The sequence below is a fragment of the Somniosus microcephalus genome, unplaced genomic scaffold (assembly GCF_052327205.1).
Source record: "Somniosus microcephalus isolate GS21.2 unplaced genomic scaffold, FLI_Smic_1.0 scaffold144, whole genome shotgun sequence".
Classification (NCBI taxonomy): Eukaryota; Metazoa; Chordata; class Chondrichthyes; order Squaliformes; family Somniosidae; genus Somniosus; species Somniosus microcephalus.
The window spans coordinates 267,423-411,601 of NW_028225331.1; the positions used below are offsets into that span (position 1 = coordinate 267,423).

The following is a 144,179-nucleotide window of genomic DNA, read 5'->3' on the forward strand; positions in this document are numbered from 1 at the left end:
ATGGCGGCTCAAGTGCTCATCTAAATACTTCTTGAATGTTGTGAGGGTTCCTGCCTCTACCACCCTTTCAGGCAGTGAGTTCCAGATTCCAACCACCCTCTGGGGAAAAAAGTTTTTCCTCAAATCCCCTCTAAACCTCCTGCCCCTTACCTTGAAACTAATGGTTATTGACCCCTCTACTAAGGGGAAAAGTTCCTTTCTATCTACCCTATTTATGCCCCTCAAAATTTTGTACACCTCAATCAGGTCCCCGCTCAGCCTTCTCTGCTCTAAGGAAAACAACCCCAGCCTGTCCAGTCTCTCTTCATAGCAGAAGCGCTCCAGCCCAGGTAACATCCTGGTGAATCTCCTCTGCACCCTCTCCAATGCAATCACATACTTCCTATAGTGTGGCGAGCAGAACTGCACAGTATTCCAGCTGTGGCCTAACTAGCATTTTGTACAGCTCCATCACCTCCCTGCTCTTATATTCTATGCCTCGGCTAATGAAGGCAAGTATCCCATCAGCCTTTTTAACCACCTTTTCTGCCTGTCCTGCTGCCTTCAGGGATATATGTATTCTATCAGGTGTTCCCATGCGCTTGCTGTCCTTGTTCTTCCAGGTAGAAGAGGTTGTCGGTTTGGGAGGTGCTGCCGAAGAAGCCTTGGCGAGTTGCTGCTGTACATCTTGTAGATGGTACACACTGCAGCCACGGTACGCCAGTGGTGGAGGGAGTGAATGTTTAAGGTGGTGGATGGGATGCCAATCAAGCGGGCTGCTTTGTCTTGGGTGGTGTTGGAGCTGCACTCATCCAGACAAGTGGAGAGTATTCCATCACACTCCTGACTTGTGCCTTGTAGATGGTGGAAAGGCTTTGGGGAGTCAGGAGGTGAGACACTCGCTGCAGAATACCTAGCCTGTGACCTGCTCTTGTAACCACAGTATTTATGTGGCTGGTTCAGTTAAGTTTCTGGTCAATGGTGACCCCCAGGATGTTGATGGTGGGGGATTCGGTGATGGGAATGCCATTGAATGTCAAGGGGCGGGGATTAGATGCTCACTTGTCGGAGATAGTCAATGCCTGGCCCTTGTGTAGTGCGAATGTTACCTGCCACTTATCAGCCCAAGCCTGAATGTCGACCAGGTCTTGTTGCATGCGGGCATGGACGGTTTCATTATCTGAGGAGTTGCAAATGGAACTGAATACTGTGCAGTCACCAGCGAACATTCCTACTTCTGACCTTATGTTGGAGGGAAGGTCATTGATGAAGCAGTTGAAGAGGGTTGGGCCGAGGACACTGCCCTGAGGAACTCCAGCAGCGATGTCCTGGGGCTGTGATGATTGACCTCCAACCACCAAGATCATCTTCCTTTGTGCTCGGTCTGACTCCAGCCAGTGGAGAGTTTCCCCCCGATTCATTAGCATTGAGGTAATAGTGAGAGTAATAGAAATAGAGAAGATAGGAGCAGGAGTAGGTCATTCGGCCCCTTGAGCCTGCTCTGCCATTTAATGAGATCATGGCTGATCATCCAAATTCAGTACCCCGTCCCTGCCTTCTCCCCATATCTCTTGATCACTTTAGCCTTAAGAAATATATCTAACTCCTTCTTGAATATATTTAATGAATTGGCCTCCACTGCCTTCTGTAGTAGAGAATTCCACAGGTTCACCACTCTCTGGATGAAGAAATTCCTCCTCATCTCCGTCCTAAATAGCTTACCCCTAATCCGTAGAGTGTGACCCCTGGTTCTGGACTCGCCGGCCATCGGGAACATCCTTCCTGCATCTAGTCTGTCTAGTCCTGTTAGAATTTTATAAGTTTCAATGAGATCCCCTCTCATTCTTCTAAACTCCAGCGAGTACAAGTCCAATCGACCCAATCTCTCCCCATACGTCATTCCTGCCATCCCAGGTATCAGTCTGGTGAATCTTCGCTGCACTCCCTCCATGGCAAGAACATCCTTCCTCAGATAAGGTGATCAAAACTGCACACAATACTCAAGGTGTGGTCTCACCAAGGCCCTGTACAACTGCAGCAAAACATTCTTGTTCCTGTACTCGAACCCTCTCGCTACGAAGGCCAACATACCATTTGCCTTCTTAAAATTGCCTGCTGCACCTGCATGCTTACTTTCAGCGACTGGTGCACATGGATGCCCAGGTCTCGTTGCACTTCCCCTTCTCCCAATCTATTGCCATTCAGATAATAATCTGCCATTCAGATAATAATCTGCCTTCCTGTTTTTGCCACCAAAGTGGATAACCTTGCATTTATCCACATTATACTGCATCTGCCATGCATCTGCCCAATCACCCAACCTGTCCAAATCATGCTGGAGTTTCTCAGCATCCTCCTCACAGCACACACGCCCACCCAGCTTTGTGTCGTCTGCAAACTGGGAGATATTACATCTAGTTCCCTCGTCTAGATCATTAATATATATTGTGAATAGCTGGTGTCCAAGGACCGATCCCTGCGGTACCCCACTAGTCACTGCCTGCCACTCAGAAAAAGACCCATTTATTCCAACTCTCCCCATATCCCTTGATCCCTTTAATCCCATGGTAGTTTTCTAAGGGCCAATGAATTTTGTCCCGGATTATTGTCTCTAAAAGTTTCCCCACCACCGACGTTAGGCTGACTGGCCTGTAGTTGCCGGGTTTATCCCTCTCCCCTATTTTAAACAGGGCTGTAACATTTGCAATCCTCCTGTCCTCTGGCACCACCCCCATGTCCAAGGAGGATTGGAAGATTGTGGCCGGAGCCTCCGCAATTTTCACCCCTACTTCCCTCAGTAACCGAGGACAAATCCCATCCGGACCGGTGACTTTTCTACTTTGAGGACTGCCAACCTTTGAAGTCCCTCCTCTTTATCTATTTGTATCCTGCCCAGTATCGCTCCGGCCTCCTCCTTTACTGCTACATTGGCAGCATCCTCTTCTCCAGTGAAGACAGATGCAAAGTTCTCATTTAGTCCCTCAGCCCAGCCCTCTGCCTCCACAAGACAATCTCCCTTTAGGTCCCCAATCAGCCCCTCCCTTCCTTTGACTGCCCTTTTACTAGTTAAGTGTTTATAAAAGACTTTTGGGTTCCCTTTTATGTTAGCTGCTAATCTGTTCTCATACTCTCTCTTTGCCCCTCTTATTCCATTGTTTAGATCTCCTCTGTACTTTCTATATTCAGCATGATTCCCCACTGTATTATCAACCTTACATTTGTCATAAACCTCCTCTTTCTCTCTCACTTAAACCTCTATCTTTAGTCATCCAGGGAGCTCTAGCTTTGGATGCCCTTCCTTTCCCGCTCATAGGAATGTGTCTGCTCTGTACCCAAACCAGCTCCTCTTTGAAGGCCTCCCATTGGTCATTTTCTGTTTTGCCTCCCAATTTTTGACTCCAATCACCTGGGCCAGATCCCTTTTCCTCTCACTGCAGTTATTTTTTACGCTTGATTGTTCTTTGTCCTTTTCTATGACTATTCTAAACCTGATGATATTATGATCACTGATCCCCTAAATACACCCCACTGAAATACACTCCACGCGCCCCACTTCATTCCCCAGAACTAGATCCAGCTGTGCTTCCTTCCTCATTGGGCTGGAAACACACTGATCCAGAAAGTTCTCTTGTACACATTTCAGGGATTCCTCGCCAATTTGCCCTTTACACTGTTATTATCCCAGTCTATATTCAGATAATTGAAGTCCCCCATTATCACTACTCTGTAGTTCTTGCATCTTTCTGTAATTTGCCTGCAAATCTGTTCCTCTATCTCCTCCCCACTATTTGGTGGCCTGTAGTAAACACCCAGCAGTGTAATCGCTCCTCTGTCTCCTCCCCACTATTTGGTGGCCTGTAGTAAACACCCAGCAGTGTAATAGCTCCTCTATCTCCTCCCCACTATTTGGTGGCCTGTAGTAAACACCCAGCAGTGTAATCGCTCCTCGATTGTTCCTGAATTCAAACCTGCCTTTGCTCCCTCGATTACATCACCCTCTCCAGCGCTGTAATAGTTTAGTTGATCAATACTGCCACCCCTGCTCTTTTTCCTTCCCTATCTTTCCTGAATACCTTGTTTTGGCCTCAGCTGGAGCACTGTGAGCAGTTCTGGGCACCACACCTTAGGAAGGATATATTGGCCTTGCAGGGAGTGCAGCGTAGGTTTACCAGAATGATACCCGGACTCCAAGGGTTAAGTTACGAGGAGAGATTACACAAATTAGAGTTGTAGTCCCTAGAATTTAGAAGGTTAAGTTGTGATCTGATCAAAGTTTTCATGATATTGAGGGGAACAGATAGGGTAGATAGAGAGAAACTGTTTCCGCTGGTTGGGCAGTCTAGGACTGGGGACATAGACTAAAAATAGAGCCAGACCTTTCAGGAGTGAAATTAGGAAACACTTCTACACACAAACGGTGGTAGAAGTTTGGAACTTCCTTCCACAAATGGCAATTGATGCGAGATCAATTGTTAATTTTAAATCTGAGATTGATAGGTTTTTGTTAACCAATGGTATTAAGGGATATGGGCCAAAGGCGGGTGTATGGAGTTAGGTCGCAGATCAGCCATGATCTCATTGAATGGTGGAACAGGCTCGAGGGGCTGAATGGCCTCCTCCTGTCCTATGTTTCTCACTAGTGATTTGTAAAGGTTTAGTGTAACTTCCTTGTTTTTGTTTTCAATGGCCCTGTTTGCAAAGCCAAGTATCCCACACGCTTTCTGAACCGCCTCACCAACTTGCCGTGGCACTTTCAAAGATTTGTGAATATGGACTCCCAGATCCCTCTGCTCTTGCACCCCCTCAAAATAGTCCCATTTAGATTATACGGCCTCTCCCTGTTGTTTCTCCCAAAGTGCATCACTTCACACTTATCCTCATTTAATTTCATCTGTCTTGTGTCTGCTCATTTCACAGTCTGTCTCTGTCCTTCTGAAGTCTGCTACTACTATGCTCACTATTTACAAGTTGGCAAGTTTTGTATCGTCCATAAACTTTGAAATTGTACACCTATACCAAAGTCCAGGTCAGTTATATATAACAAGAAAAGCAATGGTCCCAATCCTGACCCCTGGGGGACCCCACTGCATACTTCCCTCCAGTCAGAAAAACATCCCTCAGCACTGCTCACTGTCTCCTATCCCTCAGCCAATTAAATACCCAAATTACCATCAGCCCTTTAATACCATGTGCTTCTATTCTCCGAATGAGTCTTTTATGTGGTACTTTATCAAACGCCTTTTAAAAGTCCATATATATAACATCTACTGCAATACCTTCATCAACCCTCTGTTACGTAGAAACATAGAAGATAGGAGCAGGAGTAGGCCATTCGGCCCTTTGAGCCTGCTCCGCCATTCAATGAGATCATGGCTGATCATCCAATTTCAGTACCCTGTCCCTGCCTTCTCCTCATATCCCTTGATCCCTTTAGCCTCAAGAAATATATCCAACTCTTTCTTGAATATATTTAATGAACTGGCCTCCACCGCCCTCTGTGGCAGAGAATTCCACAGGTTCACCACTCACTGGGTGAAGAAATTCCTCCTCATTTCAGTCCTAAATGGCTTACCCCTTATCCTTAGACTATGACCCCTGTTTCTGGACTCCCCGGCCATCAGAAACATCCTTCCTGCATCTAGTCTGTCCAGACCTGACAGAATTTTATAGGTTTCGATGAGATCCCCTCTCAATCTTCTAAACTCCAGTGAGTATAAGCCCAATCGACACAATCTCTCCTCATACGTCATTCCTGCCATCCCAGGTATCAGCCTGGTGAATCTTCACTGCACTCCCTCCATGGCAAGAACGTCCTTCCTCAGGTAAGGTGACCAAAACTGCACACAATACTCAAGGTGCGGTCTCACCAAGGCCCTGTACAACTGTAGCAAGACATCCTTGTTCCTGTACTCGAACCCTCTTGCTACGAAGGCCAACATACCATTTGCCTTCTTAACCGCCTGCTGCACCTGCATGCTTACCTTCAGCGACTGGTGCACAATAACACCCAGGTCTCTTTGCACTTCCCCTTCTCTCAATCTATTGCCATTCAAATAATAATCTGCCTTCCTGTTTTTGCCACCAAAGTGGATAACCTCACATTTATCCACATTATAGTGCATTTGCCATGTTTCTGCCCAATCACCCAACCTGTCCAAATCGTACTGGAGTTTCACGACATCCTCCTCACAGCTTACCCTCCCACCCAGCTTTGTGTCATCTGCAAATTTGGAGATATTACATCCAATTCCCTCGTCCAGATCATTAATATATATTGTGAACAGCCTGGGTCCTAGGACCGATCCTTGCGGTACCCCACTAGTCACTGCCTGCCACTCGGAAAATGACCCATTTATTCCAACTCTTTGCTTTCTGTCCGCCAACCAGTTCTCTATCCAAGTCAATACCTTGCCCCCAATCCCATGTGCCTTAATTTTGCACGCTAATCTCTTATGTGGGACCTTATCGAAAGCCTTCTGAAAGTCCAAATATACCACATCCACTGGTTCTCCCTTATCTATTTTACCAGTTACTTCATCAAAGAACTCAGTCAGGTTAGTCAGACATGATTTACCTTTAACAAATCCATACTGGCTGCCCCTTATTAACCCATGCTTCTCCAAGTGAGAATTAATTTTGTCCTGACAATGGTCTCTAGTCGTTCACCCACCACTGACATTAGACTGATTGGCCTGTAGTTACCAGGTTTATCCCTCTCCCCTTTTTTAACAGGGGTGTAACATTTGCAATCCTCCAGTCTTCTGGCACCACTCCCATATATCTGAGGGAGATTGAAAGATTGTGGTCAGAGCTTCTGCTATCTCCACCCTAGCTTCCCTCGGCAATCTAGGATGCAGCCCATCTGGACCGGGTGACTTGTTAACTTTGAGTGATGACAACCTATTTAGCATCTCCTTTCTATCCATTTTTATCCAATTTCTCTACTCCCCCCCCCTCCTCTACTGCGACATTAACTTCATCCTCTTCTTTTGTGGAGACAGATGCAAAGTACTCATTCAGTACCTGAGCCCGCCCTCTGCCTCCGTATGATCATAATACAGTCAAGCAGAGTCAGCATGGATTTATGAAAGGGAAATCATGTTGACAAATTTGCTGGAGTTCTTTGAGGATGTAATGAGCAGGGTGGATAAAGGGGAACCAGCGGATGTGGTGCATTTGGATTTCCAGAGGGCATTCGATAAGGTGCCACATAAAAGGTTACTGCACACGATAAGAGCTCATGGGGTTGAGGGTAATATATTAGCATGGATAGAGGATTGACTAACTAACAGAAAACAGAGTCAGGATAAATGGGTCAAATGCAGGAAGGATGTTCCCGATGGTCGGGGAGTCCAGAACCAGGGGTCACAGCCTAAGGATAAGGGGTAAGCCATTTAGGACAGAGATGAGGAGGAATTTCTTCACCCAGAGAGTGGTGAACCTGTGGAATTCTCTACCACAGAAGGCAGTGGAGGCCAATTCATTAAATATATTCAAGAAGGAGTTAGATATATTTCTTAAGGCTAAAGGGATCAAGGGATATGGGGAGAAGGCAGGGACAGTTTGGATGATCAGCCATGATCTCATTGAATGGCGGAGCAGGCTCGAGGGGCCGAATGGCCGACTCCTGCTCCTATCTTCTATGTTTCTATGTATTTTCTAGTTGGCAAACTGTAAGAAAAATAAAAAAGCAAATTATTATTTAAATGGAGAGAGATTACAAAATGCTGCAATACAGAGTGACCTGGGGGTCCTTGTTCATGTAACACAAAACGTTAGCATGCAGGTATAGCAAGTAATCAGGAAGGCAAATGAAATGTTGGCCTTTATTGCAAGGGGCTGGAGTATAAAAGCAGGGAAATCCTGCTACAACTGTACAGGGTGTTGGTGAGACCACACCTGGAGTACTGCGTACAGTTTTGGTCTCCTTATTTAAGGAGGGATATACTTGCATTGGAGGCAGTTCAGAGAAGGTTCACGAGGTTGATTCCTGAGATGAAGGGGTTGTCCTATGAAGAAAGGTTGAGCAGGTTGGGCCGATACTCACTGGAGTTTAGAAGAATGAGAGGTGATCTTATTGAAACATAAGATACTGAGGGGGCTCGACAGGGTAGATGCAGAGAGGATGTTTCCCCTCGTGGGGAAATCTAGAACTCGGGGGCACAGTTTCAGAATAAAGGGTCGCCCTTTTAGAACTGAGATGAGGAGGAATTTCTTCTCTCCGAGGTCGTAAATCTGTGGGATTCTCTGCCCCAGAGAGCTGTGGAGGCTGGGTCATTAAATACATTTAAGGTGGAGATAGACAGATTTTTGAACGATAAGGGAGTGATGGGTTATGGGGAGCGGGCAGGGAAATGGAGCTGAGCCCAAGATCAGATCAGCCATGATCTCATTAAATGGCGGAGCAGGCTCGAGGGGCCGAATGGCCGACTCCTGCTCCTATTTCTTATGTTCTTATGATGAGATCCTATTTGGTCGCTAATCGGTCCCGCCATTCCTTTAACTATCCTTTTACTTTTCATATGTTTATAGAAGATTTTTTCCCTTTTATGTTACCCCCTAATCTTTTCTCATATTCTCTCTTTGCCCTTCTTATATCCTGTTTCAATTTCCCCCCGCACTCTCTGTATTCTGCCTGGTTTTTGACTGTATTCTGTACCTGACATTTGTCATAAACCTCCTTTTTCTGTTTTATTCTAACCTCGATGTCCTTTGTCATCGGGAGCTTTAGCTTTGGATGGCCCATCTTTCCTCCTTATGGGAATATGCTTGGTTTGTACCCGAACTATCTCAGCCTTGAAGGCCTGCCATTGGTCATTCACTGTTTTCCTGGACAATCTTTGTTTCCAGTCCACCTGTGCTCGATCCCTTCTCAAATCACTGAAACTGGCTCTCTTCCAGCTGGGTATTTTCACCGTTGATTTTATTTTGTCCCTTTCCATAACTACTTTAAACCTAATGATATTGTGATCACTGTTAACCAGATCCCTCCTGCCCCAGAACCGATGAGAGACCCTTTAAATGATCTGACTGTGCAAAGAGGTTTCAGAGTTCATCCCACCTGCTGAGTCACCAGCCTGTTCACGAAGTTTCTCAAAAAAGGAAGATGTTTTAGAAAGGTTGGCGACACTAAAAGTTCGCAGCCATCTCAGAGTAGTGTCCCTTTAATTATAATCTCGCAAAACAAGGAGAATTACTGTCCCTTTAACTACCACAAATCCCTGTGTGGAGGAGAGGGGAGATACAGTCTGTCCCAGTAACTGTCGCAGAACAAAATTAGCGACCCTGTCCCATAAGGGCTTGACCCTCCCCCGCTCCCTGCTTTTCCTCAAGTGCCTCATCCTTAAAATTCTCATCCTTGTTTTCAAATCCCTCCGTGGCCTCGCCCCTCCCTATCTCTGGAATCTCTTCCAGCCCCGACAACCTTCCGAGATATTTGCGCTCCTCTAATTCCGGCCCATTGAGCATCCCCGATTTTAATCGCTCCACCATTGGTGGCCGTGCCTTCAGCTGCCTGGGCCCTAAGCTCTGGAATTCCCTCCCTAAACCTTTCCATCTCTCTACCTCTCTCTCCTTCTTTAAGATGCTCCTTAAAACCTACTTCTTTGACCAAGCTTTTGGTCATCTGCCCGAATATCGCTTTATGTGGCTCGGTGTCAAATTTTGTTTTCTAACGCTCCTGTGAAGAGCCTTGGGATGTTTCACTACATTAAAGGCGCTTTATAAATACAAGTGGTTGTTGTTTCCTGAAACTAATAACTAATTCCCCAGAGGGAAAAAAACTTGTACTTTTACACCCAAATATTAAAAAGTTTGTGCCACAGAAGCACGGGGTTTATCTGCTTTTATTCATGAATTTAAAAAGTCTGAATTACAATCTGAGCCAGTGCGTTGTGAGCCAAAGAGCCTTGTGTCCAATGAGGGGAATAAAGGCCCACAGCCTCCCCTGGCCCCGGGCCCTGAACAAGGGACTGGAGAAACTCGCTGCCCTGCGGATCAGACAATCAGCCGACGCAAGTCCCGCCCCTCAGGCTCCCCGGTTGGTTGGAGGACCCGCCGCCAGCTCGATCCTCCAGCCCTGCCCCGCTCGCTCCCTATTGGTCGGAAGCTCCCGTCAATCAGTCACTGGGCCCGAGTCACGTGTCCCTCACCGACTTTACAAAGAAAGCCCTGCGCGGTCGCCGGGTGGAGCTGCTGGTCGGCGGGAGCGGTAGATAAATAAACTGTGGGTAGGCCGCGCCGCAGGCTTTATTAAGTTGGAGAATGGCCTCAGGCCCGAATGAGATCCCGCGGCCCGGTCTGTGTTCCACCAGACGGCAGCTGTGAGGCTTTTTCTCGGTGACAGGCCCGGGTTACGTGCCGCCATTTTGGTGGAGGAAAGACAGACCGGTTCCACCTGCAGCACGGCGCATGTGTGGCCATCTTTGTACAGGAACAGGGTTTGGGCAGGGCTTCTGGGTCCCCGTGACCGGGAGAGACAATCATTCACTCATTGATTTTATTCTCACTCTGCACACAGCGGGTGTAGAACTGAACCCAACCAGAGTAGAGGGAGGGGGAAAACTGGGAGTGGAGGAAAGAAAAGTTGGAGATGGTGCGATGGGTTTGGATTTCAGCACAGGGAGGAGGGAGAGTGTGTGGGACGGGGATTTACAACTTTGGGGGAACGAGAGAGGAGAGAATGTTCCACAGAAACTAGAATTGTCTGTTCTGAATTTCTATCCAGTATTTACAGTGATGGCTTTTGTAAACTCCTTTTATAGGGTGTGAGAAGGGGAGGATTTACAGACGGGAAACTCAAACCAAACATCACATCAAGATCTGACAGAGTCACTCCATTCATCAGGACCTGAATATCATTGACCTTTGAATATGGAAGGACAAATGTTTGTCTGTTCTGTCTGTGGGAAAAGATTTCAAACATCAGTGTGACTGGAAAACACACACCCGAGTGAGAGTGTTCCAGTGCACTGACTGTGGAAAGAGGTTTAACCAGTTACACAGCCTGAAAAAACATCACACCATTCACAGTGGGGAGAAACCGTACACGTGTTCTGTGTGTGGACGAGGATTCAACTGATCGTCCAACCTGGAGCGACACAAGGACACCCCCACCACGGAGAAACGGTGGAAATGTGGGGACTGTGGGAAGGGATTCGATTGCCCATCCCAGCTGGAATCTCATCGACGCAGTCACACCGGGGAGAGGCCGTTCACCTGCTCCGATTGTGGGAAGGGATTCACTCTGTTGTCCAGACTCCACTTACACCAGCGAGTTCGCACTGGGGGAGACATTTTAAATGATGTGACTGTGGGAACTGCTTTAAAATCTCTGCCAATCTAATTAAACACCAGCTTGTTCACTGACGAGAGACCGTTCAGTTGCACTCACTGCGAGAAGAGCTTCAGGCAGTCGTCGCACCTCATTCAACACCAGCGAGTTCACACTGGGGAGAGGCCGTTCACCTGCTCCATGTGTGGGAAGGGATTCACTTCTGCATCTAATCTTCGGACACAACAGCGAGTTCACACTGGGGAGAGGCAGTTCACCTGCTCTGTGTGTGGGAAGGGATTCGCAGAGTTATCCAAGCTCCAGATACACCAGCGAGTTCACACTGGGGCGAGGCCATTCACCTGCTTCGAGTGTGGAAAGGGATTCACAGAGTTATCCAAGCTCCAGATACACCAGCGAGTTCAAACTGGGGAGAGGCCGTTCACGTGTATTGAATGTGGGAAGGGATTCACTCAGTCATCCAGCCTCCATGCACACCAACGAGTTCACACTGGGGAGAGACCGTTCACCTGCTCCGTGTGTGGGAAGGGATTCACTGGTTCATCCACCCTGCTGAGACACCAGCTTGTTCACATTGATAAGAGACCATTTAAATGTTCCCACTGTGGGAAGAGCTTTAAAAGCCCTGGGGAGCTGAAGGGACACCAGTGAGCTCACACTGGGGAGAGACCATTCACCTGCTCTGTCTGTGGGAAGGGATTCACTCGATCCTCCAACCTGCTGGCACACCAGCTTGTTCACACTGAGGAGAGATCCTTGAAATGTTCTGACTATGGGAAGAGCTTTAAAAGCTTGAAGAGCCTTAAGAGACACCAGTGTCTTCACACTGATCATAGAATCTAACAGCATAGAAGGAGGTGATTCGGCCCATCATGTCTGTGGTGGCTCTTTGAAAGAGCTGTCCAATTTAGTCCCAAACCCCAGCTTTATCCCCAGAATTCTGCTAATTAGTCCTCTTCAAGTACATGTCCAATTACCGTTTGAAAGTTCCTGTGGAACCTGATTCCAGAATCCTTTCAGATGGTGCGTTCCAGATCTTAACAACCCTCTGTGTGAAAACAATTCTCCTCATTTCCCTCTAGTTCTTTTAGCAACTATTTTAAATCTGAGACCTTTGGTTACCGATCACTTGCCAGAGTGAACAGTTTGTTCCTTCTTGCTCAATCAAAACCCCATATCATTTTGAACACCGCTATTAGGTCTCCTGTTAACCTTCTCTGCTCTAAGGGGAACAATCCCAGCTTCTCCAATCTCTCCACATAACTGAAGTCCCTCATCCCTGGTACCATCCTGTTCAACCGCCTCTGTACCCCCTCCAAGGCCTTGACATCCTTCCTAAAGTGTGGTGCCCAGAACTGTACACAAGACTCCAGCTGAGGCCAAAACCCTGCAGCTGCACAAAACCCTGGTTAGACCACACCTGGAGCACTGTGAGCAGTTCTGGGCACCACACCTTAGGAAGGATATATTGGCCTTGGAGGGAGTGCATCGTAGGTTTACCAGAATGATACCCGGACTTCAAGGGTTAAGTTACGAAGAGAGATTACACAAATTAGAGTTGCAGTCCCTAGAATTTAGAAGTTAAGGTGTGATCTGATCGAAGTTTTCAGGATATTAAGGGGAACGGATAGGGTAGATAGAGAGAAACTATTTCTGCTGATTGGGCAGTCTAGGACTAGGAGGCATAGACTAAAATTAGAGCCAAACCTTTCAGGAGTGAAATTAGGAAACACTTCTACACACAAAGGGTGGTAGAAGTTTGGAACTTCCTTCTGCAAGTGGCAATTGATGCGAGATCAATTGTTAATTTTAAATCTGAGATTGATAGGTTTTTGTTACCCAAAGGTATTAAAGGATATGGGCCAAAGGCAGGTTTATGGAGTTAGATCGCAGATCAGCCATGATCTCATTGAATGGCGGAACAGGCTCGAGGGGCTGAATGGCCTCCTCCTGTCCTATGTTCCTCACTAGTGATTTGTAAAGGTTTAGTGTAACTTCCTTGTTTTTGTTTTCAATGGCACTATTTGCAAAGCCAAGTATCCCACACACTTTCTGAACCGCCTCACCAACTTGCCGTGGCACTTTCAAAGATTTGTGAATATGGACCCCCAGGTCCCTCTGCTCTTGCACCCCCTCAAAATAGTCCCATTTAGATTATACAGCCTCTCCCTGTTGTTTCTCCCAAAGTGCATCACTTCACACTTATCCTCATTTAATTTCATCTGTCTTGTGTCTGCTCATTTCACAGTCTGTCTCTGTCATAGATACATACATAGATACATAGAAGATAGGAGCAGGAGTAGGCCATTCGGCCCTTCGTGCCTGCTCCGCCATTCGATGAGATCATGGCTGATCCTTTAATTCAGTATCCCGTCCCCGCCTTCTCTCCGTAACCCTTAACCCCTTTTGCCCGTAGAAATATATCTAATTCCCTCTTAAATATATTTAATGAGCTGGCATACACTGCCCTCTGTGGCAATGAGTTCCACAGGTTCACCACTCTCTGAGTGAAGAAATTCCCCCTCATCTCTGTCCTAAATGGTTTAGCCCTTATCCTTAAATTATGTCCTCTAGTTCTGTTCTCACCCGCCAAGGGAAACATTCCTTCTGCATCCAGTCTGTCTAGACCTGTCAGAATTTTATACACTTCTATGAGGTCCCCTCTCAATCTTCTAAACTCCAGTGTGTACATCCCTAAACTACATAGTCTCTCCTCATAGGTCATTCCCGCCATTCCTGGTATCAGCCTGGTGAATCGCCGCTGCACCCCCTCCATGGCAAGAACATCCTTCCTCAGATGAGGCGACCAAAACTGTACACAGTACTCGAGGTGTGGTCTCACCAGTGCCCTGTACAGCTGCAGCAAGGTATCCCTGTTCCTGTATTCTAACCCTTTTGCTATGAAGGCCAGCATACCGTTTGCCTTCTTGACCGCCTGTTGCACCTGCATGCTCGCCTTCAGTGACTGGTGTACAAGAACACCCAGGTCTCTCTGTACTTCCCCCTCTCCCAATCTATTGCCATTTAAATAATAATTTGCCCTCCCGTTCCTGCACCCAAGGTGGATAACTTCGCACTTGTCCACATTATAGTGCATCTGCCATTTATCCGCCCAATCGCCCAGTCTGTCCAAATCGCTCTGGAGCTTCCTGGTCTCTTCCTCTGAGCCCACCCCCCCTCCTAGTTTAGTGTCGTCTGCAAATTTGGAAATGCTGCATCCGACTCCCTGATCCAGGTCATTAATGTAAATTGTGAACAGCTGGGGGCCCAGGACAGATCCCTGTGGTACCCCACTTGTTACTGCCTGCCATTCAGAAAATGAGCCGTTTATTCCAACTCTCTGTTTTCTATCTGACAGCCAGTTCCCTATCCACGCCAAAACTTTCCCCTTTATCCCATGAGCCTCAATTTTCCATGCTAATCTTTTATGTGGGACCTTATCGAAGGCCTTTTGGAAGTCCAGGTACACCACATCTACTGGCTCTCCCCCATCTATTCTACCAGTTACTCCCTCAAAAAATTCCAATAGATTAGTCAAGCACGATTTACCCTTTGTAAATCCATGTTGACTCTGTCCTATCCTGTCCCCATTTGCTAAGTGCTCCGCTATTTCATCCTTAATGATGGACTCCAGCATTTTGCCCACAACTGATGTAAGGCTTACAGGTCTGTAATTACCTGCTTTTTCCCTACCCCCCTTTTTGAATAGTGGGGTAACGTTAGCTACCTTCCAATCCATCGGCACTGTTCCCGAGTCTAATGAATTCTGAAAAATCATCCTTAGTGCATCCGCTATCTCTAGGGCCACCTCCTTCAGTACCCTAGGATGCATGTTATCAGGCCCTGGGGATTTGTCCACCTTCAATCCCTTTAGCTTCCTTAACACCATATCCTTAGAGATATTGATTTGCGTCAGTTCCTCCTTTGCCAATGTCCCTATTTTTCCCGATATCCCAGGGAGGTTTTTTGTGTCTTCCTTCGTAAAGACTGACCCAAAGTATGCATTTAGTTGATCTGCCATTTCCTTATTTCCCATTATATATTCCCCCGTATCTGACTGCAATGGACCAACTTTGGTTTTCACCAGTCTTTTCCTTCTGAAGTCTGCTACTACTATGCTCACTATTTACTACGTTGCCAAGCTTTGTATCATCTGTAAACTTCAAACTTGTACACCTATACCCAAGTCCAGGTCAGTTATATATTACAAGAAAAGCAATGGTCCTAATCCTGACCCCTGGGGGAACCCACTGCATACTTCCCTCCAGTCAGAAAAACATCCCTCAGCACTGCTCACTGCCTCCTATCCCTCAGCCAATTATATACCCAAATTACCATCAGCCCTTTAATACCATGTGCTTCTCTTTTCCGAGTAGGTCTCCTGTGTGTGACTTTATCAAATGCCTTTTGAAAGTCCATAAGAAATAGGAGCAGGAGTGGGCCATACGGCCCCTCGAGCCTGCTCCACCATTCAATAAGATCAGGGCTGATCATCGACCTCAACTCCACATTCCCGCCCGATCTCCATATCCCTTGATTCCCCCAGAGTCCAACAATCTATCGATCTCAGCCTTGAATATACTCAAAGACTCAGCATTCACAGCCCTCTGGGGCAGAGAATTCCAGAGATTCACCACCCTCTGAGTGAAGAAATTCCTCCTCATCTCAAGTCCTAAATGGCCGACCCCTTATCCTGAGACTCTGCCCCCTAGTTCTAGACTCTCCAGCCAGGGGAAACAACCTCTCAGCATCTACCCCGTCAATCCCCTTCAGAATCTTGTATGTTTCAATGAGATCACCTCCCATTCTTCTAAACTCCAGAGAGTATCGGCCCATTCTACACAATCTCTCATCATAGTTGGAATAAACGGGTCATTTTCCGAGTGGCAGGCAGTGACTAGTAGGGTACCGCAAGGATCGGTCCTAGGACCCCAGCTGTTCACAATATATATTAATGATCTGGATGAGGGAATTGGATGTAATATCTCCAAATTTGCAGACGACACAAAGCTGGGTGGGAGGGTATGCTGTGAGGAGGATGTCGTGAAACTCCAGTACGATTTGGACAGGTTGGGTGATTGGGCAGAAACATGGTAAATGCACTATAATGTGGATAAATGTGAGGTTATCCACTTTGGTGGCAAAAACAGGAAGGCAGATTTGTTTTTGAATGGCAATAGATTGGGAGAAGGGGAAGTGCAAAGAGACCTGGGTGTTCTTGTGCACCAGTCGCTGAAGGTAAGCATGCAGGTGCAGCAGGCGGTTAAGAAGGCAAATGGTATGTTGGCCTTCGTAGCAAGAGGGTTCGAATACAGGAACAAGGATGTCTTGCTGCAGTTGTACAGGGCCTTGGTGAGACCGCACCTTGAGTATTGTGTGCAGTTTTGGTCGCCTTATCTGAGGAAGGACATTCTTGCCATGGAAGGAGTGCAGCGAAGATTCACCAGGCTGATACCTGGGATGGCAAGAATGACGTATGAGGAGAGATTGTGTCGATTGGGCTTATACTCACTGGAGTTTAGAAGATTGAGAGGGGATCTCATCGAAACCTATAAAATTCTGTCAGGCCTGGACAGACAAGATGCAGGAAGGATGTTTCTGATGGCCGGGGAGTCCAGAACCAGGGGCCATAGTCTAAGGATAAGGGGTAAGCCATTTAGGACTGAGATAAGGAGGAATTTCTTCACCCAGAGAGTGGTGAACCTGTGGAATTCTCTGCCACAGAGGGCGGTGGAGGACAGTTCATTAAATATATTCAAGAAAGAGTTGGATATATTTCTTGAGGCTAAAGGGATCAAGGGATATGGGGAGAAGGCAGGGACAGGATACTTAATTTGGATGATCAGCCATAATCTCAAATGGCGGAGCAGGCTCGAAGAGCCGAATGGCCTACTCCTGCTCCTATCTTCTATGTTTCTATAGGACAGCCCTCTCATCCCAGGAATCAATCTAGTGAACCTTCGTTGCATCACCTCCAAGGCAAGAATATCCTTCCTTAGATAAGGAGACCAAAACTGTGCCCAGTACTCCAGGTGTGGTCTCACCAAGGCCCTGTGCCCAGTACTCCAGGTGTGGTCTCACCAAGGCCCTGTGCGCAGTACTCCAGGTGTGGTCTCACCAAGGCCCTGTGCCCAGTACTCCAGGTGTGGTCTCACCAAGGCCCTGTGCCCAGTACTCCAGGTGTGGTCTCACCAAGGCCCTGTGCCCAGTACTCCAGGTGTGGTCTCACCAAGGCCCTGTGCGCAGTACTCCAGGTGTGGTCTCACCAAGGCCCTGTGCCCCGTACTCCAGGTGTGGTCTCACCAAGGCCCTGTGCCCAGTACTCCAGGTGTGGTCTCACCAAGGCCCTGTGCCCAGTACTCCAGGTGTGGTCTCACCAAGGCCCTGTGCCCAGTACTCCAGGTGTGGTCTCACCAAGGCCCTGTGCCCAGTACTCCAGGTGTGGTCTCACCAAGGCCCTGTGCCCAGTACTCCAGGTGTGGCCTCACCAAGGCCCTGTGCCCAGTACTCCAGGTGTGGTCTCACCAAGGCCCTGTGCCCAGTACTCCAGGTGTGGTCTCACCAAGGCCCTGTGCCCAGTACTCCAGGTGTGGTCTCACCAAGGCCCTGTGCCCAGTACTCCAGGTGTGGTCTCACCAAGGCCCTGTGCCCAGTACTCCAGGTGTGGTCTCACCAAGGCCCTGTGCCCAGTACTCCAGGTGTGGTCTCACCAAGGCCCTGTGCCCAGTACTCCAGGTGTGGTCTCACCAAGGCCCTGTGCCCAGTACTCCAGGTGTGGTCTCACCAAGGCCCTGTGCCCAGTACTCCAGGTGTGGTCTCACCAAGGCCCTGTGCCCAGTACTCCAGGTGTGGTCTCACCAAGGCCCTGTGCCCAGTACTCCAGGTGTGGTCTCACCAAGGCCCTGTGCCCAGTACCCCAGGTGTGGTCTCACCAAGGCCCTGTGCCCAGTACTCCAGGTGTGGTCTGACCAAGGCCCTGTACAATTGTAGCAAGACTTCCTTACTCTTATACTCCAACCCCCTTGCAATAAAGGTCAACATGCCACTTGCCTTCCTTATTGCTTGCTGTACCTGCATGCTAGCTTTCTGTGTTTCTTGCATGTGGACACCCAAATCTCTCTGAAAACCAACATTTGAAAGTTTCTCACCATTTAAAAAATATTCTGTTTTTCTATTCTTCCTACCAAAGTGAATAACCTCACATTTCCCTACATTATACTCCATCTGCCACCTTACTGCCCACTCACTGAGTCTATCTATATCCCTTTGCAGACTCTTTGTGTTCTCCTCACAGCTTACTCTCCCACCTAGCTTTGTATCATCAGCAAACTTGGATACATGACACTCGGTCCCTTCATCTGGGTCATTAATATAGATTGTAAATAGCTGAGGCCCCAACACTGATCCACGCGGCACCCCACTAGTTACAGCCTGCCAACCTGAAAAAGATCCATTTATCCCTACTCTTTGTTTTCTGCCCATTAACCAATCCTCTATCCATGCTACTATATTACCCCCAACCCCGTGAGCCCTAATCTTGTGTAATAATCTTTTTATGTGGCACCTTATCGAATGCCCTTTGGAAATCCAAATATACTACATCCACTGGTTCCCCTTTATCTACCCTGCTAGTTACATCCTCAGATAACTCTAATAAATTTGTCAAACACGATTTCCCTTTCATAAAACCATGTTGACTCTGCCTACCCATGTTATGATTTTCTAAGTGCCCTGATACAACTTCCGTAACAATGGATTCCAGCATTTTCCCAACGACTGATGTCAGGCTAACTGGCCTGTCGTTCCCTGTTTTTTCTCTCCCTCCTTTCTTGAACAGCGGTGTTACATTTGCGACCTTCCAATCCGCTAGGACCATTCTAGAATCTCGGGAATCTTGGGAATTTTGGAAGATCAAAACCAATGCATCCACTGTCTCTTCAGCCACCCCTTTTAGAACCCTAGGATGTAGGCCATCAGGTCCAGGGGATTTGTCGGCTTTTAGCCCCATTAGTTTCTCTAGTACTTTACATTAAGTTCCTCACCCTCATTAAACCCTCGGTTCCCCACCATCTTTGGTATGCTTTTGTGTCTTCCACTGTGAAGACAGATACAAAATATTTGTTTTAACGTTTCTGCCATTTCCTTATTCCCCATAATAATTTCTCCTGTCTCTACCTCTAAGGGACCAACATTGTCAGCTGTGGCTCAGTGGGCAGCTCACTCACCTCTGGGTCAAAGGGTGGTGGGTTCAAGTCCCACTCCAGAGACTCGAGCACATAAAGCTAGGCTGACACTCCAGTGCAGTGCTGAGGGAGTGCTGCACTGTCGGAGGGGCCGTCTTTCGGATGAGACATTAAACCGAGACCCCGTCTGCTCTCTCGGGTGGATGTAAAAGATCCTATGGCACTATTTTGAAGAAGAGCAGGGGAGTTATCCCCGGTGTCCAGGCCAATATTTATACCTCAACCAACATAACAAAACCGATTATCTGGTCATTATCACATTGCTGTTTGTGGGAGCTTGCTGAGTGAAAATTGGCTGCTGCACTTCCCACATTACAACAGTGACTACACTTCAAAAAGTAAAGCGCTTTGAGACGTCCAGTGGTCGTGAATGGCGCTATAGAAATGCAAGTCTTCCTTTACTTTTGCTACTCTCTTCCTTTTTGATGCTTTTGATTTAATGATTAAACATTTAAGAAATTATTGCAGTGACAAAGGCTGTCTGTGAAACTGGAGGAAATTTGTCTTTAAATAATCTTTAAAAAAAATGTTTTTAATTTAAGATTGAACATTTTATTTACAATGAATGACATTTACAGAGCTCAGATCTCAGCTCTTTGTACAAAGTCACAAGCCCTCATGCCTACAAGACAGGGGTCCCAGTCTCTACAAGCTTCTTGGTCGTCTTCACTTGTTCATCTGGATAATGGGTCTCCAGGAATTCACACAGATGAGGGTCGGCACTCCCAGTGGAGAGTTTGTGCAGATCCAGCAGACTCTGGTTGACATTCTTTGTGGTGTATGTGCCTTTAAGAGCCCCAGGTGTGCGTAATGACGGTAATTGCCACTTGGGCTATATAAGCCTGTGTATTGTGTATATCCTTTAGAAACCCCCCCCAGACTTTGCTTAGTAAATACCTATGAACCAACTCCTGTCTTCAGTGTCTTTATCAACACACGGACACTACAGTGGCGACGAAGTGGAAACGGACTTACCTGCAATTCAGCAGCACCTCAAGGACATTGATTCCTCCGGCGTCCAGAAGACTCAAGGAAGTGAGAAAAACTGTGGTTTCACCAGCAGGCCAAGCTGGTGGCAGGTACTGCACTAATCCTTCCTGGGCGTCAGGCTGGGGCTCCAGCGGTGGGCTGTACAGCTGAGACAGGCAGCGAAATCGGAGGCAAGCAATAACGGACTGGGAGGGAGCACTCGGGAGACGGCCGGCGTGGCAAGCAGGTCAGCGTTCAGACCTCCGGCGGGAACGAGTCTCCAACAGTAAATTAAAAAACATAAAGAGAACGTGAACCGCAGTGAACAGCGTTGTTATTGGCAGCAGCGGCGGGAAAGCACGGGAAGCGCCATATCTTTGCTACAGAAAAGAAAAAAAAACGCGCGGGAAGCGCCATATCTTTGCTGAAATGCCTAAGTCTGACAATATTGATGCTTTTGATAGCGAAAGAGAGCCTAATTTTGGCAATATTGATGTTTTTGATAACGAGATGGAGGATTGGACCACATATGTGGAAAGAGTGGAGGTATATTGCACCGCAAATGGAATACAAGATGAAAAAATAGCTTCAGTGCTTCTGGATCTAATGGGCGCGAAGACATACAAGCTGTTACGAAACTTAATCACTCCAGCCGAACCGATGGACAAGAATTTTGAGGAGATTGTTGATACCCTACACTACCAATTCAAGGCAGGACTGGCAGATTCTCTGCGGGACAAATTCATCTGCGATCCCCTAAGTGTAGAAACACAAAAAAAGGTATCTTCTGAAAAAGCTTTAACACTGGACAAGGCTTTCAGTGCAATAGGAGCTGCAAAGATACAGCAAAGGCCACAGGACTTTGGCACCCATGAAATGACACGGGGTTTCGAGAGATGTTATCGCTGCGGCAGATCCACCCATGACCAGAGGGACTGTTGGTTCAGGGAAAAAGTGTGCAGGCGATGCGGAAAGATGGGACACATTCCACGTGTGTGCCAATCTGAAAATAAAAAATCCACTAACGGGAAAAGAATCAATAAGGAAAAGCACAGAAAGGTACAAATGATGATGGACAGTAGCTCCGAGGACCAGAAGAGCGATAGCGACTCCAGGAACAAGAGACTAAGCTCTCTCAAATTACATAATGTAATTGCCAAAGAAGATTATCAGACCATTTGGGCTATCCTCACAATAGCAGGGTCCCCAGTTAAAATGGAGCTAGATACAGGATCAGCTCTGACCGTCATAAATCGACGGGATTACGAGCGGCTATTTCCGCATATACCTTTAAAAGATACATCCATTATCTTGAAAACATATACGGGGCAGGAAGTATACCCCAAAGGAAAAATAAGGGTGCCTGTTGTATACAACGGCAAGGAAATACAGAAGTTGTATTTATACGTTCTACAAGATGGTGGTCCACCGCTGTTGGGACGTGAATGGATCAGAAAAATACATTTAGACTGGCACTCCATTCAGGCACTGATGGTGACCAGTAAGGAAAAAGATGATGATGACGTCATACCTGAACGATTGAAAGACATCTTGTCCAACGCCAAGGAAGTGTTTCAAGAGAAACTAGGAACCTTGAAAGGCATCACCGCCTCAATAAAAGTAGAAGATGCAGCAATTCCCAAGTTTTTTAAGGCAAGACCGGTGCCATACGCAATTTGTCCAGCAGTCGAGGCAGAGCTGGAGAATTTGGAAAAGGCAGGCGTATTATCTAAAATAGATTGGAGCGAGTGGGCAACACCCATCATCCCGGTCATGAAGAAAGCATTGAAGGGTGATGGATCTGAAGAACAGAGAAAAATTCACATCTGTGGAGACTTCAAGGTGACTGTAAACCCGGTCCTTCACATGGTACAGTATCCTCTTCCGAGGATAGAAGATATTTTCGCCTCACTATCCGGAGGGAAACGTTTCACCAAAATTGACTTGGCACAGGCATATCTACAGATGGAGGTTGAAGAAGCCTCTAAAAAATATCTCACGATAAATACACACAAAGGTCTGTACCAGTACAATCGACTGGTTTTCGGAGTAGCATCCGCTCCAGCTATCTGGCAAAGAGCTATGGAGCAAGTCCTCCAAGGGATTCCGGGGACTCAATGCTACCTAGACGACATCCTTGTAACAGGAGAAAATGACAACGAGCACCTTGCCAATTTAGAGCAGGTGCTCACTAGGCTGAGAGAACGGGGCCTACGAGCAAATCGCCCCAAGTGCGAATTTTTCCGAAATCAAATATCATATTGTGGCCACATAATAAATAAGGAAGGGTTGCATAAGTCACCTGAAAAAATTGAGGCGGTCATAAAAGCCCCAGCACCTGAAAATGTTTCACAATTAAGGTCGTTCCTGGGATTAATAAATTACTATCATAAATTTTTACCGAACTTATCAACTCTTCTACACCCTCTTAATGAACTGCTACAAACAGGAGTAATTTGGAAATGGAACGAAGACTGCAAAAATGCCTTCCGTAAATGCAAAGACTTAATCACATCCAAAGAAGTTTTGGCTCATTACAACCCATCACTGCCAATCAGACTGGCGTGCGATGCATCCCCTTATGGCATAGGAGCAGTATTATTGCATAAATTCCCTGATGGCTCGGAACGGCCGATAGCTTTTGCGTCACGCTCATTGAACTCAGCTGAGCGTAACTATGCCCAAATCGACAGGGAAGCACTCAGCCTGGTATGGGGAGTAAAGAAATTCAACCATTACCTACACGGACAAAAATTTACCTTGTTGACTGACCATCAACCCCTCATCTCCATATTCAACCCTAAAAAGGGTGTTCCCATTATGATAGCACAAAGGCTACAGCGGTGGTCCCTTTTTCTAGGGGCACACCAATACAACATAGAATACAAAGGGTCAAAACAGCATGGGAATGCTGACGGTTTATCGCGCCTACCATTGCCAACGATAGAAGAGGTACCTACAGTAGACCCAGTAGAGATATTCCACTCTACCATAGTGGAATGTCTACCAGTGACAAATTCTGCCATTGAAAGGGAGACAAGAAATGATCCAACTCTCTCATGGGTCTACGATTTAACAGTGAAGGGATGGCCAGCACATGGCGAACCACTGTTGCCAGCATTCTCGCAAAGAAGAGAACAGCTGTCAATGTGCCGAGGAACCTTGATGTGTGGATCCAGAGTGGTGATTCCACCCAAACTCCAGGATAAAGTGCTAAAGGAGCTTCACGAGGGGCATCTGGGTGGAGTGAAAATGAAGAACCTAGCCAGGGCGTTTGTATGGTGGCCAGGTATCGATGGAGACATCGAAGAAATGACCAAGAGCTGCCTAGGATGCCAGAAGGTCCAAAACGCTCCACCACAAGCCCCTCTACATCCATGGGAGTGGCCCTCATCTCCCTGGCAAAGAGTGCACATCGACTTTGCTGGTCCATTTATGGACTCAATGTTCTTAATCGCGGTTGATGCACACTCCAAGTGGCCGGAGGTAATAAAGATGTCCTCCACCACCACGGAAAAAACCATCACAGTATTAAGGACCATATTTGCCAGGAATGGGCTGCCGGAACAGATATGTTCTGATAATGGACCGCAATTTGTGTCCGAAGAATTCAGGAAGTTCTTAAAAAACAATGGGGTAAAGCACTACACGTCCGCCCCATACCATCCCGCCACCAATGGATTGGCTGAAAGGTTTGTCCAGACCTTCAAGAAGGCCATAAAGGCCATGGGTAATGAAGACATAAAACTTCAGCACAAGGTGGATAACTTCTTATTCGCATACAGGAATGCAACACATATGGTTACCAACCAAACTCCCGCCATGATGTTCTTCAATAGAAACCTAAGATGCCGGCTGGATTTGGTCAAGCCCAACATCCGAAGGGACGTGGAGAACCGACAGTTTCAGGGCATGAATGAAAGGCCAACTAGGGCCTTCCAGATAGGCCAACAGGTTTTGGCCCGGGACTACCGTACCGAGAAATGGCAGCCTGGAACTATCTGCACATGACTAGGACCACTGATGTATATCGTGGACATCGGAGAAAGCATAATAAGGCGCCATGCTGACCAAATCATAAAGTCATCCAAAAAGGGACAACCTACACCACCACTCTATACATCTAATGATAAAGTAGAGATACCCATATCTACCTCCGATCCAGTGATACTGGAACCCGATGAACCCGACACTGGCATTCAAGCCGAATCAGCCTTGCCAGAAGAACCTACTACACCACCAGAAACTACTACACCCCCGAGGCATTATCCGGACCGAGTCAGGAAGCCTCCTGAGAGACTAACTTATAATTAATTAATTACAGCAATGTATATTATTTTGCATATAACATGTAATTAATAATTACTTAAAATATGATATACTGGTTAACTAAAAGGGGAGGAATTGTGGTGTATGTGCCTTTAAGAGCCCCAGGTGTGCGTAATGCCGGTAATTGCCACTTGGGCTATATAAGCCTGTGTATTGTGTATATCCTTTAGAAACGCCCCCCCCAGACTTTGCTTAGTAAATACCTATGAACCAACTCCTGTCTTCAGTGTCTTTATCAACACACGGACACTACATTCTTCTCCATCTGCAGGGCTCTCTGCATCGCCGAGCGGAGCCTCCCGCTCTCCCAGCCGAACAAGTGGACTGTAATGAAACTTAAAAACTTAAATTAATTTTTGAAACTTATCAAATTAAATTAAATTCACCCCGGCCGGGGTGACAATGCACTCCAGTCCCTGTGGCGCCCACCGGTCTAGGAAGGCCTCAGGTGTGCCGGCAGACACTGTGTGCTCCATCTCCAGGGCCACCCGGGCATGAACATGGCCACGGAAGAGAGGCAGGCAATCGGGCCGAACGACCCCCTCGACCGCCCGCTGCCTGGACCTTTTTATGGCCACTTTCACCAGGCCCAGGAGCAGTCCTACGAGGAGGTCCTCTGCCCTGCCTGCTCCCCTCCGCACTGGGTAACCAAAGATCAGGAGCGTGGGACTGAAGTGCAGCCAAAAATCGAGGAGCAGCCCCTTCGAATAGTGAAAGAGGGGCTGCAACCTCTCACATTTGGTATAAACGTGGAACACGGACTCCTCCAGGCCACCGAAAAGGCAGGCAGCCTGGGAGTCCATGAACCAACCTAAAATCTTATTGCACGGGACTGCTCCGTGCAACACCCTCCAGGCCAAGTCCCCAATAGATAAAGGGAATACTCCCGCATAGAGAGCCCTCCATTGGGGACCTCCGCCTCTGCCAGATGGCAAGATGGCACGCCAAGGTGTGTACGGACGGCAGAGGAAGATGACAAAGTGGAGAGTGTGCAGGAGCAGCCCGTACAGGAAACCCCTTCGTGCAGAACTAAAAGGCATGGAGGGCATTTCCCCAAGACGGCTCAAGTTGTGAGGCGTCGGTTCCCGAGAGGGGTTTCAGGGTCGTGTGCCGATAAGGAATTCCATCCAAAAGGGGGTCAGTTTGGGCGGGATCGCCCCACGTGCTTGAGCCTCCTCGATACACTTAGTGGAGTCTGGGCCCAGTGCTGCTTTCAGCGTCTCGATGGCTTTGGCCGTGAGCCGGACACTGGCCCAAGACAGGCGCTGCACCAGCTCCTCTGGCGCCATCCAGCCCGCTCCTCCACCATCGAGCAGGTCCCCGACTCTAGTCACCTTGCCAGGCACAGCCCTGCCCTCCGCCAGCCGCCCGATCCAGCGGTCCCGGAGGTGCAGATTCCTGAGCAGCGGCTTCCGAAGGACGACCGCCACTCCTGATGGGGAGAACTCCACCTGGAGGCAACGCTGTTCCAGACCCACAGCATTTCCTGGTAGAAGACAGGCAGCTCCTGCAGGTAGGCACGCGTACGGCCCAATTCCACAAACAGGAGCTGCATGTCATAGTTGAGGCCATGCAGCTGGCGGAAGAAATACGCAGCCTGGGTGCAAAGGCACACCAGCGCCTGACCACCCTCCCTAAGCGGGAGATTCAGAACTGCGGCAGAGACCCAGTGCTTCCCTTTGTCCCAGAAGAAGGTGATGAGCTTCTTCTGCATCTTGGCAACAAACGCAGGGGGCGGGATCAAAATGACCAACCGGTAACACAACATGGCAGCCACCAGCTGGTTAATGACCAGCGCTTGACCCCTGTAGGACAACACTCGGAGCAGTCCTGTCTAGCGTCCTAGATGAGCGGTGACTTTGGCCTACAGCTATTGCCAGATTGCCGGCCAGGTGTCCATGGCGGGGCTAAGGTAGACTCCCAAGTAGAGGAGGTGCATGGTGCTCCGGGCGAAGGGCCTCAACTCCTCCGGCAGGGAGTCCACCCGCCACTGACCCACCTGGAGCCCGGAGCATTTCTCCCAGTTGATCCTGGAGGAGGATGCATCCAAGTAAATCTGCTGGCATTGTCGCACCCTCCGCAAGTCGGCGGGTCCGTGACCATGAGGAACACGTCATTGGCGTAAGTCGAGAGGACGAACTCCGCGCCCGGCCCTTGAAGAGCCAGTCCCGTCAACCTCTTCCGCAAGAGGCACAGGAAAGGCTCCACGCAGACGGCGTATAACTGACCGGACATGGGGCATCCCTGATGCACCCCCTCCCAAAGCGAAGGGGCGCTGTCAAAGACCCGTTAACTTTAATCAGACACTCCACAGCGGCATACTACCACCGTGCTAAATGGGACAGATTTCGAACAGATCTGGCAACTCAAAACTGGGCATCCATGAGCCGCTGTGGGCCATCAGCAGCAGCAGAATTGTATTCAACCACAATCTGTAACCTCATGGTCCGGCATATCCCTCACTCTACCATTACCATCAAGCCGGGAGATCAACCCTGGTTTAGCGAAGAGTGCAGGAGAGCATGCCGGGAACAGCACCAGGCATACCAAAAAATGAGGTGTCAACCTGGTGAGGCCACAACACAGGACTACTTGCATGCCAAACAATGGAAGCAACATGCGATAGACAGAGCTAAGCGATCTCACAACCATCGGATCAAATCAAAGCTCTGCAGTCCTGCCACATCCAGTCATGAGTGGTGGTGGACAATTAAACAGTTAACAGGAGGAGGAGGCTCCAAAAATATCCCCATCCTCAATGATGGTGGAGCCCAGCACGTGAGTGCAAAAGACAAGGCTGAAGCATTTGCAACTATCTTCAGCCAGAAGTGCCGAGTGGATGATCCATCTTGGCCTCCTCCTGAGGTCCCCAGCATCACAGATGCCAGTCTTCAGCCCATTCAATTCACTCCACATGATGTCAAGAAACGGCTGAAGACACTGGATACTGCAAAGGCTATGGGCCCTGACAACATTCTGGCAATAGTACTGAAGACTTGTGCTCCAGAACTAGCTGCGCAGCTAGTCAAGCTGTTCCAGTACAGCTACAACACTGGCATCTACCCGGCAATGTGGAAAATTGCCCAAGTATGTCCTGTCTACAAAAAGCAGGACAAATCCGACCCAGCCAATTACCGTCCCATCAGTCTACTCTCAATCATCAGCAAAGTGATGGAAGGTGTCGTCGACAGTGCCATCAAGCGGCACTTACTCAGCAATAACCTGCTAACTGACACCCAGTTTGGGTTCTGCCAGGGCCACTCAGCTCCTGACCTCATTACAGCCTTGGTCCAAACATGGACAAAAGAGCTGAACTCAAGAGGTGAGGTGAGAGTGACTGCGCTTGACATCAAGGCAGCATTTGATCGAGTGTGGCATCAAGGAGCCCTAGCAAAACTGAAGTCAATGGGAATCAAGGGGAAAACTCTCCATTGGTTGGAATCATACCTAGCACAAAGGAAGTTGGCTGTGGTTGCTGGAGGTCATTCATCTCAATCACATGACATCACTGCAGGAGTTCCTCAGGGCAGTGTCCTAGGCCCAACCATCTTCAGCTGTTTCATCAATGACCTTCCCTCCATCATAAGGTCAGAAGTGGGGATGTTCGCTGATGATTGCACACTGTTCAGCATCATTCAAGACTCGTCAGATACTGACGCAGTCTGTGTCCATATGCAGCAAGACCTGGACAACATTCAGACTTGGGCTGACAAGTGGCAAGTAACATTTGCACCACACAAGTGCCAGGCAATGACCATCTCCAACAAGCGAGACTCTAAGCAAGGGCCTTGGTGAGACCGCACCTTGAGTATTGTGTGCAGTTTTGGTCACCATACCTGAGGAAGGACGTTCTTGCCATGGAGGGAGTGCAGCGAAGATTCACCAGGCTGATACCTGGGATGGCAGGAATGACGTATGAGGAGAGATTGTGTCGATTGGGCTTATACTCACTGGAGTTTAGAAGATTGAGAGGGGATCTCATCGAAACCTATAAAATTCTGTCAGGTCTGGACAGACTAGATGCAGGAAGGATGTTTCTGATGGCCGGGGAGTCCAGAACCAGGGGTCATAGTCTAAGGATAAGGGGTAAGCCATTTAGGACTGAAATGAGGAGGAATTTCTTCACCCAGAGAATGGTGAACCTGTGGAATTCTCTGCCACAGAGGGCGGTGGAGGCCAGTTCATTAAATATATTCAAGAAAGAGTTGGATATGTTTCTTGAGGCTGAAGGGATCATGGGATATGCGGAAAAGGCGGGGACAGGGTACTGAGTTTGGATGATCAGCCATGATCACATTGAATGGCGGAGCAGGATCGAAGGGCCGAATGGCCTACTCCTGCTCCTATCTTCTATGTTTCTATGTTTTCTATGTAACCATCTCCCCTTGACATTCCATCGCTGAATCCCCCACTATCAACATCCTGGGGGTTACCATTGATCAAAAACTGAACTGGACCAGCCATATAAATACTGTGGCTACAAGAGCAGGCCAGAGGCTGGGAATTCTGTGGTGAGTGTCTCACCTCCTGACTCCCCAAAGCCTTTCCACCATCTACAAGGCACAAGTCAGGAGTGTGATGGAATACTCTCCACTTGCCTGGATGAGTGCAGCTCCAACAACACTCAAGAAACCCAACACCATTCAGGATAAAGCAGCCCGCTTGATTGGCACTCCATCCACCACCTTCAACATTCACTCCCTCCACTACCGGTGCACTGTGGCTGCAGTGTGTACCATCTACAAGATGCACTGCAGCAACTCACCAAAGCTTCTTCAACAGCACCTTCCAAACCTGCGACCTCTACCACTTAGAAGGACAAGGGCAGCAGACGCATGGGAACATCACCACTGACAAGTTCCCCTCCAAGCCACACACCATCCTGACTTGGACCTGTATCGCCATTCCTTCACTGTCGCTGGGCCAAAATCCTGGAACTCCCTTCCTAACAGCATTGTGGGTGTACCTGCACCATATGGACTGCAGCGGTTCAAGAAGGTGGCTCACCACCATCTTCTCAAGGGCAATTAGGGATGGGCACTAAATGCAGGCCTAGCCAGCGACGCCCACATCCCATCAATGAATTATTTTTTAAAAAGTCTAATGTCAGTGGTGGGTGAACGACTAGAGATCATTGTCAAGGACAAAATTAATTCTCACTTGGAGAAGCATGGGTTAATAAGGGACAGCCAGTATGGATTTGTTAAAGGTAAATCGTGTCTGACTAACCTGATTGAGTTCTTTGATGAAGTAACAGAGGGCTGATGAAGGTATTGCAGTAGATGTTATATATATGGACTTTCAAAAGGCATTTGATAAAGTAGCACATAAGAGACTTTTTCAGAGAATAGAAGCACATGGTATTAAAGGGCTGATGGTAATTTCTGTATATAATTGGCTGAGGGATAGGAGACAGTGAGCAGTGCTGAGGGATGTTTTTCTGACTGGAGGGAAGTATGCAGTGGGTTCCCCCAGGGGTCAGAATTAGGACCATTGCTTTTCTTGTTATATATAAATGACCTGGACTTGGGTATAGGTGTACAATTTCAAAGTTTATGGATGATACAAAACTTGGCAACGTAGTAAATAGTGAGCATAGTAGTTGCAGACTTCAGAAGGACAGAGACAGACCGTGAAATGAGCAGACACAAGGCAGATGAAATTAAATGAGGATAAGTGTGAAGTGATGCACTTTGGGAGAAACAACAGGGAGAGGCCGTATAATCTAAATGGGACTATTTTGAGGGGGTGCAAGAGCAGAGGGACCTGGGGGTCCATATTCACAAATCTTTGAAAGTGCCACGGCAAGTTGGTGAGGCGGTTCAGAAAGTGTGTGGGATACTTGGCTTTGTAAATAGTGCCATTGAAAACAAAAACAAGGAAGTTACACTAAACCTTTACAAATCACTAGTGAGGAACATAGGACAGGAGGAGGCCATTCAGCCCCTCGAGACTGTTCTGCCATTCAATGAGACCATGGCTGATCTGCGATCTAACTCCATACACCCGCCTTTGGCCCATATCCCTTAATACCTTTGGGTAACAAAAACCTATCAATCTCATATTTAAAATTAACAATTGATCTAACTCAATTGCCATTTGCAGAAGAGAGTTCCAAACTTCTACCACCCTTTGTGTGTACAAGTGTTTCCTAATTTCACTCCTGAAAGGTCTGGCTCTAATTTTAGACTATGCCCCCTAATCCTAGACTGCCCAACCAGCAGAAATAGTTTCTCTCTATCTACCCTATCTGTTCCCCTTCATATCCTGAAAACTTCGATCAGATCACACCTTAACTTTCTAAATTCTAGGGACTACAACTCTAATTTGTATAATCTCTCTTCGTAACTTAACCCTTGGCATCCGGGTATCATTCTGGTAAACCTACGCTGCACTCCCTCCAAGGCCAATATATCCTTCCTAGGCTGTGATGCCCAGAACTGCTCACAGTACTCCAGGTGTGGTCTAACCAGGGTTTTGTACAGGTGCAGGGTTTTGGCCTCAGCTGGAGCCTTGTGTACAGTTCTGGGCACCACACTTTAGGAAGGATGTCAAGGCCTTGGACAGAGGAGGTTGGCCGGGATGGTACCATAGATGAGGGACTTCAGTTATGTGGAGAGATTGGAGAAGCTGGGATTGATCTGCTTAGAGCAGAGAAGGTTAAGAGGAGACCAAATAGAAGTGTTCAAAATGATGAGTGGTTTTGATCGAGCAAGTAGAACAAACTGTTTCCTCTGGGAAGTGGGTCGGTAACCAAAGGTCACAGGTTTAAAATAGTTGCTAAAAGAACTAGAGGGAAATGAGGAGAATTGTTTTCACACAGAGGGTTGTTAAGATCTGGAACGCACCATCTGAAAGGATGCTGGAATCAGATTCCACAGGAACTTTCAAACGGTAATTGGACGTGTAGTTGAAGAGGACTAATTAGCAGAATTCTGGGGATAAAGCTGGGGTTTTGGGACTAAATTGGACAGCTCTTTCAAAGAACCAGCACAGACACGATGGGCCGAATCACCTCCTTCTGTGCTGTTTGATTCTATGACCTCTGTGAAGACACTGGTGTCTCTTAAGGCTCTTCAAGCTTTTAAAGCTCTTCCCACAGTCAGAACATTTCACGGCTCTCTTGTCAGTGCGAACAAGCTGGTGTGCCAGCAGGTTGGAGGACCGAGTGAATCCCTTCCTACACACAGTGCAGGTGAACGGTCTCGCCCCAGTGTGAAATCGTTGGTGTCCATTCAGCTCCCGGGAACGTTTAAAGCTTTTCCCACAGTCAGAGCATTTAAAGGGTCTCTCGTCAGCGTGAACTCGCTGATGTGCCAGCAGGTTGGAGGACCGAGCGAATCCCTTCCCACAGACAGAGAAGGTGAATGGTCTCTCACCAGTGTGAGCTCGCTGGTGTCCCTTCAGCTCCCCAGAGCTTTTAAAGCTCATCCCACAGTGGGAACATTTAAATGGTCTCTTATCAGTGTGAGCAAGCTGGTGTCTCAGGAGGGTGGACGAACCAGTGAATCCCTTCCCACACACGGAGCAGGTGAATGGTCCCTCCCCAGTGTGAACTCTCTGGTGTATCTGGAGCTTGGATGACTCTGCAAATCCCTTCCCACACACGGAGCAGGAGAACAGTTTCTCCCCAGTGTGAACTCGCTGGTGTGTATGGAGGCTGGATGACTGAGTGAATCCCTTCCCACATTCAATACACGTGAACAGCCTCTCCCCAGTGTGAACTCACTGGTGTATCTGCAGTTTGGATAACTCTGCGAAACCCTTCCCACACACGGAGCAGGTGAACGGCCTCTCCCCGGTGTGACTGCGTCGATGAGATTCCAGATGGGATGGGCAATCGAATCCCTTCCCACAGTCCCCTCATTTCCACTGTTTCTCCATGTTGCGGGTGTCCTTGCGTTTCTCCAAGTTGGACGATCAGTTGAAGCCTCGTCCACACACAGAACACGTGTACAGTTTCTCCTCGCTGTGAATGGTGTGATGTTTTTTCAGGCTGTGTAACTGGTTAAACCTCTTTCCACAGTCAGTGCACTGGAACACTCTCACTCGGGTGTGTGTTTTCCAGTCACATGGATGTTTGAAATCTTTTTCCACAGACAGAACAGACAAACATTTGTCCTTCCATATTCAAATTCAATGATATTCAGGTCCTGATGAATGGAGTGACTCTGTCAGATCTTGATGTGATGTTTGGTTTGAGTTTCCCATCTGTAAATCCTCCCATTCTCACACCCTGTAAAAGGAGTTTACAAAAGCCATCACTGTAAGTACAGGATAGAAATTCAGAACAGACAATTCTAGTTTCTGTGGAACATTCTTTCCTCTCTTGTTTCCCCAAAGCTGTAAATCGCCGTCCCACACACTCTCCCTCCTCCCTGTGCTGCAATCCAAACCCATCGCACCATCTCCAACATTTCTTTCCTCCACTCCCAGTTTTCCCCCTCCCTCTACTCTGATTGAGTTCAGTTCTACACCCGCTGTGTGCAGAGTGAGAATAAAATCAATGAGTCAATGATTTTCTGTCCTGTTCACGGGGACCCCGAAGCCCCGCCCACTCTTTGTTCCTGTATCAAGATGGCCGCGCATGCGCCGTGCTGCAGTTGGAACCGGTCGGTCTTTCCTCCACCAAGATGGCGGCACATAACCCGGGCCTGTCCCCGAGAAAAAGCCTCACAGCTGCCGTCCGGTGTAACATAGACCGGGCCACTGGATCTCATTCGGGCCTGAGGCCATTCTCCAACTTTTTAAACCCTGCGGTGTGGCCTACCCACAGTTTATTAAACTCCTGACCCCGCTCCTGCCGACCAGCTGCTCCGCCCTGCGACCGCGCAGGGCTTTCTTTGTAAAGTCGGTGAGGGACATGTGACTCGGGCCCATGGCCTGATTGACGGGAGCTTCCGACCAATAGGGAGCGAGCGGGGCGGGGCTGGAGGAGTGAGCCGGTGGCCAGTCCTCCAACCTATCGGGGAGCCTGAGGGGCGGGACTTGCGCCGGCTGATTGTCTGATCCGCAGGGCAGCGAGTTTCTCCAGTCCCTTGTTTAGGGTCCGGGGCCAGGGGAGGCTGTGGGCCTTTATTCCCCTCATTGGACACAAGGCTGTTTGGCTCACAACACATGGGTTCAGATTGCAATACAGACTTTTTAAATTTATGAATAAAAGCAGATAAACCTCGTGCTTCTGTGGCACAAACATTTTAATATTTGGGAGTACAAGTACAAGTTTTTTTCCCCCTGGGGAATTTATTAGTTTCAGGAAACAACAACAACCACTTGTATTTATAAAGCGCCTTTAACGTAGTAAAACATCCCAAGGCTGTTCACAGAATCGTTATAAAACAAAATTTGACACCGAGCCACATAAGAAGACATTAGGGCAGATGACCAAAAGCTTGGTAAAAGAAGTAGGTTTTAAGGAGCATCTTAAAGAAGGAGAGAGAGGTAGAGAGATGGAGAGGTTTAGGGAGGGAATTCCAGAGCTTAGGGCCCAGGCAGCTGAAGGCACGGCCACCAATGGTGGAGCAATTAAAATCGGGGATGCTCAAGAGGCCGGAAGTAGAGGAGCGCATATAACTCAGGGGGTGTGGGGCTGAAAGAAATAGGGAGGGGCGAGGCCATGGAGGGATTCACTCCACACAGCCTGACCTTGGTCATCTTGTTGATCTTACATACTGTTTATGGATAACAAGCTGGTTACAGAACAGAAAACCGAGAGTAGGGGTTGGGAGTAGCTACTCAGACTGGCAAAAGGTGGGAAGTGGCATTCCACAGGGATTGGTGGTGGGACCACTGTGTTTCATAAATGATTTGGACTCGGGAATCAGAAGTACAATTAATACTGAGGAAGACAAAACGCAAGAAGACATTAATAAATTGCAGAATGGGTGCGTAATTGGCAAATGAATTTCACTATAGATCAGTGTGAGGTGGTGTGTTAATGAATTTCACTGTAGATCAGTCTGAGGTGGTGTGTTAAAGAATGTCACTATAGATCAGTGTGAGGTGGTGTGCTAATGAATTTCACTATAGATCAGTGTGAAGTGGTGTGTTAATTAATGTCACTGTAGATCAGTGTGAGGGGGTGTGATAATGAATTTCACTATAGATCAGTGTGAGGTGGTGTGTTAATGAATTTCACTGTAGATCAGTGTGAGGTGGTGTGTTAATGAATTGCACTATAGATCAGTGTGAGATGGTGTGTTAATGAATTTCACTGTAGATCATTGTGAGGTGGTGTGTTAATGAATTTCACTAGATCAGTGTGAGGTGGTGTGTTAACGAATGTCACTATAGATCAGTGTGAGGTGGTGTGTTAATGAATTTCACTAGAGATCAGTGTGAAGGGGTGTGTTAATGAATGTCACTATAGATCAGTGTGAGGTGGTGTGTTAATGAATTTCACTGTAGATCAGTGTCAGGTGGTGTGTTAATGAATTTCACTGTAGATCAGTGTGAGGTGGTGTGTTAATGAATATCACTGTAGATCAGTGTGAGGTAGTGTGTTAATGAATTTCACTGTAGATCAGTGTGAGGTGGTGTGTTAATGAATGTCACTATAGATCAGTGTGAGGTGGTGTGTTAATGAATTTCACTATAGATCAGTGTGAGGTGGTGTGTTAATGAATTTCACTGTAGATCAGTGTGAGGGGGTGCGTTAATGAATTTCAGCATAGATCAGTGTGAGGTGGTGTGTTCATGAATGTCACTATAGATCAGTGTGAGGTGGTGTGCTAATGAATTTCACTATAGATCAGTGTGAGGTGGTGTGTTAATTAATGTCACTGTAGATCAGTTTGAGGGGGTGTGTTAATTAATTTTACTGTAGATCAGTGTGAGGGGGTGTGTTAATGAATTTCACTATAGATCAGTGTGAGGTGGTGTGTTAATGAATTTCACTGTAGATCAGTGTGAGGTGGTGTGTTAATGAATTGCACTATAGATCAGTGTGAGGTGGTGTGTTAATGAATTTCACTGTAGGTCAGTGTGAGGTGGTGTGTTAATGAATTTCACTAGATCAGTGTGAGGTGGTGTGTTAATGAATTTCACTATAGATCAGTGTGAGGTGGTGTGTTAATGAATGTCACTATAGATCAGTGTGAGGTGGTGTGTTAATGAATGTCACTATAGATCAGTGTGAGGTGGTGTGTTAATGAATGTCACTATAGATCAGTGTGAAGGGGTGTGTTAATGAATGTCACTATAGATCAGTGTGAGGTGGTGTGTTAATGAATGTCACTATAGATCAGTGTGAGGTGGTGTGTTAATGAATGTCACTATAGATCAGTGTGAGGTGGTGTGTTAATGAATTTCACTATAGATCAGTGTGAGGTGGTGTGTTAATTAATTTCACTGTAGATCAGTGTGAGGTGGTGTGTTAATGAATGTCACTGTAGATCAGTGTGAGGTGGTGTGTTAATGAATTTCACTATAGATCCTTGTGAGGAGGTGTGTTAATGAATTTCACTATAGGTCAGTTTGAGGTGGTGTGTTAATGAATGTCACTATAGATCAGTGTGAGGTGGTGTGTTAATGAATTTCACTGTAGATCAGTGTGAGGGGGTGTGTTAATGAATTTCACTATAGATCAGTGTGAGGTGGTGAGTTAATGAATTTCACTGTAGATCAGTGTGAGGGGGTGTGTTAATGAATTTCAGCATAGATCAGTGTGAGGTGGTGTGTTCATGAATTTCACTATAGATCAGTGTGAGGTGGTGTGTTAATGAATTTCACTATAGATCAGTGTGAGGTGTTGTGTTAATGAATTTCACTATAGATCAGTGTGAGGTGGTGTGTTAATTAATGTCACTAGATCAGTGTGAGGGGGTGTGTTAATTAATTTTACTGTAGATCAACATGAAGGGGTGTGTTAATGAATTTCAGTATAGATCAGTGTGAGGTGGTGTGTTAATGAATTGCACTATAGGTCAGTGTGAGGTCGTGTGTTAAGGAATTTCACCGTAGATCAGTGCGAGGTGGTGTGTTAATGAATTTCACTAGATCAGTGTGAGGTGGTGTGTTAATGAATTTCACTATAGATCAGTGTGAGGTGGTGTGTTAATGAATGTCACTATAGATCAGTCTGAGGTGGTGTGTTAATGAATGTCACTATAGATCAGTGTGAGGTGGTGTGTTAATGAATTTCACTATAGATCAGTGTGAAGGGGTGTGTTAATGAATGTCACTATAGATCAGTGTGAGGTGGTGTGTTAATGAATTTCACTGTAGATCAGTGTGAGGTGGTGTTAATGAATTTCACTGTAGATCAGTGTGAGGTGGTGTGTTAATGAATTTCACTGTAGATCAGTGTGAGGTGGTGTGTTAATGAATTTCACTGTAGATCAGTGTGAGGTGGTGTGTTAATGAATGTTACTATAGATCAGTTTGAGGTGGTGTGTTAATGAATTTCACTATAGATCAGTGTGAGGTGGTGTGTTAATTAATTTCACTGTAGATCAGTGTGAGGTGGTGTGTTAATGAATGTCACTGTAGATCGGTGTGGGGTGGTGTGTTAATGAATTTCACTATAGATCATTGTGAGGAGGTGTGTTAATGAATTTCAGCATAGATCAGTGTGAGGTGGTGTGTTCATGAATTTCACTATAGATCAGTGTGAGGTGGTGTGTTAATGAATTTCACTATAGATCAGTGTGAGGTGGTGTGTTTTGGTGGGAAGAATAAGGAAGCCACTCACTACTTGGACAACGGGGTGAAATTGGGTTGCTTTGTGCCTCCCGTGATATTCAGCGGGATGTTAGCGGCGGAGGTAGTTGGAAGCTCCCCGCGCCACTGCACTGCCGGCAATGACGTCATCGCCATGCACAGCACCCCGGCTGCAACCTTGGGTTGTGACCCCTGACCTATCGCCGGACAATATGTCTGACAGGGTCAGGGGTCGTTCCTGCAGCTGCTGCGGCATCACTTAAAGGGCAGGTGTTGGGTGGCAACTTTTTATTTTGGCCTTGTGCCAGCACCTGCCCCCTTCCCCTTTCTTCTTCGGGGTGTCGGCCGCGATCGCTCAGCCCGGCGCTCCTCTTGATCCGACACCCCGCTCCCCGGTGGTCCAGCAGTGCCCCAGTGTATGCAGTGCTAGGCCCCTCCCCTTTAATCAGGGAGGGAGGTCTGCTATGACGCGGTGCTATGTGCCGACGGGCGTGGCGCTGTTACATGAGGTGCCGGGAAATTCACTGGTAGAGCTCCAAGAGGGAGGGGAGCGCTTCCAGTAGCACCTCGCCTCCTGCCTGGGGCGCTATCACTGAATTTAATGCGCAGGGGTGCTAACTTTTTCAGGGGGTTAAAATTAGCCCCGGTGATGTTAGCGACCCAAAGGGGGCGCCACCGAATTTCCCCCTAAGAGTCTAAATGGGCTCAAGAGATTAGCGTGCAAAATTAAGGCACATGGGATTGGGGGCAATGTATTGACTTGGATAGAGAACTGTTTGGCGGACGGAAGGCAAAGAGTTGGATTAAACAGGTCATTTTCCGAGTGGCAGGCAGTGACTAATGGGGTACCGCAAGGGTCGGTCCTAGGACCCCAGCTGTTCACAATATATATTAATGATCTGGGTGAGGGAATTGGATGTAATATCTTCAAATTTGCAGATGACACAAAGCTGGGCGGGAGGGTAAGCTGCAAGGAGGATGTCGGGAAACTCCAGTACAATTTGGACAGGTTGGGTGATTGGGCAGAAACATGGCAAATGCACTATAATGTGGATAAATGTGAGGTTATCCACTTTGGTGGCAAAAACAGGAAGGCAGATTATTATTTGAATGGCAATAGATTGGGAGAAGGGGAAGTGCAAAGAGACCTGGGTGTCCTTGTGCACCAGTCGCTGAAGGTAAGCATGCAGGTGCAGCAGGTGGTTAAGAAGGCAAATGGTATGTTGGCCTTCGTAGCAAGAGGGTTCGAGTACAGGAACAAGGATGTCTTGCTACAGTTGTACAGGGCCTTGGTGAGACCGCACCTTGAGTATTGTGTGCAGTTTTGGTCACCTTACCTGAGGAAGGACGTTCTTGCCATGGAGGGAGTGCAGTGAAGATTCACCAGGCTGATACCTGGGATGGCAGGAATGACGTATGAGGAGAGATTGTGTCGATTGGGCTTATACTCACTGGAGTTTAGAAGATTGAGAGGGGATCTCATCGAAACCTATAAAATTCTGTCAGGTCTGGACAGACTAGATGCAGGAAGGATGTTTCCGATGGCCGGGGAGTCCAGAACCAGGGGTCATAGTCTAAGGATAAGGGGTAAGCCATTTAGGACTGAAATGAGGAGGAATGTCTTCACCCAGAGAGTGGTGAACCTGTGGAATTCTCTGCCACAGAGGGCGGTGGAGGCTAGTTCATTAAATATATTCAAGAAAGAGTTGGATATATTTCTTGAGGCTAAAGGGATCAAGGGATATGGGGAAAAGGCAGGGACAGGGTACTGAATTTGGATGATCAGCCATGATCACATTGAATGGCGGAGCAGGCTCAAAGGGCCGAATGGCCTACTCCTGCTGCTATCTTCTATGCTTCTATGTTTCTATGGAGGAGCAGAGGGATCCAGGGATACAGATACACAAATCACTAAAAGTAGCAACACAGGTTAATAAGGCCATTAAAAAAAAGCACTGGGGTACATCCCTAAAGGAGCCTTCTGTTCCATGCCTAGGAGCTCTGAACCATGGCAGAGAGCGGCCGGGACACGTTTCTCACACGCCTCGAGATTAACCCGCACGGCAACTTTGCTGTCAGTGAAGAGAGGCAAGAAAGACCAAAGTGCCATTTGCCCCTCTCAGTGTGGCCCTGAAGGACTGTGTCCAGGCTGGAGTTCTGTTCCCGCCGTACGATCCTCCCCCAGATTGTCCTTTCTGAGCTCCAGCCAGGTGAGGATAAACACTCAGGTGGGAAAGACAAAAATATACAACAATGTGTTTAAAACAAAGCTGATTTATTTGACATCTATCCAGAATATTAAACTCCAGCCCAGTTATTGGGGTTATTAACATCAGCAGAAACAAACCCCAACTGTCAGAATGAACATGGTTCAGTCCTGGATGTGATTAACAGCAGCAATAACAACAGAATCCAACCCCTGCAGTCACTTGTGAACTCGCTGGTGTCTCAGCAGGTTGGATGACTGATTGAATCCCTCCCCACACACGGAGCAGGTGAAAGTCCTCTCCCCAGTGTGAACTCACTGGTGCCTCAGCAGGGTGGATGATTGAGTGAATCTCTTCCCACACTCAGGGCAGGTGAATGGTCTCTCCCCAGTGTGAGTGCGCTGGTGTATAGTGAGCTGAGATGATCGCCTGAACCCAGCCCCGCAGTACGAGCACCTGAACGGCCTCTCGTCAGTGTGAACTCGCTGGTGTCTCAGCAGTTCGGATGACTGAGTGAATCCCTTCCCACACACGGAGCAGGTGATCGGCGTCTCCTCAGCATGAGTGCGCTGGTGTACAGTGAGCTCAGATGATCGCCTGAACCCAGTCCCGCAGTGAGAGCACCTGAACAGTCTCTCCCCAGTGTGAATACGTTGATGGTACGTTGGATCCCAGGAACTTTTATAGCACTTCCCACAGTCCGAGCATTTAAATGGTCTCTCCTCAGTGTGAACTCGCTGGTGATTCAGCAGGTTGGATGACTCAGTGAATCCCTTCCCACACACGGAGCAGGTGAACGGTCTCTCCCCAGTGTGAACTCGCTGGTGTCTCAGCAGGGTGGATGAATCAGTGAATCCCTTCCCACACTCGGAGCAGGTGAACGGCCTCGCCCCGGTGTGAATGCGCTTGTGTCTTGATAGGCCAGAGGGTTGGTTGAAGCCTTGTCCACACACAGAACATGTGTACGGTTTCTCCCCGCTGTGAATGGTGCTTTTTGCTTCCATGTTCAGAGGCCGGTGATATTCAGATCCGATGAGGCGAGTGACTCTATCAGATCTTGACGTGATGTTTGGTTTGAGTTTCCTGTCTGCAAATCCTCCCCTTCTAATACCCTGTAAAATTAATTTAAAACAGGGAGCATGAGAGAGAACCCACAAGAAAACAAAGGCAGGTTGTGAAATTGAGCTCAATGAATCTGGTCATTTGTGGGGCCGGCACTAGAAAAAAGTGACCATGAAAGCTGCCGGATTGTCATAAAAACCCAACTGGTTCACTGATGTCCTTCAGGGAAGGGAATCCGCCACCTGGTCTGGGCCTACACATGACTTTGACCTCTATGGGAGGAGAGAGAGAGGTGGGAGTGGGAGGGGGAGGGGGCGAAGGAGAGGAACTTTATACATCTGCAACTCGACCAGAACTTTGATAGAACATCCCAAACCTGCAACCTCCACCACCTAGAAGGACAAGGGCAGAAGGTGTATGGGAGCACCATCATCTCCAAGTTCCCCTCCAAGTCACACACCATCCTGACTCAGATATATTCATCGTTGCTGGGTCAAAATCCTGGAACTCCTTACCTAACAACATTGTGGGAGTACCTTCACCACACGGACTGCAGGTGTTCAAGAAGGCGACTCACCACCCCCTTCTCAATGGGCAACTGGGGATTGGACATATATGGTGCTCTTGCTAGCGACGCCCACATCCCAAGAATGAATTAAAACAAATCTGAATATGTAAACTGGATTAAAAGCCTCTACAGAAATACTTGTTCCTAAAACAATACTCTTTTATATTGTATGGACAGTGTCTGTTTAACAACCTAATCTCCCCCAGAATCCTCCTCCCTTGACAGTCTCACATTGGAAATTGTTGGGTCCTCCTGGGCTCAGAAGTACTGGGGGTTAAACCCAACAGATTCTCCTCCATCTCCACTCCAGCACAAACTGCAACATAGCAATATAGAAACATAGAAGATAGGAGCAGGAGTAGGCCATTTGGCCCCTCGAGCCTGCTCCGCCATTCAATGCGATCATGGCTGATCATCCAACTTCAGTACCCGGTACCTGCTTTCTCCCCATATCCCTTGATCCCTTTAGCCTTAAGAAATATATTCAACTCCTTCTTGAATATATTTAATGTATTGGCCTCTACTGCCTTCTGTGGTAGAGAATTCCACAGGTTCACCACTCTCTGGGTGAAGAAATTCCTCCTCATTTCTGTCCTAAATGGCCTACCCCTTATGCTTAGACTGTGACCCCTGGTTCTGGACTCCCCGGCCATCGGGAACATCCTTCCTGCATCTAGTCTGTCAGAATTTTATAAGTTTCAATGAGATCCCCTCTCATTCTTCTAACCACCAGCGAGTACAAGCCCAATCATCCCAATGTCTCCTCATACGTCATTCCTGCCATCCCAGGTATCAACCTGGTGAATCTTCACTGAACTCCTTCCACGGCAAGAACATCCTTCCTCAGATAAGGCGACCAAAACTGCACACAATACTCAAGATGTGGTCTCACCAAGGCCCTGTACAACTGCAGCAAGACATCCTTGTTCCTGTACTCAAACCTTCTCGCTATGAAGGCCAACATACCATTTGCCTTCTTAACCGCCTACTGCACCTGCGTGCTTACCTTCAGCGACTGGTGCACAAGGACACCCAGGTTTCATTGCACTTCCCCTTCTCCCAATCTATTACCATTCAGATAATAATCTGCCTTCCTGTTTTGGCCACCAAAGTGGATAACCTCACATTTATCCACGTTATATTGCATCTGCCATGTTTCTGCCCAATCACCCAACCTGTCCAAATCATCCTGTAGTTTCTCGGCATCCTCCTCACAGCACACACGCCCACCCAGCTTTGTGTCGTCTGCAAATTTGGAGATATTACATCTAGTTCCCTTGTCTAGATCATTAATATATATTGTGAATAGCTGGGGTCCAAGGACCGATCCCTGCGGTACCCCACTAGTCACTGCCTGCCACTCGGAAAAAGACCCGTTTATTCCAACTCTTTGCTTTCTGTCTGCCAACCAGTTCTCTATCCAAGTCAATACCTTGCCCCCAATCCCATGTGCCTTAACTTTACATGCTAATCTCTTATGCGGGACCTTATCGAAAGCCTTCTGAAAGTCCAAATACACAACATCCACTGGTTCTCCCTTATCTATTTTACTAGTTACATCCTCAACAATGAAGCAACAAAAAGACCTGCACAGGCGGCCAGGGACCTACCTTCCGTCAGCCTGCAATAAAACTCTTCCCGACAGCCACTGACTAATGGCGGCCGCAGCACCCACAATCCCCCGTGCCCCAGAAACCGCTCTATCCAACGCGCTGATTTCCCCACTGAGAGTGCGCATGCGCCCCGGGGCCGCGGGCCATTCTGGGAGCCTGGCTCCTGTCCATTTCCCGATTCGGACTCGGTGGAACCGGCTGAAGAAACTGGGAAGCGGCGGCTCGGATGGGGGAGGCACTGCACCCTGGGTTTCCTGGTGCCGGGGCTCTGGCTGCACGTCTGCCGGGCCCGGCCGCTCTGATTCTGATTGAGTTTTTTGATGAGGTAACAGAGAGGGTTGATGAGGGCAATGCGGTTAACGTGGTGTACATTTATTTCCAAAAGGCGTTCAACAAGTGCCACATAATAGGCTTGCCAGCAAAGTTGAAGCCCATGGAATAAAAGGGACAGTGGCAACATGGATACAAAATTGGCAAAGTGACAGAAAACAGAGAGTAGTGGTGAATGGCTGTTTTTCGGACTGGAGGAAGGTATACAGTGGTGTTCCCCAGGGATCGGTACTAGGACCACTGCTTTACTTGATATATATTGGGCCAGAAATTCGCGGCCAAAGGCGTGAGTGCGCTCGGGGTACTCATGCATCTGGCCGTTGGAAATGCCGGCGTTCAGCATGAACAGCGCATGCGGGGAACGCCGGCATTTCCAGACCTCGAGCGCGTGCGACTGCACAGGCAGCGCTTGCGCAGTGAACTTCGTAGATTTCATTTATGAAATCCGTGAGGGTAAGTCCTCAGAAGTTACACTTGAAAAAAGCAAGTGTAAAGTGGTTCATTGGCTGCGGAGGAAGAAACATTTTATCGTGGAGCTTCTGAAATGCAATATTTTTGTTTGGGAAAGGGAGGGAAGTTATTTTAAGAAATTTTAAGTAAGTTTTAAAGTTAAAATTTTTTTTTTTTAAAGGGTTTTCAGAACGGTAGGTAGAAGGAGCAATTGTGGCTGTGTGAATGGAATGTGAGAATGAGTTATGTATGTATGTCCACATATATTCCTTTACGTATATGTATGTATGTTTTATATTCCTTTACTAATGTGTATGAATGTATGTTTTTAATTATGATTTTCAAATAAGTTACTTTCTCTGAAAGTCATAATTAAATAATACATTCATACACACAAGTAAAGGAATATATACATAACACGCAAAGGAATATACACAGACATACATACTTTCAGAAGCTCCACGATAAGAAATATCTTCCTCCGCAGCCTCTGGAGCAACTGTACCCATGCTTTTTTCATGTGTAAGTTGTAAGGACTTGACCTCACTGAAAGCAGTAATGAAAGCGGCGAATTATACTGCGCACGCGCTGCCTGTGCAGTCGCATGCGTTCTGCCTCTGAACCCCTTCGTTCAGAGGACAGGAAATGCCGGTTTTCCCCAAAAGCACTGTGCATGCTGAAAACCGGCATTTCATCCGGCCAGATGCGTAAGTACCCCGACCGTACTCGCGCAGTTGGAAGGGAATTACTGGGCCAACATTTTACATGTCAATAAAATGAAAAATTTAACAATTGCACGACTTGCCCCCTCGCATCTGCGACTGAGGGTCCAAGGAGGTGCATTGCGCAAGAGGTCATCATCGTACACTGTTCCCTTTGGGGAACTGTATGAAGTGGTGGAAGGATTTATGGCCGTGATTAACGCTCATTCCGTGACCGTAACCATCTTTGAACCAGCCATTAGGGTGGTTAGTCCTATGGCGGGAGGGTTTTACGGGCTCCCACAACCCATCTGAGGGGGGGGGGCCACCAACACCCACGGACGCAAGTATCCCGCTGGATGTCCACCCAGAATTTAAAGTTGGAACTCCGACTCCACTTGCCGGGACTGTCTGGAGTGGGGTTCAAAACCCTACTCCTTCTGGCCCAGCGGCGGGGATGCTTACTGCTACGCAAAAGGCCCACTCCGCACAAAAGGTGACACCCATACGTTTCCTGCGCCTTTTCCCTCCCCGTGACTGGAGCCCTATGCTGCCATTTCACGTTGCTAATCGGATTGGGCCTTTGTCATAGCGGTAGGATCCCCGCCGCTGGGCCAGATCAGGGTAGGGTTTTGAACCCCGCTCCAGACAGTCCCGGCAAGTGGAGTCGGAGCCCCGGCTCTAAATTCTGGGTTGACATCCAGTGGGATATTTGCGTCCATGGGTGTGGGTGGCCCCCCCTCCTTGTATAGCTTGTGGGAGCCCGTAAAACCCTCCCGCCATAGGACTAACCGCCCTAATGGCTGGTTCAAAGATGGTTACGGTCACGGAATGAGCGTTAATCACGGCCATAAATCCTTCCACCACTTCATACAGTTCCCCAAAGGGAACAGTGTGAAGACACGTATGACGACGACATTGCTAAATAAATAAATGGAATTTAAAAAATTCTTTTAGGGCTTTTAAAAGTCTTTAAATTGCTTTAATTCTCTTTAAAACTACTTCAGATTACTCAAAATAATGTAAACATTTTAAAAAGTTTATAAAAGTTACCAAAATCTTCAAAAAACTTCCAAAAACCTATTTAAACTGCTGCTTTGCATGTAAAAATGCTTAGCAGCTTGACAGAAACATTGGGGGCGTGTCCAGTGAAACTTAGACCTCAAGGGGCATGTCTCACTTACACTGCACGCTCCTGGCTTCGCGCTGGCTGCACTCCTGGGCGGCGTGACGTCATACGCTGCCCGGGATTCTTCTTTTTCATTCACCAAGTCCAGGCGTCCCTGGAGCTGATCGTCAGTAGCGCGGGGTAAGTGTAAATACGGGGCTTGCACGCGCTGCAAGCCCCGTTCTGGAATTTCTGGGCCAATAATGACTTAGACTTGGGTGTACAGGGCACAATTTCAAAATTTGCAGATGACAGAAAACTTGGAAGTAAAGTGAACAGTGAGGAGGAGAGTGATAGACTTCAAGAAGACATAGACAGGCTGGTGGAATGGGCGGACACGTGGGAGATGAAATTTAACGCAGAAAAGTGCAAAGTGATACATTTTGGTAGGAAGAACCAAGTGAGGCAATATAAACTAAAGGGTACAATTCTAAAGTGGGTGCATGAACAGAGAGACCTGGGAGTATGTGTGCACAAATTGTTGAAGGTGGCAGGGCAGGTTGAGAAAGCGGTTAAAAAAGCATATAGGATCCTGGGCTTTATAAATAGCGGCATAGAGTCCAAAAACAAGGAAGTTATGATGAACCTTTATAAAACACTGGTTCGGCCTCAACTGGAGTATTGTGTCCAATTCTGGGCTCCGCACTTTAGGAAGGATGTGAAGGCCTCAGAGATGGTGCAGAAAAGATTTACAAGAATGGTTCCAGGGATAAGGGATGAGGGACTTCAGTTATGTGGATGGACTCGAGAAGCTGGGGTGGTTCTCCTTACAGCAGAGAAGGTAGAGAGGAGATTTGATAGAGGTGTTCAAAATCATGATGGGTCTGGACAGAGTGGAAACTGTTCCCATTGGCGGAAGGGTCGAGAACCAGAGGACACAGATTTAAAGGTGATTGGCAGAAGAACCAATGGCAACATGAGGAAAAAAAAATTTATGCAGCGAGTGGTTAGGATCTGGAATGCACTGCCTGAAAGGGTGGCGGAGGAAGATTCAATCACGGCTTTCAAAAGGGAATTGGATAAGTACCTGAATGAAAAAGAATTGCAGGGTTACGGGGAAAGGGTGGGGATTGGGACTAGCTGAAGTGGTCTTGCAGAGAGCCGGCACGGGCTCGACGGGCTGAATGGCCTCCTTCTGTGTTGTAACCATTTTATGATTCTATAAAATATTAGAAAGTTTGTTCCACAGAAGCACGAGGTTTATCTGCTTTTATTGATGAATTTAAAAAGTCTCTATTAAAACCTGAGCCAGTGTGTTGTGAGCCAAAGAGCCTTGTGTCCAATGCGGGGAATAAAGGCCCACAGCCTCCCCTGGCCCCGGGCCCTGAACAAGGGACTGGAGAAACTCGCTGCCCTGCGGATCAGACAATCAGCCAGCGCAAGTCCCGCCCCTCGGGCTCCCTGATTGGTTGGAGGACCCGCCGCCAGCTCACTCCTCCAGCCCCGCCCCGCTCGCTCCCTAATGGTCAGAAGCTTCTGTCAATCAGGCCCTGGGCTGGGTCACGTGTCCCCGAGGAGATCACGTGCTCCGTCCAACTGACGCCGCTCGGTCCAGGGCCTCGCGGACTCTCAGGTTTTTCTATTTCTCTTTATTCTCTCCCAATCCACCCCTGCCCCCCCCACCCCGTGCGATTCTCCACCCAATCGGAGTGGAGAAAACTCACTATGCGTCACCGATCGCGACTCTGGACCCGACACCAAGGCCTTTCCCCGGAATGCCCCGCGCCGACTCCATCCGGCAGGATCCGAGTGCGCAGGTGCAGCTCCGAGTGGGGGAGGGGGTTTGGTCTCCTCTGGGCATGCGCGGTTGTTGCCCTTGGTGACCGGGAGGGGTCGCTGTGCCGGATTCGGCCCAAACCGTCGCTCCCTGTGCGCATGCGCGGACTATCATCTGTCAATCAACCATCAGCCAGAAGAGGTCGCTGGTGAGACCAGTGAAGAAAGAAAGACTTAGACATAGACATAGACATAGAAGATAGGAGCAGGAGTAGGCCATTCGGCCCCTCGAGCATGCTCCACCATTCAATGAGATCATGGCTGATCATCCAAATTCAGTACCCTGTCCCTGCCTTCTCCCCATACCCCTTGATCCCTTTAGCCTTAAGAAATATATCCAAATCTTTCTTAAATATATTTAATGAACGGGCCTCCACCGCCCTCTGTGGCAGAGAATTCCACAGGTTCACCACTCTCTGGGTGAAGAAATTCCTCCTCATTTCAGTCCTAAATGGCTTACCCCTTATCCTTAGACTATGACTCCTGGTTCTGGACTCCCTGGCCATCAGAAACATCCTTCCTGCATCTAGTCTGTCCAGACCTGACAGAATTTTATAGGTTTCGATGAGATCCCCTCTCAATCTTCTGAACTCCAGTGAGTATAAGCCCAATCGAAACAATCTCTCCTCAGACGTCATTCCTGCCATCCCAGGTATCAGCCTGGTGAATCTTCGCTGCACTCCTTCCATGGCAAGAACGTCCTTCCTCAGGTAAGACGACCAAAACTGCACACAATACTCAAGGTGTGGTCTCACCAAGGTCCTGTACAACTGTAGCAAGACATCCTTGTTCCTGTACTCGAACCCTCTTGCTACGAAGGCCAACATACCATTTGCCTTCTTAACCGCCTGCTGCACCTGCATGCTTACCTTCAGTGACTGGTGCACAAGAACACCCAGGTCTCTTTGCACTTCCCCTTCTCCCAATCTATTGCCATTCAAATAATAATCTGCCTTCCTGTTTTTGCCACCAAAGTGGATAACCTCACATTTACCCACATTATACTGCATTTGCCATGTTTCTGCCCAATCACCCAACCTGTCCAAATCGTACTGGAGTTTCACGACATCCTCCTCACAGCTTACCCTCCCACCCAGCTTTGTGTCGTCTGCAAATTTGGAGATATTACATCCAATTCCCTCGTCCAGATCATTAATATATATTGTGAACAGCTGGGGTCCTGGGACCGATCCTTGCGGTACCCCACTAGTCACTGCCTGCCACTCGGAAAACGAACCGTTTATTCCAACTCTTTGCTTTCTGTCCGCCAACGAGTTCTCTATCCAAGTCAATACCTTGCCCCCAATCCCATGTGCCTTAATTTTGCATGCTAATCTCTTATGTGGGACCTTATCAAAAGCCTTCTGAAAGTCCAAATACACCACATCCACTGGTTCTCCCTTATCTATTTTACCAGTTACATCCTCAAAAAATTCCAGTAGATTAGTCAAGCATGTTTTACCTTTTGTAAATCCATGTTGACTTTGTCCGATCCTGTCACTGCTTTACAAGTGCTCTGCTATTACATCTTTTATCATAGACTCTAGCATTTTCCCCACTACCGATGTCAGGCTTACCAGTCTATAATTCCCCACTTTTTCTCTACCACCTTGTGGTAAACCACTGTTTGTATTCCACTGTGTACATGCCTGGACATGCCTCGGCTGACTCCTCCCACAAGTCCTAGTATAAAGGTGACTGCTCCCCAGCCCTTTGTATTTCTGGACCGGTCGACCACTCGAGGCAGACCTTCATTCTTTTGTTAATAAAAGCCTTTAGTTACTCTCTTAACTCTCAGTCTTTTATGAGTAATTGATAGCGCATCAATTTTATTAACAAAATTTTTATAATGGAGAAGATCCTCACACCAGCATGCCTGGACTTAGATCATCGGGAGGCGGACTCATCCACCAAGTTTACTCACTGGCTTAAGTGTTTTGAAAAATTCCTGACCGCCTCCGCAGCAATCAAATCGGACGAGGACAAACTGGATGTTCTGACCTCCAAAGTGAACCACCGAGTGTACTCGGTCCTCCAAGACGCGACCTCGTACGCGGATGCTATCAAGCTCCTCAAGGACCAGTACACGCGCCCAGTGAACGAAGTGTACGCCAGGCACCTTCTGGGGAGTTGTAAACAACAACCTGGGGAATCGACCGTGGAATACCTTCAGGCACTGTCTGTGCTTGGCCGGGCCTGTGGTTGTAAGGATGTAAAGGCCGCCGTGTACACAGAGGAACTTATCCAGGACGCTTTTGTAGTGGGCCACAGATCCAATTACACCCGACAGCGACTGTTGGAGCAGAGTGACCTCGACCTCAACAAGGCCTCTGAACTCGCACTATCATTGGATGCAGTCTACCGGGGCATGGATGCCTACTCCTCTGCACCGTGGACGCCGCGGGGAATGACAGTCTGGGACACGGTAGGACCACCTCATAGCGCCGTGCCACCCCAGCCACACCCCAGCAACGGCCCAACTACCGCAGCAGTGCCCCAAGGCCAGACAGCAGTGCCCCAAGGCCAGAAATGCTACTTCTGTGGCCAGGCAAAACACCCCAGAGCACGCTGCCCGGCGAAAAACGCGATCTGCTCGGGCTGCGGGAAGAAGGGACACTACACTAACGTCTGCAGGGCCAAAGCCACCCCGAACCCCAGCAGTGCCGCGTGTGGGCCATGCGGGCCACCATCTTGGGCCTCCCCGGCCATGTGCGAACCACCGGTACAGCAGCCATTTTGGACGCCTCCAGCCACATGGGGATCATGGATGCCGCCATCTTGGACGACAGCCGGAATGCAGCAGGCCCCCAACACCGCCTCATCTGATACCCGCAGCGACACACCGACCCCTACGCTGGCATCCGTTACACTGGACCAAGCGAGACCGCACCAGCTGGCCAGTTCCACAATGGACATTAAGGTAAATGGCCACGATACAATCTGCCTTTTTGACTCTGGGAGCACGGAGAGCTTCATCCACCCCGACACGGTGCGGCGTTGCTCTCTCCCAGTCCTGCCTGCGCACCAGCGGATTTCTATGGCCTCCGAGTCCCAGTCGGCGGACATCGGCGGCTACTGCGTAGTGACACTCGTAGTAGACGGGACCGTGTACGATCATTTTAAACTTCTGGTCCTGCCCGACCTCTGCGCTGCCGTCCTGCTGGGGTTAGATTTTCAGTGCCACCTTAAAAGTGTTACGATGGCGTACGGTGGACCCCTACCCCCACTCACAGTCCACAGCCAGCAGCTCCCAAATTGCCCGCCGCGCACCAGGTGCAACCTCTCCACACTCAGAGTCACCCCCCCCCCACTGTTTGCTAACCTCACCCCCGACTGTAAGCCCATCGCCACAAAGAGCAGGCGATACAGTGCCGGGGACAGGGTTTTCATTAAAACCGAAGTGGAGCGGCTCCTGAAGGAAGGGATTATCGAGGGCAGCACCAGCCCCTGGCGAGCCCAGGTTGTGGTCGTTAAGACCGGTGAGAAGCAGCGCCTGGTCATCGACTACAGCCAGACAATAAATCGCTACACCCTGCTGGACGCCTACCCACTCCCCCGCATAGCTGATATGGTCAACCAGATCGTGCAGTACCGCGTCTTCTTGACCATTGACCTGAAATCAGCGTACCACCAGCTCCCTATCCGCCCTGAGGACCGCCAGTATACTGCCTTTGAGGCAAACGGCCGCCTCTACCACTTCCTTAGGGTTCCCTTTGGCGTCACCAACGGGGTCTCCGTCTTCCAAAGGGAGATGGACCGGATGGTAGATCAAAATGCATTGCAGGCCACTTTCCCATATCTGGACAATGTGACCATCTGCGGCCGTGACTTGCAGGACCATGACGCAAACCTCGAAAAATTCCTCCGCACCGCCCAACTCCTGAACCTGACATATAACAAGGAGAAGTGCATATTCCGCACAAACCGCCTCGCCATCCTTGGCTGTGTTGTGGAACACGGAGTCATCGGCCCCGACCCCGACCGGATGCGTCCCCTTATGGAACTCCCACTACCCCACTGCCTCAAGGCCCTGAAGAGGTGCCTAGGGTTTTTCTCCTATTATGCCCAGTGGGTCCCCTACTATGCGGACAAGGCCCATCCGCTGATCAAGTCCACCTCTTTTCCCTTGACGGCAGAGGCCCGCTTAGCCTTCCACCATATCAAGGAAGACATTGCCAAAGCCACCATGCATGCAGTGGACGAATCCATCCCCTTCCAGGTGGAAAGCGACGCGTCCGACTTTGCCCTGGCCGCTACCCTCAATCAGGCGGGGAGACCCGTGGCCTTATTTTCACGAACCCTCCAAGGCCCGGAGACCAGACACTCCGCTGTTGAGAAGGAGGCCCAGGCGATTGTGGAAGCTGTGCATCATTGGAGGCACTACCTGGCCGGAAAACGATTTACCCTGCTCACTGACCAACGTTCAGTTGCTGTCATGTTTAACAACAAGCAGAGGGGCAAAATCAAAAATGACAAGATCTTGAGGTGGAGAATCGAACTTTCCACCTACAATTACGAGATCTTGTACCGGCCCGGGAAGCTCAATGAACCCCCGCATGCGCTATCGCGTGGTACCTGCGCCAGCGCGCAGATCGATAGACTGCGGGCCCTCCACAATGACCTCTGCCACCCGGGGGTCACCAGGTTCTTCCACTTCATCAAGGCCCGCAACCTGCCTTACTCTATTGAGGAGGTCAGGACCATGACCAGGAACTGCCAAGTCTGCGCTGAGTGCAAACCGCACTTTTATAGACCAGACAGGGCCCACCTGATAAAAGCCACTCGCCCCTTCGAGCGCCTGAGCATTGATTTTAAAGGGCCTCTCCCCTCCTCCGACCGCAATGTGTACTTCCTCAATATTATTGATGAGTACTCCCGTTTCCCGTTCGCCATCCCCTGCCCGGACATGACCAGTGCCACGGTCATTAAATGTCTGAACGACCTCTTCACCCTGTTCGGTTTCCCCAGCTATATCCATAGCGACCGGGGCTCATTGTTTATGAGCGACGAACTCCGTCAGTACCTGCTAACCAGGGGTATTGCCACAAGCAGGACCACCAGTTACAACCCCCGGGGGAACAGACAGGTGGAAAGAGAAAATGCGACAGTTTGGAAGGCCGCCCTGCTAGCCTTAAAGTCTAGGGGCCTTCCAACCTCCCGCTGGCAGGATGTGCTCCCCGATGCGCTCCACTCTATTCGGTCACTGCTCTGCACTGCCACTAACGCCACCCCTCATGAGAAAATGTTTGTCTTCCCAAGGAAGTCCACATCGGGGACATCGCTACCGCCATGGCTGACGTCCCCAGGGCCGGTCCTACTGAGAAGGCACGTGAGGACCCATAAAATGGACCCCCTGGTTGAGAGGGTCGACCTCCTCCACGCCAACCCCCAGTATGCTTACATTGCATACCCGGACGGGCGGGAGGACACAGTCTCCATAAGAGACCTTGCACCCCCGGGGGCCGCAGTAACCCACTACTCACTACCACCTCCCCCCACGATCCGATATCCAGCCCCAGCAGACGGCAGGCCTGGGCCCCGCGACCCGCTCGACATCTACGAGGACGACACGCCTGTGCCACAGCCCACGCAGGACTCGACGCCGGAAGCTCCACTACCCCTGCCGTCGCCACGCCGATCACAGCGGCAGACAAGACCTTCGGAGAGACTCCAATACACTAACTTTTAATACACTTCACCCCGCCGGACTCAATTTTAAACAAGGGGTGAATGTGGTAAACCACTGTTTGTATTCCACTGTGTACATGCCTGGACATGCCTCGGCTGACTCCTCCCACAAGTCCTGGTATAAAGGTGACTGCTCCCCAGCCCTTTGTATTTCTGGACCGGTCGACCACTCGAGGCAGACCTTCATTCTTTTGTTAATAAAAGCCTTTAGTTACTCTCTTAACTCTCAGTCTTTTATGAGTAATTGATAGCGCATCACACCTTTTTTGAATAGTGGAGTAACATTAGCTACCCTCCAATCCATGGGTACTGTTCCAGAGTCTATCGAGTTCTGGAAGATGACCAGCAATGCAGCTACTATTTCTGGGGCCACTTCCTTAAGTACCCTGGGATGTAGATTATCAGGCCCTGGGGATTTATCGGCCTTCAGTCCCATCAATTTTCCTAACACCATTTCCCTACAAATACTGATTTCTTTCAGTTCCACCCTTTCATCAGACCCTATGTTCCCCGGCATCTCTGGGAGGTTATTTGTGTCCTCCTTTGTGAAGACAGAACCAAAGTATGAATTTAGTTGGTCTGCCATTTCTTTGTTTCCCATTATAAATTCCCCTGATTCTGACTGCAAGGGACCTACGCTTGACTTCACCAATCTTTTTCTCTTCACATATCTATAAAAGCTTTTACAGTCAGTTTTTATGTTCCCTGCAAGCTTACTCTCATATTCTATTTTCCCTTTCTTAACTAATCCCTTTGTCCTCCTTTGTTGAATCCTAAACTGCTCCCAATCCTCAGGATTATTGCTTTTTCTGGCCAATTTAGATGTCCTCTCCTTGGATCTTATGCTATCCCTAATTTCCCTTGTTAGCCACGGTTGAGTCACCTTTTTTGTTTTATTTTTATGCCAAACTGGGATGAACAAATTCTGTAGCTCATCCATTCGGTCTTTGAATGTTTGCCATTGCCTATCCACCATCAACCCTTTGAGTGCCATTCCCCAATCAATCGTACCCAACTCGCTCCTCAGACCATCGTAGTTTCCTTTATTTAAATTGAGGACCCTAGTCTCTGAGTCAACTACTTCATTCTCCATCTTAATGAAGAATTCGATCATATTATGATCGCTCTGACCCAAGGGGCCTTGTACAACAAGATTGCTAATTAATCTTTTCTCATTACATAATACCCAGTCTAAGATGGCCTGATTTCTATAGCACCTTTCACCACCACCGGACGACCCAAAGTGCTTTACAGCCAATGAAGTACTTTAGAAGTGTTGTCACTGTTGTAATGTAGGAAATGTGGCAGTCAAATAGCGCACAGCAAGCTCCCACAAACAGCAATGTGATAATGAACAGATAATCTATCTTTTTGTTAACTCTGTTTCTCTCTCTACAGATGTTGCCTGGCATGCTGAGTGTTTCCAGCATTCCTGTTGTTATTTCAGATTTCCAGCAACCGCAGTATTTTGCTATTATCCTTTTGTTGCATTGATTGAGGGATAAACATTGGCTAGGACACCAGGGATATTTCCCCTGCTCTTTCCCACATTACAACAGTGACTACACCTCAAAAGTACTTCATTGGCTGTAAAACACTTCAAAACGTCTGCTGGTCATGAAAGCACTATATAAATGCAAGTCCTTCTTTCTTAAAATAGTGTCATGGGCTCTTTTACATCCACCTGAGAGAGCAGACATGGCCTCAGTTTAATGTCTCATCCGAAAGACGCCACCTCTGACAGTGCCTCAGTACTGCACTGGAGTGTCAGCCTGGATTTTTGTGCTCAAGTCTCTGGAGTGGGACTTGAACCCACAACCTTATGCCTCAGAGGCAAGAGTGCTACCATAGAGTCATAGATTTATACAGCACAGAAAGATGCCCTTCGGCCCATCATGTCTGCACCGGCCATCAATCCCTGTCTATTCCAATCCCATTTTCCAGCACTGGGTCCGTAGCCTTGTATGTTATGGCGTTTCAAGTGCTCATCTAAATGCTTCTTGAATGTTGTGAGGGTTCCTGCCTCTACCACCCTTTCAGGCAGTGAGTTCTAGATTCCAACCACCCTCTGGGTGAAAAAGTTTTCCCTCAAATCCCCTCTAAACCTCCTGCCCCTTACCTTGAATCTATGCCCCCTTGTTATTGACCCCTCTACTAAGGGGAAAAGTTCCTTTCTATCTACCCTATCTAGGCCCCTCATAATTTTGTACACCTCAATCAGGTCCCCCCTCAGCCTTCTCTGCTCTAAGGAAAACCCCAGCCTGTCCAGTCTCTCTTCATAGCGGAAGTGCTCCAGCCCAGGTAACACCCTGGTGAATCTCCTCTGCACCCTCTCCAATGCAATCACATCCTTCCTATAGTGTGGCAACCAGAACTGCACACAGTATTCCAGCTGTGGCCTAACTAGCGTTTTGTACAGCTCCATCATAACCTCCCTGCTCTTGCCTTCATTAGCCGAGGCATAGAATATAAGTATCCCATATGCCTTCTTAACCACCCTATCTAGCTGTCCTGCTGCCCTCAGGGATCTATGTACATGCACACCAAGGTCCCTCTCATCCTCTGTCCTTCCTAGGGTTCTACCATTCATTGTGTATTCCCTTGTTAGTCCTCCCAACATGCATCACCTCACACTTTTCAGGGTTAAATTCCATTTGCCACTGTACTGCCCATCCAACCAACCCATCTATATTCTCCTGTAGCCTGAGGCTTCGCTCCTCGCTATTTACCACTCCACCAATTTTCGTGTCATCTGCGAACTCACGGATCATACCACCTACATTCATATCTAAATCATTAATGTACACTACAAGCAGCAAAGGACCCAGCACTGATCCCTGCGGTACACCACTGGACACAGGCTTCCAGTCAAAAAAACAACCTTCGACCATCACCCTCTGCCTCCTGCCACTAAGCCAATTTTCAATCCCATGTGCCAAATTGCCCTGGAGCCCATGGGCTCTTACCTTCTTGACCAGTCTCCCATGTGGGACTTTGTCAAAAGCCTTACTGAAGTCCATGTAGACTACATCAACTGGACTGCCCTCATCCACACACCTAGTCACCCCCATCGAAAAATTCAGTCAAATTGGTTAGACATGATCTCCCCCTGACAAAGCTATGCTGACTATCCTTGATTAATCCTTGCCTCTCCAAGTGGAGACTAATTCTGTCCCTCAGAATTTTTTCCAATAATTTCCCTACCAGTGATGTTCGGCTCACTGGCCTGTAATTCCCTGGTTTATCCCTAACACTACCCTTCTTGAATAATGGTACTACGTTAGCTGTTCTCCAGTCCTCTGGCACCTCCACTGTAGCCAGAGAGGTTCTGAAAATTTGTGTCAGAGCCCCTGCAATCTCCTCCCTTGCCTCACCCAGCAGCCTGGGATACATCCCATCAGGGCCTGGGGGTTTATCCACTTTTAAGCGCGCTAAAACCGCTAGTACCTCCTCCCTCTCAATACTAATTTGTTTAAGTATATCACAATCCCCCTGCCTGATTTCTATGCCTACATCGTCCTTCTCTATAGTGAACACAGATGCAAAATATTAATTTAAAACCTCACCCACATCTTCCGGCTCTACACACAAATTGTCACTTTGGTCCCTAATGGGCCCTGTTCTTTCCCTGGTTATCCTCTTGCCCTTAATATACTTATAAAACACCTTGGGATTTTCCTTTATTTTGCCTGCCAGTGTTATTTCATGCCCCCTCTTTGCTCTCTGAATTTCTTTTTTAAGTACCCCCCCGGCACGTTCTATACTTCTCTAGGGTTTCCACTGTTTTTAGTCCTTTGTATCTGCCAAAAGCCTCCCTTTTTTTCCTAATCAATTCTCGTATATCCCTTGACATCCAGGGTTCCCTGGGCTTGTTGGTCCCACCCTTGACCTTTACAGGAACATGTTGCCATTGTAATCTCTCAATTTCCTTTCTGAAAGATTCCCACTGCTCTGATGTGGATTTTCCTACAAGTAGCTGATCCCAGTCCACTTTGGCCAGATCCTGCCTTATCATATTAAAATCGGCCTTCCCCCAATTTAGAACCTTTATTTCTGGTCCATCTTTGTCCCTTTCCATGACTACCTTAAATCTCACCGAATTATGGTCACTGTCACCAAAATGCTCTCCTACTGACACTTCTACCACTTGCCCGGCCACATTCCCTAGAATTAGGTCCAGTACCGCCCTCTCTCTTGTAGGACTTTCTACATGCTGCCTCAAAAAGCTCTCCTGGATGCACTTTAAGAATTCTGCACCCTCTGAGCCTTTCACACAGATGAATGCTGGAGGAGGGGTGTGTCTGGAGTAAAAAGGCGGAGGTTGTGAATATTTATTTTATATTTAATCATATTTTCTAAAGTATTGTCTTATTTTAAATTAAATTGAAAAGGGTTTATTTTTTGCTTTGAGGTGCCTGCTGTACATGGTCCATGTCTCTGAGGCATACAGGAGGGCGGGTATCACTACCGCTCTGTAGACCATGAGCTTGGTGCCGAGTTTGAGGTCCTGGTCTTCAAACACCCTCTTCCTCAGGCGACCGAAGGCTGCACTGGCACACTGAAGGCGGTGTTGGACTTTGTCGTCGACGTCTGCCCTTGTTGACAGTAGGCTCCCGAGGTATAGAAAGTGGTCCACGTTGTCCAAGGCTTTGTCATGGATTTTGATAATTGGGGGGCAGCACTGTGTGGCAGGGGGATGTTGGTAGAGGACCTTTGTCTTACGGGTGCGCTCCGCCAAACTGAAGAAGCTCCGCTCGGGGCCCGGATCCACAGACTGTCAGGTTTGGATTCCCCTTTATTCTCTCCCCTCCTCTGATCTCAATCGGATCTGGGGGAAAACTCACTTTCCCTCACTGATTGCAGCTCTTCACCAACACCGACATCACAAAGAAAGCCCAGCGCAGCAGCCTGGAGCTCAGGGGCCCAGTGCGCAGGCACGGGGGAGGATGATTGACAGGGGCCCAGGGTGTGTGCTGAGCAACAGAAAATGCTGGAAAAACTCAGCAGGCCAGGCAACATCTGTGGAGAGAGAAATCGAGTCAACGTTTCAGGTCGAAACCCTTCGTCAGGACTGAGAGGAAACACAGGAAATGAAACCGATTAAAAGGCCAGTTTGGGGGCTGGGAAATGGGGATGAAAGAACAAAAGAGAAGTGAAGATCGGACCAGTAAAGAGACAAAAGACGGCTCGAGATGTTTATTAAATGGATGCAGTGTGAAGTGTGAAATGTTCGGGCAGAATGAGAGATAGCTGCCATGTGGGAGAGAAAAAAAGGGGAAAGGGCCAAAACAAAGGGGTGGATAAAAATATATAAAAATGAAATGGGCCGAGGTTATGATCTGAAATTGTTGAACTCGATATTGAGTCCGGAAGGCTGTAAAGTGCCTGATCGGAAGATGAGGTGCTGTTCCTCGAGCTTACGCTGGGTTTCCGTGGAACAATACAAGAGCCCGAGGAGGGTGAGGTCTGACTGGGAATGGGGCGGTGAATTAAAACGACAGGTGACCGGAAGCTCGGGGTCACCCTTACGGACTGAGCGGAGGTGTTCCACAAAGTGGTCACCCAATCTGCGTTTGGTCTCCCCAATGTAGAGGAGACCACATCGTGAGCAGCGAATTCTCTCTGGATCCACTCTATCAACATTTTTCATAATTTTAAAGCCCTCTATTAGGTCACCCCTCAGCCTTCTGTTTTCAAGAGAAAAGAGACCCAGCCTGTTCATCCTTTCCTGATATGTATACCCTCGCATTTCTGGTATCATCCTTGTAAATCTTCTCTGCACCCTCTCCAGTGCCTCTATATCCTTTTTATAATATGGCGACCAGAACTGTACGCAGTACTCCAAGTGTGGTCTAACCAAGGTTCGATACAGGTTTAGCATAACTTCACTACTTTTCAATTCTATCCCTCTAGAAATAAACCCTAGTGCTTGGTTTGCTTTTTTTATGGCCTTGCTAACCTGTGTCGCAACTTTTAGTAATCTGTGTATTTGTACTCCGAGATCCCTTTGTTCCTCTACCCCACCTAGACTCGCACCCTCCAAGTGATAAGTGACCTCCCCATTCTTCCTACCAAAATGTAATACCTCACATTTATCTGTTCAGCCTTGGTCACTCTGCAAAACTCTGAAATGTTTAATAATGAAATCAGGGAGTTAAAAAGCTCAGGTGAGGCAGTTTAAAAAGACAGTCCCTGACCAGAGATTGCTGGATGCTGACACTCGGTGCTCACGAGGATAGAATGTCCCATTCCCCAGGCACGGACATCCAGCACCTCGATCAGAGCAAAAATTCACAAAACAATGGCAATATAACTTGGAGCAGAGACGGTTAAGTGGAGCTCTGATCGAGGTGCTCAAAATTATGAGGGGTTTTGATCGAGCAAACAAGGAGAAGCTGTTGTCACTGGCAGGAGGGTCGGTAACGAGAGGACACAGATTTCAGATCATTGGCAAAAGAATCTAGAGAGGAAATGAGGAGACTTTTTTTACACAGCGAATTGTGATGATCTGGAATGCACTGCCTGAATGGGAGGTGGAAGCAGATTCAATAGTAACTTTCAAGAGGGAATTGGACATATGCTAAAAGCAGAAATGTGCAGGGCTGTGGGCTAAGAGCAGGGCAGTGGGACTAATTGCATCGCTCTTTCAGAGAGCCAGCAGCAGCACGATGGGCTGAAAGGCATCCCACTGTGCTCTATGATTCTATAACATCAGCTTCTCTCTGCACACAGGTACTGAGAGAACAGGGAATAATCTTTAAATCCAGCCCAGTTATTGGGGGCTCTTAACATTAACAAGCCTCAGTTGCCTGAATGGTTCAGTCCTGGATGTGATTAAAGGCATCAGAAACAGTGGAATCGACCCACCGCAGTCACACTGTGGACACTCTGGTGTGTCAGCGGGTGGGATACACCAGGGAATCCCTTTCCACACACTGAGGTTGACTCTAATGATCAGGAGTCCCAGGGTTTCGGACACCAGATAATCCAGCTCACAAGAACACAAATTGTCTCTCCAGGCTTTATTAAGAGCGCTGCATAACACAGATCGGGTGATAATTCCCTCAATCTGGAGAATAGAAGTACAGTGGATTCACGCATGACCTTCTCGAGTCTGTTCCAACTGACAACGGCTTAAGTGGCCTGTTCTTATACACAAGCTTGGTTACCGCTCAGGAAATGGGATTGTTTGGACCCGTCTGTTGACCGCCTCCTGAACTCCTGCTAATTCAGGGAATTTAGTCCATCTGTGACCAGACTATAACCACAAGCCCGTCTGGTTATCACACCTATACGGTCCGTGAGGTTATTATTAGATTCACACCCAGACGTTGTGCCTTCACTTGTCTGGCACTTCATCCCATAACACGGGTACAGGGGCTCAGTAATGTTTCATTCATCAGAAAAAGATAAAGTACAACAACATACTGGTCTGCTTAACAGAATCTCATCATATTTAAAGGGGCCATCAATATAAAATAGTCTCTGATAGATCAAGTAGGGAATTCAGGAGAAATTTCTTTACCCAGAGAATGGTGAGAATGGGGAACTCGCTACCACAGGGAGTGGTTGAGATGAACAGCACAGATGGATTTATGAGAAAGCCACACAAGGGAGAAAGGAATGGGAGGATGTGTTGATCGGGTTAATTGAAGTAGGGTGGGTGTGGGGCATAAACACTGGCATGGACCAGTTAGGCCGAATGGCCTGTTTCTGTGCTGTACATTCTATGTAACACCATGAACAGTCAAACAAAGGGAATCATCAGCACAACAGTCTTAAAGATTAAACAGCAGTACAACAATTTCTGAAACATTCATCCATTCCATGTTCATGTCGCCCCAGCTACAGAACAGTTTGAACTCGCTGGTGTGTCAGCAGGTGGGATGACCAAGTGAATCCCTTCCCACACACCGAGCAGGTCAACGGCCTCTCCCCGGTGTGAACTTGTTGGTGTTCCAGCCATCTCGAGGACCGAGTGAATCCCTGCCCACACACGGAGCAGGTGAACAGCCGCTCCCCAGTGTGAACAAGCTGGTGAGCCGTCAAATGTCAAGAGCGTTTAAAGCTCTTCCCACAGTCAGAACATTTAAATAGTCTCATCAGTGTGAACTCGCTGGTGTTCTTTCAGTTCCCCAGAGCTTTTAAAGATTATCCCACAGTCAGAACACTTAAATGGTCTCATCAGTGTGAACTTGCTGGTGTCTCAACAGAAGGGTTGACCGATTGAATCCCTTCCCACACACGGAGCAGGTGAACGGCCTTTCCCCAGTGTGAACTCGCTGGTGATCTTTCAGATCCCCATTGCTTTTAAAGCTCTTCCCACATTCAGAACACTTAAATGGTCTCTCATCAGTGTGAACTTGCTGGTGTCTCAGCAGGTTGGATGACGAAGTGAATCCCTTCCCACACACGGAGCAGGTGAACGGCCTCTCCCCAGTGTGAACTTGTTGGTGTGCCAGCAGTCTCAAGGACAGAGCGAATCCCTTCCCACACACTGAGCAGGTGAACAGCCGCTCCCCAGTGTGAACTCGCTGGTGTTCTTTCAGATCCCCAGAGCTTTTAAAGCTCTTCCCACAGTCAGAACACTTAAATGGTCTCTCATCAGTGTGAACTTGCTGGTGTCTCAACAGATGGAATGACCGAGTGAATCCCTTCCCACACACAGAGCAGGTGAATGGCCTCTTTCCTGCTCTCTCCAGCTGGTGTCCCTTCAGCTCCTGGGACCTTTTAAAGCTTTTCCCACAGTTGGAATGTTTCACCAGCCTCTCCTCAGTGTGAACTCGCTGGTGTGCCAGCGGATTAGAGGACCGACTGAATCCCTTCCCACACACTGAGCAGGTGAACATAATCTCTCCTGCTCTCTCCAGCTGGTGTCTCTTCAGGTCCTGGGACCTCCCACACTCAGACCATTTAAAAGGTCTCTCATCAGTGTGAACTCGCTGGTGTGCCAGTAGATTGGGGGAGCGATTGAATCAGGTCCTGATGAATCGAGTGACTCTGTCTGATCTTGAACTGATGTTTGGTCTGAGCTTCCTGTCTGTAAATGCTCCACTTCTAAAACCCTGCAAAAGGAGTTTAGAAAGGGGTAAGAGGGAGAATGTTGCCTCATGTCCCCCTTTCCCAGCCCAGGGGCAGTGAAGCTGATTTTCAGGCCCCAGCTGCTGCACAGGTTACATATGAACATACGAATTAGGAGCAGGAGTCGGCCACTCGGCCCCTCGAGCCTGCTCCACCATTCAATAAGATCATGGCTGATCTGATTACTCCACATTCCCACCTACCCCCGATAACCTTTCACCCCCTTGCTTATCAAGAATCTATCTACCTCTGCCTTAAAAATATTCAAAGACTCTGCTTCCACCGCCCTCTGAGAAAGAGAGTTCGAAATACTCACAACCGTCTGTGAGAAAAAATTCTCCTCATCTCGGTCTTAAATGGGCGATGCCTTATTTTTAAACAGTGACCCCTAGTTCTAGATTCTCCCACAAGAGGAAACATCCTCTCCACATCCACCCTGTCCAGACCCCTCAGGATCTTATATGTTTCAATCAAGTCACCTCTTACTCTTCTAAACTCCAGCGGATACAAGCCTAGCCTGTCCAACCTTCCCTCATAAGACAACTCACCCATTCCAGGTATTAGTCTAGTAAACCTTATCTGAACTGCTTCCAACGCATTTACATCCTTCCTTAAATAAGGAGACCAATACTGTACACAGTACTCCAGATGTGGTCTCACCAATGCCCTGTATAACTGAAGCATAACCTCCCTACTTTTGTATTCAGTTTCCCTCGCAATAAATAACATTCTATTAGATTTCCTGATTACTTGTTGTACCTGAATACTAACCTTTTGCGATTCATGCACTAGGACACCCAGATCCCTCTGCATCTCAGAGCTCTGTGATCTCTCACCATTTAGATAATATGCTTCTTTTTTATTCTTCCTGACAAAATGGACAACTTCACATTTTCCCACATTATACTCCATTTGACAGATCTTTGCCCACTCACTTAACTTATTTATATCCCTTTGTAGCCTCCTTATGTCCTCTTCACAATTTACTTTCCTACCTATCTTTGTGTCATCAGCAAATTTAGCAACCATGCCTTCGGTCCCTTCATCCAAGTCATTTATATATGTAATTCCCACTGGAAATGTTATGTACGCTAAGTATGGTTATCAATCTTTAACTTAGACACTGTATTATCATTGTTATAAATCCCTGGGTTAAAGTTGCCCATGTGAAGGTACGGCAAGAACTTTTAAGGACACAATGTGACTAAGCGCAGACTTTCCATAATTCTGCACCAGTATCAATTGTTGCAGACAGTGAGGCTGCGCAGTCTCCAGGCAGAAACCCCAGGAGGAAGGGGTGGAGTCGGGGTTTTCGAGCGGGAAAAAGGGAGCGACTGGAAGAAAATAGGGCAGGAGCTCTGAAAAGAGGGCTCAGGAGGCAAATGGCTGCCGCATCCCGTCCCGGGTTTCCAAACTCGGCCGCCGCCCTTCGTATTAGTAGCTCTGCATCCAGAATTCAAAGTGGGATTCAGTGATCGTGAAGAGAATTCAACGAAGGGGTTCGGAGTTGTAAATCTTGCAGACATTATACATACCATGAGCTCCAACTTAAGAGCGCCAACGAAAGAGTGCACTCTAATTTGGACACAGGGATAGATTCTCCTTTGAATCCATGTAAATGGAGAATGTATGTTTATTATGTCTAGATGCATTCTAATGTATGCAAATGTCTAATTTAGTTCATTGACCTGTAATCATCTTATACTGTCTGACGGTAAAACTATAAACTAAGATAATTAGAATTAAGCCATTGTAGTAGTGATCTCCTTACTGGACTATAGAATACTGTCTACAACAGAGACCACATCTCACATATATCTAGAGAACCGTGAAGGGGTTACATATAAATTGTAAAAAGTTGAGGTCCCAGCACTGATCCCTGTGGCACGCCACTCGTTACATCTTGTCAACCAGAAAATGACCCATTTATGCCTACTCTCTGTTTCCTATTAGCTAGCCAATCTCCTAGCCATGCCAATATGTTACTCCCTAAACCATGAGCTTTTATTTTCCGCAGTAACCTTTGATGTGGCACTTCATCAAATGCCTTCTGGAAATCTAAGTACAGTACATCCACCAGTTCCCCTTTATCCACAGCATATGTTACTTCCTCAAAGAACGCCAATAAATTGGTTAAACATGATTTCCCTTTCACAAAACCATGTTGACTCTGCCTGATTACCTTGAACTTTTCCAAGTGCCCTGCTATAACATCTTTAATAATAGCTTCTAACATCTTCCCTATGACAGATGTTAAGCTAACTGGCCTGTAGTTTCCTGCTTTCTGTCTCCCTCCCTTTTTGAATAAAGGAGTTACATTCGCTATTTTCCAATCTAATGGAACCTTCCCCGAATCTAGGGAATTTTGGCAAATTAAAACCAATGCATCAACTATCTCACGAGCCACTTCTTTTAAGACCCTAGGATGAAGTCCATCAGGCCCCGGGGACATATCAGCCCACAGCTCCAACAATTTGCTCAGTACCACTTCCCTGGTGATTGTAATTTTCTTGCGTTCCTCCCTCCCTTCCATTTCTTGATTTACAGCTATTTCTGGGATGTTACTTGAATCCTCTACAGTGAAGACCGATGCAAAATACCTGTTCAATTCAACTGCCATCTCCTTATTTTCCATTATTAATTCCCCAGACTCACTTTCTATAGGACCAATGCTCACTTTGTTAACTCTTTTCTTTTTTAAATATCTATAGAAAATCTTATTAACTGTGTTTATATTTCTAGCTAGCTTTCTCTGGTACTCTCATTTTTCTCTCCTTATTAATCTTTTAGGTCATTCTTTGCTGTTTTTTATATTCTGTCCAATCTTCTGACCTGCCAGCCATCTTTGCACAATTATATACTTTCTCTAAGTCTATCTTTAACTTTTTTAGTTAACCACGGATGGTGGGTCCTCCCCTTGGAATTTTTCTTTCTCGTTGGAATGTATCTATTCTGTGTATTCTGAAATATCCCCTTAAATGTCTCCACTGCAACTCTATTGACCTATCCCTTAACCTAATTTGCCAGTTCACTTTAGCTAGCTCTGCTTTCATGCCCTCACAATTGCCCTTATTTAAGTTTAAAATACTAGTCTTGGACCTTCGTCTCTCCCTCAAACTGAATGTAAAATTCAATCATATTATGATCGCTGCTACCTAGGGGCGCCTTCACTATGAAGTCATTAATTAATCCTATCTCATTGCACAATACCAGGTCTAGTATAGCCTGCTCTCTGGTTGGCTCCAGAACGTGCTGTTCTAAGAAACTATCCCGAAAACATTCTATGAACTCCTCATCTAGGCTACCTTTGCCCATCTGATTTTTCCAGTCTATATGTAGATTAAAATCCCCCATGATTATAGCCATACCTTTCTGACAAGCTCCCATTATTTCTTCCTTTATACTCCATCCTACCGTGTGGTTACTGTCAGGGGGCCTGTACACCACTCCCACAAGTGACTTCTTGCCTTTATCATTTCTCATCTTAACACGCAGGTGCAGCAAGCAATTAGGAAAGCAAATGGTATGTTAGTCTTTATTACAAAAGGATTGGAGTATAAGAGTAAAGTCTCACTGCAATTATATAGGGCCTTGGTGAGACCACACCTGGAGTATTGTGTACAGTTTTGGTCTCCTTACCTAAGGAAGGATATACTTGCCTTAGAGGGAGTGCAACGAAGGTTCACCAGACTGATTCCTGGGATGGGGGGATTGTCCTATGAGGAGAGATTGAGTAGACTGGGCCTATATTCCCATGAATTTTGAAGAATGAGAGGTGGTCTCATTGAAACATCTACAATTCTTACAGGGCTTGACAGGGTAGATGCTGGGAGACTGTTTCCCCTGGCTGGGGAGTCTAGAACCAGGGGTCACAGTCTCAGAATAAGGGGTCGGCCATTTAGGACTGAGATGAGGAGAAATTTCTTCACTCAGAGGGTGGTGAATCTTTGGAATTCTCTGCCCCAGAGGGCTGTGGAGGCTCAGTCATTGAGTATAATCAAGGCTGAGATCGATAGATTTTTGGACTCATGGGGAATCAAGGGATATGGGGATCGGGCGGGAAGGTGGAGATGAGGTAGAAGATCAGCCATGATCTTATTGAATGGTGGAACAGGGTCAAAGGGCCGAATGGCCTGCTCCTGCTCCTATATCTTATGTTCTTAAGAAAGGTGTTTGCTATAGCCTGCTGCGCCATGACAAATACACAGAGGATTTCAGTTACGTGGAGAGACTGGAGAAGCTGGGATTGTTCTCCTTGGAGCAGAGAAGGTGCAGCGGAGATTTAATGGAGGTGTTCAAAACAGGAAGGGTTTTGATAGAGTAAATAGGAGCATGGGAACAGGAGGAGGCCATTCAGCCCCTCCGGCCTGTTCCACCATTCAGTGAGATCATGGCAGATCTGTGTCTTAACTCCACCCACCTGCCTTGGCTCCATATCCCTTTGCTCCCTTGTCTAGCAAAAATCTATTGCTCTCGGATTTAAAATGATTAATTGAGCTGGCATCGACTGCTTTCTGTGGGAGAGGGTTCCACACTTCTACCACCCTTTGTGTGAAGAAGTGTTTCCCAACTTCTCTCCTGAATGGCCTGGCTCTGATTTTAAGGTGATGTCCCCTTGTCCTCGACTGCCCCACTGGCGGAAAAAGTTTCTCTCTATCTACTCTACCAATTCCTTTCAAAATCCTAAAATCCTCAATCACTCCTTAACCTTCTAGATTCCAGGGAACACAAGCCTAGTTTATGTAATCTCTCCCTCATAATCTAATCCTTGGAGCCCGGGTAACATTCTGGTCAATCTGTGCTGCACTCCTTCCAAGGCCAGTATATCCTTTCTGAGGTGCGGTGCCCAGAATTGTACACAGTGTTCCAGGGAGTTCCTGTGCGTAGGTCCCTGAAGGTGGTGGGACATATTGAGAGAGTGGTTAATAAAGCATATGGGATCTTGGGCTTCATAAATAGAGGCATTGAGTACAAAAGTAGAGAAATTATGCTGAACCTTTATAAAGCGCTGGTTAGGCCACAACTGGAGTATTGCGTCCAGTTCTGGTCACCACACTTTAGGAAGGATGTGAAGGCCCTTGAGAGGGTGCAGAGGAGATTTACCAGAATGGTTCCGGGGATGGGGGATCTTAGCTACAAGGACAGGTTGGAGAAGCTGGATTTGTTTTCATTAAAGCAAAGGAGGTTGAGGGGTGATTTGATAGAGGTGTACAAGATTATGGCGGGTTTGGATAGGCTAGACGGGGAAAGGCTGTGCCCACGAGTTGATGGTACAAGGACTAGGAGACACAGATTTAAGGTTTTGGGCAAGAGATACAGGGGGGGTGTGAGGAAAAACTTTTTTACACAGCGAGTGGTGAGGACCTGGAACTCACTGCCGACGGAAGTGGTGGAAGCGGAGACACTCAATGTTTTCAAGGGGAGACTGGATAGGCACTTGAGGGAAATAAACTTGCAGGGCTACGGGGATAGAGCGGGGGAATGGGACTGACTGGATTGTATACAGAGAGCCGGCTCGGACTTGATGGGCCGAATGGCCTCCTGTTGTGCCGTTATGACCCTATCACTCTCTGGGGTCTAACCAGGGCTTTCTTTAGCTGTAGCTTATAAGGAGAAACTGTTTCCAGTGGCAGGAGGGTCGGTAACCAGAGGACACAGATATAAGGTCATTGACAAAAGAACCAGAGGCGAGGTGAGGAGAATTTTATTGACGCAGCGAGTTGTTGTGATCTGGAATGCACTGCCTGAAAGGGCGGTGGAAGCAGAGTCAATAATAACGTTCACTGGGGAATTGGATAAATACTTGAAGGGGAAACATTTTCAGGGCTATGGGGAAAGAGCAGGGGAGTGGGACTAAATGGAGAGCTCTTTCAAAGAGCCGGCACAGGCACGATGGGCTGAATGGCCTCCTTCTGTGCTGTATGATTCTATGAGCCACTCCTAGAGTGGAGTGGTGCGCGCAGGGATCGCTTGGCAGGAAATTGGGAGGAGGTGGTTCACACGCAGACAAGACCTGATTTTGAGACGCTGTCCTTTTAAAATTGGTCCTCCACAGGCAAGGAGGGACTCGGTCCCTTTAATGAAAATCACACTGGAAAGGAGAGTCCCTGTCCCTTTAAGAGCCCTCCGCCCACCACTCCCACCTTTTTCGTAAAGTCTTTGAAATTAATAATAAAAGTTCATGCAGAAAAAGTGTGTGTGTCTGACTGTATTTTAGTGAGTATCTGTGTCTGTGTGTCTGTCTGACTGTATGTGCGTGTGTCTGTGTAGAATAGCATCATAGAATGATACAGTACAGAAGGAGGCCATTCGGCCCATCGTGCCTGTGCCGGCTCTTTGAAAGAGCGATCCAATTAATCCCACTCCCCCTGCTTTTTCCCCAAAGCGCTGTAAATGTTTTCCCTTCAAGTATTTATCTCAATCTCTTTTGAATTATAATATCGAATCTGTTTCCACTGCCCTTTCAGGCAGTGCATTCCAGATCACAACAACTTGGTGTAAAAATCTGTTTCCTCATGTCATCTCTGGTTCTTTTGCCAATTGCCTTAAATCTGGTTTCTGTCCCTTCAGCCATTGGAAACGGTTTCTCCTTATTTACTCTCTCAAAATCCATCCTGATTTTGAACAACTCTATCAAATCTCCTCTTAATCTTCTTTGCTTGAGGAGAACAACCCCAGCTTCTCCCGTCTCTCCACGTAACTCAAGTCCCTCATCCCTGGTCCCATTCTCGTAAATTTCTTCTGCACCCTCTCTTAGGCCTTGACATCCTTCCTAAAGTGTGGTGCCCAGCGGAAGCCTAGCCAGTGTTTTATAAAGGCTTAGCATAACCTGCTTGCTTTTGTACTCTATTCCTCTATTAATAAAGTCAAGGATCCTGTATGCTTTTTTAACAGCCTTCTCAACTTGTCCTGCCACCTTCTAAGATTTGTGTACATACACCCCGAGGCCTCTCTGTTCCTGCACCCTCTTTAGAACTGGACCATTTGGTTTATATTGCCTCTCCTCATTCTTCCTACCAAAATGAATCACTTCACACTTCTCTACATTAAATTTAATCTGCCACGTTTCTGCCCATTTCACCAGTCTGGCTACATCCCCCTGAAGTCTGTTACTATCCTCATTGTTTGCTACATTTCCGAGTTTCATGTCATCTGTAAATTTTGAAATTTTGCCCTGGATCCCCAAGTCCAGGTCATTAATATATATCAAAAAAAGCAGTGGTCCAAATCAATATTCACGTTAAGTTGCGCGGCCACGCAGCGGTCTGGAGGTCCCGTGCAGCCGGCTCACCGCCGTATAAATGGAAAAATCGCGCATGCGCGGAAATTTGAATGGGCCGTGCAGCCCGTTAAAGGGGCCACGCACCTCAAAAAAAAAAAAGAGGGAACACTGGTCCTAATACCGACCCCTGGGGAACATCACTGTTTACCTCCCTCCAGTCTGAAAAGCAACCGTTCACCACTACTCTCTGCTTTCTGTCCCTTGGCAGAAAATTGGGAGGGGGCGAGAGCAAACAGCACCTGATTTCTCGCTAAGCACTCAGGGGAGTAGGGGAAGCAGAGCAGCCCTACTTTAAATGTCAGTCTCTTACATATACATTGTAAAAAGGGAGACGCTGTCCCTTTAAAATCGGTCATCCACGGGGACGCGGTCCCTTTAATGAAAATCTCAGAAAAAGAGAGCGCCTGTCCCTTTAAGAGAACCCCCAATGTTAAGCTGGATTAATCCCATACTGCCTTACCAATGATTCGCAAAGCATGATGGACTACTTGACATACAGTGAATGGTTTAAATGTAAAAAGCTGATACAGGACTGTGGGAATGCAATACACATAAATTTGAAAGGACGAAACAGAATGTTTATAGAACAGAGTAGAGACAGTCTCAGGGCCAAATTTTGTTGAAAGCTAAAGTGAATTTTAAACAGAACTCTTTTAAAAAAAAAAAAACAAGTGACTCGTGGAGCGTGTAATCGCCTAGTTTTCTGTTTTCCATGACTTGCAATTGATGAAAATGTATAAATATTGTAGCCCCGTGAGTCTCGGGGCTCACTCTTTGGGAGGCATACTTGTGTGCAAAAACAATTGGGTTTCTCAGAGTGAAGTCCAGGTACCTTAATAAAACTTTACTTATTTTACAGTTTCTGACTTTGTGTATTACTGAGAAAGTGATAAACTGACCGGCGTGTTGAGTCTCCTAAAGCACCGAACCCTGACCCCAAGTTAGGGGTAGATCTTCCTCACAGAAGCGAGGGGTTAACAATTCTGGCGACGAGGATGGGATTCCAAAGCACTGCGGTCTAAATCACAGCGGTCTAGGCTGACGAGTCGCTTTCAGACGACTGAGCAACTAAGTGGCCACAGGTAAGATTTTTACCTTTTTGCTCTGTCTGTTACGAAGTGACTTGCCACATTCGCTGTGATCCTGGCCATGTGCCGACGGAATCTTTAGGTAAGAATTCGAGTGATCACACTTTCTCAAAGTCAGAAGTGTTAGGTTAAAGTCCTTTGGGTTCGAGTCCCATAAATAGGTTAAAGTCCTTTGGGTTCGAGTCCCATAAATAGGTTAAAGTCCTTTGGGTTTGAGTCCCATAAATAGGTTCAAGTCCTTTGGGTTCGAGTCCCATAAAGTGTGTAAAGGGTTAAGCGCATTAAACCGGTTCGCAAGTACGTACACAAATTGGGAAAAAATCAAGTACGTACTAAGAGTGGGAAAATGGGGGTAGGAAATATAATAATTGAACAAAATAAGAAAAAAAGGGGAAAAAAGATAAAAGTTTTACCGACATGGAAGTTATTAACATCTGTGCCGAGACAAATAAAACACAAGATTTGCTGAGTGAAAGGATCCTTAAAAAAAAAATGCTGGAATTTCACTTTGTGTGAAAGTGTGACTGTTTTCCTGACTATGAATGTTTAAGATGTTATAGTATTTTTGTCTGAAAAGTCTGTCTTTAAAAGAAAGATTCTGTTATGTGTGTTTTAGCTCCACCCAATTCTCTGTGTTAAAAGCATTTTGATTTGATTTTGGAAGTTTTAAGAATGTGCGAATAAGATTATGCCCCAAGAGAAAAAAATCTTTGAACTACAATTTAAAAGTGATGGTGTGTAAAAACTGAAGAACAACAAAAAGTTTGTTTTTCAAAAGATTAAGTTTCAGTCTAAGATTTGACCTTGGAGTCGCGGTTGCTATGGTGAAATCTTCTAAAGCAGTTTGATTTAATTTGTTTAAATGTGAAAGACTAATTTTCTCCAGTTATACTCAATGTTTTTACAGTATTTTGGAAAGACATCTGAAGAAAGGACAATAAGGAAATATGACGTAATTTACTGTTTTCCGCAAGAATGTGCTATTTGGTTTTATTTGTTTGTTCATAGTTTTACAAAAGATGGGCTTCTGCCTTAAAGTTACAGTTTCCAATGTGCTTGGAAGAAAATTAATTTGAATGTTTACAAGATCTGGATTAAATTGGAGTTATGAGGTTAATTAACCTATTAAAACCAGACTTTCATTGTGGCCACGGTGAAATTCTGGTTGGTGTGAATTTGTGTAGACCGCATTGGATAATACTTAGCTTGTGAATTTTGCTCAATCCCGTCTTTGTCCATATTACCTCCGTGTTCATGTTTGGTTAAAGTGTAAAAACACAACTGTCTTTTTCGATCGGGAAAGTTTTTTTAGTTTACGTGAAGTAACGTAATGACGTGCATTTGATAATGTTTTGCTCCACCTTCTTAGAATCCTGCAAAGGAGTTAACCCAACTTTAGTATGAAGTTTAAAGATATTAGACGTTAAATAATTTAAGTTTCTTAATTTTAAGTTAATATTTCCCCAGTGACAGAAGGAATTTATGATTTGATAACTTAACCTTGGGCTCTAAACCGAGTCACAATGGAGTCTCTTCTTTCTTTTGTTATATGGAAGTTACCTTGTAAACTAATTGCAGCACTTCTGTCACTAATGTTAAAACACTGTGTAAGCTACCTAGCCTGAGAATTACTTGTTTCTGAAATTGGAAATGGAGGATAAATTGATAGAAATGAAATTGAACATTGACAAAATCTGCCGGTACAATAACACTGCTGTTTGGTTTTTGGGATAATTTTGAAATGACGAAATGGACTCAGGCACTATATATATTGGGTTACTTTTGGGAAAATAAAATATCCTCTAAAATAATGATAAATAAAAAAGTGTTAATAACTTGGATCAAGTGAGAACGTTTGATCTATGTTTTCTATCTTAAATATTGTACTGGACAGTAAAGTTTCTCCAGGACTCATGAATGAGATATGAATGGTAATTAAAGGAAAGTGATTGAGAGTGTAAGATGTAGTTAAGAATAATAAAAAACCTGCCGAGTGTGTGCTCATTCATCTTCAGTGTGCTGTCCCTTTAAAAGCCTGTGCTTCCCTCTTCGAGGTCACAGGCTGCGCGCTTTCTCTTTCTTTCTCTCTCTCTCTCTCTTTCTCGCGATCATGACTGCGGCTAGAAGTTGTGATTGAAGTTGCATGGTGCGTGTGTGTGTCAACTAAAGTGCAATGTGTGATGAATTACGAAATGAGAATGTACCCGATGGCTGAGAAATCGGCTAAAGACGCGAAGGCAGCTGTGGATAAAGCAGAGCAGGATATGTTAATTACGAAACAAGCTTTTGAACAATTGCCATACGATGAAGCATCAGAGGATGATTAAATTATCACTCAAACGTTGGTGAGATTGGGGGGATTATTGGCTTCAGCTCAGTACCGGCAACAGCAATGGATTGTCAAATAGATACAAAATTCATTTTGAACCATTTGTCAAGGGAAGGGTATGTAGTATCAAAAGCAAAGATTCAATTTTGCAAAAAGCATGTAACATACTTAGGGCACATTCTGACACCAGATGAAAAAGTCCTGCTCTCAGAAAGGACCCAAACAATATCCCAACATCCGGAACCTACCACTAAAAGAGGAATACGAGCATTTTTAGGATTAATAAATTTCTGCAGGACAGATGAATACCAGAAATCACTAAACATACGAGGCCCCTAACTATACTAACAGGATCACAGGTTAGAGAACCGTTCGTTCTATCAGAAGCACAAAGAGATGCGTTCAATTCTTTAAAACAAGCCTTAAGAGAGGCCCCGCCCTTAGGAAGACCAATGTATGATAGACCATTTAGGTTGTATGTGACTACTACCGATTACTGAACAAATTATCCACACAGCACATGACGTCAGCAAGGATAAGTAGATATGAGATTAACCCACAGAACATGTAGGTGAACCAATACATGACTGTGTAACAAAAATTGAGACCCAAACAATAATTAGACCTGATTTAAAGGACGTGCCTTTGAATACCCCAGACCATGAGTACTTTGTGGATGGATCAGCCTCTAGATCAGATACAGGTGAAGGACAGATAGGATACGCAATTATAGAATCACCAAATGTGGTAGAATCAGGTAAACTTCCAAATCATTGGTCAGCATAGAAAGCAGAATTACACGCACTAGCAAGAGCATACGAATTATCAGAAGGGATGAAAGTAAATATTTATACGGACTCGAGATATGCCTTCGGATTAGCGCATGATTTCGGAATAATATGGAAAAGGAAGGGTTTTCTGACCACATCTGGAACTCCCATATTGAACCAAGTACAGGTAGAAAGATTGACACAGGCAGTATTACTACCCAGGGAATTAGCCATAGTAAAATACCAGGCACACACACAGTTACATACACAGGTTGCCGAGGGGAATAGATTGGCAGATGAAGCAGCAAAATATGCCGCTATGTATGAGGACCAAAAACAAATGCCCCAGTTGGAACAAAAGGAGGGAGGGAAGTATCCCTCTTGTGCCCCATCGTTGGAAGATGTACAAAAGCACCAGGAGGACGCTCCTGAAAATGAAAAACAAAAGTGGATAAAGAAAATTGTAAAAAGGATCCTTTGACACAACTATATGCTGACCCAAAGGGAAGGATAGTTGCTCCAAATTGGAAAATTCTTGGTGCAACCCAAATTGGGGAAAAGTGGCACAGCAGACAATTGATCACTGTCTGATATGTCAGCAACACAACCCGGGAAAAGCCATACCAACAGGAACAGCAACAACTCCTATCCCAGACGGTCCCTTTTCAAATACTACAGTTAGATTTTGTACAATTAGAATCAGCTTATGGATATAAATATGTACTAGTTATCATTGATGTATTTAGTAAATGGATAGAAGCCTTCCCAACAAGGAACAATACCGCAAAGACTGTGCAAAATAACACTGAAGGATATTGTGCCAAGGTTCGGAGTGCCAATACAATTGAATTCCGACAACGGACCACACTTTGTTGCAGAAATTAATGCTGAACTTTGCAATGTTTTCAATATTAGACAACATTTACATTGCCCGCTCCATCCACAATCAGCAGGACTGGTGGAAAGGGCTAATGGAGCCCTAAAGCTAAAATTGGCCAAACTTTGTGTAGAAACCAAATTAAAATGGCCAGAAGTATTACCAATGAAAGACAGGATTGTCACCAGCAGAAATTATCTTCGGAAGACCTTTAAGAGCCCCATTCTCGGCTCCTATCCAAGACGACAGACAAATAGATATTCATGTAATGGACAATCAGATGATGTCTTATTGTATGTCACTAACCTCTGCTTTAAAGTTGTCCCATGAACAGGTAGCAGTTGCAAATAAACCAACACCAGAGGATGCCTGTCATCGGCTCAAACCGGGTGATTATGTCCTCGTAAAAAACTTCTATCGGAAAGGATTAGAACCCAGGTGGAAGGGACCCTATCAAGTACTGTTAACCACGCATACCGCAGTGAAGGTCGAAGGAAAGACAAAATAGATTCACGCTTCGCACTGCAAGTTATCATCACCGCCCTTGTCATAATGGGCATAACCTCAACAGCGACAGAGGGACAATGTCTCTTTAAAAGCCTGTGCTTCCCTCTTCAAGGTCGCCGGCTGCGCGCTCTCTCTATCTCTCTCTCTCTCTCTCTCTCTCGAGATTGTGACTGCTGCTTGAAAGTGTGATTGAAGTCGCATGGAATGTGTGTGTCAACTAACGTACAAAGTGCGATGAATTACGAAATGAGAATGACCCTATGGTTAAGAATAACGCGAGTTAACTTTCTTTCCTTCCCAATATTAGGTTCCTTACAGATCGACCTTTTCAACAGCTGAGTTTTTCAATTTAACCAGTAATCCTGCTCACCCTGACTGTTATACGACCCTGACTTTTCCCCAGGACATATCCCTGACTTTTGAGTTCTGATTATCTCCCTTTTTGTGGTTGCTATGGTGAAATCTTCCAAAGCAGTTTGATTTGATTTGTTTAAATGTGAAAAACTAAATTTTCTCCAGTTATACTCCATGTTTTTACAGTATTTTGGAAAGACATCTGAAGAAAGGACAATATAAGGAAATATGACGTAATTTGCTGTTTTCTGCACGAGTGTGCTATTTTATTTTGTTTGTCTGTTCATGGTTTTGCAGGGGATGGGCTTCTGCCTTAAAGCTACAGTTGCCAATGTGCTTGGAAGAAAATTAATTTGAATGTTTGCAAGATCTGGATTAAATTGGAGTTATGAGGTTAATTAACCTATTAAAACCAGACTTTCATTCTGGCCACGGTGAAATTCTGGTTGGTGTGAATTTGTGTAGACCACATTGAATAATACTTAGCTTGTGAATTTTGCTCAATCTCGTCTTTGTCCATATTACCTCCGTGTTCGTGTTTAGTTAAAGTGTGAAAACACAACTGTCTGTCGATAGGGAAAGTTCTTTTTGATTTACGTGAATTGCGTGCATTTGATAATGTTTTGCTCCACCTTCTTAGAATCCTGCAAAGGAGTTAACCCTTTCCACTGACAGCTGTTTAAGTTCACCAAGCAACAGCTTTAGTATGAAGTTTAAAGATATTGGACATTAAATAATTTAAGTTTCTTAATTTTAAGTTAATATTTCCCCAGTGACAGAGGGACTTTATGATTTGATAACTTGACCATTTGGGCTCTAAGCAGAGTCATGAAAGTTACCTTGTAAGCTAATTGCAGCACTTCTGTCTCTAGTGTTAAAACACTACATAAGCTACCTAGCCTGAGAATTACTTGTTTAGTGAATTTTGGTAGCCTGGCCACTACCCAAGACATCGGGACCATGCAGAGGAAGATGAACAAAGATCTCCAGATGATTAATCTTTCGATAAGATACCTGAAAGCCTGAGAAAGGCTTGTATTGGATGGCATAATATGGAGATACCGGTATGAGTGTCCAAATGTGATTCATCACGTATGAGGAAGTTTCAACGTAGAAGAAACCCCAGGCGGGGTAACATCAGGAACGATAGAAGAAATAGAGGATACCCCAGGCGGGGTAGGATTAATCGAGCACCCCGAAAAAGAAGATCCGAAGCAATCTGGAGGAGACCCCAGGCGGGGCAGAATAATCTTCAAAATAATTGACACCCTGTGCAGTATGTAGAGAAAAGGTCGAGGTTATCATGTAATGATAAAAGGAGGGAATGTTAAGCTGGATTAATCCCATACTGCCTTACCAATGATTCGCAAGGCATGATGGACTACTTGACATACAGTGAATGGTTTAAATGTAAAAAGCTGATACAGGACTGTGGGAATGCAATACACATAGATAAGAAAGGACGAAACAGAATGTTTATAGAACAGAGTAGAGACAGTCTCAGGGCCGAATTTTGTTGAAAGCTAAAGTGAATTTTAAACAGAACTCTGTAAAAAGAAACAAATGACTTGTGTAGCGTGTGATCGCCTAGTTTCCTGTATTCTCATGATGACTTGCAATTTATGTTTTTTGTATAAATATTGTAGCCCCGTGAGCCTAGGGGCGCACTCTAGAGGAGACTTCCTTGTGTGTAAACACAAGGAGTTTCTCGGAGTGAAGTCCAGTACTGGGTACGGAATAAAACTTTACTTATTTTACAGTTTCTGACATTGTGTATTACTGAGAAAGTGACAATAGACTGACCGGCGTGTTGAGTCTCCTAAAGTAGCGAACCTAGATCCCCCACGGGAGGGGTAGATTCTCCTCACAGAAGCGAGGGGTTAACAGGTGTACCTACACCATATGGACTGCAGCGGTTCAAGAAGGCGGCTCACCACCATCTTCTCAAGGGCAATTAGGGATGGGCACTAAATGCAGGCCTAGCCAGCCAGCGACGCCCACATCCCATCAATGATTAATTTAAAAAAAGTGATGTGACCTCCCCATTCTTCATACCAAAATGTAATACCTCACATTTATCTGTGTTGAACTTCATTTGCCAATTATATACCCATTCTGCAAGTTTATTAATGTCCTCCTGTAATTTGTTGCAGTCCTCATCAGTGTTGACTTTTCCCAAAGTTGGTGTCATCCGCAAATTTAGAAATGGTGTTTTTGATTCCAAAGTCTAAATCGTTAATATAACTTGTGAACAACAGTGGACCCAGCACTGATCCTTGTGGAACACCACCACCCACCTTCTGCCACTGTCAACAGCTACCTTTTACCATTGATTTGTGAAATAAAGTCTATCAATCAGATGTCTCAATGTTTCCTGTTCCATGAGCTTGTTTCGGGGATCTGGCTCAGCGACTATCCTGTAATCACACCAACAAGTCCCACTGGGCTGAACAATGGAGGAGAGGCGTTGGAGGAGGATGGTGTGATCAACCGTGGTGAAGCTCGCAAACAGGTCGAGAAGGATGAAGAGAGATAGTCCACCGGTTACCGCCGCGGAGGATGTAATTCGTGACTTTTGTTCAGGGCTGTTTCATAGAATCATAGAAAGCTACAGCACGGAAGGAGGCCATTTCGGCCCATCGTGTCCGCACCAGCCAACAAAGAGCGATCCAGCCTATTCCCACTTCCCAGCTCTTGGTCCGTAGCCCTGCAGGTTACAGAATCCCAAGGGCACATCCAAGTACTTTTTAAATGTGGTTAGGGTTCCTGCCTCTACCACCCTTTCAGGCAGTGAGTTCCAGACCCCCACAACCCTCTGGGTGAAGAAATTTCCCCTCAAATCCCCTCTAAACCTTCCACCAATTACTTTAAATCTGTGCCCCCTGGTTTTTGACCCCTCTGCTAAGGGAAATAGGTCCTTTCTTTCCACTTTATCGATGCCCCTCATAAATTTATACCCTCAATAAGGTCTCCCCTCAGCCTCCTCTGTTCCAAGGAAAACAGACCCAGCCTATCCAGTCTTTCCTCAGAGCTAAGATTCTCCACTCCCAGCAACATCCTTGTAAATCTCCTCTGTACCCTCTCTAGTACAATCACATCCTTCCTGTAATGTGGTGACCAGAACTGCACGCTGTTCTCTAGCTGAGGCCTAACTAGTGTTTTATACAGTTGAAGCATAACCTCCCTGCTCTTATATTCTATGCCACGGCTAATAAAGGCAAGTATCCCGTGTGCTGCCTTAACCACCTTATCTACCTGTCCTGCTACCTTCAGGGATCTGTGGACATGCACTCCAAGGTCCCTTTGCTCCTCTACACTACTCAGTGTCCTACCATTTAATGTGTATTCCCTTTCCTTGTTAGCCCTCTCCAAATGCATTACCTTACGCTTCTCCGGATTGAATTCCTTTTGCCACTGTTCTGCCCACCTGACCAATTTATTGATATCTTCCTGCAGTCTACAGCTTCCTTCTTAAGTATCAATGTAAGGTGTTTGGTTCCCTTGTCCTTACAAGGATTCTTTGACTCTGGGTTTTACAGGAACAAAATTGTAGATGACACAAGGGTTTAGGTTCAACCCAAAACTGTTAGTTTATTAAAACCAACAAAACACAGACAAAAACCTGCTTACAATCACCCATACGGCCAGTCGTTACCGTTGTGGATTGTAGGCCTGGATCGGAGATGACCTGTCCCCGTCCTCCTTTATCTGACTGCAGCGGCCTACACAACGCAAACCCCTTGTAGGGTCAACTGATACTAACAATCACCCATCCGGCTGGTCTTGGCCAACGTCGATTGCTGGCTGTGGCTGGAGATGAGCGTCTTCCCTTCCTTCTTACACCTGGCAGTTGCTGTAGTTAGAGCTAGCTTCCGAGAGAGAGAGAGAGCTTCCGAGTGAAGAGAGCGAGAGCTGAGGTGTGGTTCCTTCTTATAGTTCTTTTAGTCACCTGGCCCCATGCTGGGCCTCCCCCAACCAATATCGGTTGTCGGTTTGCTGAACTGTCCGATATTCACACCTCATCAACCTGTAATTCAATCACCGGAGGTGTACAGAGTTGTGAGATCGAAGATAACTCCTTATTTCCTCTCCCGCTTTATGTAACGCAGATTCAATGTGATTTCTATTACTATTGATGGGCAGCTGGCTGATTGACTTGTGTATCTTCCATTGAAGCCAGGAAGTCCATCGTGACCCCCATTGTTTCAGTTAAACTCAGAGCATTGTCCAGATGTTAGTTTTTCCCATCAAAACCAATCATGATTCAAGGCCTCACAGTTCAATGTCAATGTCCTTTTCAGAGTTAATCATGAGTCCAGTATCAATGTGTTCTCCAAGAACTGCAGACTTTGATGACTGACCGGCACCTTTTCTGTGCTTCGAAGTTTAACCGTTTCATGCCCTTACCACTGGGCCAATAGGCTTCTAGCATTTTGCTATTGCACCGGTTTTTCTTTTAAATCTACATCAACCACAACCGATTTTAGTATCATCTGCAAACTTCTTAATCATACCCCCTATATTCAAGACTAGATCATTGATATATACCACAAAAAGCAAGGGACCCAGTACTGAGCCCTGCGGAACCCCGCTGGAAACAGCCTTCCAGTCACATAAACACCCATCAACCATTACCCTCTGCTTCCTGCCTCCGAGCCAATATTGAATCCAACTTGACACATTGCCCTGGATCCCATGGGCTTTTAACTTCTTGACCAGTCTGCTATGTGGAACCTTATCAAAAGCCTTGCTAAATTCCATATACACTACATCATAGAAGATAAGAACAGCAGTTGGCCATTCGGCCCCTCGAGCCTGCTCCGCCATTCAATGAGATCATGGCTGATCATCCAAATTCAGTACCCTGTCCCTGCCTTCTCCCCATACCCCTTGATCCCTTTAGCCTTAAGAAATACATCTAACTCCTTCTTGAATATATTTAATGAATTGGCCTCGACTGCCTTCTGTGGTAGAGAATTCCACAGGTTCACCACTCTCTGGGTGAAGAAATTCCTCCTCATCTCAGTCCTAAATGGCTTACCCCTTATCCTTAAACTGCGAACCCTGGTTCTGGACTCCCCAGCCATCGGGAACGTCCTTCCTGCATCTAGTCTGTCTAGTCCTGTTAGAATTTTATAAGTTTCAATGAGATCCCCTCTCATTCTTCTAAACTCCAGCGAATATAAGCCCAATCGCCCAACCTGTCCAAATCATACTGGAGTTTCTCTGCATCTTCCTCATAGCACACACGCCCACCCAGCTTTATGTCATATGCAAATTTGGAAATAATACACCTAGTTCCCTCAGCTGGATCATTAATATATATTGTGAATAGCTGGGGTCCTAGCACCGATCCCTGAGGTACACCGCTAGTCACTGCCTGCCACTTGGAAAAAGACCCGTTCTTTTTCCAACTCTTTGCTTCCTGTGTGCCAACCAGTTTTCTATCCAAGTCAGTACCTTACTCCCAATCCCATGCGCTTTAACTTTACACGCTAATCTCTTATGTGGGACCTTATCGAAAGCCTTCTGAAAGTCCAAATACACCACATCCACTGGTTCTCCCTTATCTATTCTACTAGTTACATCCTCAAAAAATTCCAGTAGATTAGTCAAGCATGATTTACCTTTTGTAAATCCATGCTGACTTTGTCCGATCCTGTCACTGTTTTCCAAGTGCTCTGCTATTACATCTTTTATAATGGACTCCAGCATTTTTCCCACTAACATGGGAACTGTGCCAGAGTCCATTGAATTTTGGAAGATGACCAGCAATGCATCTACTATTTAAAGGGCCACTTTCTTAAGTACCCTAGGATGTAGATTATCAGGCCCTGGGGATTTATCAGCCTTGATTGCCGTCAATTTCCCTAACACCATTTCCCTACAAATACTGATTTCATTCAATTCCTCCCTCTCATTAGACCCTATGTTCCCCGACATCTCTGGGAGGTTATTTGTGTCCTCCTTTGTGAGGAGGAAAACCTCAGGCTACAGGACGATATAAACGGGTTGGTCAGATGGGCGGAAAAGTGGCAAATGGAATTTAACCCTGAAAAGTGCGAGGTGATGCATTTTCGACGGACAAATAAGGCAAGGAAATACACAATGAGTGGTAGGACCCTAGGAAGTGCAGAGGGTCAGAAGGACCTTGGTGTACATGTACATAGATCCCCGAAGGCAGCGGAACAGGTAGATAAGATGGTTAAAAAGGCATATGGGATACTTGCCTTCATTAGCCGAGGCATAGAATATGAGAGCAGGGAGGTTATGATGGAGCTGTACAAAACGCTGGTGAGGCCACAGCTGGAATACTGTGTGCAGTTCTGGTCGCCTCACTATAGGAAGGATGTGATTGCTTTGGAGAGGGTGCAGAGAAGATTCACCAGGATGTTACCTGGGATGGAGCGCCTCAGCTATGAAGAAAGGCTAAACAGGCTGGGGTTGTTTTCCTTGGAGCAAAGAAGGCTGAGGGGGGACCTGATTGAGGTGTACAAAATGATGAGGGGCATAGATAGGGTAAATAAAGAGGAACTTTTCCCCTTAGTAGGGGGGTCAATAACAAGGGGGCATAGATTCAGGGTAAGGGGCAGGAGATTTAGAGGGGATTTGAGGAGGAACTTTTTCACCCAGAGGGTGGTTGGAATCTGGAACTCACTGCCTGAAAGGGTGGTAGAGGCAGGAACCCTCACAACATTCAAGAAGCATTTGGATGAGCACTTGAAATGCCATTGCATACAAGGCTATGGACCAAATGCTGGAAAATGGGATTAGACTGGACAGGGATTGATGGACGGCGCAGACACGATGGGCCGAAGGGCCTCTTTCTGTGCTGTAAAACTCTATGACTCTATGACTTTGTGAAGGACTGCAGACTTTGATGACTGGCACCTTTTCTGTGCTTCGAAATTTAACCGTTTCATGCCCTTACCACTGGGCCAAACAGGCTTCCAGCATTTTGCTATTGTACCGGGTTTAAAAAAAAATCTACATCAACCACAGCCGATTTAAGTATCATCTGCAAACTTCTTAATCATACCCCCTATATTCAAGTCTAGATCATTGATATGTACCACAAAAAGAAAGGGATCTAGTACTTAGCGCTGTGGAACCCCACTGGAAACAGCCTTCCAGTCACATAAACACCCATCAACCATTACCCTCTGCTTCCTGCCTCCGAGCCAGTTTTGAATCCAACTTGACACTTTGCCCTGGATCCCATGGGCTTTTAACGTCTTGACCAGTCTGCCATGAGGAACCTTATCAAAAGTCTTGCTAAAGTCCATATAGACTACATCAAACGCACTACCCTCATCTACCCACCTTGTTACCTCCTCAAAATATTCAATCAAGTTTGTCAGACACGACCTTCCCTTAACAAATCCATGCAGACTATCCTTGATTAATCCGTGTCTCTCTAAATGAAGATTTATCCTGTCCTTCAGAATTCTTTCCAATAATTTTCCCACCACCGAGGTTAGGCTGACTGGCCTGTAATTTCTCAGTCTGTCCCTTTCTCCCTTTTTAAACAAGGGTCCCACATTAGCAGTCCTCCAGTCCTCCAGCACCACACCTGAAGCCAGAGAGGATTGGAAAATAATGGTCAGGGCCTCTGCTATTTCCTCCTTTGCTTCGCTTAACAGCCTGGGATACATTTATTCACTGTTATAGCTGCTAAACCCCTTAATACTTCATCTGTCACTATGTTTATTTCATCTAATATTCCACACTCCTCCTCCCTGATAGCAATGTCTGCTTCGCCCCTCTCCTTTGCTAAAACATACGCAAAGTATTCATTAAGAACCCTACCGACGTCTCCCGCCTCCACACCCAGATTACCCTCACGATCTCTCATAGGCCCTACCCATTCTTTCATTATCCTCTTACTCTTAATATATTTATAAAACATCTTTGGGTTTTCCTTGATTTTACTTGCCAAGAATTTTTCCTGCTCTTTGGGGCTGCTGGGGCAGGGGTGGAATCCTGATGGGAGAGGTTCAAACCTGGAGTTCCGGGAAAGATGGGCACTGATTTGGGAGGCGGCAATACGTTCAAGGACTGGAGAGGAAGGGGAGGTTGGAGATGCGGCGGTGGTTTGCAAGGACAGAGGTGTCAAGGGTGTAATGATCAATAACATGTCATTCTATAGTGGACACTAGGTGGAGCCGTAGAGCTGTGTAGAGCTGTATATAGCTGTATGTATATAAGACTACACTACCCAGCTGTATAGATATTAAGACTACATTACCCATGAGGCACTAGGCTACCCACAAGGCAACAGTCAAGATGGCAGCCTGCACACAGGAGCACACATGCTGCATCTCTACAGATACTGTACCTAGAGAACGTGTACTGAATAAATGACTAGCTAGAAGCTAGCTGTGTTCATAATAAGAATGTCTAGTTATTAATGAACATAAGATGGTACCAGGATGGTGAAGATCTGCTAAAAATTGTGAAAAGCAACATGGAGAATTTGAAGCCACCAGAGCATTTGAAACTCACAGAAAAAATCGACTACAATTGGCAGACTTTTAAACAACAATTTGAACTCTACATTGCAGCCATCGGATTCGGTACAAAGCCAGACGCAAGGAAGATAGCGTTGCTGCTTACGGTTGCAGGCCCACAGGCGATAGAGGTATTTAATACATTTGTACTTAATCAAGAGGAGAACAGAGAAAAATTAGAAGATGTGCTAAAAAAATTTGATGCACATTGCTCTCCCAAAAAGAATGAGATGCATGAAAGATACATCTTCCGTTCTCAGACACAGCAACAAAATGAGACTTTTGATAGCTTTATAACTGATCTGAAACTGAAAGCACAGACATGTAATTTCTCTGAGCTGAAATCATCCATGATTCGTGACCAGATTGTGTTTGGTATTCATGATAAAAAATTCAGGGAACGTCTGTTGAGAGAAACCGAACTAAATTTGGAAAATGCGGTGAAAATATGCCAAGCCAGCCAGCTAGCTCGAAAGCACGTGAAGACTTTCAGTGAAATCAATAATGATGCGATTGTAATGAGTGATAATGCTGCTGTCGGTGCTGTGTCCTACAAGGGGAAGAAACGTGGGCAGAACAGAAATGGAAAGCAATCGGAGGATGAAATTTTTAATTGTAAACGCTGTGGTTACAAACACCAGTTAAGACAATGCCCAGCATTTGGAAAAATGTGCACAAAGTGTAATGGAAAGAATCACTTTGCCAAACAATGCTTTTCAAAAGTAAAAACGACGAAAGGGCAACAAGTTAATGTGATTGAGGACACTGATTTAAGTGAGACATTTTTTGTAGGAATGGTGTCATGTGACGATATCAAAAAAGATACAGAAAATGTGCAGCCCTCAGAAATGGACAATGCTGAACATAAAGTCAATGCAGTAAAAGTGGACAAATGGATGATCCCACTGCAGATAAATGGAGCATTAGTTACATTGAAACTGGACACTGGGGCAAAAGCAAACTTAATCAGTATGAGTGACATAAAAAATATGAAAGAAAAGCCCAAAATACAGAAAAAGTCAGTACTACTGAAGAGCTATAATGGACAGAAAATAGATAGCTTAGGTGTATGCAGACTTAAAGTGACAGTCAAAGACAAAATGCATCATCTCATGTTTTCTGTTGTGGCTGAAAGACTTGATTCGATACTAGGTGACAAAGCTTGTGAAGACTTAGAACTGGTCAAGAGAGTCTACCGTATAAACTGTGCTATAAGCAGACCAGATGATTCAGGTGATGAAGCAGAGAGCCCATCAAGGATGAAAAGGCCAAAGGGTATCCATGTCTTCAAAAAACCTAGTTTCTCCAAGAAGAAAGAAAAAGACTTTAAGGTCAAAGAGAAGCCAAAGGAAGAAAAGCACAAAGAGGAAAAACACAAGGAGAAAAAGTCCAAAGATATAACTGCAGCAGATGTTGTTAAGCAGTGGAAAGAGAAAAAGAAAAAGAAGAAGCCTGCACCAGAGCAGGAAGCAGTTCCGGTGGATACTCCTTCTTCCCTCAGGCCAATCTTTGGTGTTCCATTAGCCGAGGCTGCTGAGAGGATTATGCTGTATGGTGGGATCCAGCTGCCAGCAGTTTTTCGAGAGTGCATTGACTGCATTGAGAGTTATGGCATGAAGAGTGAAGGAAACACTGAAACCCTCTCCAAGCAAAGATTGCAAGGAGACCTCGATCTATACAAGAGCAGATTGATGACAATGCCGCAACTGCATCTTGTCATTCACCGCCAGAACAATCTCATGAAGACACATCAGACTTACCCGTGTTGAGAAGATCCACACGTGAAGTAAAAGAGCCTGATAGACTTAATCTTTGAGTACAATGTAAAGCTTTGAAAATGTGTTGACTGTTTTGAAAATGTTTATGTTTATAGAGCACTAACAAAAGTGCCACTGATATTATCTTTATTGTTTTCTTGAAAGTTGATTGATATTGATTTTGTTAAACCTCAAAGAAAGGGGGATGTAATGATCAATAACATGTCATTCTATAGTGGACACTAGGTGGAGCCGTAGAGCTGTGTAGAGCTGTATAAAGCTGTATGTATATAAGACTACACTACCCAGCTGTATAGATATTAAGACTACATTACCCATGAGGCACTAGGCTACCCACAAGGCAACAGTCAAGATGGCAGCCTGCACACAGGAGCACACATGCTGCATCTCTACAGATACTGTACCTAGCGAACGTGTACTGAATAAATGACTAGCTAGAAGCTAGCTGTGTTCATAATAAGAATGTCTAGTTATAAATGAACATAAGAAAGGGTGGGTCTTTTGAAGGGCGGGGTCGGACTCAAAGGCCCGAGTGAGCCAGAGAAGGGAGAGATGAAATTCGCTGTAATATCAGTGAAATTAATTTTGGAAATGTTAACTTTTATCAGTAGATTTTTTTCCTGCCCGTCTCTTTGCCAATCACCATAAACCTGTGTCCTCTAGTTATCGACCCTCCTGGTGCACACTTATGGTCGTACGCTCTGTCTCCTCCTGTCACACTCTGGTTATCATTACCCCATCGCTACCCTGCACTATTGCCTTCTCCTTTCTCTTTGACTTTCTAATTCCCTCTTCCCTCCTCCCTGAATATTTAGTTTAAAGCCCTATTTATAAAGCCCAGGACCCCATATGCTTTATTAAATGCTTTGTTAACCTGTCCTGCCACCTTAAGAAGCTCTGTTCTGCTCAACTTACTGGCAGAGTGGCGCTTGAATCCCAGAATCACAAAGAGACCGTCTCCTAGCAACACCAGCACCAGGATGGTCGAGTGGTTAAGGTGTGAGACTTAAGATCCAATCGGTTTATACCCGTTTAGATCAATGTCCTTTCATCCTGCTCAGTAACACTCGTTTGTCATCTGCTGAATCTCCATCAAACAAACAATGAGATGTTTATAGATCTGGAAAGAACATAAGGAGCAGGAGTCGGCCATTTGGCCCTTCGAGCCTGCTCCGCCATTCAAGGCTGTCACACATTTGTCTTCAGCCTCCTTTTGTCTCTCTCTGTCTTCTTCTCTCAGTCTCTCTCTCTCTCTCTCTGTCTCTCTCTGTCCGAGTCTTCCTCTGTCTGTCTCTCTGTCTCAGTATCTATCTCTGTCTTTCTCTGTATTTCTCTGTCTGTCTCCCTGACTCTGTATGTCGTTCTGTCTTTCTCTGTCTGTTTCACTCTGTCTGTCACTGTCTGTTTCTCTCTGTCTGTCTCTGTCTATCTCTGTCTTTCTTTCTCTGTCTCTCTATGACTCTCTCTGTCTTTGTCTCTGTCTCTGACTCTCTCTGTCTCTGACTCTCTCTGTCTCGCTCTGTCTTTCTCATTTATCAAGTTCTGTTCACAGCTCAGTTCTTGCTCTGAAAAGCTGCTTGTGTCAGTTCCTCGTTAGTATAGTGGTGAGTATCCCTGCCTGTCATGTGGGAGACTGGGGTTCAATTTCCCGACGGGGAGGACGATTTTAACTTTGCATATTCTAAACCTTTGGGCAACTCTTTAAAAACTTCCTTGGAGAAGTAAAACAGAAAAAAATCAACTAAAATAATTTTGAAAGATTTACTGGCATATGAAGAACTGTATAACAACTTCCTGCACCAGTTCCTCATTAGTATAGAGTATCTCCCTTTTGTGTGGGGTGCGGAGGAGGGAGAGAGTGACAGAGAGAAAGAGATTAACAGGGTTACGGACAAAAAGCGGGGGGTGGGACTGAGCACGACTGCTCTTTCAAAGAGACAGCGCAGGCACGACGGGCTGAATGGCCTCCTGCTGTGCTGTAAGATTTTTATGAATCCATGAAACTCAGAAAAGCTTATGAGACACCCCGACACATATAGAGAGAGCAGACACTCATGTCCATGGCTGTGTGTGTCTGTGAGTGTGTTTGAGTCTTTGTCTCAAGCACTGCCTAACTATTTCCTTTACCAGGTCCTTGATCGTACAGTGGTGAGGATTCAATTCCCCGACACGTTCTCTCTGTCTCTCTTCCTCTGTCTCTCTCTCATATTTAACTGTAATTCTTCAAAAGTGCTATTTTGGCATCTGCTGAATCTGCATTTTTTTCTCTCTCTGTCACTATTAACTAACAAGGAGAAAGAGAATTCAGTCTCTACCCCTCTCTGTCACACTATCTGTCTCTCGGTCTCCCTCTCATTCTCTCTCTCCTTGTCTCTCTCTCTCTGTCTCTCTGTTACACATTTGTCATAAGCCTCCTGTATGTCTCTCTCTCTGTCTCTCTCTGTATCTATCATTGTCTCTCTCTTTCTCTCTCTGACTTTCTCTCTGTCTTTCTCTCTCTGTCTGTCTCACTATTTGTCTCTGTTTGTCCCCGTCTCTCTCTCTTTCTCTCTCTGCCACTTTCTCACTCAGTCCAGTTCTGTTCACAGCTCGATTCTTGCTCTGACAGATTGTGCACCTGTCAATTCCTCATTAGTATAGTGGTGAGTATCTCCACCTGTCATGCGGGAGACCGGGGTTCAATTTCCCGACAGGATAGAAGCCTTTTTAACATCTCGAATTTTAAACCTTTCTGCAACTTCTTAAAATCCTCCTTGGAAATGAGGACAGAAAAAAATGATTTAAAATAATTTCGAAAGATTTACTGTCATATGAAGAATTGTATAACAACTTCCTGCCCCAGTTCCTCGTTAGTATAGAGCTCTCTCTCTCTCTCTCTGTTTCCCTCTCCCTTTTGTGTGGGGCGCGGAGGAGGGAGAGAGTGACAGAGAGAAAGAGATTAACAGGGCTACGGACTGTCTGTCTCTCTCTTTGTCCTCTCTCTCTGTCTCTGTCTCTCTGTCTGTCTGTCTCTCTCTCTGTCTCTCTCGCTCTTTGTTTCCCTCTCCTTGCTCACCCCTCCCTCTGGGTCTGGTGAATGAGCCCAGGTCTGTTCACAGCACGATTCTTGCTCTGTGCTTCTGCAGAGACTGCAAAGCAGCGTCTTCCGTCAATTCCTCATTAAATGTAGTGAAATATTCCCGCCTGTTACGTGGGGTGGCCGGGGTTCAATTCCCGAACGGGCAGTAAGTATTTCTAAGATGTTAATCTGCAATGATGTATCCTGGTGTAGCTTCAAGTTAAAAAGCTGCAGTAAAAAACCGAAGTGTAAAAATTACGAGAGGAGATTGTATCTTTGAGAAGTTTCTTCAAACTAGACTGTTTCGGGGTGAAGTGCTCTTAGTCTACAGAACGATGGATGATTGCGATTTTATCTGAGCAACATTTAACTCTTTGCAGACCCAGTAGTCGTGGCCAAGTGGTTAAGGCGATGGACTGAAAACCTATTGGGGTTTTCCTGCGCAGGTTCCAATCCTGCCGCCTACAGTTCTAGCATTTTTCATCCCATTTCATTTCAAAATGTAACCAAATCCTGAGTTGGGCGGAATTGACTTCCCACATTTTTCAACACCTCGAGGTTTTTCACTGTTTCATTGTGCAAGTACGCACGAAATATACGGTCAGAAATAGAACCACAATCAGGCAACTCGGGGTATAAATTAACTTGAAATAACAACAGAAAATGCTGGAAAAACTCAGCAGGCCAGGCAACATCCATGGAGAGAGAAACAGAGTTAACGTTTCAGGTCGAAACCCTTCTTCAGAACTGAGAAAAAAGCAGGAAATGGAAAGCAAGTTTAGGGGCTGGGAAAAGGGGGAGGGATGAAAGAACAAAAGGGAAGGTCAGTGATAGGATAGAAAGCAGGAGAGGTTAAGAGACATTGAGAGATATTCAAGGCGAGAGGAGATGGTAATATAACAAGTAAAGAGGCAAAGGATGGCTCGAGAGGAAGTGTGAAATGCGCTGGCAGAGTGAGAGACAGCTGCCGTGTGGGAGAGAGAAAAAGGAAAAGGCACAAACCAAAAGTGTGGATAAAAAATATAAAAATGTAATAGGGGCCGAGGTTATGATCTGAAATTGTTGAACTCGATATTGAGTCCGGAAGGCTGCAAAGTGCCTAATCGGAAGATGAGGTGCTGTTCCTCGAGTTAAGTTGAGCTTCCGTGGAACAATGCAAGAGGCCAAGGACGGTGAGGTCCGAGTGGGAATGGAGCGGTGAATTAAAGTGACAGGCGACCAGAAGCTCGGGGTCACCCTTACGGACTGAACGGAGGTGTACCACAAAGCGGTCACCCAATCTGCGTTTGGTCTCCCCAATGTAGAGGAGACCGCATCGTGAGCAGCGAATACAGTTTACTAGATTGCAAGAAGTACAAGTAAATCGCTGTTTCACCTGGAAGGGGTGTTGGGGCCCTGGACAGTGGGAAGCGGGGGGAGGTATAGGGGCAGGTGTTACATTTCCTGCACTTGCACGGGAAGGTGCCGGTCGAAGGGGAAGGGTGCTGGGGGTGGTGGAGGAGTGGACTAGGGTGTCTCAGTGGGAGCAGTCCCTGCGGAATGCTGAAAGTGGAGGTGGGGTTAAGATGCGTTTGGTGGTGGGATCACGTTGGAGGTGGCAGATATGGTGGAGGATGATCCGTTGAATGTGGAGGCTGGTGAGGTGAAAGGTAAGGACAAGGGGAACCCTATCGTGGTTCTGGGAGGGAGAGGCAGGGGTGAGGGCAGAAGTGCGGGAGATAGAACTGACATGGTCGAGGGCCATGTCAACAACGGTAGAGTGGAATCCTCGGTTGAGGAAAAAGTAAGATGTCGGAAGCACTGGTGTGGAAGGTGGCATCGTCAGAGCAGATGCGGCGGAGATGGAGAAACTGGGAGAATGGAATAGAGTCCTTACAGGAGGCAGGGTGGGAGGAAGTGTAGTCCAGGTAGGTGTGGGAATCGGTGGGCTTGTAGTGAAAATTGGTCAATAACCTATTCCCAGAGATGGAGACGGAGAAGTCGAGGAAGGGAAGGGAAGAGTCAGAGATTGACCAAGTGAAGGTGACGGAAGGGTGGAAATTGGAGGCAAAGTGAATGAAATTGTCTAGTTCAGGGCAAGAGCAGGAAACGGCACCAATACAGTCATCAATGTATCGGAAAAAGAGGTGAGGGAGGGGACCCGAGTAAAACTGGAACAAAGAGGGTGCCACATATCCCACGAAAAGGCAGGGGTTCATTCTTTCCTGATATGTATACCCTCGCAATTCTGGTAACATACTTATAAATCTTCTCGGTACCCTCTGTGTGTCTGTCTGTGTCTGTGTGTCTATGTGGGTGTCTCTCTGTGTGTGTCTGTGTGTCTATGTGGGTGTCTCTCTGTGTCGGTCTGTGTGTCTCTCTCTATGTCTGTGTGTCTGTCTGTGTCTGTCTTTCTGTGTTGGTCTGTGAGGCATAGTGGTTAGCACTGTTGCCTCACAACGCCAGGGACCCGGGTTCAAATCCGGCCTCGGGTGACTGTTTGTGTGGAGTTTGCACATTCTCCCCGTGTTTGCGTGGGTTTTCTCCGGGTGCTCCGGTTTCCTCCCACAGTCCAAAGATGTGCGGGTTAGGTTGGTTGGCCATGATAAAAATTGGCCCTTAGTGTTAGGGGGGATTAAATACATGGGGTTACGGGGATAGAGCTTGGGTGGGATGGCTGTCGGTGTAGGGACCGGGTGCTAGGGTTTGGATGATCAGCCATGATCTCATTGAATGGCGGAGAAGGGCTGAATGGCCTACTCCTGTTCCTATGTTTCTATGTCTCTCTCTGCTCTGTGCAACTCTGGGGCAAGGTGGAGCTTGAAGGCCCGATTCTCACAGAGACAGTCTATAAGTCATTCCAACACCAGGATGGCCAAGTGGTTAAGGCTGTTGGACTTAAGATCCAATGGGTTTATACCCGCATGGGTTCAAACCCCACTCCTGGTAGCTCTTTAATTTAAGATCCATTTTCTTTCATCCTGCTCAGCGACACTCATTTGTCATCAGCTGATTCTCCAACAAACAATGAGATGTTTATAGATATGGAAAGAAAGATCTCATATGTAATTCTTAAAGTGCTATTTTGGCAATTGCTGAATCTGCATTTTTCTCTCAGTCTCTGTAACTCTCAACTAATAAAGAGAAGAGATCGTGAAATATTTTTACATCTTTCAGTCTCCACCTCTCTCTGTCTCACTAGCTGTGTCCCTCTCATTCTCTCACTCTCTTTTTCTCTCTCTCTCTCTCTTGCACATTTGTCATGCGCCTCCTTTCTTGTCTCTCTACCTGTCTGTCCCTCTGTCTGTCTCTCTCTCTCTCTGTCTGGCTCTCTCTGTCTGGCTCTGTCTATTTCTCTCTGTCTGTCTCTCTCTGTCTTTCTCTCTCTGGCAGTTTCTCTGTCTTTCTCTCTCTCTCTCTCTCTCTTTGTCCCTGTCTCTCTCTCTGTCTCTCTCTGTATGGCTCTCTGTCTTCCTCTGTCTGTCTCTCTCTGTCTGCCTCTCTCTGTCTGCCTCTCTCTGTCTGGCTCTCTGTCTATTTCTCTCTGTCTGTCTGTCACTGTCTGTTTCTCTCTGTCTGTCTCTCTCTGTCTATCTCTGTCTTTCTCTCTCTGTCAGTTTCTCTGTCTGTCTGTCTCTCTCTCTCTCTCTTTGTCTTTGTCTCTGCCTTTGTCCCTGTCTCTCTCTCTGTCTTTCTCATTTGTCAAGTTCTGTTCACAGCTCAATTCTTGCTCTGGCAAATTATACATGTCAGTTCCTTGTTAGTATAGTGGTGAATATCCCTGCTTATCACGTGGGAGACCGGGGTTCAATTCCCCAACGGGGAGGGTAATTTTAACATTCCAAATTTTAAACCTTTTGGCAACTCCTTAAAAAGTTCCTTGGAAAAGTAGAACAGAAAAAAATCAACTAAAATAATTTTGAAAGATTTACTGTCATATGAAGAACTGTGTAACCACTCCTGCACCAGTTCCTCGTTAGTATAGAGCTCTCTCTCTCTCTGTTTCCCTCTCCCTTTTGTGTGGGGCGCGGAGGAGGGAGAGAGTGACAGAGAGAAAGAGATTAACAGGGTTACGGACTGTCTGTCTGTCTCTCTCTCCTTGTCCTCTTTAACTTTGTGTCTCTCTCTCTGTCTGTGTGTGTCTCTCTCTCTCTCTGCCTCTCTCTGTTTCTCTCTCTCTCTCGCTCTTTGTTTCCCACTCCTTGATCAATCCTCCCTCTGGGTCTGGTGAATGAGCCCAGGTCTGTTCACAGCGCCATTCTTGCTCTGCGCTTCTGCAGAGACTGCACAGCAGCGTCTTCCGTCAGTTCCTCGTTTCACATAATGAAGTATCCCCGCCTGTTACGTGAGAGTCCGGGGTTCAATTCCTGAACGGAAAATAGGCATTTTTTAAGATATCAATCTACAATGATGTACCCTGCTGTGGCTTCAAGTTAAAAAGCTGCAGTGAAAACTTGAAGAGTGAAAATTAATTAATCCCTTTGTCCTCCTTTGTTGAATCCTAAACTGCTCCCAATCCTCAGGTTTGCTGCTTTTTCTGGCCAATTTATATGTCCTCTCCTTGGATCTTATGCTATCCTTAAATTCCCTTGTTAGCCACGGTTGAGTCACCTTTTCCGTTTTATTTTTATGCCAAACTGGGGTGAACAAATTCTGTAGTTCATCCATGCAATCTTTAAATGTTTGTCATTGCCTATCCACCGTAAATCCTCTGAGTAACATTCCCCAATCAATCCTACCCAACTTGTGTCTCAGACCATCGTAGTTTCCTTTATTTAAATTCAGGACCCTAGTCTCTGAGTCAACTATTTCATTCTCCATCTTAATGAAGAATTCGATCATATTATGATCGCTCCTCTCCAAGGGGCCTCATAGAACAAGATTGCTAATTAATCCTTTCTCGTTACTGTGGTAAACCACTGTTGTTGTTGTTGTTGTTGATACACACTGTTGTACCTATGCATGCCTCAACATGCCTCGGCTGGCTCCACCCACACAGGCCCAGGTATAAAGGTGATTGACCTGCAGCCCCCTGCCTTCTTGGAACCCAGTCAACCACGAGAGGCATGCTCTGTTCTTTGCTAATAAAAGCCTTTAGTTACTCTCTTAACTCTCAGTCTTTTATGAGTAATTGATAGCGCATCAATTTTATTAGCAAATGTCGACATTTTGTTTTTGCTAATAAAATTGCTGAACAACAGGCTGCTGCACCAAACGCTGAACAGCAGGCTGCTGCACCAAACGCTGAGCAACAGGAGCTGCTGCGAGCCCTCAGACCAACATGCCTGGACCTAGACCCCCAAGAGGCGGGTTCGGCTACCAAATTCGCGCATTGGCTGCGTTGCTTCGAGGCCTACCTGCAAACCTCAACTGTGACCCTGGACGAAAACAAGTTGGAAATCCTGGCCTCAAAGGTGAGCCACCAAGTTTATACAATAATCCAGGACGCGACGACCTACGCGGCGGCTATCGGTCTGCTAAAAGGGCAATACGCACGCCCGGTAAATACGGTCTATGCCCGGCACCTCTTAAGATCCCGCAGACAGCAGCCCGGGGAATCGGTGGAGGCCTTCCTACGGGCACTACGGATACTTGGCCGAGACTGCGACTGCAAAGAAGCATCAGCCGCAGCACACACGGAGGGACTGATCTGAGACGCTTTCGTTGCGGGTCTAAGGTCCGACTACTCCCGGCAGAGACTGTTGGAAAAGGGAGAAGTGGACCTGAGAAAGGCAGTGTCCCTCGCGTTCTCGCTCGATGCGGCCCACAGGAATATGGACGCCTTCTCCCCTAACCGCTCCGCAACGTGGACGCCACAACCTTGGGTCATGGGACCGCCACCTTCAACTGCTGCTGCGATGTCCAAGGCACAGAAATGTTATTTTTGTGGCCAGGCAAAACACCCCAGAGCACGCTGCCCGGCGAGAAACGCTACCTGCTCCGGGAAGAAAGGACACTATGTCAGCGCCTGCAAAGGTAAAACCGCTAACGCCAGCAGCGCCGCGTGCGAACCGTGGGGGCAGCCATCTTGTCCGCCATCTTGGGCTCCCCCAGCCGCGTGGGGATCGGGACCATGGGCACCGCCATTTTGTCCGCCATCTCGGATGTCTCCAACTTCAACCACGGGGGGCCTGGACTCAACCACCGCCTCATCTGACGACCACATCGACTCGCTCGACCATACGCTGGCCTCCGTGACGCTGGACCAATCTCTCCCTCATCAACTGTCCAGGTCCATGATGGACATTAAGGCAAACGGCCGCGCCACTACCTGCCTTTTTGACAGCGGGAGCACGGAAAGCTTTATCCACCCTGACACGGTGCGGAGTTACTCTCTCCCGGTCCTGCCGACGCGACATCGGATCTCTTTGGCTTCCAAAGCCCAGTCAGTGGACGTCGGTGGCTACTGTGTAGTGACCCTTTCAGTAAGGGGCACAGAATACAAAAATTTGAAACTCCTGGTCCTGCCCCATCTTTGCGCTGCCGTTCTACTGGGGTTGGATTTTCAGTGCAACCTTAAGAGTGTCACATTAGCGTACGACGGACCCCTCCCCCCACTCACAGTCTGCAGCCAGCAGCTTTTAAATCGCCCGCCGCGCACCATTTGCAGCCTCTCCACCCTTAAAGTCCCCCCCCTCCTTGTTCACTAACCTCAACCGTGACTGTAAGCCCATCGCTACCAAAAGCAGGCGTTACAGTGCTGGGGATAGGAGCTTCATTAAATCCGAGGTAGCAAGACTCCTGAAGGAAGGGATTATTGAAAGTAGCACCAGCCCATGGCGAGCACAAGTGGTGGTAGTGAAGACTGTCGAAAAACAGCGCCTAGTTATTGACTACAGCCAGACGATCAACCGCTACACCCAGCTAGATGCATACCCACTCCCCCGCATATCTGGCATGGTCAATCAGATAGCACAATACCGGGTGTTCTCGACGATTGATCTGAAGTCGGCATACCACCAGCTCCCCATCAGGGCTGAGGACCGCCAGTACACAGCTTTTGAAGCTGACGGTCGTCTCTCCCACTTCCTCAGAGTTCCCTTCGGCGTCACCAACGGGGTTTCAGTCTTCCAACGGGAGATGGACCGGATGGTCGACCAGAACGCGCTCCAGGCCACTTTCCCCTATCTAGACAACATCACCATCTGCGGCCGCGACCAGCAGGACCATGATGTTAATCTAGAGAAATTCCTCCGTACGGCCCAGCGGCTGAACCTAACATACAACAAGGACAAATGTATGTTTCGTACCAGCGCCTCGCCATTCTTGGCTGTGTAGTGGAGAACGGAGTCATCGGCCCCGACCCCGACAGGATGCGCCCCCTTATGGAGCTCCCCCTCCCCCACTGCCAAAAAGCACTGAAGAGATGCCTAGGGTTTTTCTCGTACTATGCTCAGTGGGTGCCGAACTATGCGAACAAAGCCAGACCCCTCATCAAGTCCACCTCCTTCCCCCTGACAGCAGAGGCCTGTGCAGCCTTCACTCTCATAAAAGGAGATATTGCGAAGGCCACAATGCACGCAGTGGATGAGTCCATCCCTTTCCAAGTGGAGAGCGATGCATCCGACTTTGCCCTAGCTGCAACCCTTAACCAGGCGGGGAGACCCGTGGCCTTTTTCTCAAGGACCCTCCAGGGCCCCGAGATACGACACTCCTCTGTCGAAAAGGAGGCCCAGGCTATTGTGGAAGCGGTGCATCACTGGAGGCATTACCTGGCCGGAAAATGATTTACCCTGCTCACTGACCAGCGTTCAGTAGCTTTTATGTTTAATAATAAGCAGAGGGGCAAAATCAAGAACAACAAGATCTTGAGGTGGAGAATCGAACTCTCCACCTACAATTACGATATCTTGTACCGGCCCGGGAAACTCAATGAGCCCCCAGATGCCCTATCACATGGTACGTGCGCCAACGCGCAGGTCGATAGACTGAAGACCCTCCACAATGACCTCTGCCACCCGGGGGTCACCAGGTTTTTTCACTTCATCAAATCCCGTAACCTGCCCTACTCCATCGAGGAGGTCAGGACCATGACAAGGAACTGCCAAATCTGTGCCGAGTGCAAACCGCATTTTTATAGGCCAGACAGAGCAAGCCTGATCAAAGCCACGCGCCCCTTTGAACGGCTGAGCATCGATTTTAAAGGGCCCCTCCCCTCCTCCAACCGCAATGTGTACTTCCTCAACATAATTGATGAGTACTCCCGTTTTCCGTTTGCCATCCCTTGCTCAGACATGACCAGTACCACGGTCATTAAATGTCTGAATGACCTCTTCGCCTTGTTCGGTTTCCCTAACTATATTCATAGCGACAGGGGCTCATCCTTTATGAGCGACGAACTCCGGCAGTACCTGCTCTCGAGAGGTATCGCTACAAGCAGGACCACCAGCTACAACCCCCGGGGGAATGGCCAGGTGGAAAGGGAGAATGCGACGGTCTGGAAGGCAGTCCTTTTAAACTTGAAATCTAAGGGCCTCCCGACCTCTCGCTGGCAGGAAGTCCTCCCTGCGGCGCTCCATTCCATTCGGTCACTGCTCTGTACAGCCACCAATGCTACCCCTCACGAGAGAATGTTCTCCTTCCCCAGGAAGTCCACATCAGGGACCTCGTTACCGACATAGCTGACTTCTCCAGGACCCGTCCTACTGCGGAAGCACGTGAGGTTCCATAAGACGGAGCCCCTGGTCGAGAGGGTGAGCCTCCTCCATGCCAACCCTCAGTATGCTTACGTGGTGTACCCGGACGGGCGGGAGGACACAGTCTCCATACGAGACCTCGCACCTTCGGGTGCTCCCGAAACACCCCCCTCGTCATCCACCACTACCCACGCCTACCCCCAGTACGCTTACGTAGCGTACCCGGACGGGCGGGAGGACACAGCCCCCACACGAGATCTCGCACCTTTGGGTGCCCCTGAAACACTACCATTGCCATCCACCACTACCCACAACCCAACCCCGCTAGATGGCATGCCGCAGCCCCAGGACCCGTCATTGACCACCCAACCACTCAATGAGACGCCAGACTCAACGTTGGATGCTGCACCATCACCGCCGCCACCACGACGATCAGGACGGCATACAAGGCCACCTGATAGACTTACTTACACGAACCTTTAGTACACTTCACCCCGCCGGACTCAATTTTAAACAAGGGGTGAATGTGGTAAACCACTGTTGTTGTTGTTGTTGTTGTTACACACTGTTGTACCTATGCATGCTTCAACATGTCTCGGCTGGCTCCACCCACACAGGCCCAGGTATAAAGGTGATTGACCTGCAGCCCCCTGCCTTCTTGGAACCCAGTCAACCACGAGAGGCATGCTCTGTTCTTTGCTAATAAAAGCCTTTAGTTACTCTCTTAACTCTCAGTCTTTTATGAGTAATTGATAGCGCATCAGTTACATAATACCCAGTCTAAGATGGCCTGATCTCTAGTTGGTTCCTTGACATATTGGTCCAGGAAACCATCCCGTAAACACTCCAGGAATTCCTCCTCCACGGTATTGTTACTAATTTGGTTAGCCCAATCTATATGTAGATTAAAGTCACCCATGATAACTGCTGTGCCCTTATTGCATGCATCTCTAATTTCCCATCTAATTGTCTCTTTGAGATGTTTCTTCAATCTGGACTATTTCGGGAGTAAGTGCTCTTATGCTACAGAACGATGGATGAATTTTCTTGAGCGGAGACTGTTTCGGGACTGATTGCTGTTTTGCTCCAGATCGATGGGATTGTGATTTTATCTGAGCAACATTTAAAATCTTGAAAGCCCAGTAGTCGTGGCTGAATGGTTAAGGCGATGGACTAGATAATCCATTGTGGGTCTCCCCACGCAGGTTTGAATCCTGCCGATTGCAGTTCTAGCATTGTTCATCCCATTTCATTTCAAAATGGAATTAAACACTAGTACAATAGCAAGATGCTGGAAGTCTGAAATAACAGCAGAAAATGCTGGAAAAGCTCAGCAGGCCAGGCATACATCCATGAAAAAAAAAAAAAATAGCCTGCAGTTGGGTGGAATTAAATCCCCACTTTTCAACACCTAGAAGTTTTTCACTTTTTCATTGATCTGCAAGTATGCACGAAATATACGGTCGGAAATAGAACAATAATCAGGCAAATCAGGGTATAAACTAATTTGGCAGGGGTCCATCCTTTCCTGATATGTATACCCTTGCATTTCTGGTATCATCCTTGTAAATCTTCCCTGTACCCTCTCTGTGTCTGTGTGTTTATGCGTGTGTCTCTCTGTGTCGGTCTGTGTGTCTCTCTGTGTGTCTATGTGTGTGTCGGTCTGTGTGTCTCTCTGTGTGTCTATGTGTGTGTCGGTCTGTGTGTCTCTCTCTGCTCTGCTCTGCTCAACTCTGTGGCAAGGTGGAGCTTGAAGGCCCGATTCTCTCAGAGACAGTCCACAAACAATCCCAGCACCAGGATGGCCGAGTGGTTAAGGCGTTGGACTTAAGATCCAATGGGTTTATACCCACGTGGGTTCGAACCCCACTCCTGGTAATTTTTAAATTTAAGATCCATTTCCTTTCATCCTGCTCAATGACACCCGTTTCTCATCATCTGATTCTCCAACAAACAATGAGATGTTTATAGATATGGAAAGAAAGATCTCATATCTAATTCTTAAAGTCCTATTTTGGCATCTGCTGAATCTGCATTTTTCTCTCACTCTCTGTCACTCTCAACTAACAAAGAGAAGGGATCGTGAAATGTTTTTACATCTTTCAGTCTCCACCACTCTCTGTCTCACTAGCTGTGTCCCTCTTATTCTCTCACTCTCTCTTTTTCTCCCTCTCTGTCTCTCTCTGTCTGTTTCTCTGTCTGTTTCTCTCTGTCTATCTTGCTCTTTGTCTGTCTCTGTTTTTGTCCCTGTCTCTCTCTCTGTCTCTTGCTGTCTTTCTCATTTGTCAAGTTCTGTTCACAGCTCGATTCTTGCAGTGACGAATGTGTCAATTCCTTGTTAGTGTAGCGATGAGTATTCCTGCCTGTTATGTGGGAGATTGGGGTTCAATTCCTCGATGGGCAGGCTGATTGTAACATTCCAAATTTTAAACCTTTGGGCAACTCCTTAGAAACCTCCTTGGAAAAGTAGAACAGAAAAAAACCCAACTAAAATAATTTAAAAGATTTACTGACATATGAAGAACTGTATAACAACTTCCTGCACCAGTTCCTGGTTAGTATAGAGCTCTCTCTCTCTCTGTTTCCCTCTCCCTTTTGTGTGGGGCGCGGAGGAGGGAGAGAGTGACAGAGAGAAAGAGATTAACAGGGTTACGGACAAAAAGCGGGGGGTGGGACTGAGCACGACTGCCCTTTCACAGAGACATCACAGGCACGACGGGCCAAATGGCCTCCTTCTGTGCTGTAAGTTTTTTATGAATCCATGAAACTCAGAAAAGCTTATTAAATATGGGACATACCGACACATATAGAGAGCAGACACACATGTCAGTGTGTGAGTGTGTGTTTGAGTCTTTGTCTCAAGCACTGTATAACTACTTCCTCTACCAGGTCCTTGATAGTATAGTGGTGAGGATTCAATTCCCCGACAGGTTCTCTCTTGTGTCCCTCTCTCAGTCTCCCTCTTTGTGTCTCCCTTTCTCTCTCTCAGTCTCTCTCATTGTGTCTCCCTTTCTCTCTCTCTCTCTGTCTCTCTCTCACTCTTTGTTTCCCTCTCCTTGCTCACTCCTCCCTCTGGGTCTGGTGAATGAGCCCAGGTCTGTCCACAGCGCCATTCTTGCTCTGCGCTTCTGCAGTGAACGCCCAGCAGTGACTTTGGTCAGTTTAGTGGAGTATCCTCGCCTGTTGCACAGGTGAGCAGGGTTCTGCGATGGGGTGAAATGCATCTTTAAGATGTGAAATAGTAATTAAATTGGTTCATGTTAAAAAGCGAGGGAGGAACATGGAAGAGTGAAAAAATGCGAGAGGAGATTGTCTCTTTGGGAATTTTCTTGAGCGGAGACTGTTCAGGGACTGAGTGCTGTTTTGCTCCAGAGCGATGGATGATTGCGATTTTATCGGAGCAACATTTCAAATCTCACAGACCCAGTAGTCGTGGCCGAGTGGTTAAGGCGATGGACTAGAAATCCATTGGGGTCTCCCCGCGCAGGTTCCAACCCTGCCGACTACGGTTCCCAGCGTTTTCATCCCACTTCTTTTCAAAATGTAAGCAAATCCCTGGAGAACTAATCCTGAGTTCAGCGGAATTCAATCCCACAACTTTCAACACCTCGAGATTTTTCTCATTTTCATTGATCTGCAAGTATTCACCAAATTTACTGTCAGAAATGGAACAAAAATCAAGCAATTTATCGACAGTATTTCTCTCTACCTGTCTGTCTCTGTCGATGTCTAAGTCACTCTGTGTTTATGTGTATGCCTGTCTGTGTACATGTGTGGCTTTCTGTTCCTGTCTGTGTGTGTCTGCCTGTCACTCAAGTAACAAGCGGGGATACTTTCCTCAGCCTTCACGTCCTTATCTGAGGAAGGATGTTCTTGCCATGGAAGGAGTTCAGCGAAGATTCACCAGGCTGATACCTGGGATGGCAGGAATGACGTATGAGGAGAGATTGGGTCGATTGGGCTTGTACTCGCTGGAGTTTAGAAGAATGAGAGGGGACCTCATTGAAACTTATAAAATTCTGACATGACTGGACAGACTAGATGCTGGAAGGATGTTCCCGATGATAGGGGAGTCCAGAACCAGGGGTCACAGTCTAAGGATAAGGGGTAAGCCATTTAGGACAGAAATGAGGAGGAATTTCTTCACCCAGAGAGCGGTGAACCTGTGGAATTCTCTACCACAGAAGGCAGTAGAGGCCAATTCATTAAATATATTCAAGAAGGAGTTGGATATATTTCTTAAGGCTAAAGGGATCAAGGGGTATGGGGAGAAAGCAGGGACAGGGTACTGAATTTGGATGATCAGCCATGATCTCATTGAATGGCGGAGCAGACTCGAGGGGCCGAATGGCCTAATCCTGCTCCTATCTTCTATGTTTCTATGTCCGTCCTAAAGTGCGGTTCCCCAGAATTGGACACAATACTCCCGCTGGGGCCGAACTAGTGTTTTATTATCTTTCGCACTTCTGCCTTCACCCCTGCCCCTCCCTCCTGGAACCACGATAGGGTTCCCCTTGTCCTCACCTTTCACCCCATCAGCCTCCACATTCAACGGATCATCCTCTGCCATTTCCGCCACCTCCAGCGTGATCCCACCACCAAACGCATCTTCCCCTCCCCTCCCCTTTCAGCATTCTGTAGGGTCTACTCCCTCCGCGACATCCTAGTCCACTCCTCTACCACCCCCAGCACCCCTTCCCCTTTGCCCGGCACCTTTCTGTACATGCACAGGAGATGCAACACCTGCCCCTATACCTCTGCCCTTCCCACTGTCCAGGGCCCCAAACATCCCTTCCAGGTGAAACAGCGATTTACTTGTGCTTCTTGCAATTTAGTATACTGTATTCGCTGCTCACGATGTGGTCTCCTCTAAATTGGGGAGACCAAACGCAGATTGGGTGACCGCTTTGTGGAACACCTCCGTTCAGTCCGTAAGGCTGACCCCGAGCTTCCGGTCACCTGTCATTTCAATTCACTGCTCCATTCCCACTCGGTCCTCGCCATCCTTGGCCTTTTGTATTGTTCCACGGAAGCTCAACGTAAACTCGAGGAACAGCACCTCATCTTCCGATTAGGCACTTTGCAGCCCTCTGGAAACATAGAAACATAGAAGATAGGAGCAGGAGTAGGGAATTTGGCCTCTCGAGCCTGCTCCGCCATTCAATGAGGTCATGGCTGATCATCCAAATTCAGTACCCTGTCCCTGCTTTCTCCCCATACCCCTTGATCACTTTAGCCTTAAGAAATATATCCAACTCCTTCTTGAATATATTTAATGAATTGGCCTCAACTGCCTTCTGTGGCAGAGAATTCCACAGGTTCACCACTCTCTGGGTGAAGTAATTCCTCCTCATTTCTGTCCTAAATGGCTTACCCATTATCCTTAGACTGTGACCCCTGGTTCTGGACTCCCCGATAATCGGGAACATCCTTCCTGCATCTAGTCTGTCCATCCTGCCAGAATTTTATAAGTTTCAATGAGATCACCTCTCATTCTTGTAAACTCCAGTGAGTACAAGTCCAATCGACACAATCTCTCCTCATACGTCATTCCTGCCATCCCAGGTATCAGCCTGGTGAATCTTCGCTGCACTCCTTCTATGGCAAGAACATCCTTCAACATAGACTCAACATAGAGTTCCACAATTTCAGATCATAACCTCGGCCCCTATCACACACATATATATATGTTTGTTTGGCCCTTTTTTTTCTTCGCTCCCACATGGCAGCTGTCCTTCATTCTGCCAGCACAATTCACACCCCATCTGGAGCCATCCTTTGTTCCGTAACCTGTCCCATTACCACCTCCGCTCGCCTTGAATATCTCTTACAGTCTCTCAATGTCTCTTAATCTCTCCTGCTTTCTATCCTGTCACTGACCTTCCCTTTTGTTCTTTCAGCCCCGCCCCCTTTTCCCAGCCCCTAACTTGCTTCACAATCTGTCCCATTTCCTGCTTTTTTCCAGTTCTGACGAAAGGTCATCGACCTGAAACGTTAACTCTGTCTCTCTCTCCATGGATGCTACCCTGGCCTGCTGAGTTTTATCCAGCGTTTTCTGTTGTTATATCGAATTTTCAGCAACCGCAGTATTTTGTTATCGTATAAGTGTTTCACGATTCAATTCCCTGACTGGTTCTCTCTGTCTCTCTTTTGTCTCTCTCTCAGTCTCTCTCTTTGTGTCTCCCTTTCTCTCTCTCAGCCTCTCTCTCTCGCTCTTTGTTTCCTTCTCCTTGATCACTCCTCCCTCTGGGGCTGGTGAATGAGCCCAGGTCTGTCCACAGCGCCATTCTTGCTCTGCTCTTCTGCAGAGTGATGCGCCTCAATAACTTCAAGGCTCAAAGTTAACTGGATAACACTAGGCTTTTATTAGCAAAGAAAGATGCCTGTGTCTTCACCTAGCATTCTGCTGTTCTGCTGCAAGACAAGCCTGGGCTTGTCTTAAGTAGGGCCAGGTATGGGCGGAGCTGACACACCCAATGGGGAGAAAGGGGGCGGTGCACTATATACAATACAAGGTAAAAACACAGGAGCAGGCAATACAATATATGTAGTTAAATACAGAGTCTGATGAATGACATATTTCATCACATTCACCCCTTCTACAGATTTAGTCTGTCCGGGGGTGTGATAGTCCTCTGTGACCGACGTAACGGTTGCGGTGCCGTGGGTGCCGGCTGGGTGTCCCGGGTGACCTCCTGGGTCTCTGCCGGGGGCGCCACCGGGGTTGTTGAAGGAGTAGGTGGTGGGGGTACCGTTGGCTGGTGTTCTTCCGGGGGTGATGAAAGAATAGTGGGTGGAGTGGGTGGGTAATAGTTGTTGTGGTTGTTGTCGTTGTTGCTGTTGTTGTTGTAGTCATTGTCGTTGTTGCTGTTGTTACCGGCTGGGGCGAGGTCTTTTATGGACACAGTGTCCTCCCGTCCGTCGGCGTGCCGGACATACGCATATTGTGGGTTGGCGTGGAGCAGGTGCACTGGCTCCGTGAGAGGGTCTGTCTTGTGGCCCCTCACATGCTTCTGCAAAAGTACCGGACCTGGGGTGGAGAGCCATGACGGTATGGATACGCCTGAGGTGGATTTCCGGGGAAACACAAACATTAGCTCATGAGGCGTGGCATTAGTGGCGGTACACAATAGTGACCGTATTGAGTGGAGCACATCTGGGAGGACTTCCTGCCAGCGGGAGATAGGGAGGCCCTTGGTCCTTAGAGTTAGAGTGACTGCCCTCCATACTGTCCCGTTCTCTCGCTCCACCTGACCGTTACCCCGGGGGTTGTAGCTGGTGGTACGGCTCGTGGCAATCCCCTTGGACAGCATGTACTGGCGTAGCTCTTCACTCATGAAGGACGCCCCCCTATCCGTGTGGATATAGCTTGGCATACCAAACAGGCAGAACAGGCTGTTGAGGCATTTAATGACTGTGGCGCTGGTCATGTCTGGGCAGGGGAAGGCGAATGGGAAACGGGAGTATTCGTCCACAATGTTCAGGAAGTAAACATTGCGGTCGACAGACGGGAGGGGGCCCTTGAAATCTAAGCTAAGCCGCTCAAAGGGCCGTGTAGCTTTGATTAGGTGGGCTCTATCAGGGTGGTAGAACCGAGGCTTGCAATCAGCGCAAGTGCGGCAGTTCCTGGTCAGAGACCGAACTTCCTCAATCGAGTAGGGTAAGTTGCGGGACTTTATGAAGTGGAACAGCCGTGTGACCCCTGGGTGGCAGAGGTCGTTGTGGAGGGTCTGTAGCCGATCCCCGGTGGCGTTGGCACACATCCCTCGTGAGAGGGCGTCGGGGGATTCGTTAAGGGCCCCCAGCCGGTATATGATGTCATACTCGAAGGTGGAGAGCTCGATCCGCCACCTAAGAATCTTATCATTTTAAATCTTCCCCCTCTGTTTATTATTGAACATAAACGCTACCGACCGCTGGTCGGTAAGTAGGGTGAAGCGTTTGCCGGCTAGGTAGTGCCGCCAGTGGCGCACTGCCTCCACGATGGCTTGGGCCTCCTTTTCCACGGAGGAGTGTCTGATCTTGGGCCCCTGGAGGGTCCTCGAGAAGAAAGCTACGGGCCGCCCCGCCTGGTTGAGGGTGGCCGCCAAGGCAAAGTCAGACGCATCACTTTCCACTTGAAAGGGAGTGTTCTCGTCCACTGCCTGTAGCGTGGCCCGCTCAATATCCTTCTTAATGCTTTTGAAGGCAGCATGGGCCTCAGCAGAGAGCGGGAAAGAGGATGCTTTCAAGAGGGGGTGGGCTTTATCGGAGTAGTTAGGGACCCATTGGGCATAATACGAGAATAACCCCAGGCACCTTTTCAGGGCTTTGGGAGTGTTGGGCAGGGGCAGCTCCCGTAGGGGGCGCAATTGGTCGGGGTCTGGTCCGATTTCCCCATTCTCCACCACACTGCCTAGTATGCAGAGGCGCGTGGTGTTGAAAATGCACTTGTCCTCGTTGTAGGTGAGGTTGAGTTTTTGTGCGGTTTTCAGAAACCTCGCGAGGTTTGAGTCGTGGTCCTGTTGGTTGTGGCCGCAGATGGTGACGTTGTCGAGATAGAGGAAGGTTGCCTGCAAGTGGTACCATGCGGTCCATCTCCCTCTGAAAGACCGAGACCCCATTCGTCACCCCAAAGGGGACTCTGAGGAACTGGTAGAGGCGTCCGTTTGCCTCGAAGGCGGTGTACGAACGGTCCTCTGGTCTGATAGGGAGCTGGTGGTACGCAGACTTGAGGTCGATAGTGGAGAACACCCGGTATTGGGCAATTTGGTTCACCATCTCGGATATGCGGGGTAGCGGGTAGGCGTCTAGTTGGGTATAGATGTTGACTGATTGACTATAGTCAATCACCATCCGCTTCTTCTCGCTACCCCTCACCACCACCACTTAGGCGTGCCACGGGCTGTTGCTGCGTTCAATAATGCGCTCCCTCAGGAGCCTGTCTACCTCGGTCGCGATAAACCGCCTGTCCTCCCAGCTGTACCTCCTGCTTTTGGTCGCTATTGGCCGGCAGTTAGGGGTAAGGTTCGCGAATAGCGAAGACGGCTTTACCTTCAGGGTAGCCAGACCGCACACTGTGAGGGGCGGCTGGGTCCCACCGAAATTGAATGTGATGCTTTGGTGGTGGCACTGAAAATCCAGGCCCAAGATCACGCTCACACATAAATCCTTCATAATTAACAGTTTAAAATTATTATATACAGTGCCTTTAACGGACAATCGTACCGCGCAGTAACCCGCAATAGTTGATATCTGGGTTTTGTCGGCCATAGAGATCGTGCCCTGAGTAGGGACTATAGTTAGAGAGAGTCGTTGTACCAGACCAGGGTGAATGAAGCTCTCCGTGCTCCCGCTGTCAATTAAACATTTAACCTTGCACCCGTTTACCTCGATGTCCACCATCGATTTGGATAGTGGGTGCGGTCTGGACTGGCCCACTGTGATCGACGCCATTGTAGGGCCCTGATCGGGACAAGATGGTGGGCCACACGAGGCCGGGTAAGATGGCGTCCACGATGTCTGCTCGCGAGATGGCGGACCCCACAAGGTCGGACAAGATGGCGTCCAAGATGGCCACTCCCACGGCGCGCACGCGGCGGTGGCGGGTTTGCCTGTGGGGTTCCCTCTGCACACCTTCCCAAAGTGCCCCTTCTTACCGCACTTACAGCAGGTGGTGCCTTTCGCCGGGCACAGGTTCCTGGTGTGCTTCGGCTGCCCGCAGAAGTAGCATTTGGGGCCCCGATGCGTCGCGGCGGTCGTAGGGCTTCTGGGGGGAGAGCAGGGCCCCGACGGTGTTGGGCTACCGGGCGGAGAAGATGTCTTCCAACATGGCGGCACACTTGGTGTGTACGAGGCGGCGTGGGCTGCGCGGCCTGAAGAGTAGGAGTCAGAGTTCTTCTGAGCCACATCCAGCGATCGCGCTGTGTCCACAGCCTGTGTCAGATCTAGGCCCGTTTTCTCTAGCAGTCTCTGCCGGATGTAATTAGAGCTAAGGCCTGCGATAAAGGCATCCCGAATAAGCTCGTCTGTGTATACCGTGGCTTTCATGTCTTTGCATTTGCAGTCTTTGCCATAGCACTTTTAGGGTGACTAGAAAGTCCTCTCGCGACTCTCCGGGTCGCTGTGTGCAGGTAGCAAGCAGATGCCTGGCGTACACCTCGTTGGTAGGCTGCTGATAGTGGGCCTTTAGAATGTTGCAGGCATCCAGGGAGGTGGCGGCGTCTTGGATGAGTGGAAAAACCCGGTGGCTTACCCGATTCTGCAGGATCCCGAGTTTCACATCTCCGGTGGCTCTAGAGGCTGTGACGGCTTCAGAGTTGGCCATAAAAAATTCCAAGCACTGGAACCAGTGTCCAAACCGTGCCGATGCATCCGAAGCATGCGGGTCCAAATCCAAGCGTTCCGGTTTCAAAAGTTGATCCATCGTTGAAAGTTTGCTAATAAAATTGATGCGCCTCAATAACTTCAAGGCTCAAAGTTAACTGGATAAAACTAGGCTTTTATTAGCAAAGAAAGATGCCTGTGTCTTCACCTAGCATTCTGCTGTTCTGCTGCAAGACAAGCCTGGGCTTGTCTTAAGTAGGGCCAGGTATGGGCGGAGCCGACACTCCCAATGGGGAGAAAGGGGGCGGTGCACTATATACAATACAAGGTAAAAACACAGGAGCAGGCAATACAATATATGTAGTTAAATACAGAGTCTGATGAATGACATATTTCATCACACAGAGAACGCCCAGCAGTGACTTTGGTCAGTTTAGTGGAGTATCCCCACCTGTTGCACGGTTGAGTGGGGCTCTGCGATGGGGCAAAATGCATCTTTAAGATGTGAAATAGTATTTAAATTGGTTTGTGTTAAAAGGCGAGGGAGGAACATGGAAGAGTAAAAAATTGTGAGAGGAGATTGTCTCTTTGAGAATGTTCTTGAGCGGAGACTGTTCAGGGACTGAGTGCTGTTTTGCTCCAGAGCGATGGATGATTGCGATTTTATCTGAGCAACATTTAAAGTCTGACAGACCCAGTAGTCGTGGCCGAGTGGTTAAGGCGATGGACTAGAAATCCATTGGGGTCTCCCCGCGCAGGTTCGAATCCTGCCGACTACGGTTCCTGCATTTTTCATTCCATTTCATTTCAAAATGTAACCAAATCCCTGGAGAACTAATCTTGAATTAAATCCCACAACTTTCAACAACTCGAGATTTTTCTCGTTTTCATTGGTCTGCAAGTATTCACAAAATTTATGGTCAGAAATGGAACAACAATCAGGCAAATTACCGACAGTGTTTCTCTCTACCTGCCTGTCTCTCTCGATGTCTAAGTCACTCTATGTGTGTGTCTGTGTTGATGTGTATGTCTGTCTGTGTACATGTGGGACTTTCTGTTTCTGTCTGTGTGTGTCTGCCGGTCACTCGGGTAACAAGCGGGGATAATTTCCTCAGCCTTCACCTCCTTCCTAAAGTGTGGTTCCCCAGAATTGGACACAATACTCCAGCTGGGGCCGAACTAGTGTTTTATTTAGGTTTAGCATAACTTCCTGGCTTGTGTACTCTGTGCCTCCATTTACAAAGCCCAGGATCCCATCTGCTTCATTAACTGCTTTGTTAACCTGTCCTGTCACCGAGGAAATCTCTGCTCTGCTCAACTCTGTGGCAGGGTGGGGCTTGAAGCCCCGGTTCTCACAGAGACAGTCCCTACAGGTGACTAGCACCAGGATGGCCGAGTGGTTAAGGCGGTTGGACTTAAAATCCACTGGGTTTATACCTGTGTGGGTTCGAGCCCCACTCCTGTGTAACTCTTTAATTTAAGACCTATTTCCTTTCATCCTGCTCAATGACACTCATTTGTCATCAGCTGAATCTCCATGCAAACAAACAATGAGATGTTTATAGATACGGAAAGAAAGATTTCATATTTACATGTAATTCTTAAAGTGCTATTTTGGAATCTGCTGAATCTGTATTTTTGCTCACTTTCAACTAACAAAGAGAAGTAATCGTAAAATGTTTTTATATCTTTCAGTCTCCACCTCTGTCTCACTATCTGTCTCTCTGTCTCCCTCTCATTCTGTCACTCTCTTTCTGTCTCTCTGTTACACATTTGTCATACGCCTCCTTTTTTGTCTCTCACTCTGTCTGTCTCTCTGCCTGTCTCTCTGTCTCTGTATGTCTCTCTGTCTTTGTCTGTCTGTCTGACTGTCTTTCTCTGTCTGTCACTCTGTCTCTGTATGTCTCTCTGTCTTTGTCTGTCTGTCTCTCTCTGTCTTTCTCTCTGTCTGTCTCTGTCTCTGTATGTCTCTCTGTCTGTCTGTCTCTCTTTCTGTCTCTCTGTGTCTTTCTCTCTGTCTTTCTGTCTCTATGTCTCTCTGTCTTTCTCTGTCTGGCTCTCTGTCTTGCTCTGTCTGTCTCTGTCTTTGTCTGTCTGTCTGACTGTCTTTCTCTGTCTGTCACTCTGTCTCTGTATGTCTCTCTGTCTTTCTCTGTCCATCTCTCTGTCTTGCTCTGTCTGTCTCTGTCTCTGTATGTCTCTCTGTCTGTCTGTCTCTCTTTCTGTCTCTCTCTGTCTTTCTCTCTGTCTTTCTGTCTCTGTATGTCTCTCTGTCTTTCTCTGTCTGGCTCTCTCTCTCTCTCTGTATGTCTCTCTGTCAGTCTCTCTCTCTCTCTCTGCCTTTCTCCGTCTGTCACTCTGTCGCTGTCTGTCTCTCTCTCTGTCTCACTCTGCCCAGGTCTGTTCACAGGTCGATTCTTGCTCTGACAGCTTTCGCGTTCATCAATTCCTCGTTAGTATAGTTGTGAGTATCTCCGTCTGTTACGCGGGAGACTGGGGTTCAATTTCCCGACGGGGAGGAAGCATTTTTAACATCTCTGTCTGTAGGTGTCTCTGTCTGTTTCTCTCTCTGTGTCTCTCTCTGTATGGCTCTTTGTCTGTCTCTGTCTGTTTCTCTCTTTCTGTCTCTGTCTTTTTCTCTCTTTCTGTCTGTCTCTGTCTGTTTCTCTCCGTCTGTCTCTGTCTGTCTCTGTCTCTCACCCTCTGTCTCTCTCTCTGTGAGTGTCTCTCTCTTTGTCTGTCTCTCTCTGTCTATCTCTCTCTCTGTGTATGGCTCTCTGACTGTTTCTCTCTGTCTGTCTCTCTCTGTCTTTCTCTCTGTCTGTTTCTCTGTCTTTCTCTCTCTGTGTCTGTCTCTTTCTCTCTGTCTCTGTCTTTGTCCCTGTCTCTCTGCCTCTCTCTGTCTTTCTCATTTGTCAAGTTCTGTTCACAGCTCGATTCTTACTTTGGCAAACTGCATGTGTCAGTTCCTAGTTAGTATGGTGGTGAGTATCTTTGCCTGTCACGCAGAAGACCGGGTTTCAATTCCCCAATGGGGAGGACGAGTTTATCATTCCAAATTTTAAACCTTTGGCCAACTCCTTAAAAACCACCTTGGAAAAGTAGAACTGAAAGAAATCAACTAAAATAATTTTGAAAGATTTACTGGCATACGAAGAACTGTATAACTACTTCCTGCACCAGTTCCTCGTTAGTATAGAGCTCTCTCTCTCTCTCTGTTTCCCTCTCTCTCTCTCTGTTTCCCTCTCCCTTTTGTGTGGGGCGCGGAGGAGGGAGAGAGTGACAGAGAAAAAGAGATCAACAGGGTTACGGACTGTCTGTCTGTCTCTCTCTTTGTCCTCTCTATCTTTGTGTCTCTCTTTCTTTGTCCTCTCTATCTTTGTGTCTCTCTCTTTGTCCTCTCTATCTTTGTGTCTCTCTTTCTTTGTCTGTCTCCGTCTTTCTGTCTGTGTCTCTCTCTCTGCCTCTCTCTGTTTCTCTCTCACTCTTTGTTTCCCTTGATGTGCCTCAATAATTCCGAGACTTGATGTTAGCGAAACAAAACAAGGCTTTTATTAACTTAGAAAGTAACACGTAAGAGAGAGAGGTATCTTCCTTCTGGAGACTGAGGCCAGACTGAGCTAGCTTACAAAAGGGGCCAGGTATGGGCGGAGCCCTACACACACAGCACATTCCAGCACATTCCAATAAACAGTACAATGAGGACTGGGGGAAGGGAAATGACACTGAAACCGACCACAGTCACAGGCAGTGATGAATGGAATATTTCATCACATTCACCACTTCTATGGATTTAGTCTGTTCGGGGGTTTGATAGTCCTCTGCGACCGACGTGGCTGTTGTGGTGCCGCGGGTGTCGGCTGGGTGTCCCCGGTAGTCTCCTGGGTCTCTGCCGGGGGTGCCGCCAGGGTTGTTGAAGGGGTAGTTGGTGGGGGTGCCATTGGTCGATGTTCTTCCGGGGGTGATGAAAGAGTAGTGGGTGGGTAAGAGTTGCTGTGATCGTTGTTGCTGCTATTGCCGTGGTTGTTGTCGATGCCGGCTGGGGCGACGTCTTTTATGGACACGGTGTCCTCCCTTCCGTCGGCGTGCCAGACATATGCGTATTGGGGGTTGGCGTGGAGTAGGTGTACTGGCTCCACGAGAGGGTCCGTCTTGTGGCCCCTCACATGCCTTCGCACGAGTACCGGACCTGGGGTGGAGAGCCATGACGGCATGGATACGCCTGAGGTGGATTTCCGGGGAAAGACAAACATTCGTTCATGAGGCGTGGCATTAGTGGCCGTACACAATAGCGACCGTATCGAATGGAGCACATCCAAGAGGACTTCCTGCCAGCGGGAGATAGGGAGGCCCTTGGTCCTTAGAGCTAGAGTGACTGCTTTCCATACTGTCCCGTTCTCTCGCTCCACTTGGCCGTTACCCCGGGGGTTGTAGCTGGTGGTACGGCTCGTGGCGATCCCCTTGGACAGCATGTACTGGCGTAGCTCTTCACTCATGAAGGACACCCCCCTATCCGTATGGATGTAGCTCGGCATACCGAACAGGCAGAACAGGCTGTTGAGGCATTTAATGACCGTGGCGCTGGTCATGTCTGGGCAGGGGAAGGCGAATGGGAACCGGGAGTATTCGTCCACAATGTTCAGGAAGTAAACATTGCGGTCGACGGACGGGAGGGGGCCCTTGAAATCTAAGCTGAGCCGCTCAAAGGGCCGTGTAGCTTTGATTAAGTGGGCTCTATCTGGGCGGTAGAACCGAGGCTTGCACTCAGCGCAAGTGCGGCAGTTCCTGGTCAGAGACCGAACTTCCTCAATTGAGTAGGGTAAGTTACAGGACTTTATGAAGTGGAACAGCCGCGTGACCCCTGGGTGGCAGAGGTCGTTGTGGAGGGTCTGTAGCCGATCCCCGGTGGCGCTGGCACACATCCCTCGTGAGAGGGCGTCAGGGGATTCGTTAAGGGCCCCTGGCCGGTAAATGATGTCGTACTCGAAGGTGGAGAGCTCGATCCGCCACCTAAGAATCTTATCATTTTTAATCTTCCCCCTCTGTTTATTATTGAACATAAACGCTACCGACCGCTGGTCGGTAAGTAGGGTGAAGCGTTTGCCGGCTAGGTAGTGGCGCCAGTGGCGCACTGCCTCCACGATGGCTTGGGCCTCCTTTTCCACGGAGGAGTGTCTGATCTCAGGCCCTTGGAGGGTCCTTGAGAAGAAAGCTACGGGCCGCCCCGCCTGGTTGAGGGTGGCCACCAAGGCGAAGTCAGACGCATCACTTTCCACTTGAAATGGAGTGTTCTCGTCCACTGCCTGTAGCGTGGCCTGCTCAATATCCTGCTTAATGCTTTTGAAGGCGGCGTGGGCCTCAGCAGAGAGCGGAAAAGAGGATGCTTTCAAGAGGGGGCGGGCTTTGTCGGAGTAGTTGGGGACCCATTGGGAATAATAAGAAAATAACCCCAGGCACCTTTTCAGGGCTTTGGGAGTGTTGGGCAGGGGCAGCTCCCGTAGGGGGCGCAATCGGTCGGGGTCTGGTCCGATTTCCCCATTCTCCACCACGCTGCCTAGTATGCAGAGGCGCGTGGTGTTGAAAACGCACTTGTCCTCGTTGTAGGTGAGGTTGAGTTTTTGTGCAGTTTCCAGGAACCTCTCGAGGTTCGAGTTGTGATCCTGCTGATTGTGGCCGCAGATGGTGACGTTGTCGAGGTAGGGGAAGGTTGCCTGCAAGTGGTGGTCATTGACCATGCAGTCCATCTCCCTCTGAAAAACCGAGACCCCATTCGTCACCCCAAAGGGGACTCTGAGGAATTGGTAGAGGCGTCCGTTTGCCTCGAAGGCAGTGTACGGGCGGTCCTCTGGTCTGATAGGGAGCTGGTGGTACGCTGACTTGAGGTCGATGGTGGAGAACACCCGGTATTGGGCGATTTGGTTCACCATTTCTGATATGCGGGGTAGCGGGTAGGCGTCTAGTTGGGTGTACCTGTTGATTGTTTGACTATAGTCGATCACCATCCATTTCTTCTCGCTACCCCTTACCACTACCACTTGGGCGTGCCACGGGCTGTTGCTGCGTTCAATAATGCGCTCTTTCAGGAGCCTGTCTACCTCGGTCGCGATAAACCGCCTGTCCTCCCAGCTGTACCTCCTGCTTTTGGTCACTATTGGCCGGCAGTTAGGGGTAAGGTTCGCGAATAGCGAAGGCGGCTTTACCTTCAGGGTAGCCAGACCGCACACTGTGAGGGGCGGCTGGGACCCACCGTACTTGAGCGTGATGCTTTGGTGGTTGCACTGGAAATCCAGGCCCAAGATCACGCTCGCACATAGGTTCTTCATGATTAATACTTTAAAATTATCGTATACAGTTCCGTTAATGCCCAATTGTACCGTGCAGTAACCCAGAATGGTCGATGTCTGGGTTTTATCAGCCATAGAGATGGTACCCTGAGCAGGGACCACCTTTAGGGAGAGTTGCTGTGCCAGTTCAGGGTGGATAAAACTCTCCGTGCTTCCACTGTCAATTAAACATTTAACCCGGCACCCGTTTACCTCGATGTCCACCATTGATTTGGATAGCGGGTGCGGCCTGGTCTGGTCCACTGTGACCAATGCCACTGTAGGGCCCTGATCGATACAAGATGGCATCCACGCTGTCTGCTCATAAGATGGCGGACCCCACGAGGTCGGGCAAGATGGCGTCCAAGATGGCCGCTCCCACGGCGCACACGCGGCGGTGGCGGGTTTTCCGGCGGTTGGTTTTCCGGCGGGGTTCCCTCTGCACACCTTCCCAAAGTGCCCCTTCTTACCGCACTTAAAGCAGGTGGTGCCTTTCGCCGGGCACAGGTTTCTGGTGTGTTTTGGCTGCCCGCAGAAGTAGCAGTTGGGTCCCTGACGCGTCGCGGCTGTCGTAGGGCTTCTGGGGGGAGAGCGGGGCCCCGCCGGTGTCGGGCTGCCGGGCGGGGAAGATGCCTTCCAAGATGGCGGCGCCCTCGGTGCACACGTGGCGGCGTGGACGGCGCGGGCTGAAGAGTAGGCGTCCGAGTTTCTCTGGGCCACATCCAGGGATCGCGCGGTGTCCGCAGCCTGTTTCAGGTCCAACCCCGTTTTTTCCAGCAGTCTTTGCCGGATGTAAGTGGAGCTGAGGCCTGTGATAAAGGCATCGCGAACAAGCTCGTCAGTGTACACTGCGGCTTTTACATCTCGGCACTTGCAGTCTTTGCCAAGCATTTTCAGGGTGCTTAGGAACTCCTCCACCGATTCCCCAGGTCGCTGTGCGCGAGTAGCGAGCAGATGCCTAGCATACACCTCATTCGTAGGCTGCTGGTAATGCGCCTTTAAGATGTCGCAGGCGGCCAGGTACGTATCGGCGTCTTGGATGAGGGGGTAAACCCGGTGGCTTACCCAATTCCACAGAATTCCGAGTCTCATCCTCGCAGCGTCCGTAGCGTCTTTGACGGCTGCGGAATTGTCCAGGAAGAATTCCATACACTCAAACCAGTGTCCGAAGCGTGCTGATGCGTCCGGAGCATGTTGATCCAAATCCAAACGTTCGGGTTTCAGGAGTTGATCCATAGTGTTGAAAAATAAGTTAATAAAATTGATGTGCCTCAATAATTCCGAGACTCGATGTTAGCGAAACAAAACAAGGCTTTTATTAACTTAGAAAGTAACACGTAAGAGAGAGAGGTATCTTCCTTCTGGAGACTGAGGCCAGACTGAGCTAGCTTACAAAAGGGGCCAGGTATGGGCGGAGCCCTACACACACAGCACATTCCAGCACATTCCAATAAACAATACAATGAGGACTGGGGGAAGGGAAATGACACTGAAACCGACCACAGTCACAGGCAGTGATGAATGGAATATTTCATCACATCCCTCTCCTTGCTCACTCCTCCCTCTGGGTCTGGTGAATGAGCCCAGGTCTGTTCACTGCGCGATTCTTGCTCTGTGCTTAGCAGAGACTGCACAGCAGTGTCTTCCGTCAGTTCCTTGTAAAATATAGTGAAGTATCCCCACTTGTTACGTGGGAGACCGGGGCTCTAATTCCTCAAACGGGATGTGAGCATTTCTAAGATATCAGTCTGTAATGATGTATCCCAGTGTAAATTCAAGTTAAAAAGCTACAGTGAAAAACAGAAGAGTGAAAATTGCGAGAGAGGATTGTCTCTTTAAAAGTTTCTTCAATATAGACTGTTTCGGGGCGAAGTGCTCTTATGGTATAGAGTGATGGATGATTGCGATTTTATCTGGGCAACATTTAACGTCTCACAGACCTAGTAGTCATGGCTGAGTGGTTGAGGCGTTGGACTAGAAATCCATTGGGGTCTCTCTGTGCAGTTTTGAATCCTGCCGACTACAGTTCCAGCATTTTTCATCCCATTTCATTTCAAAATGTAACCAAATCCCTGGAGAACTAATCCTGAGTTGGGCGGAATTAAATCCCACACTTTTCAACACCTCAAAGTTTTTCACTTTTTCATTGTGCAAGTATGCACGAAATATATGGTCGGAAATAGAACCACAATCAGGCAAATCAGGGTTTAAACTAATTTGGCAGTGGTCCATCCTTTCCTCGCATTTCTGGTATCATCCTTGTAAATCTTCTCTGTACCCTCTCTGTGTCTGTGTGTCTCTCTGTGTCGGTCTGTGTGTCTCTCTCTGTGTCTGTGTGTCTGTCTGTGTCTGTGTGTTTATGTGTGTGTCTCGCTATGTCTGTGTGTCTGTCTGTGTCTGTGTGACTATGTGTGTGTCTCTCTCTGTGTCGGTCTGTGTGTCTCGCTCTGCTCTGCTCAACTCTGTGGCAAGGTGAAGCTTGAAGGCCCGATTCTCTCAGACACAGTCCACAAGCAATCCCAACACCAGGATGGCCGAGTGGTTAAAGTGTTGGACTTAAAATCCAATGGGTTTATAACCACGTGCGTTCAAACCCCACTCCTCGTAACTCTTTAATTTAAGATCCATTTCCTTTCATTCTGCTGATTCTCCAACAAACAATGAGATGTTTATAGATATGGAAAGAAAGATCCCATATGTAATTCTTAGTGATATTTTGTCATCTGCTGAATCTGCATTTTTCTCTCTCTCTCTGTAACTCTCAACTAACAAAGAGAAGGGATCGTGAAATGTTTTTACGTCTTTCAGTCTCCACCTCTCTCTGTCTCACTATCTGTTTCCATCTCATTCTCTCACTCTCTTTTTCTCTCTCTTTCTGTCTCTCACTGTCTGTGTCTCTCTGTCTATCTCTCTCTGTATGGTCCTCTGTCTTTCTTTGCCTGTCTCTGGCCCTCTCTGTCTGTCTCTCTCTGTCTTTCTCTCTCTGTCTCTTTCTCTGTCTTTCTCTCTCTGTCTGTCTCTCTCTCTGATTGTCTCTCCCTTTCTCTCTTTGTCCCTGTCTCTCTCTCTGTCTCTCTCTGTCTTTCTCATTTGTCCAGTTGTGTTCACAGCTCGATTCTTGCTCTGGCAAGCTCTGCACATGTCATTTCCTCGTTAGCCTGCTCCGCCATTTAATGAGATCATGGTTGATCGTCCAAACTCAGTACCCTGCCCCTGCCTTCTCCCCATACCCCTTGATCCCTTTAGCCTTAAGAAATATATCCAACTCCGTCTTGAATATATTTAATGAATTGGCCTCCACTGCCTTCTGTGGTAGAGAGTTCCACAAGTTCACCACTCTCTGGGTGAAGAAATTCCTCCTCATCTCTGTCCTAAAAGTCACACAAACCCAGTAGTCGTGGCCAAGTGGTTAAAGCGATGGACTAGAAATTCATTGGGGTCTCCCCACGCAAGTTTGAATGCTGCCGACGACGATTCCAACATTTTTCATTTCATTTCAAAATGCAACAAAGTCCCTGGAGAACTAATCCTGAGTTAGGCGGAATTAAATCCCACAACTTTCAACACCTCGTGATTTTTCTCGTTTTCATTGATCTGCAAGTATTCAGCAAATATACGGTCGGAAACAGAACAGAATTCAGGCAAATTACTGACAGTGTTTCTCTCTACCTGTCTGTCTCTCTCTCTCTCAATATCTAAGTCACTCTATGTGTGTGTCTGTGTTGATGTGTATGTCTGTCTGTGTACATGTGGGACTTTCTGTTTCTGTCTGTGTGTCTGCCGGTCACTCGGGTAACAAGCGGGGATACTTTCCTCAGCCTTCACCTCCTTCCTAAAGTGTGCTTCCCCAGAATTGGACACAATACTCCAGCTGGGACCGAACTAGTGTTTTATTTAGGTTTAGCATAACTTCCTGGCTTGTGTACTCTGTGCCTCCATTTATAAAGCCCAGGATCCCATCTGCTTTATTAACTGCTTTGTTAACCTGTCCTGTCACCGAGGAAATCTCTGCTCTGCTCAACTCTGTGGCAGGGTGGGGCTTGAAGCCCCGATTCTCACAGAGACAGCCTACAAATGTTAACAGCACCAGGATGGCCGAGTGGTTAAGGCGTTGGACTTATGATCCAGTGGGTTTATGCCCTCGCGGGTTTGAACCCCACTCCTGGTAACTCTTTAATTTAAGATCCATTTCCTTTCATCCTGCTCAACGACACTCATTTGTCATCTGCTGATTCTCCAACAAACAATGAGATGTTTTTGATATGGAAAGAAATAGCTCGCAGGTAATTCTTAAAGTGCTATTTTGGCATCTGCTGAATCTGCATTATTCTCTCACTCTCTCTGTCACTCTCAACTAATGAAGCAAAGGGATCGTGAAATGTTTTTACATCTTTCAGTCTCCACCTCTCTCTGTCTGACTAGTGGTTTCCATCTCATTCTCTCACTCTCTTTTTCTCTCTCTTTCTGTCTCTGTTGCACATTTGTCATGCGCCTCCTTTTTTGTCTCTCACTCTGTCTGTCTCTCTGTCTGTCTCTCTCTCTCTGAATGTCTCTGTGTCTGTCTCTCTCTTTATCTCTCTCTGTATGGCTCTCTGTCTGTTTCTCTCTGTCTGTTTCTTTCTGTCTGTCTCTGTTTGTTTCTCTCTGTCTGTCTCTGTCTGTTTCTCTCTGTCTGTCTCTGTCTGTTTCTCTCTGTCTGTCTCTGTCTGTTTCTCTCTGTCTCTGTCTGTTTCTCTCTGTCTGTCTCTGTCTGTTTCTCTCTGTCTGTCTCTGTCTGTTTCTCTCTGTCTGTCTCTGTCTGTTTCTCTGTCTGTCTCTGTCTGTTTCTCTATGTCTGTCTCTGTCTGTTTCTCTATGTCTGTCTCTGTCTGTTTCTCTATGTCTGTCTCTTTCTCCCTGTCTGTCTCTGTCTGTTTCTCTCTGTCTGTCTCTGTTTGTTTCTCTCTGTCTGTCTCTGTCTGTTTCTCTCTGTCTGTCTCTGTCTGTTTCTCTCTGTCTGTTTCTCTCTGTCTGTCTCTGTTTGTTTCTCTCAGTATGTCTGTGTCTTTCTCTCTCTGACTGCCTCTCTCTTTGTCGCTGTCACTGTCTTTGTCCTTGTCTCTCTCTCTGCCTTTCTCATTTGTCAAGTTCTGTGCACAGCTCGATTCTTGCTCTGGCAAACTGTATGTATCACTTCATCATTAGTATTGTGGTGAGTATCCCCGCCTGTCACGTGGGAGACCGGGGTTCAATTCCCTGACAGGGAGGATGATTTTAACATTCCAAATTTTAAACCTTTGGGCAACCCCTTAAAAACCTCCTTGGAAAAGTAGAACAGAAAAAAAATCAACTAAAGTAATTTTAAAAGATTTACTGTCATACGAAGAACTGTGTAACAACTCCTGCACCAGTTCCTCATTAGTATAGAGCTCTCTCTCTCTCTCTGTTTCCCTCTCCCTTTTGTGTGGGGCACGGAGGAGGGAGAGAGTGACAGAGAGAAAGAGATTAACAGGGTTACGGACAAAAAGCGGGGGGTGGGACTGAGCACGACTGCTCTTTCAATAGGACAGCACAGGCATGACGGGCCGAATGGCCTCCTTCTGGGCTGTAAGTTTCTATGAATCCATGAAACTCAGAAAAGCTTATGAGACATAACGACACATATAGAGAGAGCAGACACACATGTCTGTGTGTGTGTGTGTGTTCGAGTCTCTGTCTCAAGCACTGTATAACTACTTCCTCTACCAGGTCCCTGATAGTATCGTGGTGAGGATTCAATTCCCCGACATGTTCGCTCTGTCTCTCTCTTTTGTCCCTCTCTCAGTCTCTCTCTTTGTGTCTCCCTTTCTCTCTCTCAGTCTCTCTCTCTCAGTGTCTCTCTCTCAGTGTCTCTCTCTCAGTCTCTCTCTCAGTCCAATTCCAATTCAAATGCTTTATTGGCATGAAAGTTTACAGAGAACCATATTGCCAAAGCTTACATAGCAAAAAGGTACAGTTTTCCAACATTCTGTAGGTGTCAATCGATTTGACATTTGTTGGGTACATACAATATTACTTTTAAACAATATTAATTTTAAACAGTCTTTGTACTTCATTTGGTACGTTCAATATTAATTTTAAACAGTCTTAATTTTAAACAGTCCTCAGGTTGTGACATGTTGTTACATATTTGGCCCCAAGGTATGGTCTGTCTCCTTCTCCCAGGACTAATCTCAATTTTGACAGGTCATCCAATTCCTTGAAATCTGGGGTTGTTTGGCTTAGCTTGTTGAATAATATGTTTCTTAATGTGTTGAATTTTTCGCATTTTAGGAGGAAATGCATTTCTGTTTCAACCTCGCCGGCCAGACATTGATCGCATATTCTATTCTCTCTAGGCTGCCAGGATTTCTTGTATCTGCCTTTTTCAATTTCCAGTTGGTGGTCGCTTAGTCTGTACCTGGTGAGGGTCTGTCTCTGTTTTGTGTCTCTGATGGTCGTGAGGTAGTCTGCCAGTTTATATTCTCTTTTTAGGGCCCGGTAACATTCTAATCTGCTTTGGCTTTCGGTTATTTTGTTCCAATGTTCCAGGTAGGTTTCTTTGCATTGTTTAATGATTTGGTTCACTCGGATTGGTGTTTGGACGGCTGTGTTGGTCTGGGGCTGGTCAGGGTCCGGCTGAGTACTTATTTTCAGTAGCAGCTGACTCAGGGGGCTCTTTTCTGGGTTTAGCTCTTGGGTCTGAAAGGCTTTGAAATGAAGGGTGTCTGGGGAGCTAGATTTGAGGTGATTTAGGAAGTTTAGTGCTCGTTTTTGGATGTTTATTATCAGTGGGTATCTGCCTAGTTCGGCTCTGCATGCATTTGTTGGCGTTTTTCTTTGGGTGTGAAGGATGCTTCGGCAGAATTCTGCATGTAGGGCTTCTATTGTGTGTTTTTCCCATTTAGTGTAGCTTTGGTGATTTAGCGGGCCCCATACTTCACTACCGTACAGTGCAATGGGCAGGATTATGCTGTCAAATATTTTAGCCAGATTTTGATTGGGATTTGGATGTTGTAGAATTTTCTTTTTATTGCATATAGGGCTCTTCGGGCTTTTTCTTTTAGTGCATTCACTGCTATGCTGAAGCTCCCTGATGCTGTAATAGTTAGACCAAGGTAGGTGTAGCTCATAGTGTGTCCTATAGTGGTATCACTGAGGGTAAACTGGTATTTGTTTTCCTGACATCTGGGCCTTTTTTGAAAAATCATGATGTTGGTTTTCTTTAAATTTACTGTTAGAGCCCAATTTTGGCAGTATTTGTCGAGTAGGTCTAGTTGTTGCTGTAATCCCTGTTCTGTGGGAGACAGCAGAACCAGGTCGTCCGCATAGAACAGGGATTTCACTTCTCCATCCAGGAGACGGAGACCTGGTGACTCGCTTTGCTCCAGCATGTCTGCTAATTCATTTATGTATATGTTGAACAGGGTCGGGCTCAAATTGCAGCCCTGCCGGACGCCTCTTCTCTGGGTGAAGAAATCGGTGCGTTTTTCTCCAATTTTGACCCCGCATTTGTTTTTCAGATACATTGATTTAATAAGGTCATCGACTTTGCCCCCTATTCCACACTGAAGAAGTTTATAATAGAGCCCTTCGTGCCATATAGAGTCAAAGGCTTCCTTGAAGTCGATGAAACAGGCGAATATTTTCCCATTTTTTGTTTGGTGTATATGTTTTTCAATGAGGGTGTGAAGGGTATAGATATGGTCTCTCTCTCAGTCTCTCTCTCAGTGTCTCTCTCTCAGTGTCTCTCTCTCAGTCTCTCTCTCAGTGTCTCTCTCTCAGTGTCTCTCTCTCAGTCTCTCTCTCAGTGTCTCTCTCTCAGTGTCTCTCTCTCAGTGTCTCTCTCAGTCTCTCTCTCAGTGTCTCTCTCTCAGTGTCTCTCTCTCAGTCCCTCTCTCAGTGTCTCTCTCAGTCTCTCTCTCAGTGTCTCTCTCTGTGTCTCTCTCTCAGTCTCTCTCTCAGTCTCTCTCTCAGTGTCTCTCTCTCTCAGTGTCTCTCTCTCAGTGTCCCTCTCTCAGTCTCTCTCTTTGTGTCTCCCTTTCTCTCTCTCTGTGTGTCTCTCTCAGTGTCTCTCTCTCAGTGTCTCTCTCTCTGTGTCTCCCTTTCTCTCTCTCTGTGTCTCTCTCTCAGTGTCTCTCTCTCAGTGTCTCTCTCTGTGTGTCTCCCTTTCTCTCTCTCAGTGTCTCTCTCTCAGTGTCTCTCTCTCAGTGTCTCTCTCTCAGTGTCTCTCTCTCTGTGTCTCCCTTTCTCTCTCTCAGTCTCTCTCTTTGTGTCTCCCTTTCTCTCTCTCAGTGTCTCTCTCTCAGTGTCTCTCTCGCTCTTTGTTTCCCTCTCCCTGCTCACTCCCCCCTCTGGGGCTGGTGAATGAGCCCAGGTCTGTCCACAGCGCCATTCTTGCTCTGAGCTTCTGCAGAGAACGCACAGCAGTGACTTTCATCAGTTTAGTGAAGTATTGTCGCCAGTTGAACGGGGTTCAATTCTGCGATGGGACAAAATGCGTCTTTAAGATGTGAAATAGTTATTAAATTGCTTCGTGTTAAAAAGCAAGAGAGAAAAATAGAAGAGTAAAAAATGCGAGAGGAGATTGTCTCTTTGAGAAATTTCTTGAGTGGAGACTGTTTCGGGACTGAGTGCTCTTTTGCTGCAGAGCGATGGATGATTGCTATTTTATTCTGAGTAACATTGAAATCTTCGCAGAGCCAGTAGTCGTGGCCGACTGGTTAAGGCGATGGAGCAGAAATCCATCCGTGCAAGTTCAATTCCTGCAGACTACTGTTACCAGCATTTTTCATCCCATTTCATTTCAAAATGTAACCAATCCCTGGAGAACAAATCCTGAGTTCGGCAGAATTAAATCCCACCACTTTCAACACCTCGAGATTTTTCCAGTTTTCATTCTCTGCCCCACAGGGCTGTGAATGCTGAGTCTTTGAGTATATTCAAGGCTGAGATCGATAGATTGTTGGACTCTAGGGGAATCAAGTGATATGGAGATCGGGCGGGAAAGTGGAGTTGAGGTCGATGATCAGCCATGGTCTTATTGAATGGCGGCGCAGGCTCGAGGGGCCAAATGGCCTACTCCTGCTCTTAATGTTTATGTTCTAACAATTCTGCACCTTCGCGGCTCATCAACAACCTTCTTTTTGGGGCCTCGGAGCCTATTTTCTGGCCAGAGCCAACATTCCCATCATCTTTTATCTTTTCTGAACTTATCTCAAGGGTTCTCTCGACTAAACGCCTCATCATTAGGAGGGCAACCAGCATAACCAGCGACACCGCCAACAGGAAAGCAGAGGCTCTTCTTATCCAAGGATCTTGTCCTGAATGTTGGCCATAAACTTGAGGTCATCCGAAACTCTGCTACCCGTGTCCGAACTCATACCAAGTCCCGTTCACCCATCGCCCCCTGTGCTCGCTGACCTACATTGGCTCCCGCCCCAGCAACACCTCGATTTTTAAATTCTCATCCTCGCGTTGAAATCCCTCGGGCCCCTCCCTATCTCTGTAACCTCCTCCAGCCCCTACAAACCCGAGATCTCTGCGCTCCTCCAATTCTGGCCTCTTACACATCCCTGATATCCATCGCTTCACCATTGGCGGCCGTGCCTTCAGCTGCCTGGGCCCTAAGCTCTGGAATTCCCTCCCTAAACTTCTCCGCCTCTCTACCTCGCTGTCCTCTAAGACTTTCACCAAGCTTTTGGTCACCTGCCCTAAAATGTCCTTATATGAGTCAGTGTCAAATTTGGTCTGATGGCACTCCTGTGAAGTGACTTGGGACGTTTTCACTACGTTACATATGATTACATAGGATATACAGCACAGAAACAGGCCATTCGACCCAACCAGTCCATGCCGTGTTTCTGCTCCACTCGAGCCTCCTCCCGTCTTTCCTCACCTAAATCTATCAGTATAACCCTCTATTCCCTTCTCCCTCATATGCTTGTCTAGCCTCCCCTTAAATGCATCGATACTATTTGCTTCAACCACTCCCTGTGGCAGCGAGTTCCACATTCTCACCACTCTCTGGGTAAAGAAGTTTCTTCTGAATTCCCTATTGGATTTCTTGGTGACTATCTTATATTGAGGCCTCTAGTTATACTCTTCCCCATAAGTGGGAACATTCTCTCGTTATCCGCATCTATTAGGTCACCCCACAGCCTTCTACTTTCAAGAGAAAAGAGACCCAGCCTGTTCATCCTTTCCTGATATGTATACCCTCGCATTTCTGGTATCATCCTTGTAAATCTTCTCTGCACCCTCTCCAGTGCCTCTATATCCTTTTTATAATGTGGTGACCAGAACTGTACGCAGTACTCTAAGTGTGGTCTAACCAAGGTTCGATACAGGTTTAGCATAACTTCACTACTTTTCAATTCTATACCTCTAGAAATAAACCCTAGTGCTTGGTTTACTTTTTTATGGCCTTGCTAACCTGTGTCGCAACTTTTAGTGATTTGTGTATTTGTACTCCGAGATCCCTTTGTTCCTCTACCCCACCTAGACTCACACCCTCCAAGTGATAAGTGACCTCCCCATTCTTCCTACCAAAATGTAATACCTCACGTTTATCTGTGTTGAACTTCATTTGCCAATTATATACCCATTCTGCAAGTTTATTAATGTCCTCCTGTAATTTGTTGCAGTCCTCATCAGTGTTGACTATTCCCCAAAGTTGGTGTCATCCGCAAATTTAGAAATGGTGTTTTTGATTCCAAAGTCTAAATCATTAATATAAGTTGTGAACAACAGTGGACCCAGCACTGATCCTTGTGGAACACCACCACCCACCTTCTGCCACTGTCAACAGCTCCCTTTTACCATTGATTTGTGAAATAAAGTCTATCAATCAGATGTCTCAATGTTTCCTGTTCCACGAGCTTGTTTTGGGGGTCTGGCTCAGCGACTATCCTGTAATCACAATTCACAATTCACAATTCAAATCGCTTTATTGGCATGATAAGGTACATCTTATGTTGCCAAAGCATCAAAATACATTTATGGTTGAACACATAAACGCAGTTCTATTCATACAGTGTATAAACAGGTATATCCCTGAGTGTATAAATATACATTCGCATTGTTTATATATACTCTTTTCTTAGTTTACTGGTTGTCCCTCTGTTCATGGCAAGCTGTAACATAGTGTGCCGCCAGTGTTACACAGCTTCTCTCCTCCCCCAGTAGGAATGGGAGTTTTTGGTTGTCATTCAGATTTCTGAATTCAGGGCATATTTGTGAGAATTTTTGGTAGAAATTCTCCCTGATGCCCTGATATTTTCCACAGGCTGTGAGGAAGTGCATCTCTGTCTCCACTACTCCCTGACTGCAGTGAGAGCATATCCTGTCTTCTCTTGGCAGCCTGGTCTGCCTGTGTCTGCCTTTTTCGATCGCTAGGCTATGTTCGCTAAGTCTGTACCTTGTCAAGGTTCTTCTCAGTTTGTTACCCTTTACCATGGTCAGGTAATCAGCTATGTTGTATTGTCTGTTTAGGGCCAAGTAGCAAATGAGTTTGCTTTGGACAATGGAGGAGAGGCGTTGGAGGAGGATGGTGTGATCAACCGTGGGGAAGCTCGCAGGCAGGTCAAGAAGGATGAAGAGAGATAGTCCACCGGTTACAGCTGCGGAGGATGTAATTCGTGACTTTTGTTGAGGGCCGTTTCATAGAATCATAGAAACCTACAGCACGGAAGGAGGCCATTCCGGCCCATCGTGTCCGCGCCGGCCAACAAAGAGCTATCCATCCTATTCCCACTTCCCAGCTCTTGGTCCGTGGCCCTGCAGGTTACAGCATCCCAAGTGCACATCCAAGTACTTTTTAAATGTGGTTAGGGTTCCTGCCTCTACCACCCTTTCAGGCAGTGAGTTCCAGACCCCCACAACCCTCTGGGTGAAGACATTTCCCCTCAAATCCCCTCTAAACCTTCCACCAATTACTTTAAATCTGTGCCCCTTGGTTTTTGACCCCTCTGCTAAGGGAAATAGGTCCTTTCTATCCACTTTATCTATGCCCCTCATAAATTTATACATCTCAATAAGTTCTCCCCCTCAGCCTCCTCTGTTCCAAGGAAAACAGACCCAGCCTATCCAGTCTTTCCTCAGAGCTAAGATTCTCTACTCCCGGCAGCACCCTTGTAAATCTCCTCTGTACCCTCTCTAGTGCAATCACATCCTTCCTGTAATGTGGTGACCAGAACTGCACGCTGTTCTCTAGCTGAGGCCTAACTAGTGTTTTATACAGTTGAAGCATAAACCTCCCTGCTCTTGTATTCTATGCCACAGCTAATAAAGGCAAGCATTCCGTAAGCCTTCTTAACCACCTTATGTGCCTGGCCTGCTACCCTCAGAGATCTGTGGACATGCACTCCAAGGTCCTTTGCTTTTTGTGGTATAAATCAATGATTTGGACTTGAATGTAGGAAGTATGATTAACCTGATTGCATTATTTGAGGAGGTAAGAAGGAGGATCGATGAGGGTAGTGCGTTTGATGCAGTCTATATGGATTTTAGCAAGGCTTTTGATAAGCTCCTACATGGCAGACTGGTGAAGAAAGTAAAAGCCCATGGGACCCAATGCAAAGTGACAAGTTGGATCCAAATTTGGCTCAAAGGCAGGAAACAAAGGGTAATGGTCGAAGGGTGTTTCTGTGTCTGGAAGGCTGTTTCCAGTGGGGTTCCGCAGGGCTCAGTACTGGGTCCTTTGCTTTTTGTGGTATAAATCAATGATTTGGACTTGAATGTAGGAAGTATGATTAAGAAGTTTGCAGATGATGCAAAAGTTGGCCGTGTGGTTGATAATGAAGAAGAAAGCTGCAGACTGCAGGAAGATATCAAGGGACTGGTCAGGTGGGCAGAACAGTGGCAAATGGAATTCAATCTGGAGAAGTGTGAGGTAATGCATTTGGAGAGGGCTAACAAGGCAAGGGAATACACTATAAATGGTAGGACACTGAGAAGTGCAGAGGATCAGAGGGACCTTGGAGTGCACGAAACTCAAAAAGGTTAGTATGCAGGTGCAGCAAGTGATCAAGAAGGCCAATGGAATGTTGGCTTTTATTGCTAGGGGGATGGAATATAAAAACAGGGAGGTATTGCTGCAGTTGTACAAGGTATTGGTGAGACCGCACCTGGAATACTGCATACAGTTTTGGTGTCCATACTTAAGAAAAGACATACTTGCTCTTGAGTCAGTACAAAGAAGGTTCACTCAGTTAATCCCGGGGATGAGCGGGTGGTCATATGAGGAGAGGTTGAGTAGATTGGGACTCTACTCATTGGAGTTCAGAAAAATGAGAGGCGATCTTATGGAAACATATAAGATTGTGAAGGGGCTTGATCGGGTGGATGCGGTGAGGATGTTCCCAATCATGGGTGAAACTAGAACTAGGGGGCATAATCTTAAAATAAGGGGCTGCTCTTTCAAAACTGAGATGAGGAGAAACTTCTTCACTCAGAGGGTGGTAGGTTTGTGGAATTTGCTGCCCCAGAAAGCTGTGGAAGCTGCAACATTAAATAAATTTAAAACAGAAATAGATAGTTTCCTAGAAGTAAAGGGAATTAAGGGTTACGGGGAGCGGGCAGGAAATTGGACGAGTCTAGGTTCAGAATGGTCATGGCCCTGTGGGTAGTGGAGTGGGCCCAGGGGCCGTGTAGCCTGGTTCTGCTCCTACTGTGTTCTAATTCTGTGTTAGATTTCAGGAGATGGTTTTATTCCTGTTCCTGGCTGGGGTGGAGATCGCCTTTACAGAAGGTAAGTACTGTAGAAAATATAGGGACAGAGTGATCTCCTGGAAGAATTTCGATCGCCTAGATGGGTCGGAGAGGAATTTCCCAGATTTTTTTCTCCCAAATTGGCCATTGGGTCTTTATCTGGTTTTTCACCTCTCCCGGGAGATCACATGGGTTCGGGTGGATGCAGAGTGAAAGTAGATTTGAGGTTAGGATCAGATCAGCCATTGAATGGTAGAGCAGGCTCGAGGGGCCGATTGGCCTACTCCTGCTCCTATTTCTTATGTTCTTATGTCCACAGATCCCTGAAGGTAGCAGGACAGGTAGTTAAGGTGGTTAAGACAGCACACGGGATACTTGCCTTTATTAGCCGGGGCACAGAATATAAGAGCAGGGAGGTTATGCTTGAACTGTATAAAACACTAGTTAGGCCGCAGCTAGAATACTGCGTGCAGTTCTGGTCACCACATTACAGGAAGGATGTGATTGCACTAGAGAGGGTGCAGAGGAGATTTACGAGGATGTTGCCTGGTCTGGGGAATTTTGGCTATAAGCAGAGATGGCTGGGGTTGTTTTCTTTGGAACGGAGGAGGCTGAGGAGAGACCTAATTGAGGTGTATAAAATTATGAGGGGCCTAGATAGGGTGGTAGAGGCAGAGACCCTCATCACATTTAAAAAGTACTTGGATATGCACTTGAAGTGCCGTAACCTATAAGGCTACGGACCAAGTGCTGGAAAGTGGGATTAGGGAGGATAGCTCTTCGTCAGCCGGCACGGACAAGATGGGCCGAATGGCCTCCTTCTGTGCTGTAAATTTCTATGATTCTATGATTCATTGATCATCCCATTCCCAAGCTGACTCTGTGTTAACACCTCAGACGAGCCGTCCCACGTAGGGTGACTCCCTCAACCTGTTCTCCCGGTTACAGAACCAGTTTGTGTCTCTCAGGAATGCCCAAGGCTCTGTTGTCTGTGCACCAACTCACTCGTGACCTCACACGTTGCAACAAGTCTGCTGCCTGAGCAGTTTGCAGTGTTATTAGGTCTGTGGGTCTCTTAGCAACCACCTCCCTTATCGAGGCAAAGGGCTCATCTCCTGACTTTGGGTGTTATCATTCCAAACTTCAGCATTCTCTGTCTTTTAGTTTCAATCTGTCTGTGCCCACCCAGTGACAACACTGAGCTCCTCCCTCCAACCACTGACACTCGCCCTCTTGCTGAGAAAGAAAGACTTGCATTTATATAGCACCTTTCACAACCTCAGGATGTCCCAGAGCACTTTACAGCCAATGAAGAACCTCTGAAGTGTAGTCACTGTTGTAATGTAGGAAATGCAGCAGCCAATTGGTGCACAGCAAGCTCCCACAAACAGCAATGTGACAATGACCAGATAATCTATTTCAGTGATGTTGATTGAGGGATAAATATTGCCCCAGGACACCGGGGAGAACTCCCTTGCTCTTCTTCAATGTAGTGCCATGGGACCTTTTACATCCACCTGAAAGAGCAGACAGGGGCCTCGGTTTAACATCTCATCTGAAAGACGGCACCTCTGACAGCGCAGCACTCTCTCAGTACTGGAGTGTCAGCCTAGATTTTTATGCTCAAGTCTCTGGACTGGGACTTGAACCCACGACCTTCTGACTCAGAGGTGAGAGTGCTGCCCACTGAGCTAAAGTGCCTGGAGCTAAGCCAGCTGGGATACTTGACATAGGATTACATCGGATATACGGCACAGAAACAGGCCATTCGGCCCAACCAGTCCATGCCGGTGTTTATGCTCCACTCAAGCCTCCTCCCGTCTTTCCTCATCTAAATCTATCAGCATAACCCTCGATTCTCTTCTCCCTCATTGGCTTGTCTAGCCTCCCCTTAAATGCATCGATACTATTCGCTTCAACCACTCCCTGTGGCAGCGAGTTCCACATTCTCACCACTCTCTGGGTAAAGAAGTTTCTTCTGAATTCCCTATTGGATTTCTTGCTGACTATTCAATAGTAACTGTCAAAAGGGAATTGGATATATACTAAAAGCAGAAATGTGCAGGGCTGTGGGGAAAGAGCAGGGCAGTGGGACTAATTGCATCGCTCTTTCAGAGAGCCGGCACCAGCACGATGGGCCGAAAGGCATCCTACTGTGCTCTATGATTCTATAACATCAGCTTCTCTCTGCTCACTGGTACTGAGAGAACAGGGAATAATCTTTAAATCCAGCCCAGTTATTGGGGGCTCTTAACATTAACAAGCCCCAGTTGCCTGAATTAACATGGTTCAGTCCTGGATGTGATTAAAGGCATCGTAAACAGTGGACTCGACCCACCGCAGTCACACTGTGGACACTCTGGTGTGTCAGCGGGTGGGATACACCAGGGAATCCCTTTCCACACACTGAGGTTGACTCTAATGATCGGGAGTCCCAGGGTTTCGGATACCAGATAATCAAGCTCACAAGAACACAAATTGTGTCTCCAGACTTTATTAAGAGCGCAGCATAACACAGATCGGGTGATAATTCCCTCAATCTGGAGAATAGAAGTACAGTGGATTCACGCGCGATCTTCTCGAGTCTGTTCCAACTGACAACGGCTTAAGTGGCCTGTTCTTATACACAAGCTTCGTTACCGCTCAGGAAATGGGATTGTTTGGACCTGTTTGTTGACCGCCTCCTGAACTCCTGTTAATTCAGGGAATTTAGTCCATCTGTGACCAGACTATAACCACAAGCCCGTCTGGTTATCACACCTATATGGTCCGTGAGGTTATTATTAGATTCACACCCAGACGTTGTGCCTTCACTTGTCTGGCACTTCATCCCATAACACGGGTACAGAGGCTCAGTAATGTTTCATTCATCAGAAAAGACAAAGTACAACAACGTACTGGTCAGCTTAACAGAATCTCATCATATTTATGGGGCCATAAATATAAAAGGCACTAATAAATCCAGGAGGGAATTCAGGAGAAACTTCTTTACCCAGAGAGTGATGAGAATGTGGAACTCACTCCCACAAGGAGTAGTTGAGGTGAATGGCATAGATGTATTTAAGACGAAGCCAGATAAACATAGGAGGATATGTCGGAGGAGGCTCGTGTGGAGCATAAACCCCGGCATGGACCAGTTGTGCCGAATGGCCTGTTTCTGTGCTGTACATTCAATGTAATAACATGAACAGTCCACCGGCGCGCTCGAGGCCTTCCGTGACCAGTGGGTACCGGAGGGACTGTTGTGCATCATCACCACCGAAAATAGAATCTTCATTTAATTTAAGTTTCCTTTAAACTTTTTTTGTTATGTTACAGGTTTTATTGGTTGTGATGGTTGACTTTTAATAGGCAATTGCCTGTGATAAGGAGAAAAACAAAAATAACATTAACGGTCAAATCAAGGGAATCATCAGCACAACAGATTGAAAGATTAAACAGTAGTACAAGAATTTATAAAACATTCATCCATTCCACGTTCATGTCACCCCAGCTGTCTGCAGGGCCCTGCGCTACAGAACAGTGTGAACTCGCTGGTGTCTCAGCAGGTCATTGGAGCTTTTAAAGCTCTTCCCACAATCAGAACATGTAAACGCTCTCTCATCAGTGTGAACAAGCTTGTGTGCCAGCAGGTTGGTGGACTGCAAGAATCCCTTCCCACACACACAGCAGGGAAATGGCCTCTCCCCAGTGTGAACTCGTTGGTGTCTGGTCAGAGCCCCAGACCTTTTAAAACTCTTACCACAGTCAGAACATGTAAATGGTCTCTCGTCTGTGTGAACAAGCTGGTGTTGCTTCAGGTCCCGGGAGTATTTAAAGCTCTTCCCACAGTCAGAACATGTAAATGGTCTCTCATCAGTGTGAACAAGCTGGTGTATCAGCAAGTTAGATGAATCAGTGAATCCCTTCCCACACACAGAGCAGGGAAATGGCCTCTCCCTAGTGTGAACTCGCTGGTGTTTGGTCAGAGCCCCGGAGCTTTTAAAACTCTTCCCACAGTCAGAACATTTAAACGCTCTCTCATCAGTGTGAACAAGCTGGTGTTGCTTCAGATCCTTGGAGCATTTGAAGCTCTTCCCACAGTCAGAACATTTAAATGGTTTCTCATCAGAGTGAGCTTGCTGGTGTCTCAGCAGGTTGCATGAATACACAAATCCCTTCCCACACACGGAGCAGGTGAACGGACTGTCCCCAGGGTGACTGCGCCGATGGACATCTGACGCAGATGGCGAACTGAATCTCTTCCCGCTGTCCCCACCTTTACCCGGTTTCTCCCCGGTGTGACGGAGCACGTGTCTCGCAAGGTCAAGCGATCGGCTGAAGGCGAGTCCACACACGGAACACGTGTGCGGTTTGTCTACGCTGTGATCGCTGCTCTTTCCTTCCATGTACAAAGGCCGATGATATTCAGGTCCTGATGAATCGAGCGACTCTGTCAGATCCTGACGTGATGTCTGGTCTGAGCTTCCGGTCTGTAAATGCTCCACTTCTAAAACCCTGTAAAAGGAGTGTAGAAAGGGGTAAGAGGGAGAATGTTGTCTCATGTCGCTCTTTCCCAGCCCAGGGGCAGTGAAGCTGATTTTCAGGCCCCAGCTGCTGCACAGGTTGGTTGAAAGAATCAACAGTAATGGCGGCTGCAATCCCCACAAGCCCCCGCGCTACAGACAGCGCTCCGGCCGCCGCGCTGAGTTGTGACTGACCCCGCGCATGCGCCCCATGGCCCCGCCCTCTCCTGCTCCACAGGCGCCCGGCCCGCACCGCGCATGCTCAGCACACACCCTGGGCCCCTGTCAATCATCCTCCCCCGTGCCTGCGCGCTGGGCCCGAGCTCCAGGCTGCCGCGCGGGGCTTTCTTTGTAAAGTCAGTGTTGGTTAAGAGCCGCAATCAGTGAGGGAAACATAGAAGATAGGAGCAGGAGTAGGCCATTCAGCCCCTCGAGCCTGCTCCGCCATTCAATGAGATCATGGCTGATCATCCAAATTCAGTACCCTGTCCCTGCCTTCTCTCCATATCCCTTGATCCCTTTAGCCTTAAGAAATATATCCAACTCCTTCTTGAATATATTTAATGAATTGGCCTCTACTGCCTTCTGTGGTAGAGAATTCCACAGGTTCACCACTCTCTGGGTGAAGAAATTCCTCCTCATCTCTGCCCAAAAGGCCTACCCCTCATCCTTAGTCTGTGACCCCTGGTTCTGGACTCCCCGACCATTGGGAACATCCTTCTTGCATCTAGTCTGTCCAGTCCTGTTAGAATTTTATAAGTTTCAATGAGCTCCCCTCTCATTCTTCTAAACTCCAGCGAGTATAAGCCCAATCGACCCAATCTCTCCTCATACGTCATTCCTGCCATCCCAGGTATCAGTCTGGTGAATCTTCGCTGCACTCCTTCCATGGCAAGAACATCCTTCCTCAGATAAGGCGACCAAAACTGCACACAATACTCAAGATGTGGTCTCACCAAGGCCCTGTACAACGGCAGCATGACATCCTTGTTCCTGTATTCAAACCCTCTCACTACGAAGGCCAACATACCATTTGCCTTCTTAACTGCCTGCTGCACCTGCATGCTTACCTTCAGCGACAGGCGCACAAGAACACCCAGGTCTCGTTGCACTTCCCCTTCTCCCAATCTATTGCCGTTCAGAAAATAATCTACCTTCCTGTTTTTGCCACCAAAATGGATAACCTCGCATTTATCCACATTATACTGCATCTGCCATGCTTCTGCCCAATCACCCAACTTGTCCAAATCATACTGGAGTTTCTCGGCATCCTCCTCACAGCACACACGCCCACGCAGCTTTGTGTCATCTGCAAACTTGGAGATATTACATCTAGTTTTCTCGTCTAGATCATTTATATATATTGTGAATAGCTGGGGTCCTAGGACCGATCCCTGCGGTACCCCAGTAGTCACTGCCTGCCACTCGGAAAAAGAGCCATTTATTCCAACTCTTTGCTGCCTGTCTGCCAACCTGTTCTGTATCCAAGTCAATACCTTGCCCCCAATCCCATGTGCCTTAACTTTACACGCTAATCTCTTATGCGGGACCTTATCGAAAGCCTTCTGAAAGTCCAAATACACCACATCCACTGGTTCTCCCTCATCTATTTTACCAGTTACATACTCAAAAAATTCCAGTAGATTAGTCAAGCATGATTTACCTTTTGTAAATCCATGTTGACTTTGTCCGATCCTGTCACTGTTTTCCAAGTGCTCTGCTATTACATCTTTTATAATGGACTCTAGCATTTTCCCCACTACCGATGTCAGGCTTACCGGTCTACAAGTCCCCGTTTTCTCTCTACCACTTTTTTTGAAATAGTGGGGTTACATTAGCTACCCGCCAATCCATGGGAACTGTTCCAGAGTCTATCGAATTTTGGAAGATGACCAGCAATGCATCGACTATTTCTAGGGCCACTTCCTTAAGTACCCTCGGATGGCGTCGAGCTTCTTGAGTGTTGTTGGAGCTGCACTCATCCAGGTAAGTGGCGAGCATTCCATCACACTCCTGACTTGTGCCTTGTAGATGGCTTTGGGGAGTCCGGAGCTGAGACACTCGCTGCAGAATACCCAGTCTCTGACCTGCTCTTGCTGCCACAGTATTTATGTGGGTGGTCCAGTTAAGGTTCTGGTCAATGGTGACCCCCCCCAGAATTGTAGAGATTAGGCCATTTAGTAGCTTGTCTCCAGTCTTTCAAATAATCAGGACCGACTGCAAACCAGTATGGTGGGTATAATGTGTTTAATCATTGTTTAAGATGGAATATAACATGCTGGTTATACAGCAAAAACATACGACCGTGACAAGCAGCTGGCACCGGTCCCGATCAGACAGACGGCTGGCGTGTGTGAACAGTTCTCTGGTTTCTGACCTCTCTCTCTCTCTCTAGAACCTCCGATGGTGAGTGTGGGATCACTCTCAAAAGAACGTTCGACCAGCCCAACTTCTGCTCAGCTCTCCCCTCCACCGTCCGTGTGGGCAAGCACTCGGGGGGGTCACTTTATTCACTTTTTAGGGGTGGGCCTGAGGCCAAGTTATTGACAAGACCATTTAACCTATCGAGGTTCCTCTAAAACCTCATCACACCATGATAGCTCAAGTTCTTTGTCTCGATTCTTGGATGAAAGCCCTCCCCAAAAGAGGGTCTCATTGCTTCATCCAATTTGTCTTCTTGTTTAATCTTTCTGAAGGTTATTCCTTTGGAACTTGTGTCTATCTCTCTTGTCTCTGTCCTCCTTGACCCAGCAAGTACAAGGCCAGACCCAGTCCCCCTTAATCATGGCCCCAGCCAGAGCTGTCTCACTTCAGCCAGTCGCTATCTCACTTCCATTTAGCAAATGGCCCATTCTAAGGTGGATACCTTAGCCTCCTCAAATTCCTTTCATTCTATCTCTTTTCCTAATTAACTTTTAATTATCTTCGCAAGCAGTTCTGCTAAACAAACTCCAAATTCTATCTGTGGAGATTATAAGATGGTTATTCGTAACAATGGAAGAAACATAGGTTGGGCCTTCACTGGCCAAATTAAAGATACATTAACAAAGTCCAGACCCTAACTTACAAACAACAGATATAACAGGCAATGCCATCCGATGGGCCCCCGTGTGGAATGTTTGCGCTTCACCTAATCTAACAGATTAAAAAGACTGTCTCAAATTCTAATGCAAGTCATAGAGTCAGTCATAATGGCACAGAAGGAGGCCATTCGGCCCATCGAGTATGTGCCAGCTCTCTGTAGAGCAATCCAGGCAGTCCCACTCCCCCGCTCTATTCCCTGTAGCCCTGCAAGTTTATTTCCCTCAAGTGCCTAGCCAGTCTCCCCTTGAAAACATTGAGTGTCTCCGCTTCCACCACTTCCGTCGGCAGCGAGTTCCAGGTCCTCACCAGTGGCTGCGTAAAAAAGCTTTTCCTCACATCCCCCTGTATCTCTTGCCCAAAACCTTAAATCTGTGTCCCCTAGTCCTTGTACCATCAACTAGTGGGAACAGCCTTTCCCCGTCTAGCCTATCCAAACCCGTCATAATCTTGTATACCTCTATCAAATCACCCCTCAACCTCCTTTACTCTAATAAAAACAAATCCAGCTTCTCCAACCTGTCCTTGTAGCTAAGATCCCCCATCCCCGGAACCATTCTGGTAAATCTCCTCTGCACCCTCTCAAGGGCCTTCACATCCTTCCTAAAGTGTGGTGACCAGAACTGGACGCAATACTCCAGTTGCGGCCTAAACATAGAAACATAGAAGATAGGAGCAGGAGTCGGCCATTCGGCCCCTCGAGCCTGCTCCACCATTCAATGAGATCATGGCTGATCATCCAAATTCAGTACCCTGTCCCTGCCTTCTCCCCATATCCCTTGATCCCTTTTACCTTAAGAAATATATCTAACTCCTTCTTGAATATATTTAATGAATAGGCCTCAACTGCCTTCTGTGGTCGAGAATTCCACAGGTTCACCACTCTCTGGGTGAAGAAATTCCTCCTCATCTCTGTCCTAAATGGCTTACCCCTTATCCTTAGACTGTGACCCCTGGTTCTGGACTCCCCGACCATCGGGAACATCCTTCCTGCATCTAGTCTGTCCACTCCTGTCAGAATTTTATAAGTTTCAATGAGATCCCCTCTCATTCTTCTGAACTCCAGCGACCCAATCTCTCCTCATACATCATTCCTGCCATCCCAGGAATCAGTCTGGTGAATCTTCACTGCACTCCCTCCATGGCAAGAACATCCTTCCTCAGATAAGGTGACCAAAACTGCACACAATACTCAAGGTGTGGTCTCACCAAGGCACTGTACAACTGCAGCAAAATATCCTTGTTCCTGTACTCAAATCCTCCTGCTATGAAGGCCAACATACCATTTGCCTTCTTAACCGCCTGCTGCACCTGCATGCTTACCTTCAGCCACAGGTGCACAAGGACACCCAGGTCTCGTTGCACTTCCCCTTCTCCCAATCTGTTGCCGTTCAGATAATAATCTGCCTTCCTGTTTTTGCCACCGAAGTGGATAACCTCACATTTATCCACATTATACTGCATCTGCCATACATCTGCCCAATCACCCAACCTGTCCAAATCATACTGGCGTTTCTCTGCATCCTCCTCACAGCACACACGCCCACCCAGCTTTGTGTCATCTGCAAACTTGGAGATATTACATCTAGTTCCCTCGTCTAGATCATTAATATATATTGTGAATAACTGGGGTCCTAGCACCGATCCCTGCGTTACCCCACTAGTCACTGCCTGCCACTCGGAAAAAGACTCGTTTATTCCAACTCTTTGCTTCCTGTCTGCCAACCAGTTTTCTATCTGTGGTGATTATTCTTGTTTTATAAGAAGCATTGTAATTGGTTGCCTGTTTTCCTGCCTTGAGATATATGCTGTAAACTTATTGGTTAGTTGATGTCATGTGACCGGTGGTGGCCATCTTAAATTCAGTTCTCCACAGTTTGGTGGAGACTGGGTGTTTAATATGTACTGCTGGTTTTTTAAGGTTAATAAAGCCTAGCTTTTGAAAGGCAATCTACTCTTCATTTCAATTTATTAACCTTTTGCTATAATGGAACGATATCTTCGACCGGAACGATTTAATGCTGACCTTAATTCTGCAGGAGTGGATGATCAATGGAAACATTGGTATCGTACATTTAAAAACCTTTTGGGTGTGTTGGATCAGCAATCTCTAAAGTTGGATATACTAATCAACTACATTGCTCCGGATGTGTACAAGTATATTTTGGACTGTGAAACTTATGAATTGGCTATTGCTACGTTGGGAAAAATTTTTGTTAAACCCAAAAATGAGGTATTTGCACGTCATCTTTTATCTGCCCGTAGGCAGCAGGCGGGAGAATCCTTGGATGCTTATTTACAGGCACTCCGGCGCCTTGGTGCTAACTGTAATTATAAGGCCGTGTCTGCAGAAGAACATAAGGAAGAGTCGGTACGGGATGCATTTATTAATGGACTAGCTGGGGGGAGCCCGGCGTTGCCAGGGCTGTTTTGGGGCAGGCGGTTTAAATCGAGTGCCAGGCTTTGGGGCCCTGTCTGTGTCCCTTTGTGAATCTGGTGCTGGGCAACATTTTAAATCGAGTCCCAGGCTTTAGGGCCCTGTCTGTGTCCCTGTCTGTCTACCTTTTAAAAGCTTGAAAAATGAAAGTGAAAGTACTTATAAAATGTTTTTGGTAAATCTTATGTTATTTTAAAAAGAGATACTAACTTTCAAAGTAGTTTTAGCTGGAAGCTGAAGTCATTTGAGCTGGAAGCTGAAGTCAGAGCTGGTAGTTAAACAATGGCTGCCACATCCCCGAGATGAAAACGAATAGTCCCGCCCACACACACACCGATTGGCCAACCATCAGGGGACCGTACTGTAGGATTGGTCAATCGTGACGGAGCAGGATTGGTCGAACCTTGCCGTCAGTCAATCAATGCTAGCAGATAATGAGTTTAATTTTGAAGGTTTTTTGCATAAGGCGTGAACAATTTTCGTCCGACCGAAAAGTAAATACGCTTACGACCGTCCCGGAAGCGTAAGCTTTCTTTCGAGGTAACGCGCGCGTAGGTACGCCCTGTAACTTTCGAGCGCATAGCCCGACAGACGCACACGTGATGACAGACAGAATGACAGACAGAAGGACAGAAGCATCGCTTTATATATATAGATTACTGTCTAGATCAATTCGTCAGCGGTTATTAGAAAATAAGACCTTGGATCTTAAGAGTGCTTTTGAGCAAGCCTCTACATTGGATTTGGCTCAGAGAAGTTCGGATTCTTATGCTCTTTTTGATCGGCCTGCGACCGTGGTTTCGGCAGTTCCGGATGAAAGGGAATTATGTGGACTTAATAGGAGTGGTTTACCAGATTCCGAAACAGTTTCTACTTCGGCAGCTGTTGCCTCTAGGATTCAGAAGTGTTATTTTTGCGGGAACGCCCGGCACCCCCGTCTGAAGTGCCCTGCCCGGGAGGCTGTGTGTAGTAAATGCGGCAAGGGAGGTCATTACGCACGTGTTTGCAAATCGGTTGCCTCCTCTGCGACCATTCAGCCTTTAGATAGGGCATTTATTGCATCAGTTTCTGCCGCCTTTGCCCATGGCCTAAACAAAGCTATAGTTATGGCCCAAGTTAATGGGTTAGAAGTGAAGGCCCTTATAGATACAGGCAGTACTGAGAGCTTTATAAGTCTTCAGTTTGTGAGGGAGAAGCGTTTGAAAATTTCGCCTGTTTCCTATCAGGTGTGTATGGCTCAGACGACGCTCACCTCACAAGTAGCTGGTTGTTGCCTTGTGAAATTAATTCTCCTAGGTAATACGTATACTGATATACACCTATCTGTTCTGCCTAATCTCTGTGCGGATATTTTGATTGGTCATGATGTGCTTCAATTACATGAGTCTCTCTGTCTTTCTTTCGGAGGAACTAAGCCACCTTTGTCTATTTGTGGATTAACTTCTTTATCCATTTCTCCATTATCACTTTTTTCCAATTTGATGCCGGACTGTAAGCCAATTGCTACCAAGTCAAGAAGGTATAGCAGTCAGGATAAAGAATTTATTAATTCTGAAGTTCAACGTCTTTTATCGGAAGGAATCATTGAACCTAGTTTTTCGCCCTGGCGGGCACAGGTAGTTGTCACCACTAATGAGAGACATAAGAAGCGAATGGTGATAGACTACTCTCAAACTATTAACAGGTATACTCTATTAGATGCGTACCCCCTGCCTAAGATTGATGAGCTTATCAATAAAGTATCTCAATATAAGGTTTTTAGCACTATTGACCTAAAGAGTGCTTATCATCAGATTCCTATCATTAAGAGGGACCAACCATATACGGCCTTTGAAGCTGGTGGAAAGCTGTACCAGTTTTGCTGTGTACCATTCAGTGTTACTAACGGGGTCGCCTGTTTTCAACGGGCAATGGATGCTTTTATAAGTGATAACTCTCTCTCTGACACCTTTTCATATTTAGATGACATCACGGTGTGTGGCAAATCAAGGGTGGAGCATGATTTTAATTTAGAAAGATTCCTTCAAGCTGCGGAAAAGTTGGCTTAACTTTCAATAAAGAGAAGTGTATCTTTTCGACCACCGAGGTAAATTTACTGGGGTATATTATCTCGGGAAACAAGATTAAACCAGATCCAGAATGGCTGCGACCACTGATTGATTTACCTTGCCCTACTAATTCTAAGGCTTTGCAACGAGTTGTTGGACTGTTTTCTTATTATTCTAATTGGATTGCAAACTTCTCGCAGAAGATCCGGCCCCTTATTCGGGTTATGACATATCCTCTATCATGGGAGGCCAGGATGTGTTTTGATAATCTTAAAAAGGATATCCTTGGAGCAGTTGTGCATTCTATTGATGAGCAGGTTCCCTTTGTGATTGAGATGGATGCTTCCGATTTTGCAATTGGGGCTACCCTGAACCAAAATGGAAGACCTGTGGCCTTTTGCTCACGTACTCTGAACAATAGTGAGAAGAGACATTCATCAATAGAGAAAGAGGCGTACGCAATAGTAGAAGCACTGCATAAATGGAGACATTATTTATCTGGGCGACATTTTATGTTAGTAACTGACCAAAAATCTGTGTCCTTAATGTTTGATGTCAAACATTTTGGAAAGATTAAGAATGATAAAATAATGAGGTGGAGGATTGAGTTGGCATGCTACCATTTTGATATAGTTTATCGTCCGGGGAAGGATAATGTTGCCGCTGATGCGCTGTCGAGGGCTTATTGTTCTGTGAATCACGGAGATACGCTTATTAATCTTCATAATGCTTTGTGCCATCCTGATGTTACGAGGATGATACACTTCGTACGCAGTAAGAATTTGCCCTTTTCAGTTGAAGACGTCAAGCGGATGACTTCGTCATGCTCTGTCTGCGCCCGGTGTAATTTCTTTAAGCCTCAATGAGCTCATCTTATAAAGGCTACTTCTCCCTTTGAACGTCTGAGCGTTGATTTTAAGGGGCCTCTTCCTTCAACGACTCAGAATCGATATATATTTACTGTTGTGGATGAGTTTTCAAGGTTCCCTTTTGCTTTTCCTTGTGCAGATGTATCAGCTGCTACAGTTATCAAATGTCTGACTCAACTTTTTGTCATCTTTGGGATGCCTGCGTATATCCATTCGGATCAGGGAAGTTTTTTTATGTCTTCCCAGTTGAAGGAATACCTCCAGAGTCAGGGAATTTCTACTAGCAGAACTACCCCATATAATCCCCAGGGTAATGGACAGTGCGAACGATACAATGGGGTGATCTGGAAGGCAGTTATGTTGGCTTTGACATCCCGGAACCTTAAGAATACACAGTGGGAAATGGTACTGCCTGATGCCCTGCATTCCATTAGATCATTGCTTTCAATGGCTACTAATGTGACTCCCCATGAAAGGCTCTTCAACTATCCACGGAGATCCACTACGGGATATTCGGTACCTTCATGGCTTACTATGCAGGGACCTGTGCTGCTCCGACGCCATGTTAGACTGTCAAAGTATGATCTTTTAGTGGAGGAGGTGGAGCTATTGGAGGCAAATTCCCAATATGCTCACATTCGATTCCAAGATGGGAAAGAAAGTACGGTTTCAGTTAAAGACTTAGGCCTAGAAATTGGGTATAGCCCCGCCAACACGTTTGCGCCCGCCGCGGAGCCAGTTGTGCCCACCCCATATTCACTTTCAGTGCCCCAAAGCGGAACCGGGCGCTGGTACAGGGTGTGTCCGCCCCGCTTGGGGCGCTGAAAGTGAATTTCAGCACTCCCGGTCCCGCTGCACCACCCGATGCGGTGCGGCAGGCTGCTGTACTGCAGGCCTCCCCCTTCTCTTAAGGGGGAGGTGCCTGCAACGGCCGGAGCCCCGATTGCAAGTGCCGGCAAAAGAGCCCGGCACAACGGAGAAGTGCCGGGCTCCACGGAAACCAGCCGGCAATGCCGCAGGGGGGGGGTGGAGGAGGCCGGGGAAGGAGGTGCGGGCAGGCGGCCGCCGAAAAAGCGGCCGGCCGCACCTCCACCTCAAAGCGCCCCGCTAAGGCTGCAGTAAGGACCCGGTCTCCCGATGTTGTTAGCGGCCGCCACGGAAGAGGCGGCTGCTACTGAAGATGGGGATCGGCGTGGTTTCGGGCGGTACCGGGGCACTGCGCACACTGATGACGTCATCGGTGCCGGCGCAGTGCTACCGGCTAACGCCGATGTTAGGGCCCACCTAATTTCGGGCGCGACGCAACTTCCGGCGCAACCCACTCTTTCGCCCCTATTTGGGCGCAAACGCAAGTGAATTTCTAGGCCTTAGCTCCTTGTGGTGGCCAGCCCTCTTCTGAGGACATTAACAATAGCCATAATTCAGATAATGTTGATGTCGTCACAGATACTACGAATATTTCCAATCCTATTGCAGACACTTACAATTCTCTTAGTCTGCCGCCGATGGATGTTCATGACCCTCCCAGTTTACCTTCTAATGGGACTTCCAATCCGGATACCGTTGATAATCGGGATATTGATAGCCTCCCTGCAGAAGATATTTCTGTGTCTCCTGGTGTGGGAGGGCAAGGAACTCCACCAAGGCTAAGAAGGTCGACACGAACAAGATATCCGGTCGACCGATTAAAAATGGACTTTTAAAATAATTTAATAGTAAAATTTTAAAATTGTTGAAGGCATGATACATGTATTGTTCTAGTCATAAATAACTAATTGTAAACTGAAAAGGCTGCCTAGGTTGAAGTATATTTTAAAAGGAGGGGTGAATGTGGTGATTATTCTTGTTTTATAAGAAGCATTGTAATTGGTTGCCTGTTTTCCTGCCTTGAGATATATGCTGTAAACTTATTGGTTAGTTGATGTCATGTGACCGGTGGTGGCCATCTTAAATTCAGTTCTCCACAGTTTGGTGGAGACTGGGTGTTTAATATGTACTGCTGGTTTTTTAAGGTTAATAAAGCCTAGCTTTTGAAAGGCAATCTACTCTTCATTTCACTATCCAAGTCAGTAACTTACTCCCAATCCCATGTGCTTTAACTTTGCACGCTAGTCTCTTATGCGGGACCTTATTGAAAGCCTTCTGAAAGTCCAAATACAGCACATCCACTGGTTTTCCCTTATCTATTCTACCAGTTACATCCTCAAAAAATTCCAGTAGGTTAGTCAAGCATGATTTACCTTTTGTAAATCCATGTTGACTTTGTCCGATCCTGTCACTGTTTTCCAAGTTCTCTGCTATTACATCTTTTATAATGGACTCTAGCATTTCCCCCCACTACTGATGTCATGCATACCGGTCTATAATTCCCCGTTTTCTCTCTACCACCTTTTTTGAATAGTGGGGTAACATTAGCTACCCTCCAATCCATGGGAACTGTTCCAGAGTCTATCGAATTTTGGAAGATGATCAGCAATGCATCTACTATTTCTAGGGCCACTTCCTTAAGTACCCTAGGATGTAGATTATCAAGCCCTGGGGATTTATCGGCCTTCAATCTCGTCAATTTCCCTAAAACCATTTCCCTACAAATACTGATTTCATTCAGTTCCTCCCTCTCATTAGACCCTACGTTGCCCGACATCTCTGGGAAGTTATTTGTTTCCTCCTTTGTGAAGACAGAACCAAAGTATGTATTTAATTGGTCTGCCATTTCTTTGTTCCCCATTATAAATTCCCCTGATTCTGACTGCAAGGGACCTATGCTTGACTTCACCAATCTTTTTCTCTTCACATATCTATAGTATACACTGTAATAAGTTGGAGAAGTCTGTTGGTGAGAGACTGGCTCCCAGCCAGTGTAATAAAGACAACTTGAATATCGATCTGAAACCTCGCGTCGAATGTCAGTTAATACACTCTACAACACTTTGCTAACCAGTCTCTCAATATGTCCTGCCACCTTCAGGGCCCTATGCAGATTAACTCCCAGGTCCCTCTGTCCCTGCACACTCTTTAAAACTGTGCCATTAAGTGTATATTGCCTCTCCCTGTTCCTTCTGCCAAAATGCATCACCTCACACTTCTCTGTATTAAATTGCATCTGCCACCTGTCTGCCCATTCTGCTAGCCTTTCTATGTCCTGTTGCAGCCGATTGGTATCATCCTCACTGTTTGCCACACCCCCAAGTTTGGTGTCATCGGCTAATTTAGAAATTCTACTCTGTATTCCAATGTCAAGGTCATTTATATTTATCAAAAAAAGCAGTGACCCCAACACTGACCCTTGGGGAACACCACTGCCTACCATCCTCCAGTCTAAAAACAGCCATTTACCACAACTCGCTGTTTTCTGTCCTTAAGCCAATTCCTTATCCAAGCTGCCACTGACCCACCTATTCCATGAGTCTCAATTTTGTTAACCAGCATTCTATGTGTTACTTTGTCAAATGCCTTCCAATAATCCATGTAGACAACATCTGTACTGGCCGCGCTAGACGTGCTCCTTTCTAGCTATCCAGCAAGTTAAACACTCATTCATAATAATTCCTCGTGAAGCCATTTCGTTGTTTGAAGCTTTACTTGAACAAATTTGTGAAACTGTAAACAAAGACAAAGT

General features: G+C 47.1%; 1 protein-coding gene and 7 non-coding genes across 8 annotated transcripts; all 8 read left to right on the plus strand.

Annotated features, from left to right (window-relative positions):
- Positions 1-9,830: 9,830 nt before the first annotated feature.
- On the plus strand, positions 9,831-75,309 carry LOC147082201 (uncharacterized). The gene is made up of 5 exons (XM_085980400.1): positions 9,831-9,872; positions 11,075-11,187; positions 11,353-11,845; positions 11,930-12,062; positions 75,278-75,309. Exons 1-5 carry the CDS (start codon positions 9,831-9,833, stop codon positions 75,307-75,309), a joined length of 813 nt encoding a protein of 270 aa, XP_085836526.1.
- Positions 75,310-91,514: 16,205 nt separating this feature from the next.
- trnal-uaa (transfer RNA leucine (anticodon UAA)) lies at positions 91,515-91,598 on the plus strand. The gene has a single exon. It is a non-coding gene; the product is annotated as a tRNA-Leu (tRNA).
- Positions 91,599-99,080: 7,482 nt separating this feature from the next.
- On the plus strand, positions 99,081-99,163 carry trnal-uaa (transfer RNA leucine (anticodon UAA)). The gene has a single exon. It is a non-coding gene; the product is annotated as a tRNA-Leu (tRNA).
- Positions 99,164-100,711: 1,548 nt separating this feature from the next.
- Positions 100,712-100,793, plus strand: trnas-aga (transfer RNA serine (anticodon AGA)). The gene has a single exon. It is a non-coding gene; the product is annotated as a tRNA-Ser (tRNA).
- Positions 100,794-108,287: 7,494 nt separating this feature from the next.
- trnas-aga (transfer RNA serine (anticodon AGA)) lies at positions 108,288-108,369 on the plus strand. The gene has a single exon. It is a non-coding gene; the product is annotated as a tRNA-Ser (tRNA).
- Positions 108,370-108,972: 603 nt separating this feature from the next.
- On the plus strand, positions 108,973-109,057 carry trnal-uaa (transfer RNA leucine (anticodon UAA)). Its single transcript has one exon. It is a non-coding gene; the product is annotated as a tRNA-Leu (tRNA).
- Positions 109,058-116,437: 7,380 nt separating this feature from the next.
- Positions 116,438-116,520, plus strand: trnal-uaa (transfer RNA leucine (anticodon UAA)). The gene has a single exon. It is a non-coding gene; the product is annotated as a tRNA-Leu (tRNA).
- Positions 116,521-117,998: 1,478 nt separating this feature from the next.
- Positions 117,999-118,081, plus strand: trnai-uau (transfer RNA isoleucine (anticodon UAU)). The gene has a single exon. It is a non-coding gene; the product is annotated as a tRNA-Ile (tRNA).
- The last annotated feature ends 26,098 nt before the right edge of the window (positions 118,082-144,179 follow it).

Coding starts and splice junctions, on each gene's coding strand:
- LOC147082201 (XM_085980400.1), top strand. CDS start 9,831: ATGAATTTAAAAAGTCTGAATTACAATCTGAGCCAGTGCGTT. Junction 11,188..11,352: donor CGCAGTCACACCGGGGAGAG/GCCGTTCACCTG, acceptor CACTGACGAGAG/ACCGTTCAGTTGCACTCACT. Junction 11,846..11,929: donor TGAGACACCAGCTTGTTCAC/ATTGATAAGAGA, acceptor CAGTGAGCTCAC/ACTGGGGAGAGACCATTCAC.